This window comes from Acipenser ruthenus, chromosome 29 (assembly GCF_902713425.1).
Source record: "Acipenser ruthenus chromosome 29, fAciRut3.2 maternal haplotype, whole genome shotgun sequence".
Classification (NCBI taxonomy): Eukaryota; Metazoa; Chordata; class Actinopteri; order Acipenseriformes; family Acipenseridae; genus Acipenser; species Acipenser ruthenus.
In genome coordinates this window covers 17,038,192-17,146,633 of record NC_081217.1, presented here as the reverse complement: position 1 = coordinate 17,146,633, position 108,442 = coordinate 17,038,192, and the positions used below count along the sequence as shown (strand labels likewise).

General features: G+C 42.7%; 11 protein-coding genes and 1 pseudogene across 14 annotated transcripts; 7 read left to right on the top strand and 5 right to left on the bottom strand.

Annotated features, from left to right (window-relative positions):
• Positions 1-325: 325 nt before the first annotated feature.
• On the top strand, positions 326-4,340 carry LOC131702056 (BEN domain-containing protein 6-like). The gene is made up of 7 exons (XM_059003666.1): positions 326-428; positions 958-1,107; positions 1,860-1,958; positions 2,498-2,672; positions 2,855-3,117; positions 3,206-3,398; positions 3,971-4,340. Exons 2-7 carry the CDS (start codon positions 958-960, stop codon positions 4,096-4,098), a joined length of 1,008 nt encoding a protein of 335 aa, XP_058859649.1. The 5' UTR covers positions 326-428; the 3' UTR covers positions 4,099-4,340.
• A 2,040-nt stretch (positions 4,341-6,380) lies between these two features.
• Positions 6,381-16,437, top strand: LOC131702057 (bcl-2 homologous antagonist/killer-like). 2 transcript variants are annotated; one of them, XM_059003668.1, is made up of 6 exons: positions 6,381-6,548; positions 7,463-7,572; positions 11,600-11,735; positions 12,100-12,243; positions 13,033-13,213; positions 13,661-16,437. In XM_059003668.1, the coding sequence occupies exons 2-6, from the start codon at positions 7,494-7,496 to the stop codon at positions 13,763-13,765; spliced, it is 645 nt and encodes a 214-aa protein (XP_058859651.1). In that variant the 5' UTR covers positions 6,381-6,548; positions 7,463-7,493; the 3' UTR covers positions 13,766-16,437. The 2 variants fall into 2 exon arrangements, with proteins under 2 accessions (XP_058859651.1, XP_058859650.1); XM_059003667.1 differs by having other exon boundaries at positions 6,382-6,702.
• Positions 16,438-16,844: 407 nt separating this feature from the next.
• LOC117426172 (UNC5C-like protein) lies at positions 16,845-23,054 on the bottom strand. Its single transcript, XM_034043527.3, has 8 exons — positions 22,658-23,054; positions 21,422-21,725; positions 20,043-20,305; positions 19,268-19,368; positions 19,110-19,166; positions 18,770-18,864; positions 18,070-18,183; positions 16,845-17,229 (listed from the first exon to the last, which is right to left on the bottom strand). The coding sequence occupies exons 1-8, from the start codon at positions 23,052-23,054 to the stop codon at positions 16,911-16,913; spliced, it is 1,650 nt and encodes a 549-aa protein (XP_033899418.3). The 3' UTR covers positions 16,845-16,910.
• A 3,585-nt stretch (positions 23,055-26,639) lies between these two features.
• Positions 26,640-29,756, top strand: LOC117429599 (translocator protein). The gene is made up of 4 exons (XM_034049290.3): positions 26,640-26,777; positions 27,492-27,666; positions 28,694-28,832; positions 29,235-29,756. Exons 2-4 carry the CDS (start codon positions 27,494-27,496, stop codon positions 29,403-29,405), a joined length of 483 nt encoding a protein of 160 aa, XP_033905181.3. The 5' UTR covers positions 26,640-26,777; positions 27,492-27,493; the 3' UTR covers positions 29,406-29,756.
• Positions 29,757-30,845: 1,089 nt separating this feature from the next.
• LOC117434108 (ubiquinol-cytochrome-c reductase complex assembly factor 2) lies at positions 30,846-32,514 on the bottom strand. Its single transcript, XM_034056682.3, has 4 exons — positions 32,258-32,514; positions 31,762-31,836; positions 31,488-31,557; positions 30,846-31,059 (listed from the first exon to the last, which is right to left on the bottom strand). Exons 1-4 carry the CDS (start codon positions 32,393-32,395, stop codon positions 30,962-30,964), a joined length of 381 nt encoding a protein of 126 aa, XP_033912573.3. The 5' UTR covers positions 32,396-32,514; the 3' UTR covers positions 30,846-30,961.
• Positions 32,515-33,983: 1,469 nt separating this feature from the next.
• LOC117433600 (inositol hexakisphosphate kinase 3-like) lies at positions 33,984-43,963 on the bottom strand. 2 transcript variants are annotated; one of them, XM_059003406.1, is made up of 6 exons: positions 43,646-43,963; positions 42,135-42,417; positions 37,048-37,246; positions 36,430-36,608; positions 35,602-35,777; positions 33,984-35,272 (listed from the first exon to the last, which is right to left on the bottom strand). In XM_059003406.1, the coding sequence occupies exons 2-6, from the start codon at positions 42,331-42,333 to the stop codon at positions 34,859-34,861; spliced, it is 1,167 nt and encodes a 388-aa protein (XP_058859389.1). In that variant the 5' UTR covers positions 42,334-42,417; positions 43,646-43,963; the 3' UTR covers positions 33,984-34,858. The 2 variants fall into 2 exon arrangements, with proteins under 2 accessions (XP_058859389.1, XP_034763999.2); XM_034908108.2 differs by having other exon boundaries at positions 36,430-36,605.
• Positions 43,964-44,704: 741 nt separating this feature from the next.
• LOC117433588 (LEM domain-containing protein 2-like) lies at positions 44,705-52,783 on the bottom strand. Its single transcript, XM_059003405.1, has 9 exons — positions 52,135-52,783; positions 50,752-50,792; positions 49,124-49,199; positions 48,570-48,646; positions 48,271-48,350; positions 47,804-47,934; positions 47,421-47,522; positions 47,195-47,297; positions 44,705-46,727 (listed from the first exon to the last, which is right to left on the bottom strand). Exons 1-9 carry the CDS (start codon positions 52,703-52,705, stop codon positions 46,580-46,582), a joined length of 1,329 nt encoding a protein of 442 aa, XP_058859388.1. The 5' UTR covers positions 52,706-52,783; the 3' UTR covers positions 44,705-46,579.
• A 7,274-nt stretch (positions 52,784-60,057) lies between these two features.
• LOC131702034 (sodium- and chloride-dependent GABA transporter 2-like) lies at positions 60,058-61,178 on the top strand (the record flags this gene model as incomplete). Its single annotated transcript, XM_059003451.1, has 2 exons — positions 60,058-60,214; positions 61,018-61,178. Coding segments are annotated over 2 exons (318 nt in total), but the record flags the coding sequence as incomplete, so codon positions are not given.
• A 1,631-nt stretch (positions 61,179-62,809) lies between these two features.
• Positions 62,810-75,967, top strand: LOC131702017 (sodium- and chloride-dependent GABA transporter 2-like). The gene is made up of 14 exons (XM_059003407.1): positions 62,810-63,287; positions 63,399-63,533; positions 67,336-67,476; positions 67,790-67,877; positions 67,972-68,104; positions 68,210-68,341; positions 68,542-68,645; positions 69,040-69,164; positions 70,773-70,885; positions 71,076-71,213; positions 71,372-71,474; positions 71,752-71,852; positions 71,942-72,112; positions 74,317-75,967. Exons 1-14 carry the CDS (start codon positions 63,092-63,094, stop codon positions 74,470-74,472), a joined length of 1,836 nt encoding a protein of 611 aa, XP_058859390.1. The 5' UTR covers positions 62,810-63,091; the 3' UTR covers positions 74,473-75,967.
• Positions 75,968-77,761: 1,794 nt separating this feature from the next.
• Positions 77,762-84,470, top strand: LOC117426166 (sodium- and chloride-dependent GABA transporter 2-like). The gene is made up of 14 exons (XM_059003449.1): positions 77,762-77,957; positions 78,076-78,210; positions 78,407-78,547; positions 78,871-78,958; positions 79,053-79,185; positions 79,332-79,466; positions 79,626-79,729; positions 80,107-80,231; positions 80,500-80,612; positions 80,759-80,896; positions 81,070-81,172; positions 81,390-81,490; positions 81,579-81,749; positions 83,969-84,470. Exons 1-14 carry the CDS (start codon positions 77,762-77,764, stop codon positions 84,122-84,124), a joined length of 1,839 nt encoding a protein of 612 aa, XP_058859432.1. The 3' UTR covers positions 84,125-84,470.
• Positions 84,471-87,946: 3,476 nt separating this feature from the next.
• On the top strand, positions 87,947-95,710 carry LOC117426160 (sodium- and chloride-dependent GABA transporter 2-like; annotated as a pseudogene).
• Positions 95,711-102,485: 6,775 nt separating this feature from the next.
• On the bottom strand, positions 102,486-105,254 carry LOC131696686 (chitotriosidase-1-like). Of its 2 annotated transcripts, none has more exons than XM_059004065.1 (3): positions 105,136-105,254; positions 104,620-104,649; positions 102,486-104,331 (listed from the first exon to the last, which is right to left on the bottom strand). In XM_059004065.1, exons 1-3 carry the CDS (start codon positions 105,158-105,160, stop codon positions 103,880-103,882), a joined length of 507 nt encoding a protein of 168 aa, XP_058860048.1. In that variant the 5' UTR covers positions 105,161-105,254; the 3' UTR covers positions 102,486-103,879. The 2 variants fall into 2 exon arrangements, with proteins under 2 accessions (XP_058860048.1, XP_058860049.1); XM_059004066.1 differs by having other exon boundaries at positions 102,486-104,328.
• Positions 105,255-108,442: the final 3,188 nt, after the last annotated feature.

The following is a 108,442-nucleotide window of genomic DNA, read 5'->3' as shown; positions in this document are numbered from 1 at the left end:
CAGCTGGTTGTAAAAGATGCATGCTGTTATTGTAAGTGTGTAATTCATCGTATAACTAAATACAAATATAATATGTTGTAAACAAAATGTAAGTGGGCAACTTTTATATTCTTTAAACGTATTAAAATCGGATTTTCATGTTTGCAAAAAAATGCAGAAGGAAATTCAATGAGAGCTTTATTCTAGTTGTCTTTTCTAAGTTTTACTAAAAAAGCTTGATTTGCCACAGTGTGTAGATTACAAGCACGTGTGTGTCTCATTAAACTCATAGTAAAACCAGGAATATACATATCAAATAAAATAGACACTGCGCCTTTAAGAAACGAGTAGGAGGTCATGTGACCATTACAGTAGTAAGCCGTACAGCTCAAGAGAGCGCCGCGATCTGCCTTCCAAAACAAAGAAGAGAGAGGTTTTTATTGCATACGGTACGTTTTTATACCATGGGTTTATATCAAACAGTTTAGATAAACCTTTCAGAAGGGCAGGGTTTCTTAAAAACATCGTGAAACTGCTTGCAAGAAATGTTTGTTCGAATGGAGCGGTGTTTTTATTGTGGGATGTTTGGAACACTACGCGGTGCCCAAGCAAAGGGAAAACACACAACAACAACATTTTACAGCACAGTAAACTTGAGTCGAGTCCCAGCAATCACCTCCAACATTTAGCATAGAAAACTTATTTATAAGACTTTAATAATATAATGTGGATGTTACCGCATTTGTCAAAAAAAATACACAAGTAAATATCCTACAGCACCACTTCGGGCATGGGTGCACTATACCGCTAAATAATGCCCTTTCAGTTTGATTTCAAAGTATTCATATTAAATGCTCTGGTTTTTAAACGGTGTCTGTGTAAACGTGTACGTGGAATTGCTTGTGGTGTGTATTTTACATTGTAATTGTTTAGACCCTCTAAGATGCAGGGTATTGTCACTTTATTCTCTCAATACAGATGAGGGACGAGGAAACGCGTGCCCAACAAGAAGTTACAAAAAACAACAACGACTGCCAGGGAAATGCCATCACCCTCCCCGCTCCTGAGAGTGAAGCGAGGACGCCTTTTGAAATGACATACTCGGACACGGAGAGCGAACACGAGCAGGTCTGAGGAACTAGTGCGGCTTCATTTCTGTTAAAAACAAACTAACTATTGGAGACAGAACTGAATCAGTAAACATAGATTTAAATATGCATGTATGTTTTAAACGCACGTCTTCCCCTGCAGTAAATCACTGCAACGAAGCGCCATTGCAGTATTTTTACAGGGATGATGGAGCGTACAGTATTTACTGCAGTGCCGACTACAGTATTTCTGAATGTACTGCAGTGTGAAGTTAAACAACAAGCCTTCTGTGTGTACCGGGTTTGGAAAATCACCGCCTATCAACATATTTATTATAGGGTAGTGTATCTGGATCACCGAATGTTGTAGTAAAACAACAATAGATACACCACGAACACGTCGCAGACAGACTTGGTGTCGCTGTTTTAAACTGAACCCGCGTGTTGAATAAAATAACCGGTTAATGCATTTCTGCACTACAAACTGACCCGTGCATTTAAAGGGAGAGCAATGCCATTGTGTTTTTGAAATGATTCCCTGAGTGCTAGATTGAATTCCAAGTTGTTTAGCTCCTGTCTACAGAACATATTGAGCTACGTTTAAAATACACTTTACACTAATTTTTTGGTATGTTAAAATTTTTAAATGTTAAATTACATAATTCTGCCCCCAGAAAACTCTGGAAAAAAAACTGCAATAGTCCAAAAAACTCTGTGTGTGCTGTGCTTGATTTATTATTCATACAACAGTTGTGCTTTTCAGTAAATGTTTTGTTTTGCTTTGTTCTTCAGGAGCAAGTGTTAAAGAAACCAAAACCTGATATTGCCATGCCAGCCCCCTCCTCTGTGAATATCTTGACCCAGCTGAAGCTGTCTCTGGAGAAGGAGCAGGTACAGTTCACCCTGCCCAGCCCAGCCCAGCCCAGCCTGACCTACTGTGTTGTGAGCTATGTTGTGCTTTTGGTCTGTATCGCAATACAAATAATACATACCACTATTACGATATATCATGTAAAGAAAGCATCTCGATTCATCGTTGCACCCCTAGTTTGCATAACAATATTACAATAACACGTGATATTGGAGATGAAAAAAAACAAACAGCCGTTGCAGCCAGTAGATCGGAGGCAAGCATGGTGGTGCAAACAGTCCCTCGAAGCAATGCCCTGATGCTTCTATGTCTGTCTTGCTCATCCTATCCAGTAGTTTTGATACAGATATAATGTAAGATTTACTAGGTTTATTAGGTTACAGCATTCAGTGTAATATTTACTAAGTTTAAGATTCTCTTACAAGTCGTCAAACACGTACAGGTCTTTACCAAAGTCTTCCAGTCAAACATTTTCCAAAGTGTTGCTGGGAGTTCTTCTCACATTCCCAGAGTGTCCCGGATGAGCCTGGAGAGGTAGATGATGTCATTCTCATTTCAGAAGGAGCAGAACAGCCCCCCCGATGGTGAGAGCGAGGGCGAGGGCGAGGACGAGGACCTGCTGCACCACAAATCCAAGGAGGACCTGATCGCTGAGATCAAAATCCTGCGTGCGAAGCTGGCTCGCTCCACCAGGGAGACACGCAGGCTCCGGCAGTCCCTCACCATGCTCCGAGGTGCACCTCGACACGCTTCAGCAGCACAGCAGAGTAGAGTAGAGTAGAGGGGAGAGAGAACGAGCCCGGGATCAGTGCAAAGTGTGCTGTGAATCAGACATAATAGCAGGCAGGCGGATGCACTTTCAGAACCCTGATTCCGTCCCTGATGCTGTCTTTGTTGTTTGCTCGTCTTATTTCAGTGTTGCCGAAGGCAGTGAAGAAGTTCACGAAGCTGGTGGATAAAGCAGAGGAGCTGCTCAAAGTGCCCCCCCCTCCGGGGTCCCAGCACTCAGCCGATTCCGGAGCCCCCGCTGCCGCCCCCCCCTCGCCCAGCCCCAGCTCCTCCACCAGCAGCCTCTTGTCAAGCCTGTCCCCCGCTGGCAGCAGGATCTCCAGCAGCTCTCTCTTCAGCAGTCCAGAGAGCCCCGTGCGTGAGGGAGCCGAGCCCCCGCAGAAGAAATGGGTCAGTTCACAACCTCTCAACGATTCACTGTGCATGTCGTGATGCTTTGGCATTGATCGATTTGATTCATTTATGTATTATTTTCCAGTTCAAAATCGAGAAATGGCAGATCGACCGCTTCAACAAGGCCACACCTCAGAAGTTTGTGAACGACCTGATGCAGGCGCGCTACACGATGGAGTTCATGGCTACGCACAGCGTGACTGGAGCCAGATCGTCCTCCTCCAAGTTCAGAGAGACCAAGCCTGCCATGAACCGGGCTGAGGTGCAGGAGATCATAGGTGACTGTCTGCATGGCTTCTGAGAATATCATCCCTGCTGTATCTATTGGCCTCTTTAGAATGTACTTCTAAAAATACATGTAAATATATTTCGTAAACCAATGGTATCCAGCACGCTGTGAAAACGGGCTGGCCCTCGTGTGATATATAAAAGCTGCATCTCCCTGTTTAGTTGGTATAGTGGGCAGATAGCAGGTGCCTGGGACTGCATGCTTCCACACCCCACCTCTGTATCTCTTCAGAACTATATAACCCCCTTGGCACAGTTTCTGTGTCTAGTGCATTCCATCCTGGTTCTACACCTGACCTGTAATGTGTTACATTTTTCCTCCAACACCTGTAGTTGTAATAAGAAAAGCTTTTAAAAGGAGTTGACAAAGTGAACCAATACTTTACAGAGCACAGAAAGCAGGGCCGGAGGACACAGCTGGAAATGGAAGTAGACATGGAATGGGGAGGGTTACCTAGCCATGTTGTTGATGCTGAATCACTGGTATCCTTTTCATGTTTCAGGGCTCTATGCATTTGTTGTGCGTGGTTCTCATGGACGTTGTGTTTTTCTTGTTCCCTAGATGTCACCAAACGCTTGTTTCCGGATATGACCGACACAATCGTGAGAAGAATGATGGGTCAGAAACTCAACAACTGCACCAAGAAGTATCTGTCAACCAAAATCAAAGTAGAAATCGTATCGCCTTAATGTTACAAATGAGTTTTGTTGTTGTTGTTTGTTTATTTGAAAGGGAGGATGGAGTAAGTGTAAAATATTAGTGTGTTTTTTTCTTTTTCAATTTCTATGATATGTGTTTTATACTGTAGCTGTTTTCATTCTGGTGTAAAAGAAATGGAGCATTCATGTTCAGAAACGAAAGAACCGTATTAGAGATGGCAATGAAATTTATTGATCCTCTGTGAGAATACAAGTAAATTTCTTTAAAACAATATTCTTGAGTGTCATTTTGGGGTAACAAAACTAAATTCACAACACTCACTGGTAACTAACAGAAGAATCATAAATCCATATGACTTTTTATATAGAAGTTTGTATTTATTTAGTGTGAGAGATTTAACAAAACAGGTCCATTTAAACTGAACAAAGTACTGCGCTGGAGAGACAGAGAGTCGGACCAGGAGCAGGCAGCTCAGTATGCATTAATCATGTTCTAGAATGCACAGAATTCCCCACGGAATTCTTCGGACCTGTTGGAGCTCACTGTGAAGTTCATGGAAACCCTGTGGGAGGAGTACACAGACCACACTGCTGGGAACGGCTGGGAAAGCAGATGGGTGCTGCTTCCCTAGGATTGGCTGAGCCGTGGCAGTGACCTGGCACATGCTGCACCCCTGTGACTGCCCAGTGACCGTCTTGCCTTACTATGGAGCCGGCAGTTTGCATGCGATTTGTCCATAGGAAATATTCACCATAGTAAACTTGGACACGGGAAAGGGGCTAACCAATGCCTTAATTAAAACCGATAGTGCCGATATTAATACATCTTTATTTCATTCAGATCCTATCGATAAAACCTGAAGTAATTCGACAATGCAATGGAATCGTCGTCACGTGTCCGGCATGTTGCAGTCTGTGTTGTACTTCAGCAGATGGCAGTGAAATAGTGAATACCAGTATGTACAATCTTCATGTGGGCTGTAATTGTGGGACCACACACACACTAAAACTGCAAGACATTTCCACACACGGTAACCTTGTCCGGTTACTAGTGCATGTGGGTGTTTGTCCCTTCATGTAGAACACGGTCACTATGTGGAGATCGGGAGTACAGTGCCTGCTGTTTTCTGTGCACAGAGGATTTGCTCTGCAGAGAGGGACTTGAGGCAATGCAAGTCTTTCATAGCGCACCCAGCTACCCTGGCAAAGCGCTCTCCCAGGATCATAGCCTTCTCCCTGCAAACAAAACCAAACCGAACAGGGATTACACACTGATAGCCATATTGAATATATGACTCCATATATTGTATATTAGATTTTGCATTAGATTTTGTTCACATAGTTGGCCAGCCTGCATTTGGTTGCAGAGAGCAGCTGAGGGGTGAGCGGTCAGGCAGGGAAGGGTGCAGGGGCTTGGGCAGCGCTCACCGTGAGGGGTAGAGAGAAGGGCGGGCTCTGCAGGATTGGAATAGGTCCCGGCTGCTCTCCACAGTCAGGTGCAGGACCACAGAGTCACCTGGGGAGAAAAACAAGACAATCCTACAGAGTGGAGAGGCAGCTACCTTCTGTGGGTCTCCCCAGAAAGAAGCGATGTAGTTCTGTACCCAGGGCAGGGCCCTCTGCTGATCCAGGAAGCCGTAGTTCCCAGTGGAGAAGGTGTTGGGGTCTCTGCCGGTCACGAGGAATCACAGCACCCCTGAAACAAGTTCCCCAATCCCCCCCAAAATATATTATTAGACAGTAACCCCAGATAACGTGTTCCATGTTTACACACAGCATACAATGAATGCAGCAGCCAGCCCATTCTCTCCTGGATCTTGTGCTATTAACTATGGTTTAAATAGTAGCTATATATAGTAGCTTCAACTCACCCTATTCATGAAACTAACCCCAGGAGCAGTAGGACTTGCCTCTTATAAAATCCGGTTTTGCATAAGAGCTAAACTGGGTAACAAAAGCAGTCTTTATGTCCAGTCCAATCAGCTTATCTTAAAGCAAAGTCCAGATACAGTCGTATATATATATATATATATATATATATATATATATATATATATATATATATATATATATATATATATAATGGACTTGAAGCTTTTGGCTTTAACCGAAAAAAAACCCAAAGATCCATTTAGAAAATTCGGTTTTTATTTTTTTAAACCGATAAACCTCAGGCGTAAAACGAAACATTGCATCAAAATGCACCCAGAGCTGTAAACAAATTGCCGGAATCCTAAATTTGCACATCCTCATTTCAACACAGTGTTAACGTTTGTATATGTATTAGTAAAAACGTACGTTCAATTTATTATAGAAACTGAACATTGATCCTGTAGATGGCGGTACGCACAGAACCCCAGCTCAAGTACCGGATCGGCGACCTATCTTCAACTGTCACGGGGTCGTTGGTGTATCGCATCTGTGCAAGACTACCAGGAAGTAATTAGACAGCATTCGGGTTTCAGAAGTAGTCGAAAGAGGTGCGTAGCGAAACTCGGAGTGAAAACAAAACAAAACAGGAAAAATAAAACCCCCGACTGTAAGAACAGCTGACTTTAGTCCTTTAAGTCTTGGAAGGATTATAAAGAAAATCGTGAGGTTGACGAAGCAGCGGGTTTTGCCGGACTCTATAAGGTCGGTTTTGGTTTCGGACGAGCGGGGGTAATCAGAGACTGAACTCGGTTTGGGACACTTCTTGTGTAGTGGAGTACAGTTAGTTAGTTTGGTGTGGTGTCTTAACACACAGATGTAAGCGTTGGGTATTATAGCAGCGGTAACACTTAGCGATAGCAATGCTTCAAGTCTGTTGTGTTTTACATAACAACCTACGTTCTGTTTGTGTCTCTCTTTACATTGATATACACTAACATTTTTAATTGTAGAAAAGTGCTGACTGAATAACGAGTTCCGGTGAATTCAAATGAAATGATTTGTCTGGTGTTTTGTTGTTGACAGTTCTATGAAGTCAAGGTGATTCAGTGATCTGATTATAAAATCTAGGCTAACCGTTTTTGTGTTTTGATGTACTACAGCTTTGATGTAACATATCCGACTCAACGTATTCGCAGACGAGGTTTGATACCTCGATACAACTAAGCCTGTCTGACCTGGTCTGGGCACCGACGCCAACACAGTTCATCAGCACATTATTTAATTTCTAGGCTATTAGTGAACTCCTCGTTAGGAGAGTAATATTTTACCTACCTTGTGAAGAGGTTGACTTTATTTATCTATCTGTCTTTTATTGGCACTTTGTATTTTTGTGATCGTGGACACAACTGTACGGCGGAAATAATTTTAGTTTAGACATGGAAAAGTAATCTCTAAATGACACGTGAACATGTTTCTCTCTCTCTCTCTCTCTCTCTCTCTCTCTCTCTCTCTCTCATTGCAGGACAGTTATTTTGTTTCTGATTGGTAGAGCCATGGCTACAGGGGGTGGTGAGGACCCCTTCAAGCCCAGTCAGAACAAAGAAAGTAAACCACCACACCCCCCGGTGACAGGTAAGCCCGCCTCTGTTTATAAAGTTTAGGAAATAATTCGGTGCAGTGACATGTGTACCTCCTCACTGTTCTTCCACTAACAGGGCTTTCATTTGGGGTAGAATGGGGATGGCAGTAAGACTTCTATTGCGGAGCAGTTTACCCACTCCAGGTTTTTACTATGAGCTTGATTAGCCACAGCGTAGAGGTAAATAGCTCGTGGGTGTGTCTTTAAACTCGTACAAAACCAGAAATGGATCAAACTGCTAGGCAATGGGAGTCTTATTTCCATCCCTATAGAGTAACCCATAACCCAATTCACAGCCCTGGGGAGCTGGAGAAAGGCTGGCTACCTCAAGCAGCCCTGCAGTGTCTGGGTAACAGTGCTCAATATGTGATAGCTTCTGGAGCAGTTGGCTGAATAAAGTCATTGTTTTTGCTTTTAGATCCAATACTGGAATCTGCTGGAATGGCTGTGTTTGTACTGCGTGTGTCACTTTTCCGTTGAGAGTTACTGGATGTGCATTTTTCAATTCAGTTTCGTATCAGACAGCTACTTTTTTAATTTGTTTTATTGAGGATATCTTCGATGCTGTTATTGGTGCTGCACATGCCTCTGAATATCCCAGAAATCATGATGTAAAGCTGCAAGGTTAGATTCCAACCCCATCCCATCGAAAAGCCTTCTCTGACCGCCACTAAGTCAAGCCTGACGATGATTTTGTTGGCTCACAGTGAATCAGTCCTCACAGTAATGATCTTGTGGTTTGTTTCAAGCCCGCTCTGTACTGTGCTCTGTACTTATTGCTTATGTTGTTGATAGAGAATAATTACTCTGTATGACTCATGAGGACAAAAAAAAACAAACTACAAAACCCAAACCCTCGCCCTAACCCGTATTTATCTCCTGTGCTCTGACCGTCACTCTGGGGATCAGCATGGTTACACAACAGACCTGGGCTCTGTTAGAATTACAGCAGAATTGCATGCTGAAATTGGGAATACAATTGCAGTGCTTCTTGGTTCAATTACAGTTCCAGGAATTACAATTACACACATTAGCACTCTATTCTAAATAACAATGGCAAATGGCCAGTGATTATGGCTGCTTTCTTGTTCATTACTCTCGCAGTGATCTCTGGTAGCTGCTTTGTGAAACACTGAAGTGTGGAGGTGTCTCTTTAACACCCACCTCGGAGGAGTGCCCTCTCTGCCCTTCACACGCACACTGCCTGCATTGCCCACAAAAACCACAACAAGCCTGTGTTTTGATTGAATTATTTTCGTTCACGTTTTGTATGATTTGACCACAAAAAGTACCTAACGGTAACAGGAAAAAAAAAAACCCAAAACCTCATTACATTACATTTCTGAAATATTGGTTTCACTATGAGTTTAATAAGACACACACCTGATCTTGTTACAGAGACACTGTGTCTAATCGAGCTCAGAGTAAAACCTGGAATGGCTGAAACTGCTATGCAGTTGGTATCCCTGATAGCATTATTTGTGGTTCCATTCTGTCTCTCGCATGCTGTTAAGCTCCCACAGCAGAGCTGGAAGAGTGCTGGTATTATTGCTGTTTCAATATCTGTGTATGAGTCATCATCATGGTTTCGATGAGTGTTTACTGAGATGCTTTGTTTAACAAAGCTGTCTGGAAGTGTGACACCTGTTTACTGGGCATCATGACCTCATTTGTGTGATTCACCACCTGAGGGCTCTTCAGGTCCCAGGTTCAGTGAATCTGTTCAATGCTGATTTCAATCACATGAACACAGGCTGCCTGGCTGTCACTCACAGCATTTTTAACTGGCATCTGTCTACCTGTTCATTTTCTCTTTAAATATATTATGATAACTTATTTTAAGTTTGTGAACCTCAAAGGTTAAGTCTGAATGCAACTGTTAATTCTACAATTACAGCCCTTCAAATGCTTTAATGACGCCTCATATAAAATATGAAACTGAACGCTAACTGATACATTTCTTGGTGTTTTCCTCCCCACAGTGATGATGAAGCTGCAGTTTCTATGTGTTGAGCTTCATAGCCGATGTGAAATTTCACTGCTCTGATTACGGGCATGTCTGATTAGGACGCAGAAGTTTGTAGCCAAAACAAAGGATTAAAAATATATATCTTGATTTAAAATGTATCAAATGACATAAATACAGCTTGTGTTCAGATTAATTTGGTACTTCGTGGGTTAAGACACTAGTGGTGATTATTTGTTGTTTGGTGACAGACAGAACTGGTTGCAGATTGTATTTGTGTGTGTGTGGAGTTGCTGTATTCACATTTCTGTTTTTAACAGTGCAGTTTCTGTTTACAATAACTGAGGAAGCTGCTGTAGGATATGGAGCCGGACATCACTGTCTCATGGCTGGGAAAGGTGGCTGGCTGCTGCTTCTGTCCAATCAGAGCACTTTAAGGGAGTGGCTGATAATGTTGCTATGTGGTAACCAGGGGGATGACAACAGTGGAACCCCCACACAGCTTCCTGTAGAACCCCCTATTCTAATGATGTCATTCCATGTTTTTTACGGTGATCTCATTTCAAGTCTTCGTTGGAGACAGATTCAAGGCTAGTTTTTTTCAAGCTTGCTTGCTCACCTTGAAAGATTTTGATGGTATTTCAGTGAACGTATTGTTTGATTTTGCGCTTATTCATAGTTAGCATTTGAATTGTGCGCTTAAACAATGATGACGATTCTAAAAGGGCTGCTATTCACTTTGAATGATTTGAGAAGGGCTGCTTCTATTAATACGTTATCAATGGTTTACAATATTTCATGTATTCTTAATTATCCGTATACTGACTGAACCTGATTCTGAAAGCCTGCTTTCTAATACTGGGAAAGTCGATTTGGAGTAAATGCAGACTCACAGATTTAAATGCCTCAAAATGATACCATTCCTTGTATTATAGAGACCTCCGGTGGTGGTTCTTGGCATTTCATTTGATTATATAAAAAAAGATGAAATTCTGTATTTATTAGAGCTTCACAAACCGATTGTTTGGATAAGCTCTCCACAAGTGGGTGCTGCTGGGTCTGATTTACCATTCAAACTGAAACCACTAAAGAAAGGCTGCTTCTCCTGTAAGAAAAGCAGCACTCCTCACAAACCCAAGCAGCAGCTTCTTCACTTGTTTCACATTGAATAGCAAATGAGCCCGATCAGCAATAATGACCCTCACCTGCTTCACTGCGCCTGATTTCAGTGGAGAGCCTGCTCCCCATAGCTGTTTCAGTGCATTCTTTTCAAGACTGCATTGTCTTTTGTTTTTCTGATGTAGTGAGAGCGCTCGTGGCTACCCACTCTGCACTGATGAGTTAGTTGACAGATAGAACTGATTTTGTTAAATCTCGAATGGTCTCTTCTATGCAAAGTGCACCCTGGGTTAGCAGTGCCCTATACAACATGAAAAGGGACTGTTGCAAATTAGAGTGTAGGTGGAGGGCTGCTAAATTAACATTCACTATGATATTTAGAAACGGTATCTATTAAAGTACAATGAAACGCGGAGGACAGCCAGGCATTTCTATTTCTAGAATCTTATTGATAATAAAAATAACTCAAGTGGCTTTTTACAGCTATTGATAGATTAGTAAACCCATCATCTGCTGCACTTCCTTATAATGCCTCGCCCACGAAGTGTGAAGAATTTCTTAACTATTTTCAAAACAAAAATTAATATTGGGGATGATTCTTATTTGAATGTTCCCACTAGACTGATTGGCTCCGGATTGGCTCACGTTAGTGATGCAGATTAAATCTGTCACTGTTTCTTAGATCAAATTGCCATATCCTGTTTGCAGCTTGTTCAGAATGCAGCTGAACACTTTAATCCTGGTGCAGTACAGTGTGTCATTTTAGCTCCCTACAGTAATGTGGCCCCTCCATGAGTGAATGCATTATGCAAGCATATGGTTTTCTTGAGATAGTGGAAATCGTGTGCCCCCCCCCGGATACTCCAGACATTCCTGGTTTGGTTTCTTGTATTCCCTCCTGCGCTGGCTCTGTCTAACCCTCTGTGTCTCCGCAGAAGAGCACGTGGTGGAGGAGACGGAGGGGGTTTTCAACAGCTACGTCTTCTACCGATACCACCAGGAGAGAGAGCAGGAGGGCAATGACCTGCCCAGGGACCCCGAGATCATGGATCTGCGCCCCAACAGTGGCAGGTACTGCGCCAGGCCTTTCTCAATGTTGCAGTGAGTTGTGATTCACATACCCATGTCACTGGATGACGAGCAGGCATAGTGGAGGAGACTGTACACTTTAGAGTTGCTCGTCCGATTGGGAACAAACTTGCTGTTTTTAAGGGTGTGTTCAGAACCACTGCTGGTTTGCAATTTGTTACATGAAGTTATTCAACATGAGTGGTTGGGGTGATCTTTTTTCACCATAAACCCCTGATCCAGTCAGTGGAAGTGTCATAATCCTTCGCTAGATTCCCTGTGAGCTAACCAAATGATGAATGTTCCTGTTCTAATGGCCTCTCCCTCCCTCTCTCCCTCTCTCCTCCTCCTCCCCCTCTCTCTCCAGCACCACGTCACGGGTTGGGCAGCAGCTGGCTCTTATTGGCGATGACATCAACAGCCGCTACGACCTCAACTTTACCAACATGCTTTCTCAACTGGCGCTCACCCCAGAGAACGCCTACGACTACTTCTGCAAAATAGCCAACAGGTAAAAACAAACCAGGAGCAGGTTCACCTGGAGCACAGCTCCCTGTGGAAACCCAACGGGTCACGGCACACAGACTCTCCCGCTGACTAACTGACTCCTGTCAGACAGCACTAACCAATCCGAACATTTCTCCAGGTCTGTCTGGTTCAAGTCCCTCAAATAAAAAAACCTGAAAGTGGTAATACTTTTTTAAGAGTAAGCCTCCTTGAAAAGTATGTGAATAGCGAGTGAAAGCTAATCTAATCTATCCCTGAGTAATATGTAAAATAATCACTTGGTCTGGTGTGTGTATCTAATGTTTGCCTCTGTTCTCTCCCTCTGCCTGCCTGGTTTGTGTCTCTTGTCTTTGTTCTCTGCTAACCCTTCACTGCTCTAGCAGGGATACTCTTGCAGGTAAATAATCGCTGCAAGTTTAATAGACTTTCTTTTAACTTGAAAATGGCAGGGGTGGAGGCGGATGGGGTGCTGGGGTGGGGGTGACCTAATAGATTTCTCCTGTTGTTTCTGACTTCAATCTCTGTGCTAAATTGCACTCGCATGTCAACTTAAGTCTCTTTAAACCCTATCTTGGTATTGTGCATTGAAACATTCCAGGTTTTACTAAGAGCTTGATTAGCCCCAGTGTGTATAGGCAACAAGATCAGGTGTGTCTTATTATTAAACACCTAGCAAAACCATTGATGCATCACACTGCTATGCAGTGGGAGGCTTATTTCCATCCTTTGCTATTTGTTTTCCCGAAGCCATACCCTCTCTCACTATGTGTGTGTGTGTGCGCTCTTTTCCCAGCCTGTTCGACTCTGGGATTAACTGGGGCCGGGTGATTGCTCTGCTCAGCTTCGGGTACAGGATGGCGCTGCATGTCTTCCAGCAGGGCATGCGAGGGTTCCTGAGCCGCATCGCCCGCTTCATCGCCGACTTCGTCCTGCGTAACCGCATCGCGCAGTGGATCGCTCAGCAGGGCGGCTGGGTGAGTGAGCGGGCACAAGCAGACCCGCTATACCTCTAGGATACAGTGCGTCACAGCTGGGCTTCTGTACAGTGTAACCGCTACACTGGGAAACACTTCTCAGATGAAGAACGCCACTTGTCTTTTTATTGATTATTAATCTATTTATCTAATATTACAGTTACTTTTCGCAAAAAATAAACAAGCTTGTCTCGTTACCTTTTCTACAAAAATACTGCAGTATAATTGATGCATAGATATATAGTATGTGTCTACAAAATACCTGTGTATTACTGTATGTGAAATAATTTCTCTAACACAATGTTTTATATGCATTGTCATTTTTTTTCCCAAACTAAAGCTTGCTCTTCTCTTTAAAGAAACAAGTAATCTGTTACTTTTTTTCAGTAATGTGCCCGACACCATGTGAATGTACAGTAAGATTCTCTCGTTCCTCCTCTGCTGCAGGTGGCTGCGCTGGACCTAGACAATGTCTATCTGAACTACATGTTGGTGCTGGTGGCCGTGGGGCTGGTGAGCCTGTTCATAGTGAGGCGCTTCTTCAACTCCTGATGGGACTCCAGCCACACGCTGATCATCACAAGCCAGAGAGCCAGCAACAACACCAGGAGCAGTACCACTTCAAGGAGGCGTGGGGGGAGAGAGAAAGTTTGCATGGACTGTACCACTTGGGTGGGAGGAGAGAATGGACAAATAACACTACCTGGAGGATAATGTAAAAAAATATATATATAAATATTTAAATGAACTGAAAAATCATGTTCAGGGAAATAAGTCGCAGTTTTGTGCACAGCTTTTAAATAATTTTAGATTCCCCCGCCCCCATTCTGTTTAGACCTTTTTGAGATGCAAGCATGGAGGATGTTCTCAGCGGCTAACTCCCTTTTTTCGATCAGCCCTATTTGGAAGTTCTCTGCCTGACCAATGAGGTGGAGCTGTGCTCAGTCAGGCCCTCGGATTGAGAGGTGAGATCGAGTGCTTAGGATACCTCAGGAACATCACAGCAGTCTTCTGACCATCCAGCTGAAAAACGTTTAGAAGAATGCCAGAAACGCCCTTGCTGATGTCATTAATGCTACTAGGGCTATCCATTTACATGGTCTTGGACTCGTTTTTGAATTTCATATCTGTTTTTTCTTGCACAATAACGACGTAGTGAGACGTTGATTTGCTTTGGCACTCCCTTGCTGTTAGTCGTAAGTTTCTCTGCTGTCCTGCCTCTCTTCTTGGGCCCTCAAACTGTAATCATTCCTATGTAGGGGTCGCTGCACGCACAGACACAGTTATGCATGTTTTCAGTTCTGTTGTATTAGTAATAGAAAGCATTGTACCTGCCCTGTTCGGACTCACTCCGTTTCCATTCCTCCGTTCCTGTAACAGCCCTGAAAGCACAGCAGGGTGTGACTTTTCCTTTACCTGTAGATAGTCTGTCTGATTTACCGGTTCAACGTACTTACCTCAAACCCCTGCAGTCTGCATGGCAGTATTGGGAATGGTGCTTGTTGCAAACTCCCATGTACTACCTGGCTTCAGTGCTGGATTCGAATGGCTATTAAAGTACAGGTTCTTCTTTCATCCTGCCAGATACCTCATTGTTGGGAGCTAACAGTACACCTCCTGTGCAGTGTGATGAACACCAATGGCATTGACTTGCAGTGCCCCATTCTGTTTCCGCTGTTCATGGATATTGTAACTCTGTTGTTTTGACTGTTCAGATATAATGGGTGCAGAAGAGAACAGTGCTTTATAACTCGGGGACCTAAAAGAGCATCAGGTCATTTTACAACAGGCATTTTAGACTGCTTGCTTCCAACCACATTATTTGAGAACCCTCAAACCTGTTTGAATATTGATCTTCAGACCTGCTATGCTATGCACCCAGAAACATTGTACTGTATGTAAAAACTATCTGTAAAAATGACTTGCAATCAATGTGCAAGAACGTTGGTATCAATACCTAGTAATTGCCTTTAGAGATGTATTGCTGTTGGTACTTCCTTTAACAGAACCCATTGGGTAACCCTGGGTATCGTGCAATATTGGACCAGGCGATATCGAAACAGGACCAGGCGGGTTCCCAGAGAAATAGTTCTGCACTCAGGCATGGCACAGCTTTACTTCTTTATGCAAATGAAACACGGCCTATCATTTGCATAGGTCTTATTTACCTGTTCCTGAACTCAAAATGCAAATACAGTGGAAAAGACACAGTTGGATCGATGGATATATAGATAGATAGAAAGAGGGTTCGATTGTGCTGATGCAAGTGTCATTAATACTTGGTTTTCTATTGGAACAAGGTGATGGCTACTCTCTGGTTTAGTGATGCAGGAGAAAATGCTGCTTTTGTGTGTCTTCATAAAGGGATCATCATTATCAGATATTTTTTTGGAAAGAAGTGAGTGTTTTCAGATCAGCCAAGTAAGGGACTACATGTGAACAGAGTCACAGGTAGTTTGATTCTGTAAGCACTGGCTATAAGCCATGGCTACCCCAGGAGGTTGGGGGTTGGTGGTTGGTGGTTGGTGGGGGGGGACCAGAGCTGACATCACTGTTAGTTCTTGGAGAACAGAGCAGATGTGCCCCCAGCTCCAGTATTAACCGGCTGCTGCTAACAGTCCAGATTGAACCAATGTGCTGTTAGGGGTTCCCCCGACGACAGGAGCCGAGGTGCTTTATGTTAAAGAGACTCTGTGAAGACACTTAACTTTAGGAGGAGTGTGTGGTTTTAATAATGTGAAGTGGAAAGCATGCCTGCAATTGAGGGGGGCTTCACTCTCTAGGGATACTGCACTTTCCTTTTAAGAAACTCCCTGAAATTCTGTGAAAAACTGTATGGTTGCTGTCCTAGGTCCGTTCAGGGTGGTATGAATTCTGTGGTATTTCTATGAAGTATTTATCGCTATTCTTAATGCCTTCTCCCTTATGAACTCCATCAAGTGAAACTAAAGAATTCTACAGGCATCTTTTTCAATGTCTGAGAAGCAGAAGTGTGCTTCCCAGCTATGCAATGTCAAGATTTTCTTATCTGGTATTGGAACTACAATCTGTCCTGCTGACCTGGGTTTGGAAATATACCATCTCTTAGATTGAACGTTTTTTTATTTTTTATTATTGCTTTTTAAACATTATTAGGCTGGGAGAAATTGCTAATCAGACGGAAAGATACTTGACTGTTACCTCTATATGTGCAAAAAATAAAATAAATTACTGTTCTGGTTCAACTTTTGTGTTTTCTTAAACCCCGTCCCACCCCACACACAGCCATCCATTCCCTGAAAGCCTTCATTTAATGTAATTCATTCCATAACTTCATCCTGTATTCTGCATTCAGATACTAGACAAGCATGCTGGGTTTTTACATTTTCAAATGCAAGAACTGAACAGTCTCTGTTACTCACGCTCCAGTTCATTCATATACACCCTGAAAGTGCTTGAATTGCACTTGGACTGTGTGCGCATCTCCCTGCAAACTGAGGGAACGCATTAGGGCCTGTGTGGAGCCCCCAGCCCTTTAGGAAGAGGAATCCCAAACAGCTGAAACTCTCTCTAGGTCACAGCTTTATGAAGTCCCAGTCCTTCGCTCTAACACTTTCTCTTTTTCCCCCGGCACTGCATGCTGATTCCCATGCTGAAATGCAGCAGTGCCTTGCTGTCTGAGTTCTTTTCGGGTACGCCCCCCCAGGCTCATGTTCACCTAGGCAGCCTCCTCCACCCTCTCCATGGCTGCGTTGTCGTAGGCGTGCAGAGTGAGCTTCCCGTCGTCGCCTTGGAGGACCCCCTGCTTCTCCAGGGAGCCGCAGTCAATCAGTCCGCTGTCGCTCTCCAACTCCATGCTGGCTTTCTTCCCCACGGGGCTGGGGCTGGGTGGCTGCCCCAGGTAGCCCTCGATGCAGGCCGCGCAGTCCAGTCTCTCCATAGCCATCATGATGTCGTGGAGCCCCTGCAGGCTGCCGTTCTGCTCCTCGTAGATCTCCAGAGCTGCAGCCGCCGGGCTCTGCTGGCACGACATGAACCTGCCCGCGAAACGAGAACGTGCGGCGGGTTAGCAGTGCACACGGGCTACGAGCTGTATAGAGTGCGTTAGGAGTTAACACTGCAGATCTGTACAGAGAATCAGCTCAGAACGGAAGGCTTGTAGGAAAAAACACACACTACTTAACACAGCAGATCAGTTAACTAGCACACTCCTGGAAATGCAGTCCCTTTATAATATGACATATTTCTATATAAGACACTGAAACTACCTAGTTAGTTGTAGTTTGGGTTTTATTTTTGCAAAGTTACTGAATATTATATGCTGAAGAAGTTCAAGTCAGTACACAATATAATCAGAAGATGTGACCCACCGACTTGCCAACCACCCTGTTTATTTTGAAGCAGATGTGGCCCTACTGTACATAGTCTCATAAAATCAGTACCTGCGTGTTTGTAGAACACCTGTTGTGTTTAATCACTGAAGATATGCGCTATTGCACACACAGCCTGGGATTACTGCCTTTCTTTATTACACTGACTGTTTAACCTTTGGACTGTCTCCTTGTAATGATTTGTGCCTGGATTTGGAGAGTCAGATGTGTTGACAAAAAATATTAGGGATACTTTCAAAGAGTACCTTAAAACGGTATTCATGTATTGTCAGCTCAAGGTCATGTTAAGAAGTGAAAAAATATATAAAACAAAAATGATTAAAACATTTCAATAACTGGAGGAACCTGGCTAAGGTAGACGCGTACGGGCTAACAGTGAAAACGGAAACGCTCTGTCCTTGAGGGTAAAAGGGTGAAGTGTCTGGAAGGGGCTGCAGCATTCACGCTGCCCCACCTCTGGAGCTGCAGTGAAGGACTTCCTCCTACCTGATCTTCATCCCGCAGAGCCCCAGACGTGAAGCCAGTTTCGTCCAGTCGTTCCCGCTCACCGTGCTCGGCTCCAGCAGCATCTGCAGCTGGTTAAAGAGCTCTCTGGGAATCCTGCCAATGAAATGGGGTCCTGTTAACAGAGGAGCAGAGGGGCCTCACACAGCACCGTGAAGGAGCACCAAACCCCAAGACTAATTTCACAGAGCAATGTGTTACATATCCAGCAGGTGGCGGCAGTGTACTGTGTTTTTTTTTTTTCAATGCATTACAGGGTGATCCATGAGTCATACACAATGTATCATGCTGATCAGGATGCTAAATCCGCGGCCACACCTCGTCTGCATCACACAGCAGAATGCATCTGAGTTTGTTCCTCTTTGCTGAAAGATATTGAGTGACAGCAGCATTCACGTATCGGTAGATGTGATATCAGTGTCAGAAGCCAGCAGGATCGGTTCTTTCCTTATTGCCATGCAGCTTATTATAGGTATTACTGGTATGTCTAAATCAGCTTTGTCTTAAAAATATTTTTTATGCTGTATTTATGTTTCTCTTCCTCAAAGGAAATCTGACCCTTTCATTTGCTGCTCCACAGTTCTGCATGCAGGCATATCCGCGCACCGAGACACACACGCATCAGCCGCCAGCCACGTGGTTTGAGTCTTCACCAGCAGTGGCAGTGAAAGGGGAAGCTCACCTGTTGCAGTACGGCTTTGGTGCGATGCTCTCCACGTGGCAGCCGGTCTCAGACAGGTGGAAACGAAGGATCTCAAAGTATTTTCCCTGCTGACCCTGAGGATTGAGAATGCATTAAGAAGGTATCACCAAAAAACCTTGTTCATACATCTTACTGAAACTATGCAATGTGAAACGGGGATGGAGGAATAGGATCTTCCTCGCGCTAGCGCTTGCAGTGCCAGTGTTTTGTGTAACAGATGGGTGTCTCTGCTTTATTTGAAGCGATCCTGCTTGCTCTACAGCGAGGTCCCATTATGAAGAGGGAGCCAGTGTGGAAACATCTGGAGCTTTGCACTCACTTGCTGATAGGTGTGCATGGTCACTGTAATCTCGCTGGAGTCCTGGGTGCAGTCAGCCTGCAGACAAGGAGAACAGACGTCAGTTCCATGCATGGTGGGTCAATCAGTCGCAGATGAAAAGGAGACAGTGCTGAAGAGTTGCTGAAGAGGGGCAGTACCTGCTTTCTCTTGAAGCAGAAGGAGCGGAAGGGACACCTCCCGTGCCAGATGTGCAGGAAAGGGACAGACTGGCTGGCACTCTCGTCCACGTTCTCCCAGCCTGTCACAGCACACAAACAGGTTTAAATATTGCTCAAAACTATTAAACCTGTATACTGCACAGTATAGGTGCTTTGTTAAATCTACCTGGGTCATTCCAGCTGGACCGAGGGGGTTGCTTGGAGACTCATTATCTCCATCACATGTCGTTTATGTATCATCAACTCTAGCTGGAATGATCTCTCTCTGTATGTCTGTCTGTCTGTGTCTGTCTATCCCTCTGTCGGTCTGTCTGTCTGTCTGTCTATCTGTCTGTGTCTATTTGTCTGTTTGTTTTTTTCTCTGTCTGTCTAACTGTCTGTCTGTCTGTGTGAGTGTATCTGAGTGTCTGTCTATCTATCTATCTATCTATCTATCTATCTATCTATCTATCAATCTATCAATCTGTCTGTCTGTGTGTCTGTCTGTCTGTCAGTGTGTCTCACAATTACAATATCAATTAACATTTATTATTTAAAAAGAACAAGTTTTTAACTTTTGAAATAATAAATAATAATGTGATCAATTGTGATCAATGTTGGGATATTTGGGAAACTGATCCTGGAGGTAGCACCCAGTAATGGAAATAATTGCATTACAAAATAGTCGGTGTGCAATATTAGCTACGTGATCCAGACTTTAATATCAATGAACAGCCCATTCCCTTGGCCCCTGTCAGCGGCTGCTGCAGTTCACCTTCTGACAGGTACTTGAGGACCAGGAGCATGTCGCTGCTGGCGCTGGTAAAGTCGAAGATCTGGACCGGACCACAGAGCTGGCCCAGGAAGGGCTGCTCATTGCAGCGTGCCCACTGCAGAGCGCAGGGGGTGTTGTTGAGGAAGTAGACCCGGATCTGCTGGTGAGTCTGCTCAGCAGCCAGCGGAGAGGCGAACATTGCCAGCTGGAGCCACTTGTGAGCTTCGGTGCTGTCACGCGCTTCCAGGACAGCGGTGTACAGACTGCAGAGCGAGGAGAGAGGAACAAGAGGGAGGGTGAGAGGACAGCGGTGTACAGACTGCAGAGCGAGAAGAGAGGAACAAGAGGGAGGGTGAGAGGACAGCGGTGTACAGACTGCAGAGCAAGAAGAGAGGAACAAGAGTGAGGGTGAGAGGACAGCGGTGTACAGACTGCTGAGCGAGGAGAGAGGAACAAGAGGGAGGGTGAGAGGACAGCGGTGTACAGACTGCAGAGCGAGGAGAGAGGAACAAGAGGGAGGGTGAGAGGACAGCGGTGTACAGACTGCAGAGGGAGGGTGAGAGGACAGCGGTGTACAGACTGCAGAGCAGGGAGAGAGAGGAACAAGAGGGAGGGTGAGAGGACAGCGGTGTACAGACTGCAGAGGGAGGGTGAGAGGACAGCAGTGTACAGACTGCAGAGCAGGGAGAGAGAGAAACAAGAGGGAGGGACATTCACTACAACATTATTGTGGATGAGGCTATATGTGTACAACATGTATGTGTCCTTCGGATGAGATGTAAAATCAAGGTCCTATTATAAGTGATTCTGCAACAGCAGTTCACCCCTTAGTCTCTGTAAGTCGCTTTGGATAAAAGCGTCTGCTAAATGACTAATTAACAATACCAATACCACTACTACTACTACTACTACTACTAATAATAATAATAATAATAATAATAATAATAATAATAATGTGTACATGGAAAGACTGTATATGAATACACATGAAATAAATAGCCACTTGCAGTGCAGACGTCCCCTTGTAGAAACACCACAGCTGGTCTTTATGTTTAACATGCATAACTCTAACCATGATTAAATGTTTAGGAAGAATTCAAGCTGTTGAGCGCTTGAAAAACACTTACAAGTTGAACTTTACTAATATTATTCTACTATTCTAATCCCGACACGAGAATTTTGTTTTGCCTTACGATAAAGAAACTATAATGAATAATGAATCTATAAAGAAAACACATTTTAAATAAATGAATAAACCGTCAAGGGGCTAGCTTGCTCGCTGTCTCCCTAGTAAAAGACATGGGGCTAGCTTGCTCGCTGTCTCCCTAGTAAGAGGCTGTACAGGGCAAGGGTTTGGGCTTCAGGAAGCTGTATCGTACCTGAAGTGTGTGAGTGCTACCTGGCACTCATCGCGGGTGATGCAGGTTTTGGTCTGGGCTCCCACCTCGCCCCACCTCTTGGATGGGAGCAGGGCGGTGTCGCTGGCATAGACACGCACCTGGGAGGCGTTCCCACCGCAGTGCTTGAAGGAGAGGAGGCAGGGCTGCAGGAACGAGGTGCCATGGGGTCCGCAGTACACCACCGGGCTGAGCAGGGCCTGGGAGCACTGCAGAGAGGGGGAGTCAGACAGGTCCCACACCAGAACCAGGGAAACCCGCTCAGTCCGTCCCAGACTCACCGCACCTAGGTGGGCAAGACAGGACCATTACGGACTAGCAATGCACAGGGAAGCACAGGGGCTGCTGGAATGGAGTGCAGTGGAAACAATATCAGCGGTGCAGTAAACCAATGCCCACTGTTTGTAACCCCTGACCTTTATGTTGAATAAATTGTACCTGCCGCCACCCATCCCCAAGCCAAACCAACACTGTTTGCAGGGCTAAAGACTTATTAAATAGTGTGTATAAAAGCTACCGATTAACATTATTATTTAATGAGATAAGGCAGATGTTGAACACATAATGTATGGTGGGAGATAAAGGAATATATTGTTTGGAATGATATCAGAAAGAAAGGTAAACGCCAACAGAAACCAACTTATTTCTGCATCTCTGCTTCCAGTGGGGTGTAGATTTCATCATGTTTCATGTGTTTTGGAGCAAATTGCAGAATTGCAGTAACTGTTTTGCGCCCTTCTGCTTGTCCTCTGTGTTTGTTACAACTTTCAACCATCTGTCAAATCAAAACATGCAGGAGTAATTATACCCCCTGAAAGCTTAGGCCACATTATCATTGTGCTTACTCAGCATGCTTGAGTGCAAACACAATACCTGGAACCTTCACTCAACAGGACCACATGCCTGCATGTATCCCTGTCTGTGCAACTAACTTCAGATTACCAAATTAACAGTTTGGACAGGGCACCAGGAACTATATAAGGACTAGCTGGTCTGCAAGCAGGTTTGCTTGGCGGTGCAGAATTGTTTTAAATCCTGCCCTACTTGATGGATCTCCAGAGAGATGCCCATGTCGGAGAGCATCAGTTTAACCCTGTCCTACCTGCTGGATCTCCAGAGAGATGCCCATGTCGGAGAGCATCAGTTTAACCCTGTCCTACCTGCTGGATCTCCAGAGAGATGCCCATGTCGGAGAGCATCAGTTTAACCCTGTCCTACCTGCTGGGATCTCCAGAGAAATGCCCATGTCGGAGAGCATCAGGCAGCCCCCCCTGTGGTCCACCTCCTTGGTCATGAAGACCAGCAGCTTCTGCAGGAGCGTCTTGACCAGGACCCTGCCCCCGGTTGGGGTGTGGAGCTCCCTGTAGAACTGCTCTACCTCCTGGCAGGCCGTCTTAGGGCAGGGTTCATGTGAGAGCGTGTCCAGAACGAGGGAGCCTGGGTCTGCCTGGCCCTCCTCATCCTCCTCCTGGGACCCGTGGCAGCCACGGAGCTGGGGGCAGCGCGAGTGCAGGCACTTCATCAGGAGGAGGACCAAGGTCACGGAGAAAGCATGAGCCAAGATGGCCACCACCAGGCCCCCATCACTAAGCTCTGGTGCTGCTGACACAGTCATCATCAGTCCAGTCCTTTCAGCTTCTCGTGCATGACAGCTGAAAGATTTGTTTTGTGTGTAATGAGAAAGTTTTTCAAAACGTCATAAATTAATTCAACACTCAATGGGAAAAAAAGAGGCAGGCAAAAGCAAAACAATTATGGTTTATGACGGCTTACAGGAGATAAGACCAAGCGCCTAATTGTTCATCCGTATAGTCAGGGCTTTCTCTGAGTATCGTCTGTCTAGTGTTCCCGCAGAGGTGATTAAAATAACAAATTCAATCACAGCAATCGCTATAGATGCCCAACCAGTGCAGTGGTCATTGAGGTAAGATCGGATCATGAAACAAGGAATGTCAAATCAATGGAGCCGCTTGGCAGTCAGTGGAAGTGTAATAAATCCTGGTGTGGGTGCAGATGAAGCAGGGGGTGTAGGTCAGGGTTCGCCCAACAGTCTAGGCAGTACAGATGTGACCCTGAAGACCCCAATCTTCATCCAGGAGATATCTGGGCAGCACAGATCTTTGTTCAGTTTCCTGTCATTTTCACCGAAGCTGTAAAACACAGTAGATGTATTCCAAATGGGGCAAAACAAAACAGAAGTTCTTCCAAGGGATGGAGTGGTTTTCATAGCAAACTCCTCACTGCGCTCCCCAAGCCTGCTCCCTCAGCAGGGCAGCATTACTTTATTGAGCTTCAGGGAGTGGCCGCTGAGTTGCTATGTTTGATGGTTTCTGAAGCAGTGCATACGTGCTTGACGTCACGGCACAATCACAATCCGATTCTGCAGGTGCTTGTGAATCATTAACGAGTCCTATCTGCTTCCTAATACAAATCTTGATGATAGAAAAATGTATTGTACAAAGCGCCTATCTCCAACTGAACTGCACTGTATCCTGTACTGTGCCCTGGCTTATCAACCAGCTTGAGGTTTCTTGGAAATGCACTGTTCAGGAGCATGGCTTCAAAAATATAGTTCTTTTGTACATGGCTGTCATCTTAAAAGCGCACAGTGTAAACACCAGCTCTGTACTGTGTCTGTTATCTATGAAATGTTACACTGGCCAGTACTGTGAAGCTTGCAGGAGTCATGTGTAACCTCTTGCTGCTGAAGGTAATAGCAGGGACTAGGGGTCTAAAACCGTTCAATTTCCTCAACTGTTAAACCTTAGAATTAAACATGTTTAAACTTGAACATATTGGGAATTTCTGAAACAAATATGCATTTATATGTAGAAAGCTGAACAAGACTTCATAAATCAATCAATCAATCAATCTTTATTTTATATAGCGCGATTCATAGTGGGCCACCATCACAAAGCGCTTTACAAGATGCAGTAACAACAAGGAAATCCATAATATTTTAAATACAGAGAAATGCATAATACATGATATACAGGGGAACCCCCCCCCCCCCCCCCCGCCCCCCCCCCCCCAAAAAAACAATGCATAATACATGATATACAGGGGAAAGTGCATAATACATGATAGTAACATAATACATGAAATAGTAGCAGCAACACAGCAGCTAATAGCAGATATCAGGCTTAAAGAGCATGGAAAGCAAAAGAGAACAGGTGGGTCTTGAGAGTTGATTTGAAGCGACAGTGGGAGCCTCAGGCACCAGAGCTGGAAGAGAGTTCCTGAGAGTCGGAGCAATGAAGCAAAACAGGCGTTCTCCAATTGTGGTGCAATTTTGCTTGGGGATAACAAGCGGGCCAGAGTCGGAGGACCTCAGCTTGCGGGCAGGGACATAGCGGGTCAGCAGGTTGAGGAGGTACTCGGGACCTGTGTGATGAAGGACATTGTAGGTGAGCAGGAGAGTTTTTAAAGTAATCCTGAATTTTACAGGTAGCCAGTGCAGCTGGGCAAGACAGGGGTGATGTGGTCACATTTTTTTACATCTGGTAAGGATCCTGGCAGCGGCATTCTGAACTAGCTGCAGTCATTTTATAGTGCGAGCCGGGAGACCACCATATAGAGAGTTGCAGTAGTCGAGTCAAGAGGAGACAAATGCATGACAAAGTATCTCTGCATCCGGGAGGGAAAGGTAGTGACGGACTTTGGAGATGCTTCGAAGATGGTAGAGGGAAGATTTGACCACGGAGGAGATGTGGGCATCAAAGGAGAGGTTGCTGTCGAGAAGTACACCAAGCTTCATACTGCGGGGGAAGGCAGCAGCAGACAGTTTCCGAGGTTCAGGGCAGGTATATTTAGATTCTTAAGTTAAGTTTTAGATCCTACCAGAAGGAGTTCAGATTTGCTAGTGTTCAGTTGAAGAAAATTGGCAGACATCCAGGCTTCAATGTCTTGAATGCAAGCCGAGAGCCGGACCATGGCAGAGGGGCTTCCAGGGTCGAGCTGGGTGTCGTCAGCATAGGAGTGAAACAGGCTGTGTTGGCAGATGAGGTGACCCAAGGGAAGCATGTAGATATTGAAGAGAAGGGGCCCCAAGAACAGATCCTTGGGGGACACCACAAGTGACTGGGTCACTGCGTCCAGCATAGAAAACAGACTGCATGCCTTGGAATAGGTAAGAGGACATCCAGGAGAGACAGGTTCCAGAGATCCCAGCATACTTCTGAAGGCGGTCAAGAAGAATGCCATGATCTATGGTGTCAAAAGCGGCTGTTAGGTCAAGGAGGACAAGCACAGAGGGAGCACCAGCATCAGCATTGAGCAGGAGATCATTCACAATCCAGAGCAGAGCAGTTTCAGTACTATGATTCAGCCGGAAGCCAGATTGTTGTCAGTGAGATGTTTCATCAGATGACTGGCTACAGCCTTTTCAAGAGTTTTTGAGATAAAAGGGAGCTTGGAGATGGGACGGAAATTAGATAAGTCAGCCGGGTCAAGGGAGGGTTTTTTGAGTACCGGCATAACTCGGGCAAGCTTGAGGGCAGCAGGAACCGAGCCTGAATCCAGGGACAGGTTGAGAGTGTGCATAATGGAGGGATCAAGATCAGAAGCACAGAGACGGACAAGGTTAGTCAGCCAGGGATCCAGGGGGCATGTGGCAGTAGTTGATTTCAACAGCAAGCTGGAAACATCAGCAATGGAGAGAGGAGAGAAGGAGGCGAGGGCAGGAGGGGCAATTGGAGGAGCGTCAAGGTGGTCAAGTAGTAAACTGGGTTTGTGGTGGGAGAGTAGAATAGATGTTGTTGATTTTCACATGCATATCTTTAACAATGGTTAGACGCTTAGGAATGTGTTAACACCCCTAGCAGTTCAGAGTGCATGCTGGCAAGACCAGGGAGTTTGTGCACCTGCAGCTGATGGTAATGTAAACAACTTGGAAAGTCAACAAGGTGCGGTTTGTGAAGAAGCCGAGCTCGCAGGTAGTTACACCTGTCCTTCAGTTCACCTCCTCTGTTATCTGCAGAAAAAAAGTGTTATTACACAATACCAGGAAATAAAACACTGTGAAGCAGTTATGAAAAAAAAGAAAAAAACGTGACACCGCTGTATATAAGACAGTCAGTTAAAAAAATAATACAGGGAAAAGGACCTTTAGTGCACAAAATGTAAAAATACATCATTATCTGGAGAGAAATGCTCATTATGTGGACAAAATACATCATCATTATACAACATGATCAGATCGACGAGGGTGTGTGTACAGCCCAACCACGCCTCCCGCGTACGGCGTACTGTTACACAAGCGAGGCAGTGAGTGACTGGAGAAATAGTCGAGAGTGCTTTCGTGACGTAGATCAAAAGAATATTTGTGTGCCTTTTGCAGGTATGATGAATAAATTATTATTGAAATGATATGTTTTAAATATTATTATTATTAGTAGTAGTAGTAATTAATTATACGCCTGTTTCGTTGTGTCACCTTGATAGTGTTTTGGTCAGAGTTGTGTAATTCCTGTATTCCATTTTCCTGCACTACACTACACTGATAAGAAATGCAGCCGACTCATAATAAAACCGGGCGTTGCCACTCGTTTTAAACTTGAACAGTGTTTTTATGTGTCGCGTTGATAATGTGAAATATTTGCACAGTGCAATGCTTCTGTGTTCTACGTAACATAGTGCTGTGTGAGTTTTTGGGCGTGTGCGTGAATAATACATGAATATAGTGTGTTGTTTGCATGAATTCTGGTGTTCTATATAGACAACAAACAGGGGCCATCATAATAGTTACATCATAAAACTTAGGGGATATCTTTTTTCTTAGACGCTGTAAATTAGGCGAAATCAAGCTCCTTTATTAATTTATTGAACAGAACTCATCGATTATGTCCCAGTAGCTGAAAGTTTTAAAATGGCACAATCGGAGGACACCGTGGGTTTAAAGTCGCATTTCAATGGTGTGGTATCCTAGCCGCTACACGACGTCAGATAAGAACGACAGTAAAGTGTGTGTGGGGGTGAGTCCCGTTTTATAACACAGACGTTCACAGACTGCTGACTCACAGATCGTGTGTGTGCCTGTCTTTGTCCTCTGTAGGGATGTGGACTCACATTCTGGGATTCACTGCACTGCCCCATGTGGGTGGGATCGTGGGCTCTCTCTACACCAGGACAGAGGTGTCCACCTGGTACAAGACTCTAAAGAAGCCTGCCTGGCGCCCCCCAAACCGTGTGTTCCCCATCGCCTGGACCACGCTGTACACCAGCATGGGGTGAGCAGCTTACCGCATCATTACCACAACTCGAGAACACTCAATCACAAACTAGAAGAGACTAGTGCTGCCTTCATCCAAAACGTCTGGCTACTTCACTTTCTTTCCTCTAGTTTGACCTCCTGATTGTAATGACTAACCCTTTCCTGCATTTCAACCTCATATGGGGACGGATATAAAAAAAATCTCTATATATGACAAATAATGCAAATATGCAAAAGCTGTTTTCAAGACAGAGTTAAAACAAGTTATCCTTCGGCAATACAACCTAATTCATGCAGCGTTGCAATGCATACCCAAACATTAATAAGAAACACAGCAACTGTATCCAAACAGCTGTAATAAGCAGGAAGCCCTGGCAAGATTACTACAGTAATGGGTTGGGTTTAATCAACAGCATTAAGGAAATTAAAGGGATCGAAATGAGACTCTCATTGCACAGCAGTTTGATCCATTCCTGGTTTTACTTTGTGTTTCATAAGACGCACCTGAGCTTGTTACCTATACACTGTTGCTAATCAAGCTTGTAGTAAAACCAGGAATGGGTTCAACTGCTAAGCAATAGGAGTCTTATTTCCATCCCTGCAGCACCAGGGAATCAGCATGGATTGCACCTGGTTGATGCAGTCCAGGGGAATTCCAAGGTCCTGTATAATGCTCTTAAAATCCAGCCGTGACTTATCAGCTTAGAGGCTGATCACCTAACCCCTTAGACCTTGACTTTCTGGCTAAGTGTGAGGTGCATTCTTACTAAAGCTGGATAAAGGGTGGAGAAACAGCATCCTTTACATGCACTATTGAAAAGCTGCCACTCTTGTCTCGTTGCACAGTTTGTCATTGGTTGTTTGTCTGCACTTCATCGAGCTGTTAATTATAAATGTACACTTGTTTCTGCAATAAAAAAGAGAGAAGGGCTTTGACTCTTTGTCTGTTAGATGCCTGTCCACTGTGAAGCTCTTGCTTCTATTGAGAACTGTTGAGAATTTGAGTTTGATTTTGTGGTGTTGATTTCTGTCCTATCCCGCAGATACGGGTCCTACCTGATCTGGAAGGATATGGGGGGGTTCACCAGCGCTGCCGCCGTCCCCCTGGGGCTCTATGGAGCCCAGCTGGCACTGAACTGGGCCTGGACCCCCATCTTCTTTGGGGCGCACAACCTCAAACTGGTACGACAGATTACTTACTTTATTTAAGGTATTTAAATGAGTAGAAAAATAGTGTCTGCTTTCCATGTTGTACAGTCTAGCGAAGAATTACACACTGATGTGGTAAAGGAGCCCAAAGCAGAGCTTTTAATGAATTCTGTGTTACAAAATAAACAACTTGAGCATGCTTAAGTGTTTCAGCACTAAGTAGCTTTGCAAAAAGGCAACCCTGCTTATATGGGAAGAAGTCATAGAAAAAACTCTAAAAGGGCTGCACTGGGACTGGAGAAGTGGTCTGGAGTCTTTTTCTCTTGACCTCTTTATAGGTCTGCAGTGTTCAAGAGACATTTATTATATTTTAAATTGTCTGGTTCTGTACCTGCTAATGAATGCTCTTCCTCTCTGCTGGCATTACTATCCCAGGCCCTGGTGGAGATTGTGATACTCTCCGGGACAGTGGCAGCCACCATGGTGTCCTGGTACCCCATCAACAAGACCGCCACCCTGCTCATGGTACCCTACCTGATGTGGCTCACCCTGGCCAGCAGCCTGTCCTACTGCATCTGGAGAGACAACCCTGACAAGGAGGAGTAAGAGGCCCAGGCACCCGGCCTCCCAGAGCCGCCACTGCGGGCAGAGGCAGGGGGTGTGGTAAGGCCGAGTGATCCCAGGGCCAGGGCTGCTCCCCCTGCCCGTACTTCCTTACCCTACTTGGAAACGGCTGGCACAGAACAGGCAGAGAGCCGTCCACAGCCTTGTTTGCAGGCTGCTGTACTTGTAATTAGGAGTTGTTCAGACACAGCCCATCAATCGTAGATTTGTGAAACTGGCCAGACACCAAATGGCGTGAGCAATCCTGCTGGTTTCCTGAGGCTGCTGAAGTGTATGTGTTTGCACGAAATTGCCTTTTTTTTAATGCAAAAAATACAGAAATAATATGAAGTATATTTTGGTTTATTATTGAATGCCTTGCTGATCTCACAGCTGTGCAAAACAGAAAGGGAGCAGTAAGCACTTGCTTGCCCTGTCTCTCTTCATTTTATTGCTAAATCTGAAGTTTGTAAGGGTCCCAGGTTCCATGCTGGGACGCTGTTTGCTGCTTTGTGAACAGCAGTTTCTAAATGGGGTTAGGAGACATAAGAGACGAGCTCTGCACTTTACAAGGTTTTACTCTGTGTCATTTTCTACTTTTAAAATTAATAAAAGCTTTACAAAAAAAAAATCCAGCGCAGTCTTGTTCCAGTCAGGTTCGGGTTGATTGTGAAATTGGAACTCTGTATTCAGTTCAATGAATTAAGCCCTAGTTTGGCACACACTGAAACAGACAGGTGTGGTTCAGGCCCATGGTGCCACCCTCCTGCAGGCGTGCAGAATGATCCCTGGTGTGGGTGTGGGTGCCTGATAGTGTAATCTGACTGAAACACACCCACACCAGCAGCCGACACCTCTGCACACAGGACACAAACACTCAGCAAGTAGTGAAAAGCCTTAGGCTTACTTTACTTACCTCTGTAATTCTTGAAAAAGTTTTTGTTCTGTAACAGTTACACAAATAATCCTAATAAGAACCAATAAGCCTGCAGTTTCACAGATGGTTAAAAAGAATGGTGTCTAATGTCCTGTTTTTTGGGGCTCCCGAGCGGCACATCTGGTAAAGGCGCTCTGCATGGAGTTGGAGGGGGGGGGGGGTCTTAAGTCTTAAGTCTAAGGGCTTGTAAGCTGAGTTGTCCTCCGATGCTGTAGCTCTGACGTGGCTGCAGGGTGAGCCTGCAGTGTGTAAAGAAGCGGGCGGCTGACGGCACACGCTTTGTGTGTTCATCTTCGCCCCTCCTGAATCAGCGTTGGGGTGGTAGCGGTGAGCTGAGCCTAAAAAATTAAAATAATTGGCGACTACTAAATTAAAGAAAAAAAAAAAAAAAAAAGAATGGCGTCTAAAGCTAATCACAGCCCGAACTGCAAACCTTGATCTGTGTTGTGAAGGAACACTTGGGAGAGAGAGTAGTGTAAAGCATGTGCTCTCATCAAAAGAAAAGATTTATTACACCTTTTTTTTTTTTATTAAATAGTATTTTAAAACTGGCAATATACAGGTGAGCAGTGCATACAGCATGTACAGGGCTTGTGCAGTTTGGAAGAGCGAGAGCGTGGGTTCACTCCTTAGCGCCCTCTTCTGGAGCCTTCGAGGAAAACCTTTCCTTCAGCTTCTTCCACATCCCCTTCTTCATGTCCTCCATTTGTTGCATGCTGTCTGCAAGAAGAAATCAAGAACTAACCTGACACACCAGTGGCCTGCAAGCTCGCCAAATAAACTAAACGAAAGGTCATTTCCAAGCGTTTTTAATCTCTAAGACCGGAGTGTTTAGTGTTCTGACAAGCTGCATTTCATTTTCTGAAATGCAGAGCTGTCTATATAAATATTTTTCTTTTAAATCTTAACTTTATTAACAAGACTTTAAAATCTATTTGCATTAGCCACACTATCACTGGTTGCAGGGCTTTTGGTTATTTGTTATCCGTATATAAATTAAGCACACGGGTATGCAAGGACAACACTAGTGACTGAACAGTACACACTACCGCTGAGCCTGCTTTTGCGGAGTGTTATCGGTGTATCGGAGTGTTTCATGTTGCAAGCAGGGCTGTGGATCTCCAGGGTATGCAGGCTCCTTTCCTTACCTGTGGCTAACACAACTCTGCACTCCTCCACTGTCACTCCTGTAAAACTGGTGTCTCGGACACGAGGGAACTGTGGAGTAAAACGGAAAGCTTTAAGGGGCTGGCTGGGCTTCACAGAAAAGAAAACTGCTGGTACAACTTAATATCTGAATATGTACAGCAAATACAGGCGTTATTGAACATGAAACATGCTCCCGTCTTCCCTTGCTGGTTTATGAAGGGTGCAAGTAACTCGTTGTCAAAAGGATGATCACTTGCAGAAGACAATCCCTACCTTCTCTTTATAGACATTGGCGTGGATCCGAGCTAAACTCTCATACATCTGATCACACTTCTCTGGATCTGCGATCTGAAAGGCAGAGATGGAATCAGACTCCTGCTGCAGAGCACTGCGAGTCGCTCCAGGTTTTATTACAAGCTGCATCAGACACACTGTAGCTTCTTACAGGAAAACAAAAACTAACATTTTTTTGTAGTTGCACTGCAGCGCCCCCGGTGTCACACACGAAAACACGTAAACACTGAAGGACACAGGCCGGTGCACCCCGTAAAACACAACAACAGGTCCGTTTGAACACTCACTGAAATGACAACTTCGCTGTTGAACGACAACATTTTTCCCCTTTACGTTTTCAAAAAAAATAAATCTCAGAAATCAGGAAGACTGTGTGTTTGCATAAAGTTATGTAACCTGCCATCGACTCTCCGTGCTCGGTTCTGTCGCCTGGCAGGGTGATCAATATGACACAACAAACATGCACAAGGTTTACCTGCGTACTCTCCCCTTCGCGGAACGCGAGGGCTACCTTCTGCCGGAGAAACGTGGCGAGGTCCCGGCCCCGTTTTGTCTCGTCTATCGGCCATTCTTCACAGAGCCGCAGGAAGCGACGGTAACGTGTTGCGGACATTTTTTTTGGCGTCAGTAACACAGCGCATGAAGTGGAGGAAGCAGACAGGGTTCACAGTGTAGGCCCGGGGATATGCAGCTGCGAGCCGCTGTACGCCATTTTGGCTCATGCAAGCTGTTCTCCGTAGCTCGGTTCCGGTGCAGTCGTAGAAGAATTCAGTTTGTTCCGTGTTACTGTTACAATCACACACACGCTTAACCTTTTAAAAATAGTAATACAAAATAAATTATAATAAAGTAAAACAAATAACTGTACTACTACGACTACTAGTACAAATACTAATCATAATAACCCAAGTGACCCGCAAATTGACATTAAAAACCCGCAGACCCGCGACAGTGGTACAACCAGTCCCATGATTTACTGAGCCTATGTACATGTAACAGAACTAATATTTTGAAATATTATTAGGGTTAACATTAGCTGCAGGTATATACACTCCATTCTTTGATGGGTTCTTAATTCAAGTAGATAATTATATCATTTTAAATTAAGCATTTTTTTCTATTGATTCAAAATGTAATTTTAATAATTTGCTGGTACTATATCATGTATTATGCAATGTTTTTTTTAAAAACTGTATAGCATGTATTATGCATTTCTCTGTATTTAAAGTATTATGGATTTTCTTGTTGTCACTGCATCTTGGAAAGTGCATTGTGATGGTGGTCCACTATGAAATGCACTATATAAAACAAAGATTGATTGATTGATTGATTGATTGATAATAATAAATGACACACAGACTCTTGGTTAAGAATAATGTTTATTATCAGTTGCAACAGGCAAGTCTTTCGAATGCCTTGCACACTGCAGACGCAGGCATCGCTACTTTTAACCTTTCTCTTGCAGATATCTCTGACATCTTGGAGAAATTGTGTAAACTTAAGCAACATTCACGAGCAGGTATTTTCAGATAACATCCATTCCGTGATCAGCAAATACCTCCATATAACAGAAGCAGATGCTTATAGCAATGGACAATTATACAGGAGGCTGTGTGGTCCAGTGGTTAAAGCAACGGGCTTGTAACCAGAAGGTCCCCGGTTCAAATCCCACCTCAGCCACTGACGCATTGTGTGACCCTGAGCAAGTCACTTCATCTCCTTGTACTCCGTCTTTCAGGTGAGGCGTTGTTGTAAGTGACTCTGCAGCTGATGCATAGTTCACACACCCGAGTCTCTGTAAGTTGCCTTGGATAAAGGCGTCTGCTAAATGAACAAATAATAATACAGAAAAACAAACCCATCATCACAAATCCATCCGCACAGTTTCTTTTTATTATTATTTATTTCTTAGCAGACGCCCTTATCCAGGGCGACTTACAATTGTTACAAGATATCACATTATTTTTTAGATACAATTACCCATGTATACAGTTAGGTTTTTACTGGAGCAATCTAGGTAAAGTACCTTGCTCAAGGGTTCAGCAGCAGTGTCCCCTACCAGGGATTGAACCCACAACCCTCCAGTCAAGAGTCCAGAGCCCTAACCACTACTCCACACTGCCGCCCATACAATTTTTTTTAAAACATACAATATGCAGATTACAAGCTTCCCTCTACAATTAATTTACAAAATACTTAGCTGGAAAAAAAACAAAGTTTATTGCAGGGTTATTGCAGTAATCTGGGACATTTCAACCTGGAATGTCCTTAGTACAGTAGAATATTCTGTGTATTGAGCATATCTAGACAGAGCTCTGAGCAGTTCAAGGGCAGTTTTAAACCAGTGTTTTTTGTTTTTTTTAAAGAATCAGACTTGATGACATGTTCTGGCATGGAGTTCCACAGTAGGAGCACATAGGATCGTTATTGTTCTTCCAGCAATAGAGCAAGCAAGGAGCAGCAGTGGGTGTGCAGGGAGCCACGGTATAAACACAGCCCTGAATCCTCCAGAGCTTTGTGGGGCACAAGCAGCATTTAAAATACGTTCCCCTCAATCTCGTCACAAAGATCTGCACACTGGCTGCTAAAATTGGAAGACGTTTGGCTTTGAAACACACTTGTGAAGTCCCGGTACTGTATTTGCTTGTTTCATGCATTTCTTGGGCTTTTGAATAGATTTTATTAAATGCACTGTGTTGAGTTTGCATGCGTTTGACAGTCAGATGCACTAAGTTAGTTTGTGGCCAGTGGTAGTTTGGGAAGTATCTGTGCAGTGTGGCCATTCTTTCACATTCATTAACCCCCCACCCCCCGCCCCAGTTCCAATGTGTTTGTATTGAATCCTCTAGCAAACTGCTTCGATGAACTGGTCGTTCCAGCTTTTGAAAATGAGCACTCGGCACATGAAACAACGCACTGTGCTACTGACATCACATCTACTGCTGAGATGCCTTCTGTAGCGGCAGCCTCAAGTATAAAGCTAAGTAACAGGGTTGCAAAGGCTGCCTGTAACCCGCTGGGTCAAGGCGCGGTTTCCAGCGCGCATGGCTGACGAGACCTCCATTGCAAAGCCGCTTCAGTCCCCGTCCTTGATTTCCTGGAGCATATTAATCAGGTTCTCCACCCCGAAAATGTAGCCGCGATCGGGTCCCTCGTACGCGGGTGTGGCGCCCCTGTAGGAGGTGTGAGCGAAATCTATCATGCGGACGTCGACTCTGGGCGGGGCGCTGAAGGGGTGCCGGCCCGGGCTGTGCTTCTTGCCCTCGTAAATGAGCAGCAGCGAGCTGGAGTAGAAGCGGTAGGAGCCCTGGCGCTCGATGACTGCCCGCAGGGCACTGAGCCTCTGCAGCACCGGTTGGAGGAGCTCCCTCTTCAGCTGGTGCCCGTCGTGCAGGTACTGGTACAGGGCCTGTCGGAAGCCCTCTGCCGTCAGCGTCCGCCCGTCGTACTTATTCCTGCACAGGAAATGGCCGGTGGTCGCCTGGTAGACCTGAGGAAGACAACTGCTTAAGGTCAGACACAAAGGAGAGAGGACGGAAATCCTAAAGATTGCCACTATAGCTTTAGCATGTCACTAAGTGCTTTGTGATGGTAGTCCACTATGAAAGGTGCTACATAAGGAATTAAAATGCACCTCATTGCAAAAAGAAACTTATGGGGGCAAGTTTACCCCCATCGTCTTCATATAAAAAAAAATGCGCATCCATAAATATATATGTTGCCTATATGAATTTGTTTTTAGTGACTGTGCAGAAGCCTTTTAGAAAGGAGATGCTCCCCTTGCTTGATGATCTCCTCAGAGGGGTGTCTGCACTCTACCTGCATGCCCCCCAGCCTCAGGCCCAGAGAGGAGGATGTGCTCTGCTCACACTTCTTCATGTGGCGCCTCTTCTTCTCCTCTGAGGCATCCTCCCCGTGCTGCCGCGTGCCCATCTTCAGGTCCAGGATGCAGGGCAGCTGGAACGTGGACGCCACGTTCTCCAGCAGCAGGAACCCTGAGGCTGCGGTCAAGGAATACGGTAACGCTGCAGCACCCTCTAGCGGAGCAACACAGAATGGGTCTCACCCACAAATCAACACCAGGGGCTGGTTTCACAAAGCAGGGGCTGGTTTCACAAGGCAGTCCTAGGTAGCAGTCTGCTAAATCCAATTCACTTCCATTAAATAATAATAATAGTAATAATAATAATAATAATAATAATAATAATAATAATAATAATAATAATAATAGTAATAATAATAATAATAACACATGTGTCTTTTAATCATATAGACTTGTACTTTTTGAAATAAGAATGCAAGCTAGCAGTCTGTTAAGTGCAAGTGGTGCTTTGTGAAACTGGCCCCTGACTGCTAATGGTGCTAATGCTAAAGTGCATGAAATAAATAACCCGTTGGAGTGTGTGTGTGTGTGTTAATTTACCAAGAAATTGTTTCAAGCTGCTAGTTCTGTAACTAAAATCAGCAACTGTAACCCAATTCTTAATCAATGAGATTCCAGATTTCCACTCATGCTCCACCTTTTAAAAAAAAGAAGTTATGGGTGGTGTAAATCCAGTAAACCAGTGCGGGGCGTTTTTAAAAGCACCTGGGAATCCAGTAAGAAACTCCATAACTGCGCTGCGCTAGCGGCAGGGCTCAGGATACTGTAGGGCTCGTTGTCTTTGCTGTCGGAGGACATGCGCATGAGCTGGGCGCGGTGGCAGTGCAGCCCCCAGGGGTTGTGGCTGCTCCTCTCCGGAGTGGCACTCTCATTCCCGTTGGGATCCTTCATGTGGAAGGAGGCGTCCCGCTTCCCCTTCCCCGTCCCGCACACACTGCTTCTGCTGGGAACAACATGGCAACACCCACAGATACTGCCGGTGAATTCATGGCAACGCACACTGGCAAGCTTACTGGCAAACAGAAAGATGGGCCTCGCTCTTCACCTGGAGCAGAAAGACAGGGCCAGTGTACAACTGTACTACATCCTTTTGAACATGTTATGAGTGGACTGTTATAGTGTCATATATACAGTGATCACTAAATGGTAATATATATTATTTTGGATCGCCTCTTAATGTGGTTCCTCTTAACAGAGTCTCAGTAGTGTCCTGCATCTGTACTCAGCTCAGTATTGGAATTCTCTCAGCTGGAAAGCCCATTCTAACCATGTTATCATTTGTTTATTTTAAGGAATTAAAACTCCATCCAGATTCTAAACTAGGTCATTATGCCTTAAATGCCTGGTGTAGAGTTTGCCTCCTGGTCATAAAAAAAAAGTACCTGTCATTGCAGGTTCTGTCCAGCAGGGGTCCCTCTCTGGCTGGTTTGTGCTCTGCTGCACAGGGGGTCTTGGCTCTCTGTTGTGTCCTCTTTGTTGCCATGGGAGACTCCTGGGCTGGGCTCTCATTGTCATTCTGAGGGCAGGCGACCAGGCTGATGTGCCCGCTGCTGTCCTTCTCCACATAAACAGAGATGAGTCCTGGAGGCAGAACGAAACATCCATTCCTTAGCGGGTTGCTTTATACTCCCCCTTCCCCTCCTACAGTACAGTCCCACGGCCACCTGTCTAAGCCTGGCTCTCAGTTACAATTTCCTGCGATCGTTTCTCTTGTAAAATCTATTTCACGGCAGAGCTGACCCAAGCGCTGACCTTGTCCAAGGCTTCATAACTCAGGCATCAACACCCCGTCAGCAAATTAGCAGGACACGTTTTTGATCGGAATGCGTAAAAACTATACTGGGTCAAGATTAGATATGTGAAGTCGGTTTAAAAAAAATAATAAAATACAACCAAACAGATGAAACAGCTGTCTGCAGAAGGGATTGGGGCTCGGAATTTAGATTTACTCTGCCAACAGTGTCAAAAACTGGACAGGATGTCAAAAGCTTTGAGCTCCAATGAGACTGCTATCAGAATCACAGGGATCTGGAATGAGCCCAGAGCCATCGCTGTCACATTCTGAAGAGCCTCCTAATAAAATATATTTATCGCTGAGATGCTATAAGCAGAGAGAGGAATGTTTACCAGCGTGATGCTGTCATATAAAGTGCATTGCATGATGCTTTCAGACAGCAATATTGACCATTCGCTTAGCAACAAGTAACTCCAGCCAAGTTCACAAAAGATCTTATCCTCTAGCCCTCTTTATAATATATATATATATATATATATATATATATATATATATATATATATATATCTGATCTGCCACAATGGGAGGAGGCTGCCATTGGTAGAATGGGACCGCAGTGGGAACTTTGACAAACCAATGGCATCACAATGGAAAGACCAAACCCCAGTGAAGTGAATTCATTGGCAGCAGTGTGGAGTAGTGGTTAGGGCTCTGGACTCTTGACCGGAGGGTCGTGGGTTCAATCCCTGGTAGGGGACACTGCTGCTGTACCCTTGAGCAAGGTACTTTACCTAGATTGCTCCAGTAAAAACCCAACTGTATAAATGGGTAATTGTATGTAAAAAAAAAAAAAAAAAAAAAAAGTGATATCTTGTAACAATTGTAAGTCGCCCTGGATAAGGGCGTCTGCTAAGAAATAAATAATAATAATAATAATAATAATTGCAGTACAATGTTACTATGTCTGTACCAGCTCCAATGTGCAAGATGTATTCCAGGTATCCTTTCTGTAGCCACAGCGCTGGCAATGCTGTGGTCTGCTAAGGACTCTTCCAAGGTTTCTTCTGCTTGGAAACGTGTTGCACTGCACACATTCTTCAGGTTTGTATGTAAGTCCGTTTGCCTCTGGTTGCGCTCCTCTCATTGTATTTGCGTGCACACTGAAGAAGGTGCCAGCCCAAAGCTTGGTCTGCTTGGTCCATTATCAGCGATCGCGTGAGGAGTGGGGGGCCATGGCAGCAGGGAATCTGGGTCACATTTAATGATTAACGGGAAATGAAATCTGAGCCCTGTGGCTCCTAAGAAGCATGTAAGTGACACCCTGTTCAACTGTCAGTTCCCAGTTCTGTGCCCCAGTCTGAACCGAGGTGACAATATTAGACTTTGACCCTACCATGTGCAGAAACACTGCATGCTGCATTTAACAAAAATACAAAAATAATGGATTAAATGGAGGGCAAAATCCATATTCTAAACCTCTTAGTACCACTGCCAATAGTATCACTGGCCCTCTTTTCAGCTGAAGATCTTTTTGCTTTCATACTGCAATTTGGAACATGCAGATTTTTCAAAGAAAGTTGCTTCTGCTTCCTGGTACCCAAGCAGTCCAATGGTCTTGCAGCACTCAGACCATGTGACTGCAGCACTGATTCCAGGATGCAGTAGTTTGTCTAAAGCGCTGAACCGTTAGGAAATGTCCTGGATTTAAAAAAGTGAAGAACCAAGTAATTATGTAAGTAAAGCTACTGTAATGAGAGGTCAGAAAGTTCATTTAATACATTCTAGTGTTAACACATCGGTTAGCACTCGTTTAAATGAACCGCAAATTCCATGCTTTGCTGTTCCGATCCAGCAAACCAGCACAGCTTTACTTTGTGTTTTCTCTCTGTCCTGACGTTGCTTTATTATTGTGTTCTATTAAATGTATCTTCTCTTCTTTCTCCGTATCTCATGAAACACGCGTCTGTTTTGTTTTCTCTGCCTCCACTACCTTTTTCAATCCCACCTGTCCATTGATTGAAATGACGTGATTTGCATAATTAACATAGAGGTTTCTCATTTAAATACTGAATAGTTATTCCAATCAGGTCCTAAATTAGTTAATTGCCTCTTAGCAGCTTCAATTAACTACATTAGAACCTGCGTGGAGTAAAAACCTGGACTGGATTGGATCTCGAGGGCCAGAGTTGAGTACCACTGCCACAGAGACTAGCTGCTGTGTACAAAATGATCTCGCAAAAGTCTACCGGAAGCCATAATAGTAGTACAGTATTTCATGTTAGATTTCGAAATGTGACATTTTTCAATTTTTTTTAGTTTTTCATTAAGTATATGGAAAACTACAAAGCGGTATGGAATTCAGTATGGTAACGTAACATTATTCAACAGGTTTCATTCGACTTTATAAAGCAAAATGAGTTAATTCTATATAGAGGGTAACGCAAAACCTTTGGCCAGAACTCCAACTGGATCGCACATCAAGCTATTCCAGCTTTCAGGTGGAGTGTAACTATGTGTCTACCCCTATAAAAGCATACCATTGTACATGTAATAATGCATAGTGAAAGCATGGTGAGCATGGGTAAGCATTGTAAAGCTTAGAGAGATATGGTAAAGCATATTTAAAAACTTGGCAAACCATCATAGACAATGGTCACTGCATTGTTGGAGAAGCAGGAGGTAAGCAGACTTCTCCAGGTGTAATTAGTGACTGCCAAGCCCGGGCATTGGTTGAACACACAGAAGTGTCAGTGTGCTGTATGCTGAGTTTTCAGTCACAGTGCCAGTTCTGTTCACTGGTTAGGCTGGGATATAGACTGGCAGGAGTCTCCTGATCTGTACCGCAGTCCTCTCAGGGGGTGTGTGTTATGAAAGCCACACTACCTCTAGTACATGTGTCACAGCGGCATCACAGTGATAAGGGGCTGTACTGAAACCCATTTCGGTGCTGTGGTCTAAAGAGCTTTTCTTTTGCTTTGATTATCTAAAAGGGTAAAATTTTCCCTTGCCCAGTAATACCGGGGGGGGGATTTGTAACTGACAGCAACAACAGCTGTGCCCAGTCTCTTTCTGGCCCTACCCTGCGTCTCTCCTGCAACAGTGACCACCCAGGGGCTGCAGTTAAACAGGGACATGAGCAGAGAAAGATTGGGTTTCCTCTACCTAAACAACGTCATCAATAATCCAGCCTCAGCGCCAGGCCTGCATTCCTGTTAGTATTTCAGGGGAAACTCGACACGCTCCCTCTCGCAAGGCCTGAACGGGAGGCTTTCCTTTGGCCAGGGAAACGCAGGGCTGAGCCACAGGGAACAAGAACTGCACTTTCCCTTCTACGTGTCTTTCAGAGGGCAACTCATCGTTCCCATCATTCTGTAATAAAAAGCCATTTCAAGGGTTACTATCAGTTTGGCATTGACTTCAGTACAAAGTGCTGCACATTTGGAAAATGCTGACTGTGCCTTTAAAACAAACAAACAAATAAATACATCAATAAATAAATGGCAAGGAAATAAAAGGGGGGCTTTATTAACCCTTTGTTGTCTGTGGTGTGTTCTCTGGCCAGTTTACAAGAGCGCTGTGTTAGCATCTCCGGGCTGTATGTGCTCCATTGCTCCATAAATCCATTGTGATGTCATTGCTGGGGATTCTGTAGCCTGTTGGGTATCTCTGCCTGGCACAATTAAAAGTCATTTCAAAGCAGCAGCTGGCATGTGAGGCGGGGGACGCATTGCAAGTCCTTCTAGTAATCTAATGAGTATCTAACGAGGGTCTAATGAGGATCTAATAAAGATCTAATGAGGATCTGACAAGGATGTAGCTGGACTGTATGTCAGGTTCCAAAGGGCCGGTTTGAAATGTATTTTGACCATTGAAGTATGCAACAGTATTCTAATCCCTGCAACTGGAGATACCAAGCAAGGGCCAGGCAAAATAAACATGACCGCACGGGTCAGCAAAATCACAATGGTCTCAGCGTTACTGTGACAGCGAGCGAGTGAAGCCAAGTCATAAATCCCAACCTGTGAGGGCGCCGTATAACAGGAACAGTGTGCCCCGGACTGGATGGGTTGGCAATTAATTCCAGGGAAAGTCGCAAGCCGGCCATCTAGAAAGGGGGCGGAGTCACAATACCAGAAGTCATCGCCTTAATGCAGTAGGCGATGTGGTAATCGCGGATTGGAGGAAAAGCGATTGCACTCGCTACCAAAGGGGGCGTGACTGAGGGGATGTGGCGAAGCGATCTGTTCCTTTGTTATGGTTGCGAAAGGACCTGTAAAGGAGTACCAGTGAAAAACTAACCGCGAGCGTTCCGTGTTGTTTTGTCTGTCTATTAAATTGTCACGTTTGTCATTTATAGACGGCTAATATATCCGGGAGCTGATGCTAAAAGCCAGCACCAAACCCCGGACTACACTGCACTACTGTTGTCATCGTTACATTGTATTGCCAGTCTTATTACTTAAAGCAATAAGAAAGCTTCTTTTCACCGTGGAACTGTATTGGGTCGTTATTCTGCTGCACTGCATCAGCACTACACTTCAGATTTACTGTCATCTGAAGAACGGAGCACAAGGAGGTTAAGTGACTTGCTCAGGGTGACACACAGTCAGTGGCTGAGCCAGGATTTGAACCAGGAACCTCCTGGTATCAAGCCCTTTTCTTTAACTGCTGGACCATCAAGATCTAATCAGTGTTATGAAGATTGTTGCAACACCTGGCTGCACCCTGTCCTACCTCTGTACTGGGGGGTGAAGGGCTTCATGTCAGCTGGCAGTGACTCGTAGAAGACCTGCTCTTGGGAGAAGAGGGGCTTGCAGAGGGTGGTCTCGTCGTAGTGCAGCATCGATGTGTGGCCCCCCACCTGGTGAGCGAAGGGCTCCAGTCGAACCCGGGTCCTGGTCTCGCCCAGCTCCGCTCCCTCCAGCAGAACCATGCCTGCTGCGCTCTCCGTGTCTGGTCAGTCGGTCTGTCTGCGGACCACTGTCCGGTAGCTGACTGGGACCAGCAGAGTCACACACTGAAACACACAATACTGGATTGTGATCCTCATAGGAACATAAGGATATGTACAAGCGAGTGGAGGCCATCCGCTCCGTAATTGCTCTGTTCAGGCCTGTGTTGTTGTACCATCCTTTTCTTTGTATCTTTGCTTCCTGGTTCTTTAAAAACCATGCAATACCATGACCTTTCAACTCTGTTGTCTCCACTTGATTCATGGTATAATTTATTTTTTCAAGATGTTTGCATTGTGTTCATCCAACATGCAGCTGATTTATTTTAACACTATATTATGCTGCAGAACAGGTAAAGCGAATAGTCACATGGTGATTTTTCTGGAAGGAGGAAATCAAAGCCTATGCCTAAATACAATGCTGGGCCGGTTCCTAGTACCTGATTGATCTCAAAACTTTGTCAGGTCTTAAAAGATCCCAACGATTCAGCATCAACAACATGGCTAGATAACCCCTTCCACACCCTTGCCCCCTTTCTAAAACCATGGTCTGCAGAAGGATGTTCGGGAATAACCGTGAGCAAAATCTCAATTGTCGTGGCATTACCGTCACGTGAATATTGCCCTTGTGTGTTACAAGTAGAGTTTCCATCTAACTGTAGGTTTGAACTGATTAAACTCCCTTCAAACAACAGAAAATGACAAAACATCGACAAATAGGGTGCTCTAATCCTGGACTGAGCTGAGATCTAATCAGGCTTATCAAGATTGTTCCACCCGGAAAGTAGTTTGCTGGCTGTATATGTCCGCAGATAATCGAGTGACGCAGACAGAAGTGTGTTTCCACTGTGAGGTCAGTCAGAGCTCTTACACCATACTTATTTATAGTCCCGGTTTATTCAGGTACGGTTGGCAGGCGTGACTCCCACAGACTCATGGGATTCATCTGATATGAAACGAGCTCGGACATTCCTCAAGAATCAACAAGAACAGAATGGCATGTTCTCTTCAGAGCACGGGGCTAGCAGTGCCACAGAAACTGTTTTTAGATTTTTAATATTTTTATTTTGACAGCGTTTGCCGATCGTTCGGAACGCTTCAGAGTTCCGTCGCTCTGGTGTCTGTATTTCAAGACGCATGTCTCTGTTTCTCAGTCTAACCGGCTGCCATTCTGTTTGCAGCCCTGCTGTATTATACCATCTCCTATACCAGGTATAGCCTGCAACATGTGCATTCTATACAAATCTCTCTGGTGTTAGTACAAAAAGGATCATAATAAAAATAAGATAATTACCTTACTATGTGTTTCAAGGTTTCCCTTTAGTGTCTTGGCGCTTCCTGACGGATCACAGATGTCCTTTGAAGGGATGCCTCTGCAGTCCAGTGCTCGGATGTTAGCTCTCTCAAGAACAGCTTCCTCACTGCAGTCTGTGCTCCCTCTCCTAATGCCGGGAGGTAAGGAGGGGCTAATGTGCTGGCCACGACCGTCTTGGCAAAGGACACATGACACCAGGGGTGGGAGTTCTGGCTGATTCATGCAGTCAGAATTTGTCTTGAGTATCACTGTAATATCTGAGGGGTTCTGTACCAATTACACACAGACTGGACGTCCCTCCTTGCCGTTCAGTGAGGGACACACAGAATACTGCAAGGATCACCTCTATATCCTCTGCTGTGTTCTTTTGGAACACAAAACCCAAATTCCTAAAGTAATGTGTCTTGGCCTGGGTGACAAAAGTGTGTTGAGGCCAGAACATGAAATTCAAGACACCCAGTTAGTGCTCTTCAGGAACCTCGAACCTTTCGCCTCCCTTGAAAGCTCAATCCGTACCTCTGACCTGCGGGGGATTTGTTATTAAAACGTCTGAAATGGTTCAACCTACGTCAGCCAGAACCACTGACGTGTCCCCCCTTTCCCGCTGGCATTTACTGTTTGTTGCTTGTCATTCATTGGGAGGGGCATCCCGTAATCTCTGTATAGAAAAGGACTATGAAGAAAATGTCAATAGAAGGTTACAGTGGGGGCTGAGAATTTGTTTACAAAGCTTCGGATTACAAAAGGGTCCAGTCGGAGTACACAGCCCATTACCGTCAGAAATAGAGACGGAGGGGGTGTGCCACACCAATGTGTACCAGGAGCCCGAACACAGGAGATGCACCTTCAAAGGGCAGGGTGCAAGTGAGCTGCATCAACACCCACGCCAATACTGAACCAACAGTGGCCCCAAGTGGCCCCTTTGCATGGTAAGCTGCTCTACGACTGGAACACGTGACATCACAATGCTACACTGGAACCTCCAATGCAAGGCTGTGCAGGAGTCCTTATTCACAAAGAAGGACAACGAGACATGTGGAAAGTTTTTATTTTCAAATATCTCTTTATTTAGCTTCATTTCACAATGTCATCAAATCTCTGAAACCTCTCTGCACTACATGCAGATGCTTTTTTAAAATGTATTTACATTTTTTTTTTTTAAAGGGAATATTGTTAAAAGCGGTTTGATTGTAATGCTTTGAAAAGTATACTAAAGCAAATTTGATTCCAGATGCTTTGAGTTTGAATTCCTCCGTATTTTTTCTTGTTTAAAACATGTATGCATTTCATTTCAAATGAAGAAATAATATCTACCACTGGGGCAATTACATTTTTATTTTTGTTATTTAAAACTTTGTATTTATTGAATATTTCTTTTCACTGCTTTCCCTTAATTTAGCAGTGGAACCTCCCAAATGTATGTTATTCTCTCTGAAGAGTCTTTGTGTGTAATGCTATCAAGCCGACTCCCTGTGTTGTTTACAGTGCATGGGTACAGGGTTGGAAGCAAGGCTCCTATTGCATAGCTGTCTCACCCACTCCAGGTCCCCAGTGTGTAGGTAACACACACAGGTGCGTCTTATCAAGCTCATAGTAAAACCAGGATTGGATCAAACTGCTAAGCAACGGAAGCCGTATTTCCATTCCTGGAGTAGATGCACTATTTGTCATAACAAAATATGTCTGTATTTGGCCGACATGAATTGCACAAACACAAATACAAATAAGCAGAATGCAAGTACAGCACTCAGCACACACCGTGTTAGTACAATATAACTTTTGTTCTGTTTGCAGTCATTTTTTGAACAAGGAGAAAAACGTTTTAACATTATCCTGATGCTCAAGAAACAACCAGTGTTTAGGCTGAAGCAGTTACGTTAGTGTTCCTGGATATTTCTTACTAGGATATTTACAAAAGAAAAACAGAGGCAACTTTGCAGTGGTGGACACACAATGAAAACGACATCCACGGTGCAATGTGGTTTAACTCCCACCCCCTAACGAGTCATACAACCCCAAAACTTTAAAGACATGCAAAAGGGAACTATTTGGAAATTGGGAATAAGAAGTCCTAATCACAGGCACAACGTTGCAACATTAAATGAGGATGTGCAACAATGTAATAGTTAAGGTTAAAATCATTCTAACAGAACACACGGACTAAAGTCAACATCTGATCCAGTGTGCAGACACATTAAAACATCTTTAAACTGTCTGATCTAAAGAAAACAATTAATACAAACTATTTTAAAAGTGGTGCAAATGTGCACTGGAGTGAAAGGGTAGCACAGCCTCCTGCTAAATCTGCTCTGACCTGATCACTCCCCATTAGTCTCACCTGAATCTGCAGTCTGCACCTATAGGGGGAGGGAGAGTCTACTGAAGAGGGGCACGATTACTCAAACTCCTGGCTCTGGATCATTTCAATAATACAATCAACTGAGGGAAGTGCTGAAACCCAGGACTGTGTGCAGGTCTACTGGAGTTTCTAGCCCTGGAATGAATTGTGCATTTAGGATCTTGTTAGAAAGGAAAACATGGTCCAGCCTTGTCTCTGAACCAGTGCTGCAAAGGGGACTGTACTAGTCTCAGAGAGACTCTGATCAGGTCACTCTCCACAGACCCAGGAAAGCACAGGAGCCTCCCTGACAGAGCTCCCAGTGCAATAATGATCCTCACCTCAGCTCAATTGCAAGACTCAATTAGAACAACAACAACAACAATAATAATAATAATAATAATAATAATAATAATAATAATAATAATAATAATAATAATAATAATAATAATAATAATAACAAATTGTATTGAACAGATTCTTCTTGCACTGTACCGCAGAAAGCAATGTATTTTGGAGGAACACCCTGTATAAAAGTCCTGTGTCCAGCTGGGGTGGGGGTGTGTCCAGGCCCCCTAGCTGGAGTCGGACAGCTCCACGGGCTGGGTCCAGCGCCACACCAGGAAATCCTCCCCGGCAATGCGGTGCGTCTCTGTGCGGATACGAGACTCATTCGAGGACAGGAACTCCACAGCCCGGTCCCAAATCCGCCTCATGCGCCTCCTGGATCACACAAAAAGAGAGCTCTAATGGAAACACGCCTTTCTGAGTAAGTGTGTCTAGAGCCGTGGATCCCAATCCTGTCCCTCAAAATCCACTCCACATATTTATTCCAGCCAGGTAATGAATTAGTTAACTGACTCTTAACTGGCTCAAGTACCTAGTTGGAATAATATAGTTATTTCCTAACGTAGCTTTAAAACCAAGACCGCAATTGTCTTATAATTGTGATGCACTGATTTTGCAATAGAAATTACGCTTTGATCCATTTATTCAAAGGACACCTGACCTTCATGCAGCAGTAGAGTTTTGAATGTATTCATCTTGTAGGAGCTCGCTGATGCGTTTGGCGTGCAATCAGCTTCCACGCGACACGGAATACGAGTTGTAATGACAGAGCAGGTCCAGTGTTTGGCAGCCTTTGCTCTGATTCTGTGACTGAGCGTTTGGGTTATGCAGGAGTTACTTGCCTGTTCTGTGGTGGGATGAGGGAGTCCCGCACGTGAGGGATGGGTACATAGGGAATGGGCTCCAGACCCTGATCCCAGTCTTTATAGTGATCCCGGACCTCCCCTGCAGACAGACAGAGACACAGAAGCACAGCTCTCACTGAAGGAATACACCGTGCGCCACGTTTACAAGATTTACAAGACATGTACCCTTGAATAACGTGCCCACCCCCGAGCACCCCCCTACCTATGATCCTCTTCACCAGCTCGTACATGGCCTGCTCCTCCTCCTGCAGCCTCCTCCAGCGGTAGCGCAGCAGGATCAGGACCCCCCACAGCACCCCTAGAGCTGCCAGACACAGGGGCACAGCAGTTACTGGACTGTATTACAATGCACTGGAAAGCAGCGCTGTGTTGCAGTTTAAGACCGTATACAATTCCATATGCACTCCAGAGTCCTTTCGCACATGTTTTGCAGATATCGCTCTCATGACAGGACCTCTGTACATTCCACATGAACGTTAAAAAAGTCTATTCCTAAACAGGAATTTACCCCAGCCCCTTAGCAGAGGTTCATCTACGACTGTAAATTGTTCAGTTCTTTATTAAACACTGAAGCATGATGCTCACCAAGGACGAATATGAACATCCTGCTCATGACGGTGAAGACAGCCCTGCTGAAGCGGCACACGAGTCCCATCTGGGGCTGACTGGACTCCAGGCACCGCACTGTCCCGGGGGCATGGCCTGGCTCCACCACCCTGCACACAGAGGCACAGTTCAGCATCACTCCCACACTGCAGCACTGCCCTCGCTCAATCTCTGCTACGTGTTGTTATACTGAAGACAGAGGCTAAAGTAATCAAATATTTAATAATAAAAATAAAAAATAGAATGGATTTTCTCTCTTCTTTTGTATCTTATGTGTGTGCTGTTTTGTTTGGTCATGTAAGAAATGCTTTTATTTACAGTCTTGAGATTACAGATGAAAGGTCCACACTGGCAGTCTGACACCAGTGGAATCTCAAAGGTAGGTTCTGGGAATGGCATCAGCCTTGCACTGCCTGACGCTACCTTAGGGAAGGTGCAGAACTCACCGGATGCCCAGGTCTCGCCTGCTCTGAATGATCATCTGAAGAGCTGCTTCAAAGCGGTCCGTGTAGCCCCTGTTTAAAATCTAACAGAGTCAAGAACATGGCTTTAATTCAGGTGCATGTTTGCACAAGCAACTAAACACAACAAGAACACCACAGTGCCCTTATCAAAAACGTGCTGAAAACCAGAACAAACCACGTCTGCTATCAGAAGTCATAGAGCACACCATTTTAGATTTAAAAAAAAAAAAGTTTACCCCACTCAAGATTAAACACACAGAGGATAGGAAAAAACGACTCACGGCTAAATAACTTTTGGCATCATCAACAGAAACACATTTACTCTTGAGTTCTGATGGATTCCCACACTCAAAGTCACCTGGAAAGAAAAAAATAATATAATGTACTATCATTAATAACAACAACAACAACAACGTTAACAATATAGCTTTCAATAACAATAACATAATCACAACCAACTGACACTCCCCTCACGGGGAGAACTCTAAAAACATGACATTTCAGAAGAATGTATCTGTTTGTTTGCATTCTGGCTCTGGGGTCCAGTATACACACTCTGTTGTAGATTACAAAGTTCTCTCCAGTATACAGCACATGACCATGGCACTGCACTGTCGCTCTTTCAGTCCACTCCAAACCAGGGCTATGTTTCCAACTGGAAACACGTTGGGTCAATGAAACAATTACAGCTGTTTGCCACAAGGCTTGGGACTGCTCAGTGCAATACTGAGGACAAGGTCCTGGACTGGGGAGAACTGAACGAGCCCCGAGTGGGTACCACTCTTAAATCCCATGGCAGCGGTAGGGTCCCCATGGTAGACAGCCCTGTACCCACCTGCCACCTTGGCGAGGAAGCTGTACAGCTCAGACAGCAGCTGCATGTGCACCTTGTGTTCCTCAGCTCTGCAGTACTGGAGGGAGAGAAAACAGGGGGGGTTACAAGACAAGCTGGACAAAGGGTGCATTGTCCTGTCACCTGTGCTCCCATTTTACCAATAAAAAAAAACAAAAAACATATGATCATTAGAATCATAGTAAGAACTCGCCGCAGGTATGCATGAGCAGGGACTGTTCTGAGTTGCTTCTTTTAACTTTATTTCCTCTCAACACTGCAGAGCGCTCTAGTAGTATAGGAAAGAGAACTCCACTCTCAACACTGCAGAGCGCTCTAGTAGTATAGGAAAGAGAACTCCACTCTCAACACTGCAGAGCGCTCTAGTAGTATAGGAAAGAGAACTCCACTCTCAACACTGCAGATCTCTCTAGTAGTATAGGATAGAGATCTCCACTCAACACTGCAGAGCGCTCTAGTAGTACAGGAAAGAGAACTCCACTCAACACTGCAGAGCGCTCTAGTAGTATAGGAAAGAGAACTCCATTCAACACTGCAGAGCAGCAAAGTATGTAGAATGAAATCTTTGCATATTTGGTATTATTATCAGAGTTGTAATGACTCGACTTGACTCGAGTACGTGCAAGCAAAGACTCGACTCCCTGCTCAAAAGATGTGACTCGACTCACACAAAAAAGTCTCCATCTGACTCCAATCATTGTCTTTATGATTTACTCAATAACATACTTATTTCATTTTCATTATCTTGTCATTTTGCACATAAACAGGTTCCTGCCATGGTTGTTAAGACCATTGCTAAGGAAATAGAAAACTCCTTTCTAGCCTATAGCATCATTCTGTGATCATAGCGTCACAAGCAGCAGGGAGCCCGGGAATCAAAATGTGTAGGAGGGAAGCAAAGACAGATTTCTGATCACTGATCACAGAACATTCAGAGGAAAATAGCGATTTCTGAGTTTTGTCACAGACACAAAAAAAAACAAAACAACAACATGGAGAGTACAAAGTACATGTGGTGGTGGAGTTCGCTTTTAATAATTATACAGTTGACCGGGAGAGAAACAAGCAGGCTGCATCCTGCCAGCACTGTAAAGCGACAATATGAATAAACTGCATTCAAAACATAGCACCGGTAACTGCCACTAATTTACACTGGTAGATTTTTATTTTTTTTCAACGGCAAAAATTAGAATCTGAATGAATAATGCTAGGGCAAATTAAACAGCACAGCAGAAAAAGCACTGATTAGGAGTTATTTTTCAGGTTTTGTTAGCACACAAATAAAAGTAATGAATGTATGGAAAACGTTTCTGAGTAAAATGTTGCCTAGTGAAAGCTTGAAAAGTAAATAATTTGGGAAGTATTTGGTGCTCACTAGTCTCTCTTTATTTAATGTATGTATGTATGTATGGTTGTATGTTATTTATCTATTTATTTATGGACACCAGATCTACAAAGTTGGATCGGTGACTCGAGTCTTTACTCCCCAATGACTCGACTCCCAATTTTGGTGACTTGTTACAGCTCTGATTATTATTATTATTATTTTTTTTAGTATAAGCCACTGAAACGGTTTCATTAACTATCCCAGGGTAGTTTCGAAAACTTACTGTGTCGGTTTTCCCCTTGCAGTCCACAGGAAGCATTTTAACTGAGAAGAAGAAGAAAATAATATTCATCAAAAAAACAAATTTAACGGCTCACTGTAATGCATGAATCTGCTTACCTGCTGTGTGGTCAAGTGTGCTTAAAGTGACCAGACGTCCCGTTTTGGACTGGACAGTCCCACTTTTGGAACACTTGTCCCAGTGTCCCCAGAACTTTTCTTGGGACGCTCACTTCGTCCCGATCCCTGCCCTCCCCCGTGCATCATCGTGCCAGTAACACAACTTGTATTTTAATGCAGGCTGGTGTGTTACTATCAGATCGTTGAATGAGCAGCAGCATTAAGAAAACGACGGCACAGCACCGTGCAAATCGTCTGCTGGTTTCTATTCTCAGTGATGCCATCAGCATGTTAAAAGGGGATTTGGAAATACAACTCTTTGGAGAAACTTAAACGGTTTGCCTACCTGGATTACTATTTTCCATACTTAACTACTTCAGAAGGAAAATCCTGCTTCTGCAACCATAAACATGATTTGTGAAAAGGTGGGGAAGCTTCTGGGTGATGCAGTGGGCTTCATTTATTGCACACAGTCAAAAGATATGTAACACGTCACCATCTTTAATAGTAATATTTAATAGTAGAAAGTGGCTGAAAACAAATGTGCTTGTATCTATTAATCACAGCACAATCCAAGCAGAAACCACAATAGGAAAAAAATACAGGACAAATACCACGGCATATTAAATAGTAAGAAATTAAATACTGTATTTTGAAAAATGGATTCTCTTAAATAACCATTTAGTATTGAGATATGTAATGTTTTCATACAGGAAGGGCCTGGTTTGCAGATTGGACACTGGAGGATAGCAGAGAGAGAGAGAGAGAGAAATGGAAAGTGAAAATCAGAGAGAAGGTTTCTTAGGCAGAAAACCGTCTAGCTTTGCAGCAGTATCAGCAATAAAGTAGATGGTGAATTGAGAATCTTGGTATTTTCTGTTATTGAATTGGTACTGTGTAATGTAATAACTATACTTCTTGTGTAGAAATGAAATTACGAAAGACAACAGGATAATTTATTCTCAAAAAAAGTTTTTGAAAGTAGAGTCCACTGTGAATATCACCAGGAGCCTCCGCCTTCACTTTCAATATGATATCAGATCACACATTCCCAGTTAAAATAAAACCCTACAGCTTCCCCATAGCTTGGAAGGGATTCACAATATTCCCATACTGTCCCACACTTACAAATCTGGTCACCTAAGTATGCTACTATTTTAAATGTTAATGGACAGAAGCACGGTACACTTGCATTGCACGACCGCATACACTTACACTGAAACTAACGTTTATATTACCGCAGGGCATTATTTTAAACTGTACTTACTATTATTTTTCACATCTTCGTTTTGCCCCAGACCCACGGTTTTCACATAGACCAGCCAAATCAGGACGGCGGACAGAACCAGGGTGCATGTAAACAGAACCCGAGAGAGCTGGCGATCCAGAAACACGTTCTGCTTCACCGTGCTGTCGCATCGCTTCTGCAAATCCTCCTTTGTGTACGAGGTGAACTGGTTCGTGTGTGCAGCCGGCGGGCCATAGTGGGAATACGCTTCATAATCGTCGGATTCGTCGCTGTCCTGCTGGTTGAAACTTGGAGTCCGGTATCGGTGGCTGGGGCTGGCACTCTTCTCCCGCAGTCTCAGGCTGTCATGCCTGTGGCTGTGTTGGGTTTGATGCTGCGGACTGCTCGCGATGTTGCTGTTGCTGGAGCTCAGTCCATGCTTGTGGGATCTCTGGGTTCTGGCAAACCTCGATTTACTGCAGTTTTCTGACCCGAGCTTCTTGAGTTTGTTGAGGTAAAGCTTCCTGGTGCTGTCTGAGATTGGACCCGGATAGAACCCGAAAGATTTCAGCTCCCTCCGAAGTTCCTCATCGTCTAAAGTAGAAGCCATGATTGGAAATCTTAGGCGGAAGTTTCGAGGGGTCAATGTGGGCGCGCAGCGACGCCATGTTGGGGAGGGCAAATTAAAGTGCGGGCCTAGTCGATGAGGTAAGAACAAGAAAATGTTTCTGAAGGAAAGAGGATTTGAAGTTAAAATGAAGGGGAAGTTCTCTGAAAGATTTGAGATGAAAAATGGAACTCCTCAAGGAAGTGTTATCAGCCCTTTGCTATTTAATATAATGATAAGTGATTTAGCTGAGGATATTTTAGTAGGATCAAAAGTACCTGTAGGTCTGTTTGCTGATGATGGGGTTATTTATAAAAGGAATAAACACATTGAAATAGTTAGGAGGGAATTGCAGGAGGCAATGAATAATTTGGAAAAGTGGTCAAATAAATGGGGCTTTAAAATATCAGTAACAAAAACAGAAGTGCTATTATTTTCACAAATAAGAAGAGAGCAGGAGAAGTTAAATTTATTATACCAAGATAAGACTCTTAAAGAGGTGGAGGAATTTAAATACTTGGGAGTGTGGTTTGATAAAAAATTAACTTGGGAAAAACAAATAAATTCTATAATAGATAAATGTAAAGGAAGGATAAATATTCTAAGAAGTATTTCAGGGACGAGTTGGGGAGCAAATCAAACTAGTATGATGCTGATATACAGAGGGTTAATTAGGAGTGTAATAGATTATGGAAGTCAGATTCTAGTGGGAACTTGTAAAAGTAAGGTGGGAAAATTGGATAATTTGCAAAGCAATAAGGGTGTGTATAGGAGCTATGAAATCTGCTCCAATAAATGCTATGCAGGTTTAATAAATGAGATGCCATTGGAACTAAGGAGAAAATGGCTAAGTATAAAATATTGGATAAAGGCTAACTCTCTGCATTCAGAATTTCCTCCTCGGAAAAGCATGGAAGATAGGTGGATTAATCACTATAAAAAGGAGAGTTGGGAAACAAATGGGGGCACGTTGGGGTATTGGATGCAAAAATGGATAAAGGAATTGGGAATGGAAAATCTGAAGTTGGTAAAGAATGTTAATATAAATGTGTTACGAGATGGTTGATGGAAAAACCAAACTTGTAAAGAATTGAGTGAGCAAGTGAAGAAAGGAGGGGAAAAAATGGAACTGAAAAGAAAGAGTCAAGCTTTTTGTAGAGGAGAAGAGTATGGAGGCACTATGTATATATGCAGATCCAAGGATCCAAAAACAGGAAGAGTGGCGATGGCATGTTATATCCCAGAATTAGAGATCTGTAAAATAGCGAGGATAACAGACCATTTATCAGTATATGTTGCAGAAATGGTAGCTATAGGGGGCTCCCGAGTGGCGCATCCAGTAAAGGCTCTCCGCGTGGAGTGCAAGATGTGCCCTATAGCCTGGAGATCGCAGGTTCGAATCCAGGCTATGTCACAGCCGACCGTGACCGGGAGTTCCTAGGAGGCGGCTTACAATTGGCTGAGCGCTGCCCGGGTAGGGAGGGCTTAGGTCGGCAGGGGAATCCACGGCTCACCGCGCATCAGCGACCCCTGGGGCCGATAGGGCGCCTGTGGTTCTGCAGTGGAGCTGCCAGATCTGTGTTATCCTCCGGCACTATAGGTCTGGTGGCATCGCTGTGGATCTGCAGTGTGAAAAATGACGGCTTGGCAGGAGCACGTTCTGGAGGACATGTGCTCCAGCCGCCGTTTCCTGTGTCGGCGGGGGGTTTGCGAGCGGTGAGCCGAGAATACAGATAATAATTGGGCATGCTAAATTGGGGAGAAAACTGGGGTAAAAAAAAAATTGGCAACGACTAAATTTTGAAAAAAAAATATATATATATAAAAAAGAAATGGTAGCTATACTATTTGCAATAGTTAAAATAGCTGAAATAAAGCCTAAAAAAGCAGTCATATTTTCAGATTCTTTAAGTGTACTTATTGCATTAAAAGGGGAGTTTACTAATAGAAGAGATATCATGTTTGAAATAATGCAACAATATAAGGAATGTGCAATAATGGGGATCGAAGTGATTTTAGTTTGGATTCCTGGTCACTCTGGCATTCTGGGCAACGAGATGGTAGATCTGGCAGCAAAAAGTGGGTTAAAAAGAGAGGAAACTGATGTGGTGATTCCTCTGGGATCGCAGGAAATGGGAGGCTATGTGAAAAAAATGATAGTAAAAAAATGGCAGAAGAGATGGGATGAAAGCATAAAAGGAAGGTTTTATCATAATATCCAGAAAGAGGTGAATAACAGTTGGGTGAACAAAGAATTGGGAAGGAAAGAGCGTTGGATAGGTTAAGGATTGGGCAGAGTTCTTTAAATGAACATCTATTAAGACTGGGGAAACATGAAGATGGAAAGTGTGAGAAATATGAGGAGCAGAGAAGGAAAATGGAGACGAGGCTGAGGGAAATGGAGGTATATAGATTAACCAGAAGAAGAACAAGAAAACAGGTTCCTTTTAAATATACTGAAACTATATTGAACAATGAGGAAATAGCAAATGGATACAAATAATTCCCAGTATAACACTACACCTGAGGCGGGACATGTTACTGGACAAATCATGCACCACCTACTGTCTATTAAAACCAATATGTTCTCCATGTAATTAAAATGTTTACCTAAAAAGCAAACACATTTTATACCAAAGAATGACAAGGCAAAACGGTTTACTGTTAAATTCCTGTTTATTGTTTTCAAAACACAGAAAAGTGCACTGAATATATATATGCTTTTATTAAAATAATTTATTTTGAATTTTTTAGATTCTTCTTGCTGCCGATCTGCAGACGATGTCACAGGAACCCATCTGGAGTGGTTCTAAAGCTCTGGTCCTTATTGAGCTGGCAGAAGAAGGAAAGGTGCACATGTTAGATCTGGCTGTGGCATGCAGGTGAAGTGCCTCAGGGTATCGCTGGCACTTACATATGCAAAGCATGCATTAACAACACAAGCATGCACAGCTGGGTACTGGTTTGATTTCTGGTTCCAGCCACCTGAACAACTCATTTGTATTTTTCATTTCCTTGAATCAGCATAGCTAGCCAGTTCCTAAAACCAGTATAACCTCCTTCAGACCGGTGCTAGACGTTTCTGACAGCAGCCCCCTCTCCCAGTATTCCCAGTAAGCCTCACCTTTCCCCCCTTCCTCCAGCATCTCGTTCAGTACCTCCCCCAGTGCCGCCCCGTACTTGTCAAACTGCCGGGGGCTCAGTTGAACCCCGATCTCCAGGGGGGTGCCCAGCTGAGCGAGAGAAATAAAAAAGAGGGAGTTTACAACCCAGGACACCAAGAGATGATGCACTAAATCAGGGTGCTGTTTGTTTCTTAAAGAGGCACAGGAGTGCTAACCCTGGTCCCACCTGGATCAAACCCTACACATGTATAATAATCCTGGACTGAATAAGCCCCGTTCTTTGACATAACAGTTGCAGCCCCAGTGTGCTGTGGATTGTGTGTGTGTGGCTGGCTGGAGAGACCCAGCCTGAGCCCCTGTAGTTTTGACCTCCTTACCATGGCAGCCTCCTCCTCCATGTATCTCTCTGGAGCGGCCAGCTCTCCCGACTCTATCTCCCCCGATCTCACCGACTTCTTCCCTGTCTTGCTCTTCTCCTTCTCCTGAGGAGCACACAACAATGAGCTGGTGCCTTCCTGATAAAAGATTACTCCTGTTTTGTTTTTATTCCAATGACATTCCTAAAATTCACAGCACAGTCATTTTTATTCCCAGGTATTACTTGGAAATGAATGCAGTATTTTAAAGGGCTGCGTTATATCATCGAGGTGTTCCTAATACTCTTTAATATCGATTTAAATAATTGTTATTTTTGCTTAGATTATTATTTGCCATGCTTACTAACTATCCCTGAAAGGAAGTGCTTCTGAAAAAGCCGATTGTGGCTATACCACTGATGCACAATGCTTCAGCTATGGGCACAGCGCATACCTTCTCTTACCTCGCTTCCCCACCATCAGTCTTTGAGGAGTCTTTTCAGAAGTCATTTAGCAATTGCGGCAAATAACAAAGCAGAGAATCATACAGATCACACGGGATCGCAGTTTAAACAGGAATTAAATATTAGATGCAAACTGTAAAATATTCGTTTGAGCACTCCCAGGTTGTTTGTTTCTCATTCTGCAACTCTGACATAAAAAACAGACAGTAATTTAATGTATTCATGTAAATGTGTCCCAGTGTCTCTCCCTGGCTCAGTGCTTTGCTACGTTACCATCATCCTCCTCATGTCACTGGGGCTGAAGAAGCTGAGAAATCCTTCAGTCTGCTCTGCCAGCATGGCCACCAAACACACCACCAAGAGGCTGCCAATCACCTTACCGTGGACCATCGTGTCACTGCAACGGAGAGCAGCGTCCGTAAGAAACACATCAAGGAGTCTTTGGGCTGGATTCTCAAAGCTGTTTACTCGAAATCATTAGCACAATGTTTTCAGAAAGAGAAACGCACCCCATAAAGCTACCAAACCAGAAATTAACAACAAGACTTAAGTATTAAGTTGTTTCTTATTCGTCTTAGAGGTTTAATTGGTGTTTTTTGTATTTCAGAAAACAATTGTGCTAATGACAATTAGGAGTATACAGCCCATGCATTTCAACAACAGAATTCAATATGTAAGCCTTGAGGCTGGGAACACCACTGTTTTAAAGCCAGCTGACTGTTTGTGGGTAAAATTTCCCATCAATGTTTCATAACTTTTTTTTCGTCTTCCTCCCATGTGAGTGAATGCATGTGAGTGAATGATTGTGAATGAACGCATTATATAATGAGCTGCAGTAAGAAGTTCTATGTTATAACTTTACGTGTTGTTATTTTTTTACAGAAAGTGGCGTATTGTATTGTTTTTAAAGTTCACCACAGTAAAAGCACAAGAAAGCATTTTAAATGAAAATATTTTAGAAAGAAAGTAAAACAAACTAAGTTACTTGGAAATGACGCACCTGTGCTAGTAGTGACTACATTAGCAAACCCGTGAGACACAGGCCACTACATTGAAAGCTGAAAAACAATCAGACTGCACTTACATTTCCAGGTGGTTTCCTTGTGCTGTTTGCTGGTGCCTGGTTCTCTTGCTGTGTTCTGTTGAGTTATTCCCAGGCAAGGCGTCTTATAAACTGTCCTCAAGTGCACAATCAAGGCTGTGTATTGGCCCTGCTTACATCATTGTCCACAAATTACTTCCTGCTCTCAGGAATACTGAACATTGTAAGATTTCATAGATACCAAGCTGTAATCCTGATTGCAGGAGGAATGTTAGCAGCTACGCACCTCCGGAGGCTCGCTACGGAAACATTTCTATTGCATTTTATTGTTCATCATTTTACTGTTGTACAGCGATGGCATCACCTGGAATTTTAGGATTGAGACATCATTTAAAAAAAAAAAAAAAAAAATATATATATATATACTTGCAAAAGTCTACCGGAAGCCGTACTAGTAGTACAGTATTTCATGTTTGATTTTTCCATTTTTGTCAGTTTTTCTTTAAGTATATGGAAAACTACAACGTGGTATGTAATTCAATATGTTAACGTAACATTATTCAGCAGGTTTCATTCAAATTTCTGAAGCCAGTTAAATCTATAGGCTGATGCAAAACTTTTGGCCACTAGCTGTCGGGCTCCATTGATCCCCCCTCCTGCTGGAATGCTTGATCAGGTGATCCAAGGAAGCAAAGGATTCTTAAAAGAAAAATGGGCAAATCAGGTCACAACAACTGCTAATAAACAGCATGCTGGCCTCATTGCAAGAAAAAACTAAACAGGTAGTCCAACAACCCACCATCTTATAACAAGGACAAAGACGAGACAAAAACTTGGGCAGAGCCGAACTGCAGTCATTTATTTTACAAAACTTTGGATTAAATACTCAAAACAGTCCTTAACTAACAGGGACCATGCGTTTCATATCTTGTCTTTTTTTAAAACAACATTGGAAATAATTAAATGTAAAATACATATATACTGTAAACAGATATCTATATAAGAGGAAGACTATAATAAAACATGACAGGCATTCTTTAAATGCTAAGTGAATCACTGTCACACTGTTCAAGGTCTGAGTGATATACAGCCCTAAGTTACAGCACTCTGTTCCCATTCAGTGAAATACACTTATCTTACTGAAGATAAACCACAGTAAATTCAAGGAGCTCTGGGCAGCATCCTGGCTACAGTGAATTTTATTGCAGCTTGTTGACGTACCTCTTTTGCACTGCGGAGATGAGACGCATCGTTCCCGGAGAGAAGGGGCGCAGGGCCATCACTTCGGTCTCTTAATCAGTTTCACATTCAATTACAGTGCCTAAGAAATACTCCCATTTCAACAGTCTTTGGGGAACTTTTTCATAATTTTTTTTTCTTGTTTCAATAACAAACATTTGACAATGCCAGCCCATTATTATACCCTGACCCATCCCAAAACATCCCAGCATTATACCCTGACCCATCCCAAAACCCGTCCCAAAACATCCCAACAGTATAAACTGTCCCATCCCAAAACCGGAGGGGGGGCACCTACTGCAGAGAGAGACACTCGGAAACACTCGCTGATCTTTACACAAGACATTTACAATAATCAGAAGGTACAGGTGAAAGAACCTGTTGTGATGAAAGTGTGTAGAGCCAGTCAACGCTGTGAGTTAATTGACAGAAGTCTTTCCCAGTGTCTTCAATATTGATGACATTAAGAGAGACTTTTTTTGGCACTCGCCCGTGTCCGATCGGGCAAATCTAGATTGGCCCAGAACTTGGCCGCTGGAAACCCAGCACAGCGTCGCTACATTGTTGTCAGAAGTGGAGTCGAGGCAGGTACCCCGGCACGCACTAGGAAGCTGGCAGGGGAGACTGTAGAAATGCAAAACTAGATTGGCTCAGCATCGATGTTGAAGCTTTGCATGAAACTATTGACTATTGTATAAAGTTACCTCTGTGTTTTGAATCTTCTGCCGTTGTGCTGAATTCACATTAAATGTGGTTATGATTCATGGGACACCCTATATAACCACCATATACCACAAACAGTATGTTTATGTACAGGCTAATATTTGTTTTTTATTCAGAATGCATTGACATTATACACTACTAGATCCACAATTGAACTATGAAATTACATTTCTCCTATTGCAGCGCTTCTCTTGTGTATGTTCAGTAAATAGTTTTTGGGGATGGGGGGAATCGTACTTTCTCCTTTGCTCTAAGGCCATGCATTGCACAGTATTGTATATGACAACCAATCTGCTTTTCATTTGAGCCTCTGGTGCTGACAGAAGGCAAATTAGAATGACAGGTTGGTAGCAGGTGGATAAAAACATGTATGTAGTCTATAACACTGCAGGCAGGATGGAGTTAACCATGGTCTCATAGACCAGCAGCACAGAAGAGGGTGAAAATACAGGTGAGGGGCCAGTGGGCAAGCAAAACAGAGGTCATCCTGGCTGCTGATGGGCAGATTGTCAGGCTGGGAAACGTGTGGAGGTTCCCGTACCTGTGCTACAAAAACGGAGGAGGTGGGTGTCAACATTTTCTTATGCCTGCTTACATGAATATTTTTAATAAAGAAATATGAGTCTGTTTTTAACTGGTATGTTACTGCATGAAATGAAATACTTCACAGATACAGTTGAAAAAGCACAGTTAATATGGTCCAAATCTTTTTCTGTTTTATAAATGTGTAAATTTAGAGACCATAAAAGGTGACGGACAATTTACTGGCTACATCCATTACAGAAAGACCCAACTCCTTATAAAAAATATACCATACAGTACTTATGTTTGTAATTATGTGTTTAAACATTAGGTTGTTAGTTTAGTGATTCAAAGTCATCTTCTAAAATATGGAAATTAGTACAAATTAGATTCCATTAGAACATACATTCTTTGACTATTCTTGGCAATGGAGCAGAGTGATATACAAATGATGTTATATATCAAACAATGTAACATATCAAACAAAGTGTTGTCACGTACAACAGCATTCTGCACTAAATACTGCAATTTAGTAACTTTTTGTAATTTTCTGTAAAATGCAGTAATTTGTTGTATACTGTGGTTGTAAATATTTTTGTATACTACGTATATTTATGTATCAGAATGTATGCTGTATTCTACAATACATACTACAATTTATAACAGAATTTTGCTTTAACTTATTTTAATTAAAATAGTAAATACAGAAGTCTACTAAAACTAAATATTTCAGAACACTAACTACCACCTACTATGTCCTAGTAAGCGGCCAACTATTAAAAGTGGGATTTATACATTGTGGGAGTTAATACAATGTTTTATCTTGCATTGTTTCATCAAACAGGTGTGTTCTTGATTCCCTACCTGCTGTTCCTGGTGTTCTGCGGGATACCTCTGTTCCTCCTGGAGACGGCTCTGGGGCAGTACACCAGCCAGGGGAGCATCACCGCCTGGAGGAGAATCTGCCCCCTCTTTGAAGGCGAGTGTAAAGATTACAGTTCATAAAAGAACTGTAATTGTAACTGTAACTATAAGGGTGTGATTTGGTGTAATAACCTGGATTCCCCTATAGCTGTTGTTGAGTTACTATATTTGTGTTGTTTCCCAGTTAGAACATGAAGTTATTATTTTGTACAATACTGCCTATCTATCTGTCTGGCACCCCCATAGTTTATCACAGTAAATTTACACAGTAATGTTGCAGTTTACGATGCTTTTTCCCATGCTTATATCATGTAGTCTTAACCTATTTTGTGTTAGTGTCATAATGAAAGCAAGACCACAGTAGAAGACAGTGTGTTTTTTTATGTACTCCTTTTCTACCTAAACATTTGTTTGGTGAAGCATTCATGATGCTGACATGGAGAATTTGATGTGGTTGTCTCAGTTAGCATACTGTAAGAATATAGGGTTTATAATCAGTATTATAGGGGCTTGGCACATTCGTCTCTCAGCTTTTGTAGAGAATATATATTTCTGAATCCCAAAAAAGACGTGGGATTATTACACTACAGGATTGCACACACTATATAATTTACAAAGTATAATTTACTATATCAGTTATGTATATGGATTTATTTATAAAACATTAACCATTTTTAAATAAGAAGTTAAACTACACAGCGACCTGCACCAAGAACAAGGTGAAATTTCTCATATGGGGCCGCAGTGTGGAGTAGTGGTTAGGGCTCTGGACTCTTGACCGGAGGGTCGTGGGTTCAATCCCCGGTCGGGGACACTGCTGTTGTACCCTTGAGCAAGGTACTTTACCTAGATTGCAGCCTAGACCCAACTGTATAAATGGGTAATTGTATGTAAAAATAATGTGATATCTTGTAACAATTGTAAGTCGCTCTGGATAAGGACATCTGCTAAGAAATAAATATTAATAATATTGTTATGTGAAGATACATCGCTAAACTGGATGATTCTTGTTATGTACCTGGAAATTAAGACTGATGTCTCTTCTTTTCTGCACCCACTCTTTTCTCATCTCTGCTTCTTTGAGAAAGCGATGAAAATATTATTTTGTTCTCGGGATCACATCGAGAATCGGACACACAACAATGCAAAGCCATATTTCTCTCAGATTACAACTCCACTGCAGTCTGACTCTGGCGGTCGGAAGCAGAAAACCTTTCTTACAGAACTAAACTTCTGTTGTATATACTGTAAATGGTTACAATTTACTGGCCATATTAAAACTGAAGGTCGCATTTGCATGGGAAGGCTGAAGAACTCTGGACAAAGAGATAGCGATGCAGAAACTGAGCAGTTCTGTACCCAGATTGTGAGCAAGAAAATGGTCTTATATATACCCATGTGTGACAGAACTAGTTTAAATGCTTGAAGCACAATATGAGTAGACTGATGCCAATGACAGCCATATGGCATTTCTCTAGGGCACGATCAGTCAATTTTATTTTTATATAGCGCCTTTCCTGTAAAACATCTTAAACTGCTGGACATAGCTTTACATTAAAAAAGCAAATTATACAGTAGTTTACCCTGCATTGACATTATACACTACTAGATCCAAAATTGAACTATGAAATTACATTTCTCCTATTCCAACGCTTCTTGTGTCATTTCTCTTGTGTATGTTCAATAAATAGTTTTTGGGGATGGGGGGAATCTTACGTTCTCCTTTTGCTCTAGGGCCATGCATTGCACAGTATTGCATTGCATTGCATATATATTTTAGATTCCACTAAACAGCAATGAAAAGGTTAACAATAATATTAATGTTATTTAAAAAAGTGATAATTTTGCAACTGTCAAAAAATGTAAAACAGTGGCGAGTCACAACCAATCTGCTTTTCATTTGAGCCTCTGGTGCTGACAGAAGGCAAATTAGAATGACAGGTTGGTAGCAGGTGGATAGAAATTCATATGTAGTCTATAACACTGCAGGCAGGATGGAGTGTGAGCTTCAGGAAGAAGTTAACTATGGTCTCGCAGACCAGCTGCGCAGCCCTGTAAAGAAGAGGGTGAAAATACAGGCGAGGGGCCAATGGACAAGCAAAACAGAGTTCATCCTGGCTGCTGCTGGGCAGATTATCGGGCTGGGAAACTTGTGGAGGTTCCCGTACCTGTGCTACAAAAACGGAGGAGGTGGGTGATAAAATATTTATGTCATTGTGCCTGCATGCCAAAGAAGTCTAAAAGGGGTTATTTATTACAGCATGGCAGTGCATATTTGACCTCTCACACTTCATCAAACAGGTGTGTTCTTGATTCCCTACCTGCTGTTCCTGGTGTTCTGCGGGATACCTCTGTTCCTCCTGGAGACGGCTCTGGGGCAGTACACCAGCCAGGGGGGCATCACCGCCTGGAGGAGAATCTGCCCCCTCTTTGAAGGCGAGTGTAAAGATTACAGTTCATAAAAGAACTGGAATTGTAACTGTAACTATAAGGGTGTGATTTTGTGTAATATCCTGGATTCCCTTATAGCTGTTGTTGAGTTACTATATTTATGATGCTTCCCAGTTAGAACTGGAAGTTAATCTTTGTTTCTCCTCTTTATTTATTTATTTATTTATTTATTTATTTATTTATTTATTGCATTTATATAACACTTTTTATACAAAGGTATTGCAAAGCACTGTACAATAGTAATACAAAATAGTAATAATAACACAAAAGCGGCATTAAAAGTTGCATTAAAACTAACTAAGATAAGAAAGCCATTTTATAAAAGTACGTTTTTAGTCTTGACTTGAAAACTGTAACGGTCCCAGCTTCCCTGACAAACGAACGCAGAGCATTCCATAATTTCTGAGCTACATTCTGTTTTGCTTTTGTAACTCCTGCAAATAACTAGGTGCTAATCCATTCAGGGCCTTGTAAGTTAACAGCAAAATCTTAAAATCAATTCTATACTGCACAGGGAGCCAGTGTAAAGAGGCCAAAACAGGGGTTATATGTTCACTTTTCCTGGTTGTAGTCAGAATTCTAGCGGCGGTATTCTGTACAAGCTACAAGTGTGATACCACACGTTTTGGGAAACCAAAAAAAAGCGCATTACAATAATCAATTCTAGATGATACAGAGGCATGCATTAGTCTCTCAGCATCAGATATAGAAATAATTGGTCTAAGTTTGGCTATATTTCTCAAATAGTAAAAAGATACTTTAGAAACTTCTCTAATATGAGTCTCAAATGATCAGGATCAAAGATGACTCCCAAACTCTTAATTTCTAGTTTAAGTTTTGATGAGAGACTGCAAGGGTCGAGCTCATGTAATCCCACATTTCCTTTTAGTTGGTTCTGTGATCCCACTAGCATGACCTCTGTTTTATCTGAATTCAACATTAGAAAATTCTGTCACATCCAATGCTTGATGTCTGAAAGGCAAATAGCTAATAACACCCAGGCAGAGTAAATTCCTGGCTTTAGGGACAAATATAGCTGGGTGCCCCCCCCCCCCCCCCCCCAATAGAGACAAACTGAAACCTATCAGAAAGATAAGATTTGAACCAGGATAGGACAAGGCCAGACAGTCCCACTGTGCTTTCAAGACGATTCAGTAGGATGGAATGGTCTGCAGTATCAAAGGCAGCGCTTAGATCAAGAAGAATTAATACTGATGGAAAGCCAGAGTCAGAGCTTATCAGCAGATCATTCATAACTCTGACAAGGGCCGTCTCGCTGCTATGTGCAGCACGAAAACCAGACTGAAACTTCTTGAATATACCATTAACAGTTAGAATTGTTTGTAATTGAATTGCATCAACTCTCTCTAGAACCTTATCTAAGAATGGTAGGTTGGAGATTGGCCTATAGTTATTGAGGACTTAGGGTCCAAATTGTGTTTCTTAAGCTTTACCACAGATACCTTAAGTGCTGAGGGATCTATACTGGAGGAAAGTGAACCATTTATAATATTTAAAACGTGGGTATTAATAACACCAAGAACATAGTTTAATAGCTTTGTAGGAATAGGATTAAGAGAGCATGTAGTAGCGCTCATATGTTGAACTAGCTCTGTCAGTTCCTGTAAGGTAATCAAAGAAAAAGCCCCCATAGTAGCCTTAATAGGTGTAGTTGGTAAAATTGTGCTGGAGTCTTCCTTAATAGAAGGGGTCTGTGGAATCTCATTTCTGATGTCTAGTATTTTGTTTTTAAAGAAATGTATTGTATATAAAATGTATATAAAAGTCATTGCAGCTGTGAGAGGAGCCAATGTCAAGGGTAGCACTATTAGTGGAAGGATTAATTAATTTATCTAGGGTAGTAAAATGAAATCCAGGATAATTTGTATTTGTTTCAATTAGAATAATATGACAATCTAGTATGGCCACGATTATGTGTAGGACCTTTGACATGCAGGATATAATCTAAGGAATCCAGTAGCCGCAAAAACTCAGAGTTAGAATCAGAATCAATGTCAACTTAAAGGTTAAAATCACCCAATAAAAGAATCCTATCATATTTGACTGTCACTATAGATAGCAGATCCCCAAATTCAGTCAGAAATAGCGGGTTTGACTTGGGTGGTGTAAACCAGCCGGCACGCACAGTCGTTCGTTGCCCCTTTAAAAGCAGACACAGACACAAGAAGTGGAGTTTTAAGGGCGCCGACGCGCTATTTATTAAACCAACAAACAAAATAAACAAAACAAACACCTGGCTCTTTTTTGAGCAAGAACTAACACACAGGACGGAACCTAACTATAAAACAGGACAGCTAAGCTGTTTCCCTGTAACACAAACCAAAACAAAATAAACACAGTTTAACACAAAAACACTAACAGGTCTCTCTCACCCTCTCACCCACTCTTTCGTTCGTTCTTTTGTTCGTTCGTTCTTTCGTTCGTTCGTTCTTTCGTTCGTTCGTTCTTTCGTTCGTTCTTTCGTTCGTTCGTTCTTTCGTTCGTTCTTTCTTTCGTTTGTTCTTTCGTTCGTTCTTTCGTTCGTTCTTTCTTTCGTTCTTTCGTTCGTTCTTTCTTTCGTTCGTTCGCTCTTTCGTTCGTTCTTTCGTTCGCTCTTTCGTTCGTTCTTTCGTTCGTTCGTTCGTTCGTTCTTTCGTTCGTTCTTTCTTTCGTTCTTTCGTTCGTTCTTTCTTTCGTTCGTTCGCTCTTTCGTTCGTTCTTTCGTTCGCTCTTTCGTTCGTTCTTTCGTTCGTTCGTTCGTTCTTTCGTTCGTTCTTTCTTTCGTTCGTTCTTTCGTTCGTTCTTTCGTTCGTTCTTTCGTTCGTTCTTTCTTTCGTTCTTTCGTTCGTTCTTTCTTTCGTTTGTTCTTTCTTTTGTTCGTTCTTTCTTTCGTTCGTTCTTTCTTTCTTTCTTTCGTTCATTCGTTCGTTCTTTCTTTCTTTCGTTCGTTCGTTCGTTCGTTCTTTCTTTCTTTCGTTCGTTCGTTCGTTCGTTCGTTCGTTCGTTCTTTCGTTCGTTCGTTCGTTCTTTCTTTCTTTCTTTCGTTCGTTCGTTCGTTCGTTCTTTCTTTCTTTCTTTCGTTCGTTCGTTCGTTCGTTCTTTCTTTCTTTCGTTCGTTCGTTCGTTCGTTCGTTCGTTCGTTCTTTCGTTCGTTCGTTCGTTCTTTCTTTCTTTCGTTCGTTCTTTCTTTCGCTCGTTCTTTCATTCGTTCGTTCTTTCGTTCGTTCTTTCTTTCGTTCGTTCTTTCTTTCGTTCGTTCGTTCTTTCGTTCGTTCGTTCGTTCTTTCACACACTCGCAAGCAGCCTCTTCACACAGCAGCCCTGTGCAGACTGACTGCACCTCTTAAATACCCTGCACTTGGTTCTAATTTATAATTACTACCAGGTGCAGGAGATAATTAACAATAAAACAATTAACACAAATGTGCATACGCACATGTTTTCTGCAGGGAGGATTTTAATCCCTGCTGTGTTACAGTGGTCAATAAATAATTACAATATGAACAGGTAATGAACTGTTTAATGTCAAGGTTACAACTTGTAATGATGAATAACCTTCAACAATTTCCTGTTTGATTCTAAGATCACCACGGAAAACAATAACAAGTCCACCTCCCCACCCAGCAGAGTGAGCTTTCTGGAAAAAAAAGAATAGTTAGAGAAGCCTCAATCAGGGAAACATTGCCATTCGGTCCAAGCCATGTTTCAGTTAAAGACAGAATATCAATGTTGTAATCCTGAATAAAATCACTAATTAATGGAGCCTTGTCTCTCTCTACCTTTTCAGGTATTGGATATGCCAGCCAGGTGATTATTGGCTACAGTGTTGTAAACTACATCATCATCCAGGCTTGGGCTCTCTTTTACCTGTTCCACTCCTTCAGCTGGGAGCTTCCCTGGGCTAGCTGTAGAAACACCTGGAATACAGGTACTCCAACAGAGGGGATCCTGGAACACAGTCAACCACAGGAATGGGAAATGCCTCAGTCTAAGTTTACAGAATTTATTAATTTATTTTTTTTAATGTTATTTTATTAAACATAACTGTCTTTTTTGCCCTTTCACTGGCAATTGTGGCTTATGGGAGTGCAACTCAATCTGCTAATGGAGAAACACACAGAGGTGCTAATTGATAGCTTTGCAGCTTTGGTTTTTGTAGAGGTTTCCAAGTCAGGGACTGTGGATGAATGTCATCCTTCTTTACAAAATTAATCTGTTTTATCATTCCCTGTGACTCTTAGGTACCTGTGTGGAATTTGATAAGCATAATGTCACATCCAATGGGACGATCCCAGAAAATGCTACATCACCGGCCACAGAGTTCTGGGAGTAAGTAACACAGGGCGCCTGGAGAAACACTGATAACCACTGTAGTAGTAATTAATGTGTGCGGTACCACCTCCCTGACTCATTTGCTCTTTAGGAGGCGGGTGCTGAGTATATCTGGTGGGATCGAGGAGGTGGGCAGCCTGCACTGGGAGCTGATGCTGTGCCTCCTACTTTGCTGGATTATCTGCTATTTCTGTGTCTGGAAGGGAGTCAAATCCACAGGAAAGGTAAGAATCTGTTGCTTACATGGGCTGCAGAGAACTGAGATTCTGGTCCTTAAGTGAAACCAGCCTACTGTAGATGTTACCTTTATGTCTTTTCCATTCCCACAGGTGTACTTCACGGCCACGTTCCCCTACCTGATGCTGGCTGTCCTGCTAATCCGTGGACTCACTCTGCCTGGAGCTGTGGATGGGATCATCTTCTACCTCTACCCAGACCCAGCGCGGCTCGCCGATCCACAGGTACTCACCTTCATGTGCAGTGATCCAAGGCATATTTCCTTCTCTGAGGTGGTGATTTTTTGTCCTTGGGAACCCCTACAATTTCAACAGGACCACTGCAGAACATGCTAAGTTGGCAAGTGGCACCACCATCAATGCATTCATTTAAAGCACTGCAGTATCACTACTGTTTGTTATTTCCCTATTTCTGCCTCTGTTAGGTGTGGATGGATGCAGGGATACAGATTTTCTTTTCTTATAGCATTTGTGTTGGAAGTCTGATCACCCTTGGCAGCTACAACACGTACAACAACAACTGTTACAAGTAAGTAGGCCTTTTCCTTGGTAAACAAGAGGCAAGCTGCATGTCTTGGGGATGTATGAAGAGAGGGACTGCAGCCTGGTCCACAGGATCCAGGTTTGAATCTTGGAGGCATTTACAAAATCACAGTTGCAGCCTGTTATAAACTTAACAACGATTTAAACTTTAGGAGGCTCTTAATTATTGTAGTAAAAGTATCTAAGGTCTGAGTACTGTAGTATTATATCAGGTAATCACTTTTATTTAAGCGTTGATGTTAAGCTAATCCCTTACTGTTTCAGCACATAAATCCTGGAATTCAAATTACTCCAGGATTGAATGTGCATATAATTGAATTCCATTCAAGCACGGCTTATTAGCATGGGGAATACAGATGATACTGTCCTTGTGATTTCAGGGACTGTATGTACCTGTGCCTCCTGAACAGTGGAACAAGCTTTGTGGCCGGGTTCGCCATCTTCTCAGTGCTGGGCTTCATGGCACATGAGCAGGGAGTGCCCATCTCAGAGGTTGCTGAGTCTGGTATGGAGTGGCTTATGACTCTGGTCTTAATTTCACTTGAAGACATTGAGAAAGACATTTAGTCCATATTTTCTCTTAGAGTTATACTACTTTAACTGCTTAATTGGTATTGCTTCTCGGATCATTGAAAAAATGGCAAACAGATTAAACAATTAACTGTGGACCTGCTTCCTCCTACAACTTCATCTGATGGCTAAAATCTCATGATCTGGGATGTATTTCTTTCACGACACATCACGGTCTAAAATACATATTTCAAGGACATGATTGCAGTTATACATTTCCAGCAGGATCTGGAAGATCTAGAAGGAAAGTTATTAGGTCAGGTGGTTGTGTTGCAATAATGAGGCTTGGTGGTCCAGAGGTTAGAGAAAGGACCTTGTTACCTGGAGGTTCCTGGTTGAAATCCTGGTTCAGCCACTGACTCCCTGTGTGTGATGTTGAGCAAGTCACTTGTGCTCTGTCATTCGGATGAGACATAAAACCAAGATTCTATTGTAATTCAATTCAATATATTTATTTGGTGGGATTTGCTATATATTAAATATATTTATAGCAGTAGTTATTTTGCAGTGTTTTTTTTTTTTTACGGACTCACAAAAGGAGTTATTTGTTGGTTTGTTTGTTCTCTATTCTCTATTTGGTAACAAACTGGTAATCAGGCTAAACCGAGGTCCTATTTAAGCGATAGTGCCCATCGATGATGGCTCTACCATGTGATAGATGACCACGACTGGAGTTATGCGTTCCCGAGCCGAAGGCAAGGGCGCTAATGAAAGTCAAGATCAACTATCACACAGTAGGGCCATCATCAAGAGGGCACTATCACTATTAGAAAACTATTTTTACAATTGTTTTCTTAAAAAAACACCCAAAAACCTAGATTTACCTTTAACTTGTACTGATTCGTCGGGTACCTTTCCATTGAGTAAAGACTTTCTAAGAAAATAGTCCCAAACATTTTTTAAATAAAGAAGGATGAACTACATATAAAGAGAAAAACAATGAGTTAGTAAATCGATTTTCATTTTATATTAACCTGTTAGGGACATGAGGGAATGAACAGAGCAATTACTGAACAGTCCATGTATGATGGAGTCTGAACTACCAATACAATCTCTCATTAAATGCCATTCTAAAATGCCTCCTAACTCACCATATTTCTAGCCAATGCCTTGCTCTCTTAGATCTACATATGAATGGAGCAATATTACTGAACTGTCTGCTTCTCACTTTGTTCTTGTTGTTGAAAGATGCTGTGTCTGTGTTACAGTCGAGCTGACAGTCTGTGATTGGCTCTCGGCAGTTGCAGGTACAGGATTGGTTGCTTTTGTCAATGCAAAGTTTAGATTGGCTGGTTTTCGTGGATAATAAAGTTAATTTGTACCAATTGTGTCTTTGTTTAGTATTTACTGTCCAATAGATGTGAACTACTGCTAAAAATACAGCAGGTCAAAATTATTGTCTGACGGTACTGAATCGTTTTCTAATGTGACTCTTCAGCAGCAACAGTTGTGATGCATAGTTCATCCTCTAGTCTCTGTAAGTTGCTTTGGATAAAAGCGTCTGCTAAACAACCAATTAATAATAATGATTGTTCTTGTGCAGGTCCTGGCCTGGCGTTCATCGCATACCCACGCGTGATGGCCATGATGCCACTCCCTCAGCTCTGGGCCTTCTGCTTCTTCCTCATGGTCTTCCTGCTGGGGGTGGACACTGAGGTGAGTGAAGCTGCATCTCCTACTTTCAAACTGGAGCTCAGGTCCAGCCTTTCAGATTGGTAGACATTGAGGACAGTATGAACCAGGGAATTGATGTTACTGTCCTGTTGCCAAATCATATCAAATATTTTATATTTGTGAACCACACCTTTAAGAAACATGAACTGTCTTCTTTCTCGCTCATGTGTAGTTTGTTGGTCTTGAGAACCTAACCACATCCATCTCCGACATGTACCCGTCGTTCTTCCGACAAGGTTCTCGTAGGAAACTCCTCCTGCTGTTCATCTGTGTTGTCAGCTTTCTCATCGGGCTCCTCATGGTCACAGATGTGAGTACTGGGTGATGGTGGTTGACTGTTGATTATCTTTTCACTTCCTATACAGAAGCGTTTGGTGGTGGAGTTGGGGGGTTTGTGGCCCCCCAGCACTGAAATTCCTAGCAAGGCTGGTGATCTGCTCTCGTATTGCTCCCTCTCTCCCTCTGCAGGGTGGAATGTATGTCTTCCAGCTGATTGATTACTACGCCTGCACTGGGACATGTCTGATGTTCCTCGCTATTTTTGAAACCATTTGCATTGGTTGGGTGCTGGGTGAGTCAGAACAGTGTATTCTTTCCAATGTCAGACAATACCCTAGTGGTTGAATTGGGTTTTGAACCCAGGATCTCCTTGCTCACACTCCATAACTCTAACTCTAACTCATTCCATCCACTAAGGAAACTATGAAATGTATGAAATCTGTGGGATCACTTTTGGTAGAACAATGTCACATTCTCCTGGCTCTAGGGCACATCCTGCACGCCACACAAAGCGCCTTTACTGGATGCGCCACTCGGGAGCCCCTTACCACTTGTGTTTAATTGTTCAGGTGGCAACCGTTTTTATGACTGCATAGAAGACATGATTGGCTACCGGCCTTGGCCTCTGATTAAATACTGTTGGCTCTTCTTCACTCCAGCCATCTGCATTGTAAGTGTCCCACTGTATACACTTCCTGGTATTTCTTATCATATAAATAAGACTATGTTATATTGTGTAATGCACTCTCTCTCCACTAGGGGATCTTCATCTTCTCCCTGGTCAAGTACACCCCACTGAAGTACAACAGGACATACGAGTACCCGGCCTGGGCATACACCCTCGGCTGGTTCCTCGCTTTCTCCTCCATTTCCTTGGTCCCTCTGTGGATCGTCTTCAAACTCACCCGTACCAAGGGAACCATGCCAGAGGTACACAATGTTGTGTTCTTGTATCTACAAATAGCTGTCTATATAAGCATCTTCCATTGTTCTAATTTAAAATAAAAGAACAACTACTGAGTCCTATCAGATATAAAATACATGCATTAAACTGTGTGTGTGTGTATATATATTTTATATACTTATAGCCTGAAATTAAAATATATTAAAAGTTTTTTTTCATTGATCTACACTTTCTACCCCACAACTACCAAGTGAAAAAAATATTCTAGAAATTTGTAGAAAAATAATAAAAAATAAAAACTGAAATAGCTTGGTTGAATAAGTGTCCACCCCCCTTGTAATAGCAATCCTAAATTAGCTCAGGTGTAACAAATCGCCTTCAAAATCACACACCAAGTTAAGTGGCCTCCACCGGTGTTAAATTGTAGCGATTCACATGATTTCAGGATAAATTCAGCAGTTCCTGTAGGTTCCCTCTGCCGGGTAATGCATTTCAAAGCAAAGACTCAACCATGAGCACCAAGGAGCTTTCAAAAGAACTCCGGGACAAAGTTGTTGAAAGGCACAGATCAGGGGATGGGTATAAAAAAATATCCAAGGCCTTGAATATCTCTTGGAGCATGGTCAAGACGATTATTAAGAAGTGGAAGGTGTATGGCACCACCAAGACCCTGCCTAGATTAGGCTACCCCTTCAAACTGGATGACCGAGCAAGAAGGAGACTACCAAGAAAGAGAGGCTACCAAGAGGTCAATGGCAACTTTGCAAGAGCTACAGACTTTTATGGCCAAGACTGGTCAAAGTGTGCATATGACAACAATATCCCAAGCACTCCACAAATCTGGCCTGTATGGTAGGGTGGCAAGAAGGAAGCCATTACTCAAGAAAGCCCACCTTGACTCCCGTCTTGAAGTATGCAAAAAACACTCAGGAGATTGTGTAGCCATGTGGCAAAAAGTTTTGTGGTCTGACGAAACTAAAATGGAACTTTTTGGCCTAAATGCAAACCGTTATGTTTGGCGCAAACTTAACACAGCGCATCACCCAAAGAACACCGTCCCTACTGTGAAGCATGGTGGTGGCAGCATCATGTTATGGGGATGTTTCTCATCAGCAGGGACTGGGGCACTTGTCAGTATGGAAGGGTAAATGAATGGAGCAAAGTACAGAGAAGTCCTTGAGGAAAACCTGCTGCCCTCTGCAAGAAAGCTGAAACTGGGAAGGAAGTTCACCTTTCAGCATGACAACGACCCAAAGCACACAGCCAAAGCTACACGGGAGTGGCTAAGGAACAAAAAGGTAAATGTCCTTGAGTGGCCCAGTCAGAGCCCCGACCTAAATCCAATCGAAAATTTGTGGCATTACTTCAAGATTGCTGTCCATCAACGCTCCCCAAGGAACTTGACAGAGCTTGAACAGTTTTGTAAAGAAGAATGGTCAAACATTGTCAAATCTAGGTGTGCAAAGTTGGTAGAGACCTATCCCAACAGACTCACAGCTGTAATTGCTGCCAAAGGTGCTTCCAATTATGACTTATGCAATTATGATCTTTCAGTTTTGTATTTTTAATATATAATCTTTTTCTCAATAAAAACTTTTTTCCCTTTAACAGTGTGGAGTATGGTGTGTAGATAAGTGGAAAAAATCCTCATTTAAATGCATGAAATGCATGAGGCACTGACACAACAAAATGTGAAAAAAGTTCAAGGGGGTGTAGACTTTCTATAGGCACTAATATATATATATATATATAACAGAGTTTGAGAAAAAGGAAAACTGCTGTGTACCAAAATGATCAATAAGAAAAATTTGTAATCAATTATTCTACCTTTTTAAGTACCTGAAATATCCTTTTCTCTTTTGGGGGCTGATTCGTGAAAGTGATTTACAGTATAATCGTAAATCTCGAAAAACTACTCACTTCTAAATCTTTTGTAGTCATTTTTGTATTACTTTAGTATAAATACATGTTAATTTGGAATCATATGTTGTTTTTTTCTGACTTTATGTGAACGAAAAGACACAAATTCGCCCGTTTTCTCATTGGAAATAGGTAAATTTCAAAATATCACTGTCCTGGTCACAAAAGCAAAGTTTGTGGGGAATAATAGCCATTTTCTATACTTTTGAGGCATAAGCAATTAGGAAATAACACTTACTACCCAGGAACAAAAAAAAATAAAAAATTTGTTACACTGTGTTATCTGTCTCTGCTGTTGGTGTCCTCCCAGCGCCTTCGCCTGCTGTGCCTCCCTGCCAGCGACCTGCCCCTTGGCAAGAAACAGAAAGCAAGCAGATGCCCTTTCAACTCTGAGCCCAGTCAGCAGTGTGGGGAGACTGAAACAGCTTGCAAGAAAGAGTATGAAACTGAAGACGCTCCTGTATGAAGAGAAACAAAAGCTACTTACTTTAAGAAAGGAACATACTATTGTATTTAGTGCATGTTTATCCACAACTTTAAACACTCAATTATAAATCTTATGTAAATCTACTAAAGCAACAACAACTGTGTACAATATTCTCCAGGGTAGCCCCAATTGTGTAAAACTATTACCACGGTTTGATGTTTGCTTTTTTTTCCCCACACGACAAAAAAATTGAACTTCGTTACCATGGACTCAAATGTATCTTTTTTCTTTTTTAATATACAAAAAAAGATACAGGAGATTTTCACCAAAATATCATTTTTTCGATTTTCAAACTGTAGATGAAATAACGGAAAAATGAAAACAGCAAAGCATATTTTCAGCTTTCCAATTTCAGAAAACTGGTAAAAAAAAAAAAAAGTTGAATTGATAAGCGTTCCACTACGGAACACCTAAAGGGACATTGTCAAAAATCAAAAAATAAATACTGTGGCGTGCACCGGGGCTCTATGCAAGTTAGTTACAAACGCATGGGATTGTGGGTAACCTGTAACTGGGAAAAGGGGCAATTAAACATGCAGGGGACTGTTATAAATGTGGGGTGTATGCTGTGTAAACATAGGGGACACTGGGTGATGGTGGTTTGGGGGCGAGGGCTGGTGGTCACTGTGAAAAGGGGGATTCTTCCCTGTGGTGACCCCCTCTGCTTTTAGTGTGTTTAAGCAGACACCCTTTAAACTCTGCAATAATAAACTGCTTGAACATTTGCTGAGTGTGTCAGTTGTCTTTTAGCCAATCACATCATTGTGATCACTTCCAGGGTGTCCTTGTAAGGGTTTTCTCCAAACCCTTGTCTCGTTACAATACTACCACGTGTGCACCAGATACTATCTTTCTGACTGCAGCAGACACCAGGTGTTCTCGGTGGATAGGTTAGGAGACAATCACTATATTTTCCTCATGGCATAACAACTACGCAAAACTGGAGTGCTTTTAGATTCATGCTATTTTAACGTAAATACAATATTTATTGCATTCAATTGTAGTCTCTTACTATCTGGAACATTTCACTTGTTTATAAAAGGAAATGCAAAAAGAGCCATTTGAGTCATGTTTCAGGATTTGGGGCTTAATTATCTTGATTTATCATGAAGAAAAATATACACGTATGTGCCCTTTCCATTATACATTAGGCTACGTCATACAAGTTCACAGTTCCTGGAGACTAACCCACAAGAGAAAACTATTTTACACCATGAAAGTGTTCATGATAAGGAGTAAATTGAGTCGTGTGTCTCAGTGAATTATGATCATTATTGGGACCGACACATTGATGATCAAGCTCAATCCTGCTTTTGTTCTCAGAAAATGGGTGCAACTGCAACAGAAAATACAGCTCATCTGTGAAAATGACAGCATTGCAAAGACTGAGAGAGACATGACAAAAAAGAGAAAATTAAATGAGACTGCCATATCTGTAGTATTTCTGTCTGTAGTATTTTGTATTTAATTATATCCTGATGTAACTATCACTGACACTGTTATCTGCTCCGTTATTGAATCGTATTTTGTTATACTTGTACTTGCTAGAACCAAAATCATTGTATTTTATCTTGCTCTTAATTGTATTAATACTTGTACTGTGATTCTTGAAATGTATTTTTGTTTATGACTGTAAGTCGCCCTGGATAAGGGTGTTTGCTAATAAATAAATAAATAAATAAATAAATAATCTCTTACAAGTATGGGTCACTAAACCCGGTGAAATAGCTCCTACATACAAACTCAAGACTTATTGTTACTAATTCAAAAAACAACAACTGGTAACTGGCAGCCAGTTATCCCACTGAAACATTAAATAGCTGTTGGCTATTAGCTGGCCAATTGGCTTTTCAAACTCTTTTACAAATCACTGATTATTTCAATCTCTGGGGCGTTGCATAACCAGCTAGTGTCATTCGAACGTTTCCATTTCTCCATGTCCAGCTTCGTTGGGACTGTGCTATCTTCTATTTCTGTTTAGAGCGTTCCATTCCTGAGCTAGTTATTCTTTTATTTGAATTTGTATAATGACTACAATGTACTGTCATGGACTTTGGAATGTCTTTTGGAATTAACAGTTAAGTTATTCAATATAGCTCTATGCTAAATGGGGTCATAGTAGTGCTGGGTATTCTAGTATATGTTCCAGCCTCAAGAGGATTCCTTGGATTGCAGCCTTAAAAGTGTTGGGTATTTCTTGGAGTTTATATTCTGAAAGACTTTATGGTAAGACCATATTTAAAGGTGGGATTATTTATATTTGGTTCTGTCGCTCATACCTGCAGGTATAGATCATACTAAAATACATCATACTCTTATGATTTAAGATAATTATATATTGGATACAGTTATTACTGTGTTTTTGTTTTGTTATATTAATATTTGAAATGTATCTATGATGTATCACAATTGGTTTAAATGGCTTGTATGAAAAATAAATGACCGGTTCGTGGAACTTGGATTATGTCGTCACAGGAGAGCTTAGTATTAAAGTTTACTGTCCAGGGGGCTCCCGAGTGACGCATCCGTTAAAGGCACTCTGCATGGAGTGCAGGATGCGCCCTATAGTCTGGAGGTCGCTGGTTCGAGTCCAGGCTATTCCACTACCGACCGTGGATGGGAACTCCCAGGGGGCGGCGCACAATTGGCTGAGCGCCGACCGAGGGGTGGGGGGGGCTTAGGTCGGCCAGGGTGTCCTCGGCTCTCTGCGCACCAGCGTCCCCTGTAGACTGACCGGGCGTCAGCTGGCTTGGCTGTAAGATGCCCAGAGCTGTGTTGTCCTCCGACGCTGTAGCTCTGAAGTGGCTGCATGGCGGGCCTGCAGTGAAAAGAAGCCGATGGCTGACGGCACACCTTTCGGAGGACAGCATGTATTTGTCTTCGCCACTCCCGAGCCATCGCAGGGGTGGTAGCGGTGAGCTGAGCCTAAATACAATTGGACATTTCAAATTGAGAGAAAAACGGGGGAAAATTAATTGCTGATTAATTTACTGTCCTCTCAAATGTACACTGCTCTGATATTAATCTTAGAAGTAGAGAAAATGACCTGCACTAAGAAATTATTACAAAAGCGATGCAGTCAAGCTTCATATTATTATTTTCTCTGAAAGCCATGTTGATAACTATCAATTAACATAGAGGCTTTACTGGCATCCTTTCATAATCCATGTCCATTGATCCTCCGGTGATTATAGGAAGCAACTTGATCTGAAAGGACGGCAGCACTTTCACGTGGTAATCTCTTACACTTGTTCTAGCGGCAGGCAGGATGGAGTATGAGCTTCAGGAAGAAGTTAACTATGGTCTCACAGACCAGCTGCGCAGCCCTGTAAAGAAGAGGGTGAAAATACAGGCGAGGGGCCAATGGGCAAGCAAAACAGAGTTCATCCTGGCTGTTGCTGGGCAGATTGTCGGGCCGGGAAACGTGTGGAGGTTTCCCTACCTGTGCTACAAAAACGGGGGAGGTGGGTGGTAACATATTTGTGCCATTATGCCTGCTTACCAAGGAGTCTAAAATGTGTTTATTTAATTACAGCATGGCAGAGAATACAATGTTTTATCTTGCATTGTTTCATCAAACAGGCGTGTTCTTGATTCCCTACCTGCTGTTCCTGGTGTTCTGCGGGATACCTCTGTTCCTCCTGGAGACGGCTCTGGGGCAGTACACCAGCCAGGGGGGCATCACCGCCTGGAGGAGAATCTGCCCCCTCTTTGAAGGCGAGTGTAAAGATTACAGTTCATAAAAGAACTGTAATTGTAACTGTAACTATAAGGGTGTGATTTTGTGTAATAACCTGGATGCCCCTACAGTTGTTGTTGAGTTACTATATTTGTGTTGTTTCCCAGTTTCACAGTTAGAACATGAAGTTAATCTTTGTTTCTCCTCTTACCTTGTCTCTCTTTACCTCTTCAGGCATTGGATATGCCAGCCAAGTGATTACTGGCTACAGTGTTGTAAACTACATCATCATCCAGGCTTGGGCTCTCTTCTACCTGTTCCACTCCTTCAGCTGGGAGCTTTCCTGGGCTAGCTGTAGAAACACCTGGAATACAGGTACTCCAACAGAGAGCAGTGAGGGGATCCTGGAACACAGGCAACCACAGGAATTGGAAATGCAATTTCTCTGGCAATTGTGGATTCTTACTGAACATAAATATATAAATGCTAGAATATAACTGGCTTAGCAGTTGTTATTCAGCATACCAGGTTGCATCTAGCAACAGCTTCTTAGAAGTGCAACTCAATCTGCTAATGGAGAAACACACAAAGGTACTAATTGATAGCTTTGCAGCTTTGGTTTCCAAGTCAGGGACTGTGGATGAATTGCATCCTCCTTTACAAAGTTAACCTGTTTTATCACTCTCTGTGACTCTTAGGTACCTGTGTGGAATTTGATAAGCATAACGTCACATCCAATGGGACAATTCCAGAAAATGCTACATCACCGGCCACAGAGTTCTGGGAGTAAGTTACACAGGGCGCCTGGAGAAACACTGATAACCACTGTAGTAGTAATGAATGTGTGCGGTACCACCTCCCTGACTCATTTGCCCTTTAGGAGGCGGGTGCTGAGTATATCTGGTGGGATCGAGGAGGTGGGCAGCCTGCACTGGGAGCTGATGCTGTGTCTCCTGCTTGCTTGGATTATCTGCTATTTCTGTGTCTGGAAGGGAGTCAAATCCACAGGAAAGGTAAGAATCTGTTACTTACATGGGCTGCAGAGAACTGAGATTCTGGTCCTTAAGTGAAACCAGCCTACTGTAGATGTTAGTGATGTGTCATACACACTAGTGGAGCATCACACCATCAGACCTTTATGTCTTTTCCATCCCCACAGGTGGTGTACTTCACGGCCACGTTCCCCTACCTGATGCTGGCTGTCCTGCTGATCCGTGGACTCACTCTGCCTGGAGCCGTGGACGGGATCATCTTCTACCTCTACCCAGACCCAGCGCGGCTCGCCGATCCACAGGTATTCACCTTCATGTGCAGTGATCCAAGGCATATTTCCTTCTCTGAGGTGGTGATTTTTTGTCCTTGGGAACCCCTACAATTTCAACAGGACCACTGCAGAACATGCTAAGTTGGCAAGTGGCACCACCATCAATGCATTCATTTCTGCCTCTGTTAGGTGTGGATGGATGCAGGGATACAGATTTTCTTCTCTTATAGCATTTGTGCTGGAAGTCTGATCACCCTTGGCAGCTACAACACATACAACAGCAACTGTTACAAGTAAGCTTTTTCCTTGGTAAACAAGAGGCAAGCTGCATGTCTTGGGGAGGTATGAAGAGAGGGACTGCAGCCTGGTCCACAGGATCCAGGTTTGAATCTTGGAGGCATCTTGGAGCCTGTTATAAACATAACAAAATTTAAAACTTTAGGAGGCTCTTAATTACTGTGGTAAACGTGTCTAAGGTCTGAGTGCTGTAGTATTATATCAGGTAATCGGTTTAATTTAAGCTTTGATGTTAAGGTAATCGCTTACTGTTTCAGCACATAAATCCTGGAATTCAAATTACTCCAGGATTGAATGTGCATATAATTGAATTCCATTCAAGCACGGCTTATAAGCATGAGGAATACAGATGATACTGTCCTTGTGATTTCAGGGACTGTATGTACCTGTGCCTCCTGAACAGTGGAACAAGCTTTGTGGCCGGGTTCGCCATCTTCTCAGTGCTGGGCTTCATGGCACATGAGCAGGGAGTGCCCATCTCGGAGGTTGCTGAGTCCGGTATGGAGTGGTTCATTACTCTGGTCTTAACTGCACTTGAAGAAATTGAGAAAGACATTTGGTCCAAAGTTTCCTTTTAGTAGTTATAATTAATTACCTGAATTAATTCTTTGGTAATGTTTTTACAATCCCTGCAAAAATGTCAAACTGATTAAACAATTAAATGTGGACTTGACGGAAGTAATACATTTCCAGCAGGTTGTGGAAGATCTTTATTAAATTTATTAAGTCAGGTGGTTGTGTTCCAATAATGATTGTTCTTGTGTAGGTCCTGGCCTGGCGTTCATCGCATACCCACGCGCGGTGGCCATGATGCCACTCCCTCAGCTCTGGGCCTTCTGCTTCTTCCTCATGTTCTTCCTGCTGGGGGTGGACACTGAGGTGAGTGAAGCTGTATCTCCTACTTTCAAACTGGAGCTCAGGTACCATCCTTTTACCAAATCATACTCACAAATGAAATCAAATACTTTTTATTTTGTGAACCACATCTTTCAAAAACTAGACTCTTCTATCTCTCTCATGTGTAGTTTGTTTGCCTTGAGAACCTAACCACATCCATCTCCGACATGTACCCCTCGTTCTTCCGACAAGGTTCTCGTAGGAAACTCCTCCTGCTGTTCATCTGTGTTGTCAGCTTTCTCATCGGGCTCCTGATGGTCACAGATGTGAGTACTGGGTGATGGTGGTGATGGAGGTTGACTGTTGAAATTAACTCTTTTCACTTCCTATGCAGAAGGGAGTTTGGTGGTGGAGTTGGGGGGTTTGTGGTCCCCCAGCACTGAAATTCCTAGCAAGGCTGGTGATCTGCTCTCGTATTGCCCCCTCTCTCCCTCTGCAGGGTGGAATGTATGTCTTCCAGCTGATTGATTACTACGCCTGCACTGGGACATGTCTGATGTTCCTTGCTATTTTTGAAACCATTTGCATTGGTTGGGTGCTGGGTAAGTCAGAACAGTGGATTCTCTCCAATGTCAGACAATACCCTAGTGGTTGAATTGGGTTTTGAACCAAGGATCTCCTTGCTCACACTCCATAACTCTAACTCCATTCCATCCACTAAGGAAACTGTATGAAATGTATGAAATCTGTGGGATCACTTTTGTTAGAACAATGTCACATTCTGCTCCAGCTTCTTATCGCTTGTGTTTAATTGTTTAGGTGGTAACCATTTTTATGACTGCATAGAAGACATGATTGGCTACCGGCCTTGGCCTCTGATTAAATACTGTTGGCTCTTCTTCACTCCAGCCATCTGCATTGTAAGTGTCCCACTGTATACACTTCCTGGTATTTCTTATCATATAAATAAGGCTGTTATATTGTGTAATGCACATGTCTCTCCACTAGGGGACCTTCATCTTCTCCCTGGTGAAGTACACTCCACTGAAGTACAACAGGACATACGAGTACCCGGCCTGGGCATACACCCTCGGCTGGTTCCTCGCTCTCTCCTCCATTGTCTTGGTCCCTCTGTGGATCGTTTTCAAACTCACTCAGACCAAGGGGACCATGCCAGAGGTACACAATGTTTTGTTCTTGTATCTGCAAACAGCTGTCTATATAAGCATCTCCCACTGTTCCAATTTAAAATAAAAGAAAAACTACTAAGTCCAATCAGATATAAAATAAATGCAGTAAATTGTATATATATTCACAATGAAGAAATGCAAACACTAACGTTTGTGTGTGTGTGTATGTGTGTATATATATATATATATATATATATATATATATATATATATATATATATATATATATATATATATATATATATATTATTATTATTATTATTATTATTATTATTATTATTATATATTTCTTAGCAGACGCCCTTATCCAGGGCGACTTACAATCGTAAGCAAATACATTTCAAGTGTTACAATACAAGTAATACAATAAGAGCAAGAAATACAATAACTTTTGTTCAAGTGTGACAAACCACAATTCAATAATACAGCAGATAATAGTGATAGTTACATCAGGATATGATTAAATACAAAATACTACAGGTATATATATATACAGACATGCTCAAATTTGTTGGTACCCCTCCACAAAAAACAAAGAATGCACAATTTTCTCTGAAATAACTTGAAACTGACAAAAGTAATTGACATCCACCATTGTTTATTTCATATTTAATAGAAATCAGACTTTGCTTTTGATTTTTTATTCAACATAATATTGTAAATAATAAAACAAATGAAAATTGCATGGACAAAAATGATGGGACCGCTAACCTAATATTTTGTTACACAACCTTTAGAGGCAATCTCTGCAATCAAATGTTTTCTGTAGCTCTTAATGAGACTTCTGCACCTGTTAACAGGTAGTTTGGCCCACTCTTCCTGAGCAAACTGCTCCAGCTGTCTCAGGTTTGATGGGTGCCTTCTCCAGACTGCAAGTTTCAGCTCTTTCCATAGATGTTCGATAGGATTCAGATCAGGACTCATAGAAGGCCACTTCAGAATAGTCCAATGTTTTGTTCTTATCCATTCTTGGGTGCTTTTAGCTGTGTGTTTTGGGTCATTAATCTGTTGGAGGACCCATGACCTACGACAGAGACAGAGCTTTCTGACACTGGGCAGTACGTTTCGCTCCAGAATGCCTTGATAGTCTTGAGATTTAATTGTGCCCTGCACAGATTCAAGGCACCCTGTGCCAGGCGCAGCAAAGCAGCCCCAAAACATAACCGAGCCTCCTCCATGTTTCACTGTAGGTATGGTGTTCTTTTCTTTGAAAGCTTCATTTTTTCGTCTGTGAACATAGAGCTGATGTGACTTGCCAAAAAGCTCCAGTTTTGACTCATCTGTCCAAAGGACATTCTCCCAGAAGGATTGTGGCTTGTCAATATGCATTTTAGCAAATTCCAGTCTGGCTTTTTTATGTTTTTCTGTCAAAAGTGGAGTCCTCCTGGGTCTTCTTCCATGGAGCCCACTTTCGCTCAAAAAGCGACGGATGGTGCGATCAGAAACTGACGTACCTTCACCTTGGAGTTCAGCTTGTATCTCTTTGGCAGTTATCCTTGGTTCTTTTTCTACCATTCGCACTATCCTTCTGTTCAATCTGGGGTCAATTTTCCTGTTGCGGCCATGCCCAGGGAGGTTGGCTACAGTTCCATGGACCTTAAACTTCTTAATAATATTTGCAACTGTTGTCACAGGAACATCAAGCTGCTTGGAGATGGTCTTGTAGCCTTTACCTTTACCATGCTTGTCTATTATTTTCTTTCTGATCTCCTCAGACAACTCTCTCCTTTGCTTTCTCTGGTTCATGTTCAGTGTGGTGCACACAATGATACCAAACAGCACAGTGACTACTTTTCTCCATTGAAATAGGCTGAATGACTGATTACAAGATTGGAGACATGTGTGATACTAATTAAAGAAACTAATTAGTTTGAAATATCTCTATAATCCAATTATTTATTATCTTTTCTAAGGGGTACCAACAAATGTGTCCAGGCCATTTTAGAATATCTTTATAGATTAAGCAATAATTCATCTCTTTTCACAGCTTCTTTGCTTTATTCTATGACATACCAAAGGCATGCAAGTATACATGATAAAATAGCTTTTAATTTCATCACTTTTCAGGAGGAATGAAGCATTATTTCAATGAGCTGTAAGGGTACCAACAAATTTGAGCATGTCTGTATATATATATATTTCTATGTGTGTGTACTAAGACCACTGAATGTGTCTGATTATCTGTCTCTGCTGTTGGTGTCCTCCCAGCGCCTTCGCCTGCTGTGCCTCCCTGCCAGCGACCTGCCCCTTGGCAAGAAACAGAAAGCAAGCAGATGCCCTTTCAACTCTGAGCCCAGTCAGCAGTGTGGGGAGACTGAAACAGCTTGCAAGAAAGAGTATGAAACTGAAGACGCTCCTGTATGAAGAGAAACAAAAGCTACTTACTTTAAGAAAGGAACATACTATTGTATTTAGTGCATGTTTATCCACAACTTTAAACACTCAATTATAAATCTTATGTAAATCTACTAAAGCAACAACAACTGTGTACAATATTCTCCAGGGTAGCCCCAATTGTGTAAAACTATTACCACGGTTTGATGTTTGCTTTTTTTTCCCCACACGACAAAAAAATTTAACTTCCAACCATGGACTCAAATGTATCTTTTTTCTTTTTTAATATACAAAAAAAGATATAGATTTTCACCAAAAAATCAAAAAATAAATACTGTGGCGTGCACCGGGGCGCTATGCAAGTTAGTTACAAACGCATGGGATTGTGGGTAACCTGTAACTGGGAAAAGGGGCAATTAAACATTCAGGGGACTGTTATGAATGTATAAACATTGGGTGACGGTGGTTTGGGGGCGAGGGCTGGTGGTCACTGTGAAAAGGGGGATTCTTCCCTGTGGTGACCCCCTCTACTTTTAGTGTGTTTAAGCAGACACCCTTTAAACTCTGCAATAATAAACTGCTTGAACATTTGCTGAGTGTGTCAGTTGTCTTTTAGCCAATCACATGATTGTGATCGCTTCCAGGGTGTCCTTGTAAGGGTTTTCTCCAAACCCTTGTCTCGTTACAATACTACCACGTGTGCACCAGATACTATCTTTCTGACTGCAGCAGACACCAGGTGTTCTCGGTGGATAGGTTAGGAGACAATCACTATATTTTCCTCATGGCATAACAACTACGCAAAACTTGAGTGCTTTTAGATTCATGCTATTTTAATGTAAATACAATATTTATTGCATCCAATTGTAGTCTCTTACTATCTGGAACATTTCACTTGTTTATAAAAGCAAATGCAAAAAGAGCCATTTGAGTCATGTTTCAGGATTTGGGGCTTAATTATCTTGATTTATCATGAAGAAAAATATACACGTATGTGCCCTTTCCATTATACATTAGGCTACGTCATACAAGTTCACAGCTCCTGGAGACTAACCCACAAGAGAAAGCTATTTTACACCATGAAAGTGTTCATGATAAGGAGTAAATTGAGTCATGTGTCTCAGTGATTTACGATTACTATTGGGACCGACACATTGATGATCAAGCTCAATCCTGCTTTTGTTCTCAAAAAATGGGTGCAACTGCAACACAAAATATAGCTCATCTGTGAAAATGACAGCATTACAAAGACTGAGAGAGACATGACAAAAAAGAGAAAATTAAATGAGACTGCCATAATCTCTTACAAATATGGGTCACTGTGACAGGAGTGAAAGGAGTCCCTCTTGTAATTCACCCTCCCGACTACTGGCAGCGCTGTGCAGGGAGGACCGAGACAGAGGAGAAAGGCTGAGTAATGGTTGGGGCAGAAGCCGCAGTGGTGGCGGCCATCTTAACTTGGGGCAGGACCTCATGGTTGAGCCCCATTATTGCAATCAGCTGTGCTGCGCTTGATGATTGGCTGAGGTGGGGCAGTGCACTGATTGTTGGGGTGGGGCTCGGCACTATTTAGGCTGTGGGGTTCTGCCATTTGGGTTGGTTGTGCTGGATTAACACCTGCAAGAGACGTGCTGGTTTGTTTGTTTTCATTTATTTCTTTTCACCACTGAAGCCCTGTGTTTGCAGATCCTTGAAGAGCTGTGAGTTTGTTTTCCCTTGCTTTCCCTACCCCTTTGGATACCTGGGCGGATCTGCAGCACAGCACCTTCTGTCTGTGCCTTTGTGTTTGTGAAGCCTCAGGAGGGAGCTGGGGCAGCAGCTGGAGGACACCGGTTGCCACCACGGGGATGAACCACGTGAATGTTTTGTTGTAACTTTTGTGTCTCTGTGTAGTGCGGGACTGTTCTATTTACTGTTTTTATTTCAACCCTTGATTACTATTGCTAGTATTCAAGGGGGTTTCTTATTTTGGTTTGTGCAATACCGTACCTGTCTTTTGACCCCTGCTATTTTCCATACGGAATATTAATAAAACCCTGCCCAGCCCTGCCTTGCTGGTGCGCAGGTTGTACCTCACTGGCTGCCTGTCTCCGTCACTTCCTTCCATAACCCACCACAGTCACTAAACCCGGTGAAGTATTTGATATTGGATATTCGTGTGGATATTCAATATTCACGCATTCTGCGTCAAATAATAGCTCATAGCTCCTACATACAAACTCACAAAGGAATGTTGTTTCACCTCATGAAAGTCTTGGTGTTAATGGGTAATGTATGTCATGTCTCATTGATTTGCGAGTTATTTATCTCTTTATGCACATGCAAAACTCAATGCTCATTGTACAGTATGCTACATCATATAATGGTTAATAGCTCCTACATACAAACTCAAGACTTATTGTTACTAATTCAGAAACATTAAATAGCTGTTGGCTATTAGCTGGCCAATTGGCTTTTCAAACTCTTTTACAAATCACTGATTATTTCAATCTCTGGGGCGTTGCATAACCAGCTAGTGTCATTCTAACGTTTCCATTTCTCCATGTCCAGCTTTGTTGGGACACTGCTATCTTCTATTTCTGTTTAGAGCGTTCCATTCCTGAGCTAGTTATTCTTTTATTTGAATTTGTATAATGACTACAATGTACTGTCATGGAATGTCTTTTGGAATTAACAGTTAAGTTATTCAATATAGCTCTATGCTAAATGGGGTCATAGTAGTGCTGGGTATTCTAGTATATGTTCTAGCCTCAAGAGGATTCCTTGGATTGCAGCCTTAAAAGTGTTGGGTATTTCTTGGAGTTTATATTCTGAAAGACTTTATGGTAAGACCATATTTAAAGGTGGGATTATTTATATTTGGCTCATGCCTGCAGGTATAGATCAAACTAAAATACATCATACTCTTATAATTTAAGATAATTATATATTGAATCCAGTTATTACTGAGTTTTTGTTTTGTTATATTAATATTTGAAATGTATCTATGATGGATTACAATTGGTTTAAATGGCTTTTTTTTATGAAAAAACAAAAAAATTGACCGGTTTGTGGAACTTGGATTATGTCGTCACAGGAGAGCTTAGTATTAAAGTTTACTGTCCAGGGGGCTCCCAAGTGGCGCATCCGTTAAAGGCACTCTGCATGGAGTGCAGCATGCCCCTATAGTCTGGAGGTCGCTGGTTCGAGTCCAGGCTATTCCACTACCGACCGTGGATGGGAACTCCCAGGGGGTGGCGCACAATTGGCTGAGCGCTGACCGAGGGGTGGGGGGGGGCTTAGGTCGGCCAGGGTGTCCTCGGCTCTCTGCGCACCAGCGTCCCCTGTAGACTGACCGGGCGCCAGCTGGCTTGGCTGTAAGATGCCCAGAGCTGCGTTGTCCTCCGACGCTGTAGCTCTGAAGTGGCTGCATGGCGGGCCTGCAGTGAAAAGAAGCCGATGGCTGACGGCACACCTTTCGGAGGACAGCATGTATTTGTCTTCGCCACTCCCGAGCCATCGCAGGGGTGGTAGCGGTGAGCTGAGCCTAAATACAATTGGACATTTCAAATTGAGAGAAAAACGGGGGAAAATTAATTGGTGATTAATTTACTGTCCTCTCAAATGTACACTGCTCTGATATTAATCTTAGAAGTAGAGAAAATGACCTGCACTAAGAAATTATTACAAAAACGATGCAGTCAAGAGTCATATTATTTTCTCAAACCATGTTGATAACTATCAATTAACATAGAGGCTTTACAGGCATCCTTTCATAATCCATGTCCATTGATCCTCCGGTGATTATAGGAAGCAAAGGACGGCAGCCCTTTCACGTGGTAATCTCTTACACTTGTTCTAGCGGCAGGCAGGATGGAGTGTGAGCTTCAGGAAGAAGTTTACTATGGTCTCACAGACCAGCTGCGCAGCCCTGTAAAGAAGAGGGTGAAAATACAGGCGAGGGGCCAATGGGCAAGCAAAACAGAGTTCATCCTGGCTGTTGCTGGGCAGATTGTCGGGCTGGGAAACGTGTGGAGGTTCCCCTACCTGTGCTACAAAAACGGTGGGTGGTACCATATTTGTGCCATTATGCCTGCTTACCAAGAAGTCTAAAATGTGTTTATTTAATTACAGCATGGCAGAGAATACAATGTTTTATCTTGCATTGTATGTTCTGTTCCTCCTGGAGATGGCTCTGGGGCAGTACACCAGCCAGGGGGGCATCACCGCCTGGAGGAGAATCTGCCCCCTCTTTGAAGGCGAGTGTAAAGATAACAGTTCATAAAAGAACTGTAATTGTAACTGTAACTATAAGGGTGTGATTTTGTGTAATAACTTGGATGCCCCTACAGCTGTTGTTGAGTTACTATATTTGTGTTGTTTCCCAGTTTCCCAGTTAGAACATGAAGTTAATCTTTGTTTCTCCTCTTACCTTGTCTCTCTTTACCTCTTCAGGCATTGGATATGCCAGCCAGGTGATTACTGGCTACAGTGTTGTAAACTGTTGTAAACTACATCATCATCCAGGCTTGGGCTCTCTTCTACCTGTTCCACTCCTTCAGCTGGGAGCTTCCCTGGGCTAGCTGTAGAAACACCTGGAATACAGGTACTCCAACAGAGAGCAGTGAGGGGATCCTGGAACACAGGCAACCACAGGAATTGGAAATGCAATTTCTCTGGCAATTGTGGATTCTTACTGAACATAAATATATAAATGCTACAAAGTTAACCTGTTTTATCATTCCCTGTGACTCTTAGGTACCTGTGTGGAATTTGATAAGCATAACGTTACATCCAATGGGACAATTCCAGAAAATGCTACATCACCGGCCACAGAGTTCTGGGAGTAAGTAACACAGGGTGCCTGGAGAAACACTGATAACCACTATAGTAGTAATGAATGTGTGCGGTACCACCTCCCTGACTCTGGGTGTCATCTGCCCTTTAGGAGGCGGGTGCTGAGTATATCTGGTGGGATCGAGGAGGTGGGCAGCCTGCACTGGGAGCTGATGCTGTGTCTCCTGCTTTGCTGGATTATCTGCTATTTCTGTGTCTGGAATGGAGTCAAATCCACAGGAAAGGTAAGAATCTGTTACTTACATGGGCTGCAGAAAACTGAGATTCTGGTCCTTAAGTGAAACCAGCCTACTGTAGATGTTAGTGATGTGTCATACACACTAGTGGAGCATCACACCATCAGACTTTTATGTCTTTTCCATCCCCACAGGTGTTGTACTTCGCGGCCACGTTCCCCTACCTGATGCTGGCTGTCCTGCTGATCCGTGGACTCACTCTGCCTGGAGCCGTGGACGGGATCATCTTCTACCTCTACCCAGACCGAGCACGGCTCGCCGATCCACAGGTACTCACCTTCATGTGCAGTGATCCAAGGCATATTTCCTTCTCTGGGGTGGTAATTTTTTGTCCTTGGCAATCCCTACAATCCCTACAATTTCAAGGACCACTGCATAACCTGCTAAGTTGGCAAGTGGCATCACCATCAATGCATTAATTCAATGCTTCTGTTTGTTATTTCCCTATTTCTGCCTCTGTTAGGTGTGGATGGATGCAGGGATACAGATTTTCTTCTCTTACAGCATTTGTGTTGGAAGTCTGATCACCCTTGGCAGCTACAACACGTACAACAGCAACTGTTACAAGTAAGTAGGCATTTTCTTTGGTAAACAAGAGGCTGCATGTCTTGGGGATGTATGAAGAGAGGGACTGCAGCCTGGTCCACAGGATCCAGGTTTGAATCTTGGAAGGGTTTTCAATTACTTTTAAAGTATGTGGCACTTACAAGGTAGTAGGGGGCACCCATTTCATTGATGCATGTAGTTGGGTGCTGGGGGGTGGAAAATCTTGAAAAAACTATTAAAATGGTGCACTCAGGTACATTTTTGCATGGCTTAAGCGTGTGCTAGACTAGTAGTGGTCTGCTTGTAGTGTCTGACAAAGTACTCCATTAGTGCAATGAAGGAGCTTTAACATCCATATATAATCAACAATAGTTTAAATATTGTCTTTCAGAGATGATCCTTTGTATTTCATTTATTATCTTTTGATACTGAAGCTATTCATAAATAAGTTAGTATTCTTCACTTCATATTATTACACTCTTGTTATATACTATAATGGTAACTTGATGACATTATTATCATTATTTTTATTTATTTAGCTGCTGCCTTTATCCAATGCATCGTTTTAATAGTAAATAAAAGCAAAATACAATTTGATCTCCCAGCTCAACAGAGAGGTGCTCTGCTTTTGTGTCTTGGTTATCCCCACAACTAATCTATTTATTAATTGATTATTATTTATGAATTTTGCTTCAGTCTCAAATGACTCCTTAAGATAAAGGTAAATACATAGACGATAACATTTGTAATGTTGGATTTATACAACACACAGGGAATTAAGGTTAAGGCTATTTGAATATGAACGGCAATACGAAAGCAATACGAAACAAGATTTATAATGTATAACAGAGCAAGCAGCTGAAGCTGCTCCTGAACAAAATAAATCTATACTGTACTGTTAACAGTGGAAAAATAAGAAAATATCAAAAGAAAAAACACTAGTTTAATAATGTAAATGTTTGATATGCATAAAAAAACGACATGTCCTGAAATTACGGATTGGTGTCAAAGGTAGCTTTTCTTTCGTAATAATAAATCAAAGCAACATTTATAACAATTTGTTAATTCTTAACGAAAGACAATAGACTTAAAAAATACTATTATTCAATAGTTATTCATAACTGTGTTCTCCTTGTTTCTGCATATTTATTTGTGTGGACCTGGCCTTACAAACCTAAATAATTTTTCATAACAAAGATAAACTTGAACAAGTGTTACAGTGCCTATTGGTTCCAAGTATTGGAGACTGGTACAGGTTTATTTGGAAAGTTTGGTGGGACAAATATTTTCTACATTTTTGAAAACCCTGTCTTGGTGGCATTTACTCAGATGCAGCCTGTTATAAACATAACAAAGGTTGAAACTTTAAGAGGCTCTTAATTCTTATGGTTAAAGTGTCTAGGAACTGAGTAGAATTTTAATTAAGGTAATCGATTACTATTTAAGCTCTGAAGTTGAGGTAATCTCTTACTGTTTCAGCACACAAATCCTGGAATTCAAATTAGATGAATTCAAATTCATGGCTTATTGGCATTGAGAATAAAGATCATACTGTCCTTGTGATTTCAGGGACTGCGTGTACCTGTGCCTCCTGAACAGTGGAACAAGCTTTGTGGCCGGGTTCGCCATCTTCTCAGTGCTGGGCTTCATGGCGTATGAGCAGGGAGTGCCCATCTCGGAGGTTGCCGAGTCTGGTAAAGAGTGGTTCATGACTCTGGTCTTAATTGCACGTAAAGACATTGAGAAAGACATTTAGTCCAAAGTTTCTTTTAGTAGTTATAAAGATATTTGAATTATTTAATAGGTAATGTTTCTAGGATCCTTGCAAAAATGACAAACAGATTAAACAATGAACTGTGAACATGATTGCAATAATACATTTCCAGCAGGTTGTGAAAGATCTGGAAGGAAAGTTTTTAGTTCAGGTGGATGTGTTCCAATAATGATTGTTCGTGTGCAGGTCCTGGCCTGGCGTTCATCACATACCCACGCGCAATAGCCATGATGCCACTCCCTCAGCTTTGGGCCTTCTGCTTCCTCATGGTCTTCCTGCTGGGGGTGGACACTGAGGTGAGTGAAGCTGCATCTCCTACTTTCAAACTGGAGCTCAGGTCCAGCCTTTCAGATTGGTAGACATTGAGGAGGAAAGAATGAACCAGGGAATTGATGGTACTGTCCTGTTGCCAAATCATATCAAATATTTTATATTTGTGAACCACACCTTTAAGAAACATGGACTGTCTTCTTTCTCGCTCATGTGTAGTTTGTTTGCCTTGACAAACCTAACCACATCCATCTCCGACATGTACCCCTCGTTCTTCCGACAAGGTTCTCGTAGGACACTCCTCCTGCTGTTCATCTATGTTGTCAGCTTTGTCATTGGGCTCCTCATGGTCACGGATGTGAGTACTGGGTGATGGTGGTGATGGATGTTGACTGTTGAAATGAACTCTTTTCAGTTCCTATGCAAAAGCGTTTGGTGGTGGAGTTGGGGGGTTTGTGGCCCCTCAACACTGAAATTCCTAGCAAGGCTGGAGATCTGCTCTCGTATTGCTCCCTCTCTCCCTCTGCAGGGTGGAATGTATGTCTTCCAGCTGATTGATTACTACGCCTGCACTGGGACATGTATGATGTTCCTCGCTATTTTTGAAACCATTTGCATTGGTTGGGTGTTGGGTGAGTCACAACAGTGGATTCGCTCCAATGTCAGACAATACGCTAGTGGTTGAATTGGGTTTTGAACCCAGGATCTCCTTGCTCACACTCCATAACTCTAACTCCATTCTATCCACTAAGGAAACTGTATGAAATGTATGAAATCTGTGGGATCACTTTTGGTAGAACAATGTCACATTCTCCTGGCTCTAGGGCACATCCTGCACGCCACACAAAGCGCCTTTACTGGATGCGCCACTCGGGAGCCCCTTACCACTTGTGTTTAATTGATTAGGTGGCAACCGTTTTTATGACTGCATAGAAGACATGATTGGCTACCGGCCTTTGCCTCTGATTAAATACTGTTGGTTCTTCTTCACTCCAGCCATCTGCATTGTAAGTGTCCCACTGTATACACTTCCTGGTATTTCTTATATAAATAAGACTATGTCATGTTGTGTAATGCACTCTCTCTCCACTAGGGGACCTTCATCTTCTCCCTGGTCAAGTACACCCCACTGAAGTACAACAGGACATACGAGTACCGGCCTGGGCATACACCCTCGGCTGGTTCCTCGCTTTCTCCTCCATTTCCTTGGTCCCTCTGTGGAGCGTCTTCAAACTCACCCGGGCCAAGGGGACCATGCCAGAGGTAAGTCATATTTCTATGTTCCCGGAAGCATCTATAGAAGTGTACAACTTGTTTCTTTTATTCACCCTCCTAGCGCCTCAATACAAACAAACAAACAAACCAAAAAACTTTCAAATAAAAACCATGAAGTTGTATACATTTCTAAGTATACCTGAAACCAGCTGATAAAACCAAATAAAATCACATTCAAAACAAAGCTTGCAATCCTTGTTATCACACTGTGCATCTCTCTCTCTCTCTCTCTCTCTCTCTCTCTCTCTCTCTCTCTCTCTCTCTCTCTCTCTCTCTCTCTCTCTCTCTCTCTCTCTCTCTCTCTCTCTCTCTCTCTCTCTCTCTCTCTCTCTCTCTCTCTCTATATATATATATATATATATATATATATATATATATATATATATATATCTATATATATATCTATATATATATCTATATATATATATATATATATCTATATATATATCTATATATATATATACACACAATATATACAGTGCCTTGCATAAGTATTCACCCCCCTTGGACTTTTCCACATTTTGTAGTGTTACAACCTGGAATTAAAATGGATTTAATTGGGATTTTTACCATTTGATTTACACAACATACTTTGAAGGTGCAAAATATTTTTATTGTGACACAAAAGTTAAACAAAAAAAAAAGACATTTGTTGGTTGCATAAGTATTCACCCCCCTGAGTCAATACTTGGTAGAAACACCTTTGGCAGCAATTACAACTGTGAGTCTTTTTGGGTAAGTCTCTACCAGCTTTGCACATCTGGATCCTGCAATTTTTGCCCATTCTTCTTGGCAAAATTGCTCAAGCTCTATCAAGTTGGATGGGGACCGTTGGTGAACAGCAATTTTCAAGTCTTGCCACAGGTGGTGCCACATTGAGGTCTGGGCTTTGACTGGATCATTCTACGACATTCAGGTTCTTGTTTTTAAACCACTCCAGTGTAGCTTTGGCTGTGTGTTTAGGGTCATTGTCCTGCTGGAAGGTGAACCTCCGCCCCAGTCTCAGGTCTCTTGCAGACTGAAACAGGTTTTCCTCTAGAATTTCCCTGTATTTGGCTCCATCCATCTTGCCCTCAATCCTGACCAGTTTCCCAGTCCCTGCCGATGAAAAGCATCCCCATAACATGATGCTGCCACCACCATGCTTCACCATGGGGATGGTGTTCTCAGGGTGATAAGCAGTGTTGGCTTTGCACCACACACAGTGTTTTGCGCTAAGGCCAAAAAGTTCAATTTTGGTCTCATCAGACCAGAGAACCTTTTTCCACATGTTTGCTGTGACTCCCACATGCCTTTTGGCAAAATCCAAACGGGATTTGATATGGTTTTTTTTCAGCAATGGCTAATGCAAGGCACTGTACTGTGGGTGTACGTGTGCGTGTGTTTGGTGACATCTTGGTGAAGGACTCTGGACCCAAGACGGCCACACTTGCACAGCCACATGGCATGGTTTGATTGTTTGATTGATTTGAAAGGAAATGTGTGGAATGTGGCAAGGTGGTGACCCCCGACCACATGGTATAAAAGTAACAAAGGAGTGTTTGTTTGTAAGAGTGTGTAGGAGAATGCAGTGGCACAGAGTGAGAAAGAGAAAGAAAAACACTGATAGCTGTAGCTTGGGAGTAATATCGTGTTTATCGTGTTTAAATAAAAGTGCGCAAGAAGCGCTAAAACTGCACTTAGTGCTATTGTGTTATCTTTTGCCTGTACAAATGGCGTTTGCCTGTACAGTGGCTGGACACAATATATATATAAATATGGACTGGAGATGAGGGTGGAAAGTTTCAATTGTTATCGACAGGGGGCTATAATGTCCGAAGCTGCAGGCTGCATTGCACCCTGGAGGTAACAATAGTCTTCCGGAGGGGCATTTCATTTTCCACTATGAGCTGAGTCTGCAGTACATATTTAATATATGAATCAGTCAAGAAAATAAGTGAGGCAAGATCAGATAGTAAATATGACTTTATATATTTTGTTTAAATATAGCTGATACAGCATAGGTAAATAAATAACATAAATATTTTGAAGTTCACACCGCATAGTTGTCAAAGTCTTTGAGTGCAGGGGAAGGGTGTTCCTTTGAAAAGGGGCAGGACTGACAGTGATGTGAACCAATCACATGTCAGAGGGAGACCATTGCCCTGTGTTGTAGGGATGTTAGGGCAATATTTCAATCTATTTGTGCTCCTATGATGAGGTTTTAACCAATCACAGGCCAGAATTTATTTCCAAGCACTGATTCATTCTTTCATATACATACATTATATATATATATATATTATATATATATATTATTTTTTTTTGTGAGCCAGCTCACAAGTTTACCACGAGGAGTTAACGGGCCAACAGGCTGCATGTGTGGTTAGGTAGGCAATCATGGCTTGACTATTGTTAGACTATCATTGGCCTTAATTGGCCCACACCTGTAGCCTGTAACAGCCAAATGCCTGGCTGGTAAAAGGGAGCATGTGCCGGCAGTCTGGTGGGTTGTTTGTTTTGTTTTCCTGCCTGAGAACCTCTGGGGCTTATCTACCACAAGACTGGAATAAGAATAACAGGAATCAGTGTCGGATAACGTGGTGGTCCTTTGCGTCTGCAATTCCCTGTTCTCTACAGGGGCTACGAGGAACGTCCTGTCCGCTGCTGGGATCCATAAAAGACTGGACTGCAGAGTAAGGGTAGAAGAAGCCAAGCAAGCTGGAAAAACCCAAACCCCAGGTGGAATGACCTATTCACCAACTGGACGTGGTTATTGGTCCAGTTGGTTTACATCTGCATTTTTGTTTTGGTGGTTTTGTTTTGTTTGAAACCTTGTTTGAACTGTTTACTTTTGTTATGGACACGGCTCGATAACGCAGCTGACATTGCAGTATAAGAGCAAGCCTTATAAAATACTGAAATAAAACCGTGCTTTGTTTTGGAAACTCCTGTCTGTTTTCTCTGTGTGCACCCACCCGCTCACAATATATATACACACACATGTGTGTGTACAAAGCCTAGTGAATGTGACTGATTGTCTGTCTGTGCTGTTGGTGTCTCCCTCCCCCCCCAGCGCCTTCGCCTGCTGTGCCTCCTTTTCGATGACCTGCCCCTTGGCAAGAAACAGTTGACTCTTTGCTTCCACTGAACAGAATGGGGAGGTTGGGATGAGCGGTCAAGTTTTAGCATTTTAAATCACGTTGCATGGGGTTAGTTTTAACTTTAAATGTATGAAAATAAAGTACAGAGATCAAAAATGACAGTAGTGACTCCAGCCAAGTTGGAAAAGATGGCGACAAACCACCAGGACTTTACAGGACCGAACTTTATACCAAATATTACCGCAGCGACTCAAAGTAGAATAATAATAATAATTCTCATTGTTTGAGTTGTTGAAGAAGCAATACATTCAGTAAATGATTTTCATAAAACATTTGCATAGTTTTTTATTTGGACTGGGTCATTTGTTAATAATTCAGTTTTCAATGACATCCATAATGGGAGGTGGGGACTTCCACATAGGCCTGTCATGAACAAAACAGTTCACATTATATGCGCAGTGCTTAATTGAGCAGACTTGAAAACTGCATGTGATAAAATCAACCAATTCCCTTAAATTACTTAGATCACTAATAACATAGAAACACATGTTTAACTTATTAATGATCTTGCTGAAGTGCAGTGAACGTACAAAACGGTTTTGCTATTTTGTATTCACATTTTTTTATAAGCACAAAACTGTAGCATTGTGCTCAGCAAGTTGACAGCACAGTCATTTATTATACACAATAAAATAAAGAAATGCATGGATTACTTGCTTAATTCTGATTATGTGTTAAATAATTCATATTCTGTTTAACTTCCTGGACCTTGGCTAGTTTTTTTTTCATTTAATTTTTTTATCTTGGAAGTGCCACCTGCCAAGTTAGCCTTTAAATTAGTACCTTTTTTTGGTTCCAGAATCTAAATGAACTGTTGGTCATTTACTTTAGACATTTTAAATAATGACTGGTGAGAATTTTAAAAATCTATCTGTTAATTATTTTTAAAGCCTTTTCTTAGCCCTACCTGAAATACGTGCAGTGCAACTGAAATAAGAGAGCGTATAGTTATAAAGTAGTAACAAAGGGCCCGTTTTAAAGAAATGCGATGGCACAGCAAGGCTTGCACGATTTTTTTGGGGGTGCAAGTACAGAGTCACATCTGCGTCCGATTTTCAATATCAGAGTTGCACTGAAAAACTAGCCTAGCGTCAGTGCAAGGTTTTGTCTGAATTTTGTGGCCGTTTCAAGGCATTCCCTGCTTTTTTGACCCACCTCCAAGTTTACCTGCAATTTTCAATTAGTAAAAAAAATCACACCTCGCTGTGTTGCACCTCTTTGACTTTGGTGCTCTTTGGGTGTGCTTTGAGTTGTTCTAAATGAGTCACAGTTGTTGCAATGAGCTGTAAAATGGTTTGTGTGAATGTGTTAACGAGGGGAACACAACTGTGTTAAGTTTGTAATTAATGGCGTGATTTTGACTTAATCTGCATTTAAACACAAATTCAAGCACGACTACAGCGATATGGAATTGTGAAACAAACATGGCATTACGCCTTCTACAGTTTAGAATGCTTGAGAAAGGAGGAGAAGGAGGAGATCCCCTGCAACTAGAGTATATAGGACCAGAGTGACTTTTCATGAGCAGTCAGATGAACATGTCTTACAGAGATACCAGCTTGATAAGCAGGCTCCAGCAGATCTGTGTTCAGAGTTAAAGCAATGCTACTGCCAGGAGCTGTGTCATAAAAGTGCATATCAAGGTTACTGCTGCCTTAACCTTTTACGCAACCAGCTCTTTACAAATACCAGCTGGGGATGTTTCTGGTATCTGCCTTCAATGTCTAAATGCATCTGCCAGGTAACAGATGCTTTGGTTAAGAGGGCAAATAAATCCATTGATCCGATGACATTGCGTCATTCCCGAATGAGCTATTGATTACGCATGTTCTGGCCACCAACTCCCCCGATCAGATGTGGATTAATAATCCTGGACCCCTGTTCTTCAGCACTGGTTAACACCGACTCCCCAGATCAGATGAGGATTAATAATCCTGGACCCCCGTTCTTCAGCGCTGGTTAACACCGACTCCCCCGATCATCTGTGGATTAATAATCCTGGACCCCCGTTCTTCAGCACTGGTTAACACCGACTCCCCAGATCAGATGAGGATTAATAATCCTGGACCCCCGTTCTTCAGCACTGGTTAACACCGACTCCCCCGATCAGATGAGGATTAATAATCCTGGACCCCCGTTCTTCAGCACTGGTTAACTCCGACTCCCCCGATCAGATGAGGATTAATAATCCTGGACCCCCGTTCTGCAGCGCTGGTTAACACCGACTCCCCCGATCAGATGTGGATTAATAATCCTGGACCCCCGTTCTTCAGCGCTGGTTAACACCGACTCCCCCGATCAGATGAGGATTAATAATCCTGGACCCCCGTTCTTCAGCACTGGTTAACACCGACTCCCCCGATCAGATGAGGATTAATAATCCTGGACCCCCGTTCTTCAGCGCTGGTTAACACCGACTCCCCCGATCAGATGTGGATTAATAATCCTGGACCCCCGTTCTTCAGCACTGGTTAACACCGACTCCCCCGATCAGATGAGGATTAATAATCCTGGACCCCCGTTCTGCAGCGCTGGTTAACACCGACTCCCCCGATCAGATGAGGATTAATAATCCTGGACCCCCGTTCTTCAGCGCTGGTTAACACCGACTCCCCCGATCAGATGAGGATTAATAATCCTGGACCCCCGTTCTTCAGCGCTGGTTAACACCAACTCCCCCGATCAGATGAGGATTAATAATCCTGGACCCCCGTTCTTCAGCGCTGGTTAACACCGACTCCCCAGATCAGATGAGGATTAATAATCCTGGACCCCCGTTCTTCAGCGCTGGTTAACACCGACTCCCCCGATCAGATGAGGATTAATAATCCTGGACCCCCGTTCTTCAGCGCTGGTTAACACCAACTCCCCCGATCATCTGTGGATTAATAATCCTGGACCCCCGTTCTGCAGCGCTGGTTAACACCGACTCCCCCGATCAGATGAGGATTAATAATCCTGGACCCCCGTTCTTCAGCACTGGTTAACACCGACTCCCCCGATCATCTGTGGATTAATAATCCTGGACCCCCGTTCTTCAGCGCTGGTTAACACCGACTCCCCCGATCAGATGAGGATTAATAATCCTGGACCCCCGTTCTGCAGCGCTGGTTAACACCGACTCCCCCGATCAGATGAGGATTAATAATCCTGGACCCCCGTTCTTCAGCGCTGGTTAACACCGACTCCCCAGATCAGATGAGGATTAATAATCCTGGACCCCCGTTCTTCAGCGCTGGTTAACACCAACTCCCCCGATCATCTGTGGATTAATAATCCTGGACCCCCGTTCTGCAGCGCTGGTTAACACCGACTCCCCCGATCAGATGAGGATTAATAATCCTGGACCCCCGTTCTTCAGCACTGGTTAACACCGACTCCCCCGATCATCTGTGGATTAATAATCCTGGACCCCCGTTCTTCAGCGCTGGTTAACACCGACTCCCCCGATCAGATGAGGATTAATTATCTGGTTAATTGTGTGTCTCTTAATTGTGTTTTTTATGCTAATTTGTCCTTAGCACAGGCTTAACATCATAATACCTTTTTTCTGATTTCTGCAATATTTTTTTAAGCCTTTGACACAGCATTACTTTTATCAACTATTATTCACCATGCCTTATTTTTTCTGCTTTACAATGTTTTGCACCGGGGCCTTTTCCAAATAAAGCTGATTCATTCAGCCCCGTACATAACACAATGAACCACCTTCTCTCACGGGAGGTGGGGCTGGATCTAGACGTACACGTAGCTTACTGTTAAAGGTACACATCCCAAAATATACTAATGGATCATTATGGATTACTACAGAATATGTAGTATATAAGACCTAAATGCCCAGAAATGTGTGCAGTACAAAACTAAAGCATAACAACAATAATACATGTACAGTATTTTCATTAGTGGTTTCTTCAGATCTTGCAAATTAACAATTTTCTTTTTCTAACCGACAGATAGGAAAGGTTCCACCAAGTCTTAAATGTCAGGAAAGAAATTTAGGAAATGACCAAGTTCGGAAAGTTCTGTCTTATGCTATTTCCTATCTTAAATTAAGGGAAAATATGTTAGGAGCGCATTTTCAGTATTATCAACTGTCCTAAACTTCAGTTATGACATTCTATCTCTGAAGATAAGATAAGAATATCACTTAGGATGCTTTTGTAATATAGCCCTAGGATTTTAAATATATTTCACGGGGCGCCGTTAAGGGCTGAGAATTAGTAGGCAGACAGGACAGACATAACTCTCACTACTCGAGAACCGTGAGGAGCTTCCTCGGCAGTTTGGGAGCAAGATACCCATGAGAGCAAGAGGTTCCAGTATGGTAGGAACCGAAGAACATATAACACATGGAGAGTCCCTTTACTGCTCGGAGGACCACGTTCTAGTGGCTTGGGGAGTGTGGCTATCCATAGGGACAGAAAGGTTGCAGACCTGGAATAAGAAAGATTTAGACAGGGCCGGCACCATGTGGAACCTGTGAATAGGAGACAGTTTAGAGGCCAGAGCTAAGACAGATAGCTGACTAGAGGAGAAAGATTATTATTATTATTATTATTATTATTATTATTATTTATTTCTTAGCAGACGCCCTTATCCAGGGCGACTTACAATTGTTACAAGATATCACATTATTTTTTACATACAATTACCCATTTATACAGTTGGGCTTTTACTGGAGCAATCTAGGTAAAGTACCTTGCTCAAGGGTACAGCAGCAGTGTCCCCTACCAGGGATTGAACCCACAACCCTCCAGTCAAGAGCCCAAAGCCCTAACCACTACTCCACTATTAGGATAGAGGGCCTATGTAGACGCAAAAGCGGAACCTTGCTACCCAGAAATACGCGCGGCTGGCCTCATCCGGACTACGTGGGAGGACTGGATTGAAACAGGATTGAGGTGGGAAATGGAGATCGTAGTGAGAGAGGGGCCCTCTCCGACACCCTCCAAATTCTGCCTGAAGGCTGACCATAGTAAAACTTGAAGGTGGTTCAATTGAGACTGACCTCTTCTGTAAACCTACTGACATGCACCAGTATTTACACATGTCCTCTGCACATCCAATACACACTAAAAAGGCAATCCCAAAGGGTCTAGGAATAAGAATACAAAGAATACCCTCAAAAGAAAGTGACACAAAGAAATGTATTAAACAAATCTTTAAAAAAAGAGGATACAAAGAAAGAATTAGAGATGGAGTTAAGAAAAGTGGATAAACTAAAAAGAGATGATCTACTAGATTATAAAAATAGAGATAAAAAGGTCAAGAGTCCCATTAGTAATGACTTACTCTAAACTTTTGCCCAATATTTCTAAGATAGTTTGGAAACACTTGCGGATTCTACATAATTCAGAAAAGTTGAAAAAAGTATTTCTTAAGGTCCCAGTTGTAGCATTCAAAAGAGAAGCTAATTTAGGTGATATTTTAGTTCAAAATAAACATAAAAGAATAATTGACAAAATAGGTTCTACGAATATGTGCACTAGTAAATGTAAAGAGTGTAAATACATGGACAAAAGTAAAAATATAATTAAACATAAGAACACCACATATCCACTAAAAATTAATACCTACTGTAAAAATAGCAATGCTGTTTATGAAATAGCCTGTGAAAAATGTGATGAAATAAAATATGTTGGAGAGACTGGAACTACTTTATATAAAATATTTCAGAAGCACCTCATTAACTAGAAATAAAAAAAAAAAAAAAATGAATGACCCAATAGTACAGCACTTCACCAGTCAGGGACATGACATAAATGATGTAAAGTTTGTAGTATTAGAACAGCTCAAATTAGACAATGTGACATACAGAAGAATAAAAGAAAGTAAATAGATAAATAGACTGAACACGATTATGCCAGCGGGACTCAACAGAAAAGAATGAACTAATTAACTTCAATAAACATATAACATTTAAATAAATAAACAAAATTCATTCAAAAGTTGTGCATGCTGATGCGCTGGAGAGGCCAAATCAAGACTGATCCTCAGAGCCAGCATTGCATGATAAAGTAATGTTAATTACAATTAATAGATTCAAAGATATAAGTAAAAATGATTCACAATATATAGAACAAGATTACATCATGTAAGAATAAATCATGGATTTGAATGTAAACAATAACAAGTAGTTGTCATGCCGTCAAAAACCTATAAATACCTCCAATGACAATGTTTTTATTCAAACACAGGCTCCCTTGAGAAAGATATGTACAACATATCAAAACGTTGGGCAGCTGGCTCTGAGCTTATATATATATATATATATATATATATATATATATATATATATATATATATATATATATATAGTGTGTGTGTGTGTGTAATTTCTGGAAATTTGGTAACTCACCTCTGCTTGGGATGCATTAAGTTAATTTTCTGTCATCCCGCTGAAACATTTAATTCGTATTTGTGTCTTTTAACTTTTGGACGGTCGAGAATCGGATGTCACTGACTTCCAGTCATAAATTAAAACGCAAGCGAAGCACTCAATTTATCAAAAAAATACTTCTTTCGAGATGGTGGTTTGGCTTCTATTTTCCCGTTTAAAATTGAAGCGTCAGGTTTTGTAGCTGACGGACGCTCGTGAGATAAGCAGGAGCAGAGCAGGGATCAACTACATTACCCAGAATCTAGTGCACGCACGAGAGAGAGATGGGGTGCGTTGTTAAATTCACCGCTGCATGCACTAAAGCGGATTCTGTTGCCTGCACAGATCACAGACAGTGATGATTCGTTTTCTTGTGTATAGGGGCGGGATTCGCAGAGCCTTGTGACGGCTCTGTCTGTAACAACAGAAATAATACACATCTCGAGTAACTGAAGCTACCAAAATGTAATAATATAAGCCTATGTTGTCCATTGCGCAGGAGCTCAGAATCACATTGAAGCAGGCAGTCTCGCACAGACGAGTGCATTATTATTATTAGAAGGAAAGGGTGTGATTATGGTGATTTTAACATTATTCATTGTTAATTGGGATTCCTTTTCAAAAGGAATCCACTACAATCATATAATGACCTGTAAAGGCCTGTACGGAATCTACAGATACAGTCATTCCACTCCCCACAACAATCCTAACCATTGGAAAGCATAATAGAAGCATAGTTATTGCATGGTAAATCACAGACAGGTGTGGTAAATCATTTTAAAAACATGCTTAACAATGGTAAAGCACAGTAAATGCATAGCACAGTATAAGCAAAAACAGCAAACACATAACAGCAATTTGCAAATCTGTTACAGCAATTTAATACTGTTGTATAATAGCTATGAGAGGATTCTGTATATACTTATCCATCAGGTAATTAAACATGTAATTGCAAACTAATCTGGCTACAATATAGTAATTATAGCAATTATATGTGCTTTGGGTTCATAAATCATCTACTGATTACATTTAATTTAGCGCTGTAATTAGTAACTGGTGCTAATTCATGCTTAACAGTGGATTGATAGAATGAAGTGTAACAGATTTTCTTATGATAGTGTATTTAGGGTCCTCATTCAAAACCGGGCCCTTGATGCCCATCTGTATTGTATCTGTCTGCCACGTCCTTGATGTTAAATATGATAACTGCTTTTACATTTCAGGTTGCAATTTCTCATAGCCGCCTATCAGCCTATACAGATTGCAGTGGGATTGTGTCTGCTAACCTGACGATTTTCTTAATACAAATACTGCTTGTGAGCACCCTCAGTATGTGCCTGCTCTGGTTTCCTTCCTTGCTGTGGTCGTCAGCGAGCGTCTGACTCGGCTGATTCTCCAGAGTTTTAAAGGTGGCATGGTTATGGTGTGGAGCTGTGGGCTGGCCTCGGATTCGCACGCTGCAGTGCTGGAGTTAAACAGCAGGGGGCGCTGGCAGATACGATAAAACGGCGCTCCGCTCACACACTTGTAGAAGCCGGCTTTGTTGGTGGGGTCTTTGTAGATGCCGTCAGGTTTCAAGGTGCAGAAGCCAGGGCTGGGGGCAGGGAGAGGAACAACACAGTTTCCAACCTTTGGTTCGAAGACCTCCCCTTGTTGGCAGCTGTGGTGGATGGCGTGGCCCCCTTCACAGCTATAGAAACCCCTTAGATCTGTGGGATCAGCATAGATCAACTGTTTTGGTTTGCCCACGCAGACGTTTGGGTCGAATGCTGTGGCTGCTGGATAAAAGAAGAAAGGAGATCATGAATTTCCTCTTATCCCTGTCTTGCTTTTTACTTTGACACTTTTAGCAGGGTTCACAAAGTCCAGCTTCACACACACACACACAGTTAGGCAAGATATTTAAGACAGGCACTGTGAGAAAAGCTACCTGTATCCTTTCCTGACGACAGGCCATCGCCATACCTGAGCTTTCTTCCAGAAATGAAAGCTTTCATTCAAATACCCTCTCCACATTGTGTAAGCAAAGAGATTTGCATTAGGAGGTTGCAATGCAATGAGCTCACCTGAATGTAGAATCATCAGCATAGACACTCCTAGGAAATCAAACAAGGACAAAAACTGCATTACTGGACTGCAGTTTCAGGATTGCTTATGGTCTGGCATTAATGTACTCTGTGTGTGTATATATACACACACACACACACACACACACACACACACACACACAGATCTTGCACACACTCTCATGAATCCCTAGATGTCAGGTAGACAAACATTTTCATTACTTTAAAACATGTATTTATTTAAGTTTCTTGCAGTTTTATAACAAAAGCGGAAAGGTCCTATTCATAAGATATTCAATAGTTACAAAAACAATATTTAGTAACATTATTAAACGTTAGACTCACCTCGACAATGACTACTATTCATTAAAACCTTGGCCCTTATTCACACAACTTGAAGGGCTGTTTAAAGGGAATGTTTTTAAAACTCTTTTTGAATAATTAAAATCAAGTTCGCAGGTCCGTGACACTTTTTCCAACGGTCAATTCCTTAACTACCTAAAAAAACCCTCATACCTGTGCAGAAGAGGACTGTTGCCATGTTGAAAGTCTGGAGGTTTGGTGGTCAGTCTGACTGAATGCTGTGTCAGCGAGTTGCAATCCTCCTGAATTCTTACTTTATATATCACTAGGACAAGGTAGGATTCCAACTGTAACATTAGAAAAAACACACCCACATGAATACACCCACAATGCTTTCAAACAGACTATTCAGCACACCTCAGAGTACAATGCCTTGGTACACAAAGCTCTTGGATGTATTGAACGGTATCAATGTCTTAAAGACAATCTCCTGTTGACTTGTATATAAGTCACAGACCTGCCCTGCTTTGTTTCTAGGGATACAGTTCAGACTGTATCTGCCCTTTGGGATTAGGTATATATGGAAATTAGAGATGGGGCTTTGAAGGAAATCGTGTTCTTATGGTTAATGGGTTTGTGAATCCAGCTACCCAGGACCCCCTTCCTGTGCTCTCCCGTTCCTAACATACATGAACAATACGACATGTGTATTTCGTTTTCTATTTCAGATATACAGAAGAGTAGGTAGGATTTTGTTTTTTGGGGGAGGAGGAATAAACCCATATAATCTTTAGTATATTTATATTTCAAATATATTTAATATCTTTCACTTTTTATGAAAGTAACGTTGTTAAATACTAAATATACAAAAAACAACACATGCAATTTATTAATCTGGTCCCTGTGATGTACTTATTCATTTTAAATCTAATACAGTATATTAAGTTTGGAATATATAAAGTGACCAAAAACGCATCAGTCCATAGGTAGTGATACAAAATGAATACAGTCTATACCCTTTGTACTTGAGTCATCTGCACAGTCGAGTCCTGCATAAAGAAACCCCACTGTGAAACCTGGCTAATGCAAGACAAACCGCTGAGAAATACCTGGAGAGAACACGTTTTTTATTTTTATTTATTTATATCTTACATGTTTATTTTGTTATGGAAAACCTGATGTCATTGAGAACGTCTTTGTTGTGTTCCAGATTGGGGGATTGTGAAGGGAACGGGACATGCCCGGGGACCGATCCCAAGTTGGAGCTGAATTGCTTTACCTGCCAGGCCTTCCCAGCGATATTCAATGGACAGGTCTCCACCGGGACCTAATCAGTTATGAAAAGTGTCTCTCCCACTGTCTCTGTTTACAAGGGAACAAAAACAGCTGAGATCGAATGCTATTTATTTTACAGGGGGTTTTATTTAAACTGCTTCTTTAATTGTGTAAAAATCCTCAATTCACAAGCCTCGAGACATTATTTAAACTGAATTTTACATTCTTTTTTTGATAAAGAAACAAACAGTGCCATTTATTTCCATTAGAATCCAAGGGATGTAGGGTACTTTACTGGTGTTTTTATTTACCTTTGATTCCAGCAAGATCTGTGCTTGGTGGCCCCAAGTTTGTAACTGTGCTATTCTTATTTTGAAGGGATGCGTAACACAAGCTGTCTGCACACCCTGTTACCCTTCATGTGATTATCTGAAAGCCTGTCATGCTGGTTTATATATTTGAAATAACTGACTCTTTCCATTTAACACTTCTATGCTTTACCATGCCTTCGCTACACTGTAAAGATTGTCTTCTTCACAATAAAATATTCTGGACAAAGATTGTCAAAACTAACACAGCAGTGCAGAGCGTCTCTTCAGTGTCTTCAGAGTAGATGTTTAGTTTCTGAGCCCTCATCTCACATCAGAGAGTATGTGTGAGCTGGCATTAGTGTAAACGTTTAGTTTCTGAGCCCTCATGGCACAGAGATGGTATGTCTGAGCACTGAGTCACAGCAACATACAGAAATTATATACATACATACATACATATGCCAGCTTTACAACCACATTTCAAGACTATGTGCAGAAAATCACATAACAGTTACACCCCAAACCATAAAACCCTGTCTCCTGTACCCTCACTATCTACTTTACAAGCTGAGTGTCACTAATTCAACCAGCCATTCAACCCTTTCCAGGAATGAATACTAGCCATTTACACCCAAGGCCACATAAGCTAAGCTAAGCCACAGAATGATTCAGAGGCCTGCAGAAATAAGGGTGTGTTGCTATTATAGTATTCTGAAACACCCAAACATTAAGCACAAACAGAGTTTCAATAATCTCTCAGTTATTTACCTTTTAAAAGGGCACATGCACATATTTAGAATGTATATGAAACCTTACAACACTATTACAGATTGCTTGGTTTTTATCAAGGAAATGCAGTAGATCTCATTACCGGCTCTAGGATCTAATTTTAACTAAGGCGTCGCTATCCTTGTTTTGGCTTTTAAAATGCTTGTAAGGCGAGGGGTGTGGGGGGTGGAGGGTCAGAGTCTTTATCCTTTGCTCTGCTGCTCCCTGGTGGTGACATCATTGCTACTGCACCTTAACAAGAAATCTCATGGAGCCCCATACCTGCACAGTGAACGTGGAGCCCCATACCTGCACAGTGAACATGGAGCCCCATACCTGCACAGTGAACATGGAGCCCCATACCTGCACAGTGAACATGGAGCCCCATACCTGCACAGTGAACATGGAGCCCCATACCTGCACAGTGAACATGGAGCCCCATACCTGCACAGTGAACATGGAGCCCCATACCTGCACAGTGAACATGGAGCCCCATACCTGCACAGTGAACATGGAGTCCCATACCTGCACAGTGAACATGGAGCCCCATACCTGCACAGTGAACACGGAGCCCCATACCTGCACAGTGAACACGGAGCCCCATACCTGCACAGTGAACATGGAGCCCCATACCTGCACAGTGAACACGGAGCCCCATACCTGCACAGTGAACATGGAGCCCCATACCTGCACAGTGAACACGGAGCCCCATACCTGCACAGTGAACACGGAGTCCCATGCCTGCACAGTGAACATGGAGCCCCATACCTGCACAGTGAACATGGAGCCCCACACCTGCACAGTGAACACGGAGCCCCATACCTGCACAGTGAACATGGAGCCCCATACCTGCACAGTGAACATGGAGCCCCATTCAGCTCTGCTCTTCAGCCTCACAGTGGGAAGTACTCATGCCAAGCTACAAGGGGGAATCAGGTGTTAAATAGCAATGAAATCCAGATCAAAGTATCTGGTAAGCAATGTGCATAAATGAAGAATCTCACTGGAGAGTCCTGACTGGGGTTGGGATTCTGAGCTCCGCCCTCCCCTCCACTGCATGCTGACTGCAAATAACCAATGGGGGTGGGGCTAGTTAGGCAAAAACAAAAAAGGACATATCAAATACATCTCCTGGTTACGAAGATCTCAGCATCCCTACCTCGCTC

Coding starts and splice junctions, on each gene's coding strand:
- LOC131702056 (XM_059003666.1), top strand. CDS start 958: ATGAGGGACGAGGAAACGCGTGCCCAACAAGAAGTTACAAAAAACAAC. Junction 1,959..2,497: donor TGTCTCTGGAGAAGGAGCAG/GTACAGTTCACC, acceptor TTCTCATTTCAG/AAGGAGCAGAACAGCCCCCC. Junction 3,399..3,970: donor TGAGGTGCAGGAGATCATAG/GTGACTGTCTGC, acceptor CTTGTTCCCTAG/ATGTCACCAAACGCTTGTTT.
- LOC131702057 (XM_059003668.1), top strand. CDS start 7,494: ATGGCTACAGGGGGTGGTGAGGACCCCTTCAAGCCCAGTCAGAACAAA. Junction 7,573..11,599: donor ACCACACCCCCCGGTGACAG/GTAAGCCCGCCT, acceptor GTGTCTCCGCAG/AAGAGCACGTGGTGGAGGAG. Junction 13,214..13,660: donor TCGCTCAGCAGGGCGGCTGG/GTGAGTGAGCGG, acceptor CCTCTGCTGCAG/GTGGCTGCGCTGGACCTAGA.
- LOC117426172 (XM_034043527.3), bottom strand. CDS start 23,054: ATGACTGTGTCAGCAGCACCAGAGCTTAGTGATGGGGGCCTGGTGGTG. Junction 20,306..21,421: donor GTAGCACTCACACACTTCAG/GTACGATACAGC, acceptor CTCGCTCTGCAG/TCTGTACACCGCTGTCCTGG. Junction 19,167..19,267: donor TCTGCTTCAAGAGAAAGCAG/GTACTGCCCCTC, acceptor CCTTGTCTGCAG/GCTGACTGCACCCAGGACTC.
- LOC117429599 (XM_034049290.3), top strand. CDS start 27,494: ATGTGGACTCACATTCTGGGATTCACTGCACTGCCCCATGTGGGTGGG. Junction 27,667..28,693: donor ACGCTGTACACCAGCATGGG/GTGAGCAGCTTA, acceptor CCTATCCCGCAG/ATACGGGTCCTACCTGATCT. Junction 28,833..29,234: donor GGGCGCACAACCTCAAACTG/GTACGACAGATT, acceptor TTACTATCCCAG/GCCCTGGTGGAGATTGTGAT.
- LOC117434108 (XM_034056682.3), bottom strand. CDS start 32,395: ATGTCCGCAACACGTTACCGTCGCTTCCTGCGGCTCTGTGAAGAATGG. Junction 31,837..32,257: donor GCGAAGGGGAGAGTACGCAG/GTAAACCTTGTG, acceptor TCTGCCTTTCAG/ATCGCAGATCCAGAGAAGTG. Junction 31,558..31,761: donor CCAATGTCTATAAAGAGAAG/GTAGGGATTGTC, acceptor TTTACTCCACAG/TTCCCTCGTGTCCGAGACAC.
- LOC117433600 (XM_059003406.1), bottom strand. CDS start 42,333: ATGGTTCTGCTGGAGGGAGCGGAGCTGGGCGAGACCAGGACCCGGGTT. Junction 36,609..37,047: donor GACAGAACCTGCAATGACAG/GTACTTTTTTTT, acceptor TGTTGTTCCCAG/CAGAAGCAGTGTGTGCGGGA. Junction 35,273..35,601: donor TGAGGCTGGGGGGCATGCAG/GTAGAGTGCAGA, acceptor TGTCTTCCTCAG/GTCTACCAGGCGACCACCGG.
- LOC117433588 (XM_059003405.1), bottom strand. CDS start 52,705: ATGGCTTCTACTTTAGACGATGAGGAACTTCGGAGGGAGCTGAAATCT. Junction 49,200..50,751: donor GCAAGGGGAAAACCGACACA/GTAAGTTTTCGA, acceptor CTCTCCCTCCAG/TACTGCAGAGCTGAGGAACA. Junction 48,647..49,123: donor CTTCCTCGCCAAGGTGGCAG/GTGGGTACAGGG, acceptor TTTTCTTTCCAG/GTGACTTTGAGTGTGGGAAT.
- LOC131702017 (XM_059003407.1), top strand. CDS start 63,092: ATGGAGTGTGAGCTTCAGGAAGAAGTTAACTATGGTCTCGCAGACCAG. Junction 67,878..67,971: donor CCGGCCACAGAGTTCTGGGA/GTAAGTAACACA, acceptor TTTGCTCTTTAG/GAGGCGGGTGCTGAGTATAT. Junction 68,342..68,541: donor CGCGGCTCGCCGATCCACAG/GTACTCACCTTC, acceptor TGCCTCTGTTAG/GTGTGGATGGATGCAGGGAT.
- LOC117426166 (XM_059003449.1), top strand. CDS start 77,762: ATGGAGTATGAGCTTCAGGAAGAAGTTAACTATGGTCTCACAGACCAG. Junction 78,211..78,406: donor AATCTGCCCCCTCTTTGAAG/GCGAGTGTAAAG, acceptor TTACCTCTTCAG/GCATTGGATATGCCAGCCAA. Junction 78,548..78,870: donor TAGAAACACCTGGAATACAG/GTACTCCAACAG, acceptor TGTGACTCTTAG/GTACCTGTGTGGAATTTGAT.
- LOC131696686 (XM_059004065.1), bottom strand. CDS start 105,160: ATGGCAACAGTCCTCTTCTGCACAG. Junction 104,650..105,135: donor AACAGTCCTCTTCTGCACAG/GTATGAGGGTTT, acceptor TTGATTTCCTAG/GAGTGTCTATGCTGATGATT. Junction 104,332..104,619: donor GCTGATGATTCTACATTCAG/GTGAGCTCATTG, acceptor TCTTTTATCCAG/CAGCCACAGCATTCGACCCA.